The 144179-nt window shown below is 41.1% G+C and overlaps 6 protein-coding genes across 13 annotated transcripts; 4 read left to right on the top strand and 2 right to left on the bottom strand.

Annotated features, from left to right (window-relative positions):
- The first annotated feature begins 37805 nt into the window (after positions 1–37805).
- Positions 37806–96130, top strand: b3gat1a (beta-1,3-glucuronyltransferase 1 (glucuronosyltransferase P) a). Of its 4 annotated transcripts, none has more exons than XM_068317297.1 (9): positions 37806–38330; positions 68014–68191; positions 83835–83968; positions 86524–86666; positions 89119–89190; positions 89297–89808; positions 92827–93123; positions 95495–95596; positions 95997–96130. In XM_068317297.1, the coding sequence occupies exons 4-8, from the start codon at positions 86555–86557 to the stop codon at positions 95579–95581; spliced, it is 1080 nt and encodes a 359-aa protein (XP_068173398.1). In that variant the 5' UTR covers positions 37806–38330; positions 68014–68191; positions 83835–83968; positions 86524–86554; the 3' UTR covers positions 95582–95596; positions 95997–96130. The 4 variants fall into 4 exon arrangements, with proteins under 4 accessions (XP_068173398.1, XP_068173395.1, XP_068173399.1 ...); XM_068317294.1 differs by having other exon boundaries at positions 83835–83972; XM_068317298.1 differs by lacking the exon at positions 89119–89190 and having other exon boundaries at positions 83835–83972.
- Positions 96131–98955: 2825 nt separating this feature from the next.
- LOC137596615 (beta-galactosidase-1-like protein 2) lies at positions 98956–113373 on the bottom strand. The gene is made up of 19 exons (XM_068317290.1): positions 112902–113373; positions 112178–112363; positions 111981–112049; positions 111526–111621; positions 110943–111051; positions 110286–110378; positions 110070–110151; positions 109743–109807; positions 109098–109182; positions 106583–106720; positions 105766–105846; positions 103807–103913; positions 102522–102668; positions 102188–102259; positions 101987–102065; positions 101791–101878; positions 100696–100813; positions 100250–100366; positions 98956–99092 (listed from the first exon to the last, which is right to left on the bottom strand). The coding sequence occupies exons 1-19, from the start codon at positions 113006–113008 to the stop codon at positions 99006–99008; spliced, it is 1926 nt and encodes a 641-aa protein (XP_068173391.1). The 5' UTR covers positions 113009–113373; the 3' UTR covers positions 98956–99005.
- On the top strand, positions 112303–119083 carry glb1l2 (galactosidase beta 1 like 2). Of its 3 annotated transcripts, none has more exons than XM_068317293.1 (20): positions 112303–112391; positions 113805–113901; positions 114222–114281; positions 114481–114549; positions 114632–114727; positions 114807–114915; positions 114999–115091; positions 115180–115261; positions 115831–115895; positions 115973–116057; positions 116257–116394; positions 116495–116575; positions 116724–116830; positions 116970–117116; positions 117227–117298; positions 117447–117525; positions 117628–117715; positions 118033–118147; positions 118329–118445; positions 118574–119083. In XM_068317293.1, exons 3-20 carry the CDS (start codon positions 114250–114252, stop codon positions 118682–118684), a joined length of 1686 nt encoding a protein of 561 aa, XP_068173394.1. In that variant the 5' UTR covers positions 112303–112391; positions 113805–113901; positions 114222–114249; the 3' UTR covers positions 118685–119083. The 3 variants fall into 3 exon arrangements, with proteins under 3 accessions (XP_068173394.1, XP_068173393.1, XP_068173392.1); XM_068317292.1 differs by having other exon boundaries at positions 114101–114281; XM_068317291.1 differs by having other exon boundaries at positions 114097–114281.
- A 524-nt stretch (positions 119084–119607) lies between these two features.
- Positions 119608–126205, top strand: ilvbl (ilvB (bacterial acetolactate synthase)-like). Its single transcript, XM_068317318.1, has 14 exons — positions 119608–119926; positions 121110–121311; positions 121563–121690; positions 121993–122243; positions 122435–122534; positions 122703–122800; positions 122998–123134; positions 123269–123403; positions 124182–124296; positions 124634–124803; positions 125032–125102; positions 125206–125277; positions 125508–125613; positions 125707–126205. Exons 1-14 carry the CDS (start codon positions 119822–119824, stop codon positions 125883–125885), a joined length of 1869 nt encoding a protein of 622 aa, XP_068173419.1. The 5' UTR covers positions 119608–119821; the 3' UTR covers positions 125886–126205.
- A 2352-nt stretch (positions 126206–128557) lies between these two features.
- fam118b (family with sequence similarity 118 member B) lies at positions 128558–136606 on the top strand. Of its 3 annotated transcripts, none has more exons than XM_068317377.1 (7): positions 128558–129008; positions 130176–130265; positions 130481–130733; positions 134203–134430; positions 135099–135227; positions 135325–135637; positions 135839–136606. In XM_068317377.1, exons 2-7 carry the CDS (start codon positions 130183–130185, stop codon positions 135907–135909), a joined length of 1077 nt encoding a protein of 358 aa, XP_068173478.1. In that variant the 5' UTR covers positions 128558–129008; positions 130176–130182; the 3' UTR covers positions 135910–136606. The 3 variants fall into 3 exon arrangements, with proteins under 3 accessions (XP_068173478.1, XP_068173477.1, XP_068173479.1); XM_068317376.1 differs by having other exon boundaries at positions 130427–130733; XM_068317378.1 differs by having other exon boundaries at positions 128607–128642.
- A 100-nt stretch (positions 136607–136706) lies between these two features.
- On the bottom strand, positions 136707–143057 carry srpra (SRP receptor subunit alpha). The gene is made up of 15 exons (XM_068317352.1): positions 142961–143057; positions 142712–142849; positions 142460–142543; positions 142184–142347; positions 141098–141258; positions 140836–140998; positions 140482–140632; positions 140251–140375; positions 140031–140152; positions 139853–139939; positions 139418–139590; positions 138542–138755; positions 138245–138408; positions 137898–137996; positions 136707–137772 (listed from the first exon to the last, which is right to left on the bottom strand). Exons 2-15 carry the CDS (start codon positions 142832–142834, stop codon positions 137644–137646), a joined length of 1959 nt encoding a protein of 652 aa, XP_068173453.1. The 5' UTR covers positions 142835–142849; positions 142961–143057; the 3' UTR covers positions 136707–137643.
- Positions 143058–144179: the final 1122 nt, after the last annotated feature.

Here is a 144179-nt window from a genome sequence, read left to right as displayed (position 1 = left end):
TTTGCTTTAAGCCATGAATTTTGACCTGAATTCAAGTTAACTTTCGCATTTAAGTCACCTTAAAAAGTTTTGCCGAATCTTTCTTTCGACAACAAGCAATCAGCCGCCATTTTACATTTAGATTTAAGCTGTTTCTAGCTTCCAATTTATCAGAGTTAACCTTTATCTTATTTAGCGAGTTGAGTATCAACCATTTGTTCTGCCAAGCTTTCAGTCAGATACATCTCTCCCCCATCTGTCCGCTGACAAATAATCTATTTTACAGGATATTGGTTTTTACCAACTAAGAACCAAACAGCTACACTTTAACCAATTTCAACTGGAGTATTGCTCCAACAAAACTCTGTCCTCCTCTAAAAGAATATGATGAAAAATACACAGATGACATTCAGATGACAGCAATTTCGCGAGGTATTTTGGGACAATTTTGCAGAGATCTTTCAGAGAAAAATCAAAATAACCTGCGCTCTCAGTCACTGACTCCAGGCACCTCCACAGACAGACTATTGACTCCAAATAAACTGGAATATTTGGAAACTAAACAGTTTGTTGACAATACAAAAAATAAGGCAGTGAAGGTGTGAACATAAACCTAATCTCATCAACCAGCCCCTTGAGTAGTCCACGATAAAATTAGTTCAGTGACACTGAATATAATGTGTTGATAGGCTTATTTGTCACTTTAATGAGCTTTGACACAGGAAATTTGAGAGTATCTTCGGATACCCAGCAGCTCCCTGATTGTCCTTTTTTCTGTCTTGCTTGTGCCTCTCTGCAGATTTCAGAGATGGATACTGAAGCCAGTTGCTTTTGCTCAAATCTTAAGGATGATAAGGTCAGAAATTTTACCATGCAACTGGCCAGAATAACCTTTTCATCCTGAGACACAGATTGGAGCAATAAATGAATAAATCACAGACTAATGTGATTCATACCGGATGTGATAGTCCTCTAATCGTCCGCCTCTTAAGCATCTGTGACTGATGCCCATAGGGCCAGCAAACACCTCCTATATTCCAACAACACCCTCTCATAATGGACTTTTAATGGCAGTATAATAGGTTTTATGGAGTAATGAATTTACTGTAATTGTTGCCTTGGGTGGCAAGAAAACAGCAGCACAATACAAGAAACCATTTCAGCTGATCCTTGTTCATGGTCACAGCTGTATTCTGGCAATCATCAGCTTTCATAGAAAGTGTTTCTCCCCAGGAACTTGTGAGAATCAAGTCACCACACTGGATAATACTACCCAGGATCAACAGTAAAGCATATATAGATAGTGACACAGTTTCTCAACAATGAAGAGAAAATCCTATACTCTTGTTACACAGAACTATTACTGATTGTCACCCACAGTTTGATATCTTCAATGCAATTAATGTTACTGAATTGTCAGCAAAACTGGAGAATTCTGTTTAAGTGGAAATGTCTGGTTTGTTGGAGTATTTGCAGAGCGCCATGAAACCACTTATCAGTGTCTCCTCCCAGGTTGACTGGTCATGATTAGAGTGCTGCTGGGGTTCACAGTGGCTCAGTTAATCCATGTGGTGAGACAAATACATACTGTGAGAGCTGATTATGTGTCCCCACTGGCAGTCGAACGAACCAAGAGGGGTTGAAAGTGTCATCTCATGAGGTTTAGTAGCGGGATTGGACGTCTTTTGGTGTGTGTGAGTCTCTCAACACCCAGACGGCGATCAATAAGTCACATTCTGATGTTGTAGGATAATAAGTCCATCCAGTCATTTCTATCCAATCCAGTGGACAAACCCTTTAGGTACTCCATATGTTAACATGCATCAAGTGCTATTTTCGATGCCATTCAGCGTATGTCAAGACGTTTCAAACAAGTTGCGTACCCTTGGAGCTCCTGAGAGATGAAGCTGCATGACGTGAGTTCTAAATATATGAATTAATATAATATGCAGTCGCATATTGATAGGGACAACGATAGCAAGAAAGAGCTCTTTAAAGTGCAATCAAGATCCATGACCAATCTGCACATGACCTATGTATGTGTAATGTATGTATTTTAGAAAGTACGTTACGTTAATTTAAAATTTACTAATTCAATTAAATAAAGCGTACTTGTCAGATTAAAACGCCTCAGAATTCATAGCTGATGCTTGTCAGACATGTTGAACATCATGTACTTTCTTTTCCCTCCATCGGTTAGGAAGCAGGCCCACTGCAGTGATCAGAACAGAGTGTAAATAGCGAACAAGAGAGAAACCCCTCCAGGAGAGTTATGAGCACTGCACGACAAAGCTGCACTGATCTTTTATGGATTTAAACAAATAGACCTCCAGCACCGGTAAGGAGGCTGGTGCAGCTGCGGTCGAAAGCACAAATGAAAATTTAGAGTTTAATGCAGAGATCCGACAAGCGCCTGTTCACCCAACTGGCTAATAAGGATCGGGGTTTTATTTTCTAGCTGGCTGCTTTGTTTTCACAAAACACACACGGAGGCAGGAAGCCATGTCGAGGTGAGGTATTCTGTTGGTAGGGGAGGATACGCCAAATCCAAGCTACACGCAAATGCACCAGGGTCACAATGAAAGAGAAGGCAGGAACACTGAGTGGAACTGGTCTGTGGATATCAAGCATTCACTGATATACACAAATATTCATAGACTTTTTTATTGAATGAATAATTGACTTACTTTGTTGAGGAGTAAACAGATTTTAATATGATATTCCGGAGGGGGAAATAGAATTAGGATGTAACATAATCCAAGTAAACATCGGTTCTCTCTAAAAAAAAGTCTGTAAAGCAGCAATAATTACATGCAAATATAGTCTAAATATTAGTGTTGCAACAGGGAATGTGAGTAAGACTGAAAAAATACAACAGAAACCCTTTATACACTTACGAATTAGCTGACACAGGAAACAATGTTTTAATATCATACACTTTATATACAAATTTAACTGATAATCAATAGGGCGTGAAATGTCTTCATAAAATTTCAGTATAAAATGAAGATTGAAACATGCTCAGTAATTAATTTGATGCTGGCACAAAAAACTAAACCACAAGAATTTCTCAAAGAGCAAGACTGCAAATTATTTTTTGTTAAATGATTGAACTTTCTACTTTACTAGCTTATTAAATTCACACTTTTGTTATAACATTTTTCTTCTAATATTTGATTTAAACTGGAACTACTGACATCTACAAGATTCATTTCAACAAATACTTTGACAACCGTTGGAGACGGAGCTCAATTAAACCCCGCCGACCCCGGAGGGGGAAGCATCTCCCCTCATGGGAACAGAGTTGAGCTCCTGAACAAAGGAAAACAAAAAAACACTTTCAAGAAGACAAGGAGGAATCAGGCTGGGAAATCCTGACACTATATTTTATGAAGCTGATGTGCAGAATGCAATTTATGTTGTAATAAGTTCTGTATACATTTAATGTTGTGTTATTTCCTCAGCAGGTGTGCTCATAAGATCTTCCAAAAGTCAGTATAGGTACACGTTTTTGGATTCAAAGCGGTGATGTATTGTGATTGTCAGTGTTCGTCAGTTTGTCTGGCTGTTCGTCCATCCGTTACTTAGTCCACCAAATATCTTCGCAACCTTCGCAGATGGAAAGATGCAACAAAAAGCACATTACTCAGGCAGCAAAGGGGATGAAAATGAGATGCTGACCTTCGCCTTGAGAAAAGTTGGTCAAGGTCAAATTCCAACTTTTGTACACTCAGAAACCGGATAAGATGGAAAGACGAGGGAGAAGGCCAGTGTGAGTAAAGCACTAGTTTTGATCTATGAAAGTAGGTCAGAGTACTAGCTTTAATCTTTGATCTATGCAAGTAGGTCAGGGCAGAAAAATTTAATTCAGGGGTGTCGCGGGACGGTATAGTCTTTGACTGCCTTGGTTCTGGTTCCATTTTGTCTTTCATCTGTAAAGGAAGAAGGGCTGACTGACAACTCATTGGAGACTGAAAAAGTTTGTGCTTCCTTCATTTTCTCCATATGCATGAACGTTCACAGTAATCAAAATTTGATTAGTGTTTCTGAATTAAGTTGGGATGAAAATCTGATTATAAGTGCATCACTTTGCAAACCTCTGATGTCAGGACCGCAAACCTTCACCCATGAGCTGAATGCACTTAAGCACATGTATGATTTACAGGAACAACATTAGTATCTGAATTTCAAGAAGGCATCACTAGTTAGATGTAAATTCTTCTCAGATCATGTCAGAATATATGGAAACCGACAAGCAGTCAAATGAATTGAACAGGGATGTTTGAATCGCATGCGACTGCAGTGCACATGTACTGTAAGCTGAACATAGCTGTTGACACCACAGCGTCTCCCGATGGGAAATATTAGAGGCGGAGGTGGGTGGAAAATCTGCCTTTTAAAACAAATTTGTATTCTTTAAAACACTCTGAGGTTATCCACCCTCACATCACATTGCCTAGTTTCTCCAAATATCAACCTGCCTGACCATCGCCTGATTTTACAGAGTCGTCATTAGCTTTCTCTGTTGACTCACAAACAATTTGGTCTCCCATTTTAATTACTCCATGTCTGTTATGCTTAGTTAGTTAATTATCCATATGGTGGAAGGTATCTTGGGAGCTAATTTTGCTAGCGGAGGAGTGCAGCATCCCAGCCCTGCAACTCGGAGTTACAGTTGTTCGGTTTAGATGAAAAATATTTTTCTTTCAAACAATTTTTATAACATAATTTTCCATCTCATTACTACCTGACATCTGCTGATTGTGTCAGATCTATTAAGAGTTTAACATTTTATTTGCTGCAGTGAAATGAAGCATCATGGTTTTGAATCCATCAGCTGTTGCTGATTTATTTACAAGACAACTGTTTGGTCATATTAAATGTTTACATGATGTTGCATACATGATATCACACTGAAAGACTGGGTTTGGACCTTTATTATTTTCTCTTTTTACCAGTGGAGTGTCCTTCAATGATGAAATGAGGTTGCTGCACCATAATGCCAGTCAGTCGCTTTTGTTCTCTTATGTGGGACATTTTCTAGAAATCTGAGGCGCAATTTCGCATTTTGCTCTGATGATTCTGTAACCATAACAACAAATGAATTGTTTCTTAAATTGAACAATGATTTGTGTTATTATTGAGCATGTTTGCTTGTTTTTTTTTTTTTCCCATGGAACCACTGAGCCTGAAACAAATGAAAGTTGAACTCTTCTGTACGTGTTTAAATCTAAAGATTGACTGGGCTGCTGACTCTTACACTGGATTGGACATTGAATACGAAAAAAAATTAAAAAAAGTAATTCAACCAGTGGTAAGAGTTGTGTTTACCAGTTATAATTATATAATTATAATTAACTATAATTATATAAAAGTTACACATCATTTGTAACTTTTTTACAAAGGATGTGGAGTTAGTGCTGTAAAATAACTTCACTATTGAATGAATGGATGGAAAACTAACCTTACATGACTGTAGTGAAAATAATGGGCAGAACATTCACACAGTTTTGACGTAATTGCCAGCAAACTTTGAGCGGTGCATATTTTTACATGTGAAGATTTCTGAACCAGCAGTTTTGTGGATTCCTTCCTAAAGTCGTTAGGAACGATCAGCACATAGAGAAAAAAAAATGCTGATGTGGAGTACAGCTCGCTCACATTGACTAAATTGCGTATTGACAAGCTCACCAATTTCCCGTGGTCCTTCATATAAAAACTTGATTACTACTGGCAATCAGCATCTGGTCTGATTGGATTGGCTCCTTCCACCAACCTGGCCTCTCTGCTTTCTATCCCACCGATTGATTTCTTTGTCTCCACGTTTGTCCGGGCCCCTCCGTGAGCCCTGGACCAGAAAGCAATGTATTAAGTGCTTGTTTGGATCAATCTAATGTGCAGTGATAGCACATTCACAAAGTGCTGACTGGCTGGCAAAACTCATTAATTTACCAAACAGTGTTTTTGAAAGATCCCAGTGCTTCATTACGTGCATGTAAAATCCACATAGTGGACACCTGCAAAGCCCACAAACAAGATCTTGGGAGGAAGAAAATATGAATGCAGAGAGGATAATTAAGTTATTGGAAGAGAATTAGCATTTTTTAACCAGGTGTGGAAATTAAACACCCGAGTCATTTCAGACACAGCAGATAAATGCAACATGCATGAAATTAAAAAAACACAACAATAAAGTGCACACACACACACACACACACACACACACACACACACACACACACACACACACACACACAAGATTATGCAACGGATGTGAGTTATTAAAGGTTGTGAAGTATTTTTACAAAAAAGAATCAGCAATTCTCCAGCAACCTGTTTGCAAAAGGCATTCTGTCTTTTTTCTCCTCAGGAGGAAGAAATAACCCAGTTTAACAAAACAGTTTTTTGTTTATAAAGATGGAAAATTTTTTTAACTACATTAAAAAAGAAAATCTGATGCTATAAATATGTTGCAAAAGAAATTCAAACACACGGGAGTTTCCAGAAGCAATTGAAATATGATGTGAAATGTATTCCAGGCCTGATGTTGGCGATCAACACCACAAAACACTTTCTCCTGCAGCTCTGTTAAAAAAAATTAAGAGATAATGGGGAATGCATGCATTTCATGCCAAAAATATAAACTAAAACTGTGTTCAAAGACCCTGCCTAATAAAAATCAGCTAAAAAAAACTTTTTCTATTTAATTGACTTAGGTCTTTTAGCTTGATTGCAGACATAATTAGTCAAACGTGGTGGACTGGGAAGGTGCACATATTGCCTTGTGGGTTTGGATTTATTTTTATCCAAATTAAAGCGATACTGAATAAGAACCTGAATCCACTAAATATATTTCACAGTTCTCTGAAAAGTTTTAAATAATTCTTGTGGAAACATTTAATTTTTTTTTTTTTTAACTTTTAACATTTATAATTGGGTCTGCAAATCAAGATGTGAACACTTTGTGCATTTAGCTGCAGCACTGACCAATAAGCTCTCAGAACTGATCAGAAGCATTTGGTTCTATTGTTTTGCATGTACAGACTAAAAGGGAATACTCGGCTCTTAATAACTGGTTTCCTGGGAACCAGTATTCTTTTTAAATGTTAGATTTAATACATCTGTTCAGCATACAAGGTAATAATTCATTTGCTTTGCCATGGTAACAAAAAGCATCACCCGGGAGACCTCACATCAATAAAAGGACATGAATAGCTATGACAGCAGCATTGAAAATACAGATAACATATTTTCTGTGCATCACCTAATGTGAAAAAGGGACATGTTCAATGACACATTCAGCTCAAACTAACATTTATTTGCAGGGTCTTGGTGCCAGACCCTCTTCAGGTCTACACCATCTTAAATAGTTGGCTGGATGTTCACTTTTTCTGCATGAACGTGACAGCAGCCCTTTTTAGCTGTTCTAAATGTGACTCAGCTCACAGCTTTTTTCCCCACTAGAAACTATGACTTTTACTGGTTTTAAAAACAGAAACTGACTCTACTGAGATATTGTGTCACTATCATAGCATAGGTAATTTCAAGGGTGTCACACAGAGAAAAGTGAAGTTACTAAAGCAATTAGACTAATTCTATTCGTACTGGCCAATAGTAATAAGCCCTACCTGGCAATAAAAAATATTCACCTCTTCCATTTTTTGTAGTTGTACTGGTATCAATCAAAAGAAATTGCAGGTGAAGGATGTGTAGAATGGTGGGATTTGAATAAGAGTGTGAGGTTTGATTGAATGTGCCCTGTGCCTCTCTGAAACGCAGGCTCTCATTACTTCACCTTCCCATCAAACTGTGTTCCTTCATAAAAGGGAAGCAAGTGAAGTGTCGCAGTGAACCCTTGAATTTCATTAGGAGGCTTATTTTTGGGCTCATCCAATTTTCAAGCCTCTTGTGTCATTTCCAAAACTGCAAGTTTAATAAGGGAGGGAGGTGGTGTTTGCCACATTGATCCTTTTCTGTTATGTTTTTTCCCCCGGTGAATTCAGTAGTGCTAAATCAGCATGTCTTTCTCTCCAAGCAAGGAAAAGAAGTATTGAATTATCGAAAACTGTATGGACAGTGGAATTTCAGGAGTCCATGCACTGCATCTTTAACCCGGTTGGGACTAGCGATTCACAATGAGCTGAAACTGCTGCAGAAAAAAAAGCAGCAGCAATGTTGTCTTGTCTTCAAAGGTCTATTAAAACCTGCAGGTGGCGCAGTCTGTAAATCAGCTCAAGCCAATAGGGGCTGGTTTTTGAATGTATGCCATGTCACCTGCTGCAACAGCCAATTAAATCACAGTGAAGTCAGACTAATATGGATGTACAGAGAGTCCTTTCTATGCAGATGATACATTGCATACTTGATTGGTAGTGCTATAAAACCTTATTTCTCTCACTTCATTGCTGACTGACTCTGAATTGGACTCAAATGTTCTGTATTTTTACTGAATTGCTTCATTTTAAAAGTGTCAACTTACTTTTTATTCTAAAAATGAAATATGTGTAAAATCTGGTCCTTTTACCTATGAGGGCTGAATAGCACAAGAAACCCTCAGGGTACCGCTGTTAAATTAGTTTTTGGTTGAGAATATAAAGTGGACCAGACAAACATTTTCCAAACCAACCTGAAAGTTTTATTCAAGATAGGTAAGTGAGGACCCATATGTCCAGTGAAAAGTTAAAAATTATTCTTTTTTGCTCACATGAATGTAGACCAATGAAGGAAAATATATGATCAAGTATATTCTTAAGTTTAGTATTTACTTTACATTTCACTTAATAATATTATGATTTTAGAGTTTAGAAATATATTGTGTAATGGACGTCCACCGCTTAGTGGCGGGCGCCAGCTGTTTAACTTGTCTTGCTTTCTGTTTAAGGTGAAGACTAGGAGTGGAGAACCGTACAAGGGAGAACCAACCAATCAGAGAACAGCACGATGTATATGAACTAATGTTATAGTGGCCCTTCCTTAAGGTGGAGCCTAGTTGATGTTTACTATAAATATTCTGGGATTTTATGGGCGTGTTGTTCCTGCCTCCTGTTGCGGTTCATATAACACAAGATTTTGTGTTAGGGACAGAGAACCAAGGGCAGAGGCGTAGAAGTAGAAGAACCTGCTTGTCCTTTATTATGCTTTCTATTTTACTTAAAACTATTTTTCCTTTTGTGTTGCTCCAATAAAATACCAGTGGATTTGTTTCCTTGTGTTCACTTCTGAACACAAGGAAAGTGGGTTGAAGCACTTCTTCTGTCCACAGTGGACAGTCCTGCACATCATATTTTACCTCATATTTTTGCCTCTTTTTTATATTTTAAAATTAGTCACAATATTAATTTTCAGTTACTTTGTTTCATGATAAAACACTGTTGCTCTACAGATGTTGTGTTTTATGAATGGATTTTCACATTTTGGTTAACAATTCCTTTAAAGCTTCTAAGAGCAAAGAAACTTGTTTTTTTTTTTTTAACTTTATTAGAATTTGGTGTTTATTAAAACCCCCTCACTGAATTCAAAATCTTAAATATGCATCCTGGTAAACTCAAATCGCTTCTTAAAGAGGATGGAATTGCAGTATTATTTGAAGCCCAGAAGACACACTGGCAGGATGCTTCTTAGTTGATTGACAATAAACAATGAATATCTTTTTTTTTTCATCCACGCAGAAACACGAGGGAATTCGATTACTGTATGTTTTCCTAATGTAATGATCGTGGCCTCAGGAGGAGACGGCAGATGGATGCTCCTGACCCTGAAGATGAGAGTGATTGATGCCTTTGAGACAAATAATAAACTTCATTGTGTTGGTTTGATTTCACATGCCCATGTGGGTTCAGGGACGGCTGGTGGTATCACTCTGTCTTTTCTACTTTATGTCTTCTTTGGTCTCTTTTAACATGGTGAGGAATTTATAAATGGGATTAAATTACCTTCCAGTCTGTTAAATATGAAATTAAGCAAATATAGTTTCAGGCAATAGACCTAGACTTTATATTAGTGATAAAATGTCATATGCTTATGCATCCAATATCAAAATATACGATTATCCACAGCTCATTAATTGATCCAGATAGTTGCCTCAGGTGATGAACAGGATTTCCACTTCAACAGGATTTTTCACTTGGCTATGAGTATGATGCTTGTTGATTGGAGGGGTCGGAGTCTGATTAAAATGAGGGGAGACCCTTCAGCAGCGCCAGAGGAGAAGTTTGGATATTTGTCACCAAAACTCAAGGAGGTGGAGATCAATGACTGTTTAACGGTGTCAGCTTCATGAGTGAAGGAGACGAGAATTAAAAAGAAAGAGGTTCGGCCATCTCGTTTGGGGATACGCTACACGCAGTAATAGATTACATTGATAGTAATGGATTTTCAAGGAACTCAAACACTGGGTAGTATAACACATAACCCTTTACCGATACAGACCATAACATTCTGCATCTCTGCAGAATCATTTGGGTTAGAACTATAAAGAAAAATGAGAATGTTGATGCATTTAGGTTTATAAAGGCTGAAAGAAGCATTACCAGCTGGCATGTGATACACACACACACACACACACACACACCACACACACACACGCACGTACGCACGCACGCACGCACGCGCACACACACACACACACACACACAGATAATTGCGTGATGCCCTGCCAGACTCTCCTGTAGACGTGATGATCAAGAATCCTAAACCTCTCCATCCTCCACAGGCAGACGGTCGTCTTTTGGGAACCTGCATGCTGGCAGATAATCTCTCAAACTGTGGTCCATAATGAGGGAAATGTTTCATCCAACAGGAGTTGATATTATCTCTTTTTTCCAGCCCAAACAAAAATAAAAATGAGCAGTTTGAACAACATTTAAAACAAACATAGCTATAATGGTGATCTGAGACACGCTGAACACTTCAATATATCGACTGCTGCCAACCAGAAACACATTTATGTCCAATTTTTGTGTATCTAAAATAGAAATCTTGTGAAGAAAGGTTTTCTTTAATGTTGCATCTGGAGGTACATTGCATCTGGATTGCTTGTAGATTGTCTGTGTAGGTGATAATATACAATATTCTAATAACAGAGCAGTTCTGACTGAAATGGTTTTATCTTTATCTTATTTTAACTTTGATAAAGATCCCAAATTATAAAGCAATTATAATTAACCCACAGCAACGCATCTGCCATACAAGTCTGACCTTTCATACACTCACATTGAATATTAGAAGAGGGCTACATGTTTCATGACATCATGGAACATATCCTGCGGCCTTGTTCAGGTATTTTGAGGTCATGTGTTGTTGTTTTTAAAAAGCTTTCATATCAATGATTTATTTTAATGAAGGATGTAGCCTTTAGCTGGGCTTCACCAGTGTCTCTCCTTACAAAGTTTTACTCTTATCATTTCAGGGGGTAAAAAAAAAAATCACAATTCAAATTTTAGAATTGATTCTGAAACTCATTAGCTTAATAAAACTGTTATCACATTAAATAACAGACAGTAGAGGTAAGGACCTGTCTGTACTTTCCGTTCTGCCAACCTTCTAACACAAGACGCAGCTACATGACGGCCGTCCTCCCACGCAAACGAGAAGCAAGCCATATAGCCAACCTGTGAGAAACACCTCTCTCCTTCTATTTCTCCTCTAATTAAGCTCTTATCATTTCACATCACCCTTTCAGTCACAGCCAGAAGGCAGGATTGAGAGGCTGAAGTCCTTGGGCAGGACAGAATTATATTTTTTCTTGAAAAGTGACTGCTGCAGGCCTTGAATTGATTAAAAGAACTGTCTGTCCTATCTGTAGAGGTCCAGACCTTTTCAGTGCGGAGACAGAGGACGACAGGAACGTATCAAGGACCTCTGTCAGTCAAGGCTTTGACACAAATGTGAGATGTTCAGATCTCCACACTCCTGAAGCAGAACCCCTCATACGTTAGTGAAAAAAAAATGACTGTTTGCTTCTTGTTCTTCATTATTGAAGTCGACATACTGTATATCTACTACATATCTCCTGTCTACACCCCTTTGCAATTTGAATGTCTGCTGCCAATACCATCACTGTCATTATTCAGTCCTGCAGATTTGCAGATAGTTTTCATTTCATATTACTATATTGCATACTAATGCACCTTGGCTCACATTATTGCAGGGAAGGCCACACTGGAGCATGCATTACCAAAATCCATCAACTCTCGGGGGCTAATAAATTTAATTTTCACTCATGCATTTGGGAGCAGTAGTTTCTGTGCCATGAGGATAATATCAGCAGTGGGTCTGCTTTCTCATGTCAATACCATCAAAAACACATTTAAGTGAATCTTCCAATAATATTTCTGTCCTTTATTGAATTTTTGCACATTAAAGATGGGAATATATATTGAAGACTTACACTGTCTGCAATGTAGCAAGGCTGGTGTTCATTATTTTCACACTACTTGTTGAAATAAAGATATTTCTCACTGATGGAATGTATGTCTGGAAATAGATTGAGACCCAATGATGTGATCCTCTTGTACCAGAAAACAATCTAGATTGTCTTTGAATGTGTTGTGAGGTCAACGTGATTATCGCTATATGACAGACAAGATGCTGAATCAACAAGCAATCTAGCCAATGAGGCTTGAGACTTTGCATCGCATGTAAGAACCATCAGCTTAAAAAAAATTTCATTCTGCAGAACAAATTCAGAAACGCAGGAGTAATTCGATCATGAAATAGACCAAGTGCGCTCGGGGGAGAGGGAGGACATCCTCACTTTTCCTTCCTATCCCAAATGAAGTGAAAACTTTCCTTTTAGCAATGTTCATCCACGCATAATGAAAACCAATCTTTCCCGCATGAAACAAGAAGTTCAGTGGACTGAATATACAGCTTGTAGCCAGAGCACAAATGCAGCTTATTAAATATGAATAAAGAAAGGACACATCTACATGTGTAAATGTCTGCTTTGATAGATTCAAGTCCTCATAAATACCCAGGTAGCTTGTTCGGGCTTTTACTTCCTCCATCTCGCCCATTGTTGTGTCTTAATAAATGAACGTAATCCTATTGAAGCTCCAGAAAATTCCAACGCAGCGCTAAATATTTCATGAAGGTTTTTGGTGTTAGAATTTTAAAGTTAATGATGAACAAACCTCGGAGCTTCTTCCATTCCCCAACAAATACTTTGACTTCAGTTGCTCTGGGCGCCCCGGGAATATTAAGAGCGTCACTATGACCCAGTAGCAACAGCATCAAAAGAGCACAGCCCCAGCATCCGGCATAAAACATAAAATGGCCTGAGTGTGATTGTTGGTAATTCATTCAGAGATGCACGATTTTAACATCCACTCTCACACTGAAAGATTATATAATCTAATCTGTCAAGAAGAAGTTAAACGTTTGTCGATTGATGGATAATTTCTGGAGATAGAAATGAGGTAATAAAACTAAATGCTGTTCTTGAATTATCAGCTTGAGAACAAATTTGAATAGCATATGGAAGAGATGTTGAAATATCATTTTGGTGGCAACACACATTTCGGAAGTCATCTGAATTTTAGGACAAAGTCATTGTTGAGATACAAATGGGCAAACCATAAATAAGTCACCGTCTTTTAACTTTCCAGCCTCAAGCGTTCTTTCTAAAAGTTATAGGGTCATAGTTTGTCCTTAGCGTGTCCTTGTCTCGTATAAATGTTTTGTCCTGAGGCTCGTCAGCGTTTGTGTCTTCTTGTTGTGAGTTTCTGCATCCTCACTTGTCCCGCCGTTCTTTTTTTATGTGCCAGCCTCAGGATTGTGATAACAAATTCAGTGCCTTGTGGTCCTTGTCGGAAACAATCTTCTGTCAAACCGCAGTGGCTTTTCTACACTTTCTCCAGCAGTCACATGGCAAAGGATCCGTTGTATATAACGCTGACGGGTCATGACCCTTCGCCCACACGATGTGCAGAGGATCCGGGCAGCGCCGGCAGTTCGGGTGCGTGTGCGCACTGCATTTCCATTTAGTATCAGAAAGATAAGGATCATTGAAGATGGTGTTGGCAGAAAACTGTTTCGTGGCAGACTTAGCATATAAATGGAAAAGAAAAGATTAAATCACCAAAAACGAAATTGTCCATTGTAACTGCCTGATAGGTTATGCTACACAGCATGCACAAGAGGATAAACGGTTTTTGTTAGTAAAACTGGAGGAATTAGGTTGTGGCCATAAAATAGGGGTTGTTCTGAAGATGCTGATGTTCCCTCTTTGCTCAAACTCAACAGTTAAGCGCTTAAGGTCAAAACATTATTAAACTTTAAGATGACCTCAGAAAACATTAAGGCAGTAAATTATTTTCATCATTATTATTAACAACTGATTTATTAGAGTCATTAAAAAGTCATTAAACTGTTTATTTTCTTCCTGTCCCATCATGATGCTTTCAACTGTGCATGAGGATTGGATATTTTATTCATGTCAAACAGTCAATGCAACAAGAGCTTTTCCAAATTTTCAACTCATTACAGACAATGAAGTAATATTATGTAATACAGCATAGAGGAAAAACAAATAAACCATTGACTATTCATGTTTTACGGGAACCAGATGCAATGATTACGTGTGTCCTGGAACGATCACTCAGAACCGACAGCTGTCATGTTTTCCAATCACCTACACAAAAACACCCAGAGAAATTCATTAAATGGTGGTACATACTAATAAATGAAATGATATTGTTCCAAACTGGATAAATGTGTTATATGAATATTGAGAAAAAGACACAAATTCAAAATACTGTTGGGAAACAACCAAGTCTTTAAAAACAAGTCTGTAGTCCATGATCTACAGAAAAATTTAGTTTTTATCCACCGTCATATTATATGACTTGACGGTGGCAAATTGGCAAATTATCAACTAAAATTGATGCTAAGACATAGAAAAAATGGTGAAGATTTTTAAAAGCTGAATTTGTGTCCAAGGACAGGGAGGCTCCTGCTATTGGTAGAACTCTTATTTGTGCTGATGTGGATTAACAATAACTGTTATAGGTGAATGTGAGCAAACTGATATGAAGATCAGCTGAGCTCAGGCGTGTGAAAAGTAAACAAGCTGAAAGAAACACTTATGGGATGCACGCTTAAGAAGCTTCAAATATATAGTGAGGATGAGGAGCTGTTTGTAGACTGTTCCATGACATACAGACCACAGCGGTCCTATATATCCATTAAACACTGCCAGGAGAGCAAAGTGAACTTGAAAATAGGAACATCCTTTATTGTCCTCTCAGGGAGCCACCACCTTCACACAGCGTTTGATGGCCCTATTCAGGAGCACCATTATAATCATTCATTGTGTTGCCGTTGCCAGAAAGTGGGAACATCAGAGACCTCACGTGGTTTTCCTTTTGTTGCTCCGAGATGGCATTTGAAGTCTGCCTGCAGAGAGAAATCAGTCAGAAAAATTTATTGGTTGTTTAAAGCAGCAGTAGGCAGGTCAGCGTGTCTCCGTTTGATGTGCAGATATTTCACCTGCCTGCTCACGTTCCAGCTGTGTGTGCACGCGTGTGCGCTAGGACTGGCTGGAGGCTCCCACTAGAGGCTGTGCCTTCGACACTGTTGCTATGGTAACACATTCTCCAATTTGATGACAGGCATGAAAGGCAAGTTAAGAGATTGAATGTTTCTGTAAGGGCAGAGAAATACATTTATGTTTCACCCCAGAGAGCTGAGGGTGAAACATAAATGTGTGCGTCTGTGTGTGTGTGTGTGTGTGTGTGTGTGTGTGTGTGTGTGTGTGTGTGTTGTGCATGTGTGTGTGTGTGTGTGTGTGTGTGTCTTTCTTTCTGCAGGAGTAATGTTATTTAGAGAAATTTCAACCCTCCTTGGCATTTCAAGTTAAATGACGCTCATCAGTTAGTTTAACGTTCCATCAGGCCATATGATAGTTTATCCTTTAAGATGCATAAAGAGCGTTAAAAATAGAAAGAATTTCTCCAACATCCACAATTAAAAGTGCCAAAATCAGATCAATAGATGTTGACAGTGGTGAACAAATCTTCATTGTAACTCAGGTTGAATCATTGTGCATTTGCATTTTAGAATACCGGTAGCTTTATCTTGTTAAAAGAATAACTACATTATCATAATTGAAGAGAAAAATAATACTTAAGTAGATTTTTGTTTCACTGCTGTCTAAATAATAATAATAATAAAACTGGAGGCGTTTAATCGAATCGATCGTCATCACCTGTGTCGACACATTTTGTTGCCTCTTAGATCAGAATTTAATTCCGAAATCAAAACCGGATGATATATTTCCTGTGACATTTAAAGCAAGTCAGTGAGCGGATTAAAAGACGACTCCGGCACCTCAGCTGACATCTTAATTCACACCTCAGGGAGGTGGAAGAGTTGCTTTGAGAGAATCAAATGATATATAAAAAGCCGCGCCTACAGGATACCGTTTTGAAAGGAAGTAATATCCTGGAGAGAAGACAGGAAGCTGGAGCTGATTGTCAAATCAGGTGAGCTGGCATTGGAATTTAAATTGCTCCGGAAATGAACATGAATATGCAAGATGTAAATGTGGAGGAGTTAATTTGAGATTTCTAAAAGCAGCCGAGCACTCTTTGTTCGCCCGGGTTTTTAAACCTCGGCTTAGGCCCATGAGGCTGCATCACACATCGTTGGGTTTCATGGGGCAGCATCCAGATCACAGGGCACAAACACACATGTATGCACACACACGGAGCGCAGACACACAAGGATGGCTGAGCTTGTGATTTGACATTCTGACAGGAGTGCTGCAAAATCTGAGACAGCGGTGGGAGTCTGAGGCAGCCTTCTCTCTGCATCAGGGTTAATTCATGGCGCTGTAAATGTAGTGTTGAATAAAGCTTCATGCAAATCAAACCCTGTGTGTAGAAATGACTGTTCTTTAGAGGCACTTAGCTACATCCCGTGTCAAACTTATCTAAAAGGAGGTCATTCGTGGGCTGTAATTACTTTGCTCAGCTCAGACACTTTGGATAGAGAACGCCGAACAACGAGGACCTTCAGTCGACTCCAGCTTTTATGAAAATGTACATTTTAATAAGATTGTTGCCTTGAAAGTCACTATTATCATGAGACCTATCAAGGGCATGAGCCTTAACAGGAAAAATAGCAGGTGAAAAATATCAGGCTGTGTATTTAAGGGTAACACTGGTGCTCTGTCGTCGGGGAGGAGGAAAAACAAACATGCTGGATTTAGATTTTTCAAGGGTGTTAATGAAGATAGAGATCATGATCACTATGCATCCTTTAAGGAAGGCACTCATAGTCAGGATTGAGTTAAACTTCTTTTTATTGATTTGTCGAGCGCTTTTGAAGCAGATGGTTTAAAACCATATTGTTCCACGACAGTTAGGTGTAAACAAACATGTTTGGAGACTGACGCTTGGAAAACTTCAAGGATGAGTGGGTAAAACTGTCCGATTGCCAAGACCAGGCTGTGATTGATCAGACTGTGTTGCTCACAACCCACAGCTGCTGTGGGTTCATGATCCATTCTAAGCCAGCATTTATTCTTCACTGGGAAGATCCACCATTAATCATGCTCTCAAAAGAGATCACTGCTGAGAAGGAGCTTTTTACGCTTACCTTGTTGAACCTCAGCCAAGAAAAACGACTGTTTGATAATGTAAATGTAAACCATAAGAACTCCAACAGTTGAATGATACTAATGTATATATCATCATCTCAAAGAGGGATGTTAGAAGCGAGGATGGATTGGGATTGAAGATGCATTCACAGCTTCATCCATCACAGAAGAGGAGCGCCGCTCCTGCCGGGCTTCATTTCCCACAGGACGTCATGGTCGGCACATATGTTTCTGTCTCCTGGTGCAGTTTCTATATGGAGTGACATGAAAGAATATTGGACTCAGGTAAAAATATGTCCAGGTCGAGGTGAATAAATTTGGTTTCTCATAACTGGCGAATGAATCCTTCCACACGTTATCCAATTCACCTTCTACTTTAGTTTATTCTGAACCCATGCAGACATGGGGAAGGCATGCACATGCCTCAGGTGGGCAACCCTCACCCACTGCACCACCATGCTGCAGGCCAGCATATAATAGTTTAACGAGTTTATGAAATTTTCTTTGTGACATGGGTGACATGAAATCAGCTTTTTATGTCTGCTGTCGAACGCAGTATTATTACCCATGATCCACTATAGTTTGTGCATTAACACGCAGCCCTGAAGACACGGGCTTGTGCAACAGTGAATCATTCATGAGTGTCCGACCTCTGAGTCTGGACAGTCAGACAGTGATGTATGGAGCCTGTAATTCCTCCTCCTTCGGCATTAGAAGTTAAATATTTAGCCATGCTGTATGTCATTCTCTCCCTTCATGTGCATCTGTTTTGTTGCTGTCATAGGTCGTGATTGCCGGCTCTCCAAAGGTTAGGATTTAATGCCTAATATAGTTCTTGCAAATGGGGCATCTAATTAACTGCCATGACTTTGCTGGAGAGAAATGATGGATCGTGTAGAAGGGTTGCATTAATAAAACCCAGCCAAGCAGAGTAAAGCGTGGACTTGGGATTATGGACGTTGGGGCTCTGGGGTGCTGTGACTTCTAAAAAAAAAAAAAAAAGGGGGGGGGGGGTGTGTCGCAGATGAAGCTATGTGTTTTTCGAGTTAAAAATCAAATTGGACATTGTGTAAAAGGATCCTCTCTCACTTCAGCAGCGGTCGTGGTGCATTTGTGATTTACAGTGTAATTGGTGCATAATTTGCCAGCTGTTAGATGCCTAATTTGATAAATTATGTTTCCAAAACATGAAATAACTGGAATAACATTTTTCTTTGTCATCAACATATTTCGCATCCCTTTGTCTCCTCATGCTTTTGGTCAAAGTAAACCCGATTCCATTTCAAAGGAGAAGAAAAATCTGGGTCAAACATTAAAGCATCCACATTAAATCAACACAATATGCAGCTTTGGATTTTAATATTAAATATTAACATTTCACCTTAGACTGAGAAATACATCAGTGTTTGATGTGGATATTCTTCCTTAAGTATGGTGTGTAACTGTAAGGTTACCCATCATTAAATCACAAAACAGACGTGAATCATTTCAGCTGGACCTAAAACAGATGGAGAGCGTATCCCTTCATGCGCAAATCCCACCATGGAGATCCCATGCCACCCAATCCTGCCTCTGATCAGCGAGTATGACACTGTTTCTCACTTAGCTGAAGTTCTTTGGAATGAATCCAGGATCCATTCAAGATAAGTTCTGAATTTTAATGGCCTGCTCCCTTCCCCACCTGCAAAAAATTAATTAAAAAACATTTAACCGAGCCATCCCGCTTACAAATAGACAACCTGTCCAATCATATCATCCAACATCTAATCATCCAACACTTGATGGGTGAGGTTATAATGAAAGCTTTTCCCACTGCCGTACACATCTCCCAGGATATATGAAAACCACACTATTACTTTTTTTAATCTCAATACAGTATTATTTTTTTATCTAATTTTTAAAATTTATTTCTAAGGCCTTATTTTTTTGGCCAGCAGGGGGTCCTAATGTCGTAAATGGTTGCCATCAAGCCGGATGTCAAAGATTGGACTGTGGACAAGGGAGTTATGACAATTTCCCATTTAAAGGTCACATCAGAAGTTACATCAGAACCTTTGTTTAATTTAAAGTAAAACTGAGATTGTTTCCGACCCAAATTTCAAGTTGATCAGGTGAAATCTGTTAGAGTTCCTCTTCTGTTTCTGGTTAAGCTCATGACAGGAAGACACTTTTTTCAAACAAATATACAATATTGCACTTCTTGGAGTAAATTCTAGGGGGCACTTTAGACCAATTTTGCTGGACTCTGATAACGAGCAAATTATTCGAGAGTTTGAGACTTATTTCTTTCAAAACGTTCTGTTTTATAGCAAATATGCAACGCGTACATGCCAAGAAACAGGGTGTAGTAGTTTTTCTGAACCAATTCAAAGGTCAACATGGTCCATTGGTCAGCACTCCCTTTTGACACAATGTCTATTACTGAACTGGTCTATGTGGATGTTTTCATTCCAAGACTATTTTCCAACTTTGGGTCAAATTGAACCAGAGATTGTGGCGTTATTACAACATCCTCTTTCACAGAGAAACAGATTCATTATTGGACTAACAAGAATGTTCACATCAAGGCTCACTGAGGTATATTATTTTCTACCCTAATTATAAGGTAGAGCAAACCTTGACGTTTGCCACTCCCATGTCAGATAAACCTGAAAATCTGTTCTGCCGTTTTTAAACTCATTGGCAAAAGTTGAAAATATTTTGTTGACACGGCAACTACCTTTGAAAGGAGCTGGACGAGGGTTTACCATTGCGGGTGTAGCCCAGTTTGATAAGACTCCAAATCGGTGTCCCTAGAGCTGTCACAGACCCGCCTTTCACTTTACATGCCCTTTCCCGTGTGAATCAGCCGGTCTTATGTCACTGAATTTAACACCCACACATCTTCTCACCTCCTTCCATTTCTCACATCTCCTTTTGAGTCTCTGTGTGGAACCCATCATCCTCTCCTCCTCCTCCTCCTCCTCCTCCTCCTTCTCCTCCTCCAAGTCTGATTCCCTGTCAGGTCAATCTGCTGTTTCCTGGTGTGTTTTTCTGGGAAATTCTCACAGCATCCGCTCACGCCAACACATTTAAGGGTGAGAAATCCTTTAAGGTGCTGCAGAATCTCAAGAGAGGGAGACTGACTGCTGGAATTTTTTTTCTAAAAAGATCCCCAAGTGGATGAATTTTATATCAAATAAAATTGTGAAGTTCACCAAGTTAGCCAGTTTGCTGATCTCTCTTTAAAGCTTTTGGTTTTGGCAGCATTTCTTTCCTAGAGTTAATCTTACTCTGAAATAATAGAAGAAGTAGGACATTACATTTTGCATTGCAAAACATTCCATTGCTGAACAATATTGAGAGCCTAGATGGATAGGATAAGTCATGCTACAACGATTCAGCATTAAAAGTCGTGTCATCCGTCCTTGGGGTAATGAATAGTGAAACCCATTTTCCATGATGGAGCTATAAATGTCCTCCTTCTAGCTCTGGAGCCTCCTACCAATAATTCATCTGTTATCTGGGGACGACTGCAGGTGAGTAACATTATTCTTTACGATTGTCATGTCTGACATGTAAATGTGCACGCAAGTGTGGCTGTACGAGGTTAAAATCAGAATAATGAACTTTATATCACGACGTTAATATTTCTCATTAACACCTCCCTCACCAGGAGTACGATCATTCAATCAAGTTTGTTTGGATTTGAATTAGTTCATCATGAACAAGCAAATAAAAATAAAAACACTGGATCATGGGAGATAAAATTTCTGGGGAGTATTATGTATTGGCCATTTCTTCTTTAAGAGCCCCCTGCTGGTAAAAATTTTATTTAGAAATGGCTTTTATGGTTTGATGTTTAGAACAGTTCTCTAGGGCCTGATTTACACAGGAGCACTTGTGCTGAATCCTGAGATGTTTATTCACATTTATTCACATTTTTAAAAGATCCCCAAGGACATGGATCCAGGATGTCTGAAAACATGATTGGCACAGTCTACATCAAAGGAGCGGTAATTCAACAGAATCTGCAGAATAAACTCGGTCCAATGGTCTAATGTAGTTGTTGCTGTTTCTGTCTGTATTGTTCTGTCCACAGACGCAAAAAAGGCTGGCGCCATAAAAGGCCTGCGTGACCTTGGTTTGGGAAATCATTCTCAGAAGAGTTATGTTTTGTCCATTTATATTGAATGGTGCCATTTTCAAAAGATTCCACTCTAGAGCCTATTTTCCAATTTCAGGCCCTGAAAACTGTAAACATGGACCAAAACTCTATATTTCATACCTTTGGGTATAAATGGTTCCTATGTGCTTTTGGTTTTTTTTACATCATCTGTAATCGCTTATGTTTATTTAAGTAGTATGTGTGTGACTGAACTCATCACGTGACGTCTGGTCGGTCACCGTTCGACCCCTCCCTCTCCCAGATGTTGCGCCATATGTGCGTTATCATCAGAGGGGATAAAACCTCCGGATTTTACAGTATTAAACGTGTTTTATCTCAGCTTTACGAGGAGATTATGCCTCACAGAAGAAAGCCACCATCTGTGTGCTGGGTCAGGACATAGAGGACACTTCCCTACCCCTTCATGCATGAAACAGATACTGTATGTTTCACAACAAGCGCAGCGCTAACGCTAGCTGTGCTTCACAGGTCAGGAGGTGAGACATGGTCAGCAATAGTGACTCCATGCCTTTGTGTGTGTGTGTGTGTGTGTGGGGGGGGGGATTTATTCATACTGCAACCATGACCTTAGTTGATCTCGTCTAGAAAACGCACAGACTGGTGGTTTTACCAACACATTTGAGAGGCGTAAGCTGTAGCTGCAGAATATTTCATGTTTTGTTTGTTGCTTCTGTCACAGATTACAGAAGTCCCTTCACAGGTACGCATATGAAAAGGACCCCGACCTTGACGGTTAATCTTCTGACTTGTGTTGAAATGAGTTTCACCAGTTGAAATGAAAAGCAGCATTCGATGACGTGCACGGAAGCTGTTCGGCTTCCATTCTAAGGAATAAAATTAAGTTGCTCATTTCTAAAAAAAAAACATATGCAAAGAATGATGTAAAGTGCTGTAATGTTTATCCTGTTCTGGTTCTATTGAGAAAAAGACACTTTGCTGCCATGCATTCATTTTTGGTTTGTTGTTTATTCTAACCTCAGCCTCCCAGGGAAAGTCTATTCCAGGGTGCTGGAGAGGAGGGTTAGACATAGTCGAACCGCAGATTCAGGAGGAACAATGTGGCAGCAGGTTCTGATATAATTTGGTAGAACTTACTTGAAGGGTTGAAAGATTCAGATTTGGAGTAAGTTCCAGAAAAAGTGACAGATTGTGGATTTATTTTCCTTTAATTTTTCTGAACATTGCTTGTTGTTTGACCACTTCTGTCATTTACGCAAACTCCATGACGAATTACCAAGAAACTTGGTGGGGAATGGTCCAAAAAGAAGAAGCGGCTGAAGTTTGGAGTTGATCCAGGTAAAGTGGGCCCTTTCATCGCCTTCTTGGGTAGGCTAACCTAATCTAACGTAAGATTTGGGTTTGATTTAATTAAAAAGCCACTTTTGGGCCTTGGCGGTCTAATAAATCTGCCATTTATGCAAATTTGACTTTGTGTCTGTTTAGTCCCAAACTGCCAAAGTACCAGTTGTACATGTTCGCTGTCATCTATCTGGCAGTCGTGGGAGCGGACCATGTGTGGGAGTGTGTTTGAGTTGATCTCAGCTTCTCTCAGAAATCAGACCTCAGAAACTCGAGCTCTGTTATTTCCCTCCAGTCTTCCCTCTTTCGTTTCAGCATTTCTTTTAATGGAGCAATATCATTAAAACTTTGCATTTCAGCTTGAGAAATGCACAGATGCATGTTTTAGGCAGAAGCAGAAGTGATTCGACAACATGTTTAAGAGCCGAAGTGGCGCTTGAATCCGCAGATCGTTTTCTTTCGAACAAAATGGGTTCAAAAAGACACCGAGGCAGCAAAGATGATGCGAAATTTTGGCTTCCATTGTTTCATGTGCAAGGTGCAGGGAGTGTTGCCACATCTTAAGTTAAAATGATTTTTTTTCCAAAATGCAGATTTTTTTTTACATCAGCTTTCCCTGCCTTGATATAAAATCCTCATGTTTACAGTTTTTCTACAGAATACAGATGAGCTGTCATCGAAGAGGGGAGGGTGCAGCGCTGAGCTCTATTAGCTCTATCTACATATCTTTTTGAAGGATGTGTGAAAATCTAATTTTCACTCGGGGCGTATCTGATGGGATGCAGAAATTAAACATCTTGAACTCGGGCTCCTTTGAATTGGATGCTCCGAGAACTCCGAGACAAAATCTTTTCCTGGCCTTTGCGGCTTTCAAAAACCCAAGCGACGAAGTCATGACGCGGTATGGCTCCTCGGAATCATGCAAATCAGACTGTGCACGCTCGTATAGTGCGATAAACATCATCTATTGAATAACAAATGTCTGAATGCAATTTCTGCAGGAAATTATATCGCTGATGAGCAGAAGATGTGTCATTATAAACAGGGGGGCATAAAAGCCCATCGGGGAGCTAGTCAGTCTTATTGTCAGTGCTCAGCGTGGCACATCATCCTGTTGTGGGATTATGAAAAACTATTTTACCATCTAATTAGTCGAATATTCTGACCCAGATATGATCAGATTGGCAATACGAGACAATACACATCCGAGGACTCTTATCCGTCAAACTCCCAATCGAATCTCTCCCATAATAAACTCTGTCCTCCCTGCCTGGATCGTGACCAAACTGAGCTGAAATCCACCTCGCCAGTGACCTTGAAAAGCACAGGGAGCACTGGGAAAGGAATTAACGCTTGGAATTAGCTGCAGCTAATCGCACCACTCGATAGTCATCAACTGAATATGAAGAAAGTTGTAGTTTACTAAAGCCGCAAGTGATTTTGTACCAAATAATCCCATGCTTTTTTAATTTACATCTGGGTAGAAGCTGTTTCAATCAGCAGCGTTTGGATACAGAACGAACTGTACTTTTTTTTAATCTCTATTTTTCACCTTGAAAGTGGAGATAAGGATTTGGTCTCGTGGCATCGATCGGGTCAGAGAGGCTGATCTCATTTTGAGGGAGTGTCTGCTTGGATAAGGGGCTGCGGGGCTGATAAGTGTGACTGTCGGCTGACATGGGTTGTGTGGATGGTAGCTGCACTCATTAAGCTAATGAACAAGTGAACAAGGGGGAGTAGGGAGGGCAGGATGGACTGACCTCTTTGAAAATTAAGGAGTTTGATATGAAAGACTCAGGTTTGCCGCGTCGGCATTTCTGCAACACTATCTGGAAAGCTGATGAGTCGGGCCTGAGGGCAGATGCGTATGAAATTATCGAGCCGTGAGGACACTTTAAACATTCTGGGACAGTTTTGTAGGAGATGTGATTTAAAATTAGGAGAGCATGTGCAGATTTGACTTTACAGATTGTACATTTGCTGAAGGAAATGTCGTAGATACACCATTAAATCCACAGATAGCAAATGTAAAATATTTAGTTGGATGCTGTGTCATATGTCACTGCCGATGACACGTTGGAAAGGTCAAGACTGGTCTGTGGATGAAGAGTAAATGAGGGAGCTACGATCCTGTTTACACTCCTCAACCTATTTCAGTGCTTTGCGGTTTTTAAAGGCTTGTATATACATAGAGCACAAAAAATAAACATGCCACGCTCCATAGGGAGGGGTTTGTGTAAAGGATGGGTTTATAAGAAATGGTTTACTGGGAGGAAAATTTTTTTTTTTTAATGAGGAAGGATAAAATCAAGGATGAATTTGGATTATTTATGGTGAACGGTTGCAGAGATGTTCCCATGTTTGTCCCTATCGGTTATTTCCCACCATTAAAGTTTTTACATCAATTTAAACTCTTTTATTAAGTATGCAGCAGTTACAAAGTCAAGTTATGGAGGTTTTAAGTCACTTTCTTTTTTTTTGACTCAAGGCAATAAACAAGGCAATCAAATAGTGAAGAAATGCTATTATCCATGAAAATTTCATGTCATCTATTTACTTGTTTTGTTCACAGGCAAGTCTTGCCCTTTCCTATATTGCTGTATCATCCATCACTAAATCTGTTGTTTAGAACTGTCTTTGTTCAATAAATGTGGGCTTACATCAAAAACCAAACATTCCCAGCAAACATCTGACAAGAAAACAGCAGCAAAAAGTCAGATGTTGGATTTAAAAGGGGTCATGATGCGGCAAAAGAATAAGAAGCAGAATTTACTGCATGGTAAAGAAACACGATGTAAGCATATACATATTGTACTCCTATGTAGATGCACATACACATATTGTGTGTGCTCAGACATCGTATAAAGGCACTTTGAAACATTGCACAAAAGGTGGAGTAACGGGGTCCTGGGAGATTTAACTGGCTGTCTTGTCAGAGGTCTGTTTGGGAAATTGCTTGGGGGGGAAATGACAGTGAGTTTCCTTCTGAAAAAGCACAAACCTCTGCAGCGAAACGTAGCAGAGACAAAAGGAGAAACGAGGGTCAATGAAAACCTCCCAGGGGTTGAAATCTTCTGCTTCACCAACAAAATTGTGCTTTACTAGTAATCTAACTGAAAGCTTGCTGCAGATGTCGTCCTGGCGTGTTTGCAGTGTTTTCACTCCCCATTTGAGAAGAATTACATTTCACTTTTTGACCGTAATGAAAAACCATTGGGAGTGCAGCAGAGACTACAGTGACATCTGCAAGGCGTGGGCTGCAAATCTCACAATACAAGTTTTAAAGCTATTCCATCAAGTTGGCATCGTCCACATCTTCTGTGAAATACGTTATTTTGCTTTTATATGGTTACCAGCTCAAACACTCAATCATGTGGAGATATTTGGAGCAAAAAACAACAACAAAACACCCAGAAACAATTATTTGACATAAAGCTAAAAGGATACATTAAAACATAAGTTAGGGGTGTAAACCTCCCTGGTATTCGATCTTTACAAATACCAGGATTTGTATGGAGTTATGTCTTTAAAGCAAAGCTGTAGCCTCTACTTTTTATCTGCTCTGCCAGTCCCTGAAACTCTTAATTTCACCAACCTGCAATGTTTTTTTTATGCATCTATATTCAAGGGATCTAAAAAATGCACCACTCATTTCATAGCCCAGATAAAGATATGTATAAATCATATATTTAAACATTAGAATAAGAAATGAAATGCCTTCTAATCTCAAATGACCATTTCTTTGATAAATGAATGTTTCGCTGTAGGGAGGCCAGAAGACTGAGGACAAAGTCTCCAAGAATGTCTTGTTCAGATTGAAGGCAGGTATGCAGACTGGTCAGGTGAGATCAGTGAGAGGTAATTAGCTCAAGGGAATGGAGGAGCCTCTTTTCATCTGCCTCAGCATTTGTTTGGGCTGAATATTACAAGTCCATTTTTTAAAAAGATGTCTGGACAGAAAATGGCAGCAGTGAAATGTCATTTTTGATCAGCGAGAGGCATTGAGATGCCAATCCCAAAACACAGATGGCATAATGTTAGTTTTATGATTATAAATCAAGGGTTTTATGGGGAACCCGGGTAGGACAAGACTGTGTTTTAAAGATTTGACTCAGTTCTGTTTCCTCATGATATGATGGATGATATAGAACTAAAGCCATCCTTCCACACAATCAGAACTAAAGAGAACAGAACCGCGTCATCAGCCACCCACACTGTCAACCTTCCCATTCAGATGAAGCCACAGAAAGCCAACTGAGTGGAGACACTCATGGGGAAACTCCAGCCTCCTTATATCACCTCCCAGCTGGGCTGATTGTGCTCAGCTGGGGGGGGGGGGGGACATCACAGGTGCATCACATAAGGAGTCAGGGTGAATCAAGCCTGTGTGACCTCGGTGTCAGGATTCCTCTGTCGGGGCAACGTCCAGCCTGATATGAATCTAACTTCTTACTAAAACCCTTAAAGACCCCTAGGATTGCTATGGTACTGGGTCAATGACCCGCCTCCCCCCACATGAAGGCCCCTATGCTCCCTCTCCCATAGTCATGTAGGTCAGGTGCAGTTTCCTCCAGCTGAAGCTCCTCCGTGACGCTTTAGAATTGCTCTCTGATAGGTGTTCAAACTGAGCCTGGCTTCTAAAGAAAACTATAGCAGTGTGTCTGCAGGCCGTTTAACACAACCTGTGATGCATTTACTGCAGCTCCCTATAAATTCCGCAAAGGTTTCTTGCCGGCAGAGGTGATTAAAAAGCCGAATGGATGTGAGGCGGAAAAACAGGATGCAAGTGTGAGTCACACCTGCAAGGTTTCTACTTAGACAACAAGAAAAAAGCATCTTCAAATGAGAAAATTGGGATCTGGACAACATTTGTCATGTAAGCATCCATATTAATGGATGGACAAGTGTAAGTATTGTTTTAAGTCCTGTCGTGGCAGTACTTTTACCTAATTACAAGTAATCTGACTGTAAACACTTGGAAGATTTACACCTTTGAGCAGAGGCTTAAACTTACGGCTGGTTCAGTGCAACAGAGAAGCAGAACAATCAATGAAACAATAAAACCAGCTTCACTCTTTGACCGGATCGATGGAAGTCTGAGATGGTTTTTCTTTCCAATATTTACTGAAGCAATAAACCTTACAAGAGAGGAAACGCCTCTGCAGACCCCAGACCTCGTTGCCCCACACCTCTACTCGTGTATGTCAGCCCGATCAAATCCCACTCCTTGAGTTGTTTTTGTTCTGCACTGAGCAGCCACTAGAGCTTTACGTTTCACCATGTTTTTGAGGCATTGCGGATTGATGCTTTTTCTTTTCTGCGATTTTCCAGCAGTTTTGACAATTCTAAAGGGATTGACTTCAGCAAAAAGTCAGCTCTCCTAATCTGCACACTGCAGCAAGTACTGCACCACACGGGGAGTTCTGTTTGTCTCACACTGCTTGCTGCTCTCATTTTTTTTGCTGTGCATCTTACTGAACTCTATTTCTCTCTTAACAAAAAAAACACACACAAAAAAAAATGCTGAAAACATCTGTGCAGTACGAATAAATATAGACATTGGGAGCAGCTGCTTGTTGATTTGTTTTCCCGGACAATGCAACATTCCAGCGTTGACTTTGCACCGCTGAGAGATTGGACATACACACACCAACTCACACGAGAATACACACACACACACACACACACACACACACACACACACACACACACACACGTGCGCGCACACACCACACACACACAAAAACACTTTATCAGTCAGTCAGAAGATGCATTCATACAGTAAATACAGTTGTATGCTATTCATGATTGTTGCAGATGCTTTCTCATTGTTCTCAGCTTTTTGCTTTACATTCCAGTCTTTACAGAAATAAACATAGAAATCCAAATAAAATTTCTAAATTTAAAAGTAAAAGTCCGTCATTCTACCTTAATAAAATAAAATAACTTAAAAATATGTATTCTCATAATATGTCCTCTTTTAATGGTACACCGTTTGATTTTTTTGATGCTGATACTTCAGGCTTTCCTGTCGACTATATTCTATATCTATGTGTATATAAATAATATGTATATTCATATACACAAAAGAAAATTCTATTCTTCTTCCAACTCATTTACGGACTCTTGCTTACCCTCAAACCCTATTGTAGAGAGTCCCATATTAGGAGACAGACGCCTTCAGACATGCATCATTGAGACCTTAAGTAAGTCTCAGTTACCCTGGCAGTAATGTTAAGTTGTGTAAAACATGTAGCGTTCAGAGGGCGGCCCTTTTGGCGGCGGACAATGCATCACCTGCAGCAGTCTTAATATTCTGCTTCATCCACAAACATACACTGTAAAAACCAATAAGCTGATTTGAGTTCAATGACGTAGCATTGAAAGAAAACGGTAAGGAGCTTTGCGTACATTTTTGCCTCTAAAGGGAATCTGCGGCTTAACTGTTAATGCCCAATTGACATCAAACTGGAAGCGTAAATCCGCCGTTTATTGGTGCTGTAAAACATCACAGACGAGCAGAGAGGGAGTTGGGCATCGCTTTTTACTCAGAGATCACGCTGTAAACACGGGCTTTATTTATCAGACGGTAACAGATTTAAATTTCTCCACCACCTGAGAAATCAGGAGAGAATCCCGCCTCCCCCGCCCGGCCGGCGCGACGCTGAGGCGACCTTGATCAAAACATGAAACGGGCCTCGGCTCCGGAGGAGCTGCTGAGTGGCCAAGTGTAGAGGACTTTAGCTCCACCATGCAGATACGTTGCTGCTAAAATACATGCAACTCTGAATAAGAAGAAGGTCAGTAAATGAAAAAGAGGATGTGTGATCATGTGACTTCGATAAAGGTCAAACTGGAGCTGGAAGAAGAATTGATTTATTCATGAAAGTGTCAGACGTTTGATCTGAAATAATGTCGTGAGCTTTTCCAAATGCTCCTCCACGTGGAAGAGGTCCACGTAGCAGATTATTTTATGTGAAACTTAGCCTAATGTCAGTAATCATATTTATTGTACAATCAGATGCATCCTTTATTCAAGCACCGCCGCCGTGCCTCCCTCTCAATTGATCCCCACTTCAATACAGCAGATTGATTTACCTATTTAATCTCGCCAACCTTGCTTGTAATATGAAGACGGATCCCAGAGGGTGAACCTTTAAATGAAAAACACCTTTACATGTTTGAATCTGGGCATATATTTGTTTTAAATGCTTGAGAATGCAGGAGGAATAATTTCTCACCAGATATTCAGCAACACAACCTTCAAGCAGTGGTGCCTTCTCTGGAATCCCAACACTGGTTTCAGCGAATCCAGAAGTAGGTCTGACTTCCAAAGTCATTATGCAATATTAATGCATAAATCCCAAACTATTCCAGGACACTGGAGGATTAGTGTTGAGATTTTGGATGGGAATATAAAGTGCTTTAATCAGACTTTAGCAATTCACATAATTCTTCAGCTGTCCACAGTGCATTTCTGGTAACAACATTTATTAAGGATATGAAGTAAGATAAGCCTCCACGAAAGGAGAACGCCTGAAGAACAAAATTTTTCTATTTGTGTGTTTAAATTTTAAGGCCGGTAGAAGCAGAGAAGGCGAAAAAGAATGCTGCGTCTTTGTCTGCTTGAAGCCAGGGCTTCATTGATTACCTCAGCAGTGCCAAGGTAGAAGAGGATTCTCCTTTTACCTGCTTTTTTCTCACAGCTTTCTTCAGGTCTCTGAGTGCATTCCTCATCCATAAATTTGACCACAAAAAAAAACAACCAAAAACTGCTAAGTGTGCCTTGCAAGCAAAAGTCAATCTTGCAAAGGCAAAACTACACATTCCTTTCAAATAAAGGGTTAGATATTCATCTAAGTGTTAAATCCTTGACATCATAGCTGTCAAATGTAGAATTACACTTCAGGCAACCAGAAAATAATCCAATCCTGTTGAAAATTGATCAACAGGGCAAATATCGAGCAGAAGTGATTTCTGTGAAATGATCAGCTGTCAGGATGGATGGTTCGCTGTAAATGTAAAGCTTTTTTTTTAGATGAGTGGATATGACTGATTCTTTCCCATCTGGTTTCTCCTACAAACACCCAGACGCTGCAGCAGCAGTAGAACGGGTTCCATCTTACCAGTGCATGACAGTGGTGACAGCCTCAGATAGAGAAGTTCTGCTTTTGGATATCATCCACTGGGAATAGTGGTTGTTATGGTGTGAGAAATCGCCGCTAAAGAGGTATCACTTTCTCGTAACATGGTGATGTATGGTGGACTTTCCAGATATGGAAAGGAGGGCCGGGTTCACTCCATAGATCATCTGATATGTGCCACAAACGCGTGGCTGACTTTACTGCTCAGCTCTCCACAAACAGCCAGCCACGGATGATCATATATTTCTCCAGCTCCAACCATTTTCCAATGCATACTGATGAAAGCGCTATTCAGTGGGCAGAAACAACTAAATCATGTCTCATATCACCACCTGAAATCACACCTTTCAGAGCTTCTGAACTCTGGGCGGTATTTTCTGAGGACGGATCAGCACTGTGTGAGCAGAGAGCGAGTGAATGACTATTGTGTCGTGATGCATAATTCCAAGGGTACCGTGTGTGTGTGTGTGTGTGTGTGTGTGTCATCCTGCATATATGGTTTAGCCTTAGCAATGATGCTGTGCACACAATTCTGGGAGTTAACATAAGGACAAAAAAAGATTAAGATATGCAAAAAAAACAAATACTAGGTTGATTTTCAGTGACTTGTCGACACCCATAAAACAAACTCTCACAGAAAATATTGTTGCCTGTGTGATTCGGTCTGCCCTGAAGCCATATCGACCCACCGTCACTCATTCCAGGAAGCTTTTCCAGTGAGACCCCATCAGATGTAGTCGGGCTCAAGCGAGGAAAGCTCGATCAATCATTCCCGCTGAATCTTATCCCACCTTAAGTTTGACCTCTGTGATGAATGGGTGTGTAAATAGTTTGGGATAAAAGCTTCACCAGAAACAATGAAGACACTGGCGGTGAGTCAACGTGATCATTTTTAAAAACTTCCCAGTAGGAACAGAGAAGTTGGACTATCTTGTTTTGGGGCGTTCTTGAGGAGGATGCATGGGGTTATCATCAGTGAATGATTTATAGAGCCTGATTTATTAAAAGCTAATATGAAATATTTAACTCCCTGTCGTATTTTCTTGTGGCTTGTTGTTAAGTGAGCTAACCAGACATGTGGTCACTAGAGAACTCTAAATCTATTGTATATTCAGATACACTGAGACATCTCACCAAGAATGAATGCGATCGGCCAATCACCTGCAGAAGCACAGAGGTTGTTTTTACTTTTATTTTTTGTATGTATTTATAAATGCAAAATATAACCAGCCAGCTTCCAAAAAGCTCAATCCTTCTTTTCCACACAATATAGAACAACCCTAAAATATTCCACAGTGGTAGTTTAAATATTACAATATAATAACATAACAATAATTCAAATATTATCTGTGTAACATGCATCCGTAAAATTAAAAAAACAATAATTTAATAAATCTGACAGGAAAAATAATTTGTTTTTTAATTAACTGCATAATGCTGTGTTTAAAGTCAAACACAACCTTCCTCAGGAAAACAGAAAGACACATTTAAATACTTAAATAGGTGTTATCAATTATACTCAGTTTGTTTACATACTTATAATACAACTCGCACAGCAATAATCCGATCAATTAAAGTGTATTTGATAAAACTTTTGACACGTTTGCTGTGCTCCTTTTTATAATTTTTTTTTTTTATCATCGAGAGTTAAAGTTTATTTTGTTTTTCTGTGCTGCAAGGTTGTTTCAACCTCAGAATAATTTAAATGCTTGAATGTCTTCAAGGTCCAATCATTTTTTGATACTTTCAAACATCTGATACAAGAGAAAAGTTGCAGAACTATTCCACCTTTTTCCACTTTGCATATTCTATATTTTAATAATTATGGCTATTATTGTACACAATACTTCCACCGCTAGCCTTTGAATTCCTGTAAGTCTCTGTTGCTAAAAAGAGGAATTCAGCCTTCAAGAATTTCTAGATTTCCCAGCTGACTTGACATCTACTGGTGTCAGTTTGTCAGAAAAAAATACTTTTCAATGACTAAAACATAATGTTTTGCAGAAAAGCTGCCTCCATTGTTGCCCTGGGGCATTCAGACTAAGAAAATGCAGCAACTCAAGTTACTCACAGAAGGAAAAACAACTACGATGCAGAAACCGGTGGCTTTGTGGGGACAGTGAAGGCGTATCTGCTGTCAGAGAGAGAATAACAGACGTGCATCGCTCTTATCTGGACTGCTGTGTGTCTGGAGCTCAGCCCTCTGCAGATGCAGGTGTGTCAGTCTGTGATTCGTAGCTGTCTGAGTCTTTGTCCTTGAATCAGATGCATCCGACGGCTGTTTGTGGATCTGTCTGACTCGCTTGTATGCCGAGGACCCTGTCCCCCTCTGATGGGCTAATTCAATGTAAGAGTGGTCCCTCCTCAGCCTCCCTCCCGTTGCCAAAGACAGCTGTTCTCCGGGCAGACTTGGCCTCCCTCCACTTCCCTCTGAGCTTTTGAAAAGGATTGGAAAAACATTAAACAACGACTGTTAAAAGAGGCTCGGGTACAAAGGGGGTAGACTTCATTTTTAGTGGAGCTTCATGAAGATCTGGTTTGAAAAAGGCTGCAAATAAATGTCAGAACAATGTCTGACTTATGGATTCATCTTAATAATAATCATAATAATATTAAATACTTTTTTAGAGACTCAATTGTTCTGTAAGACCAACTAACACCATTATTTTATTCTGTACTGTAAATTTTGTTAATCACCAGTAGGTTTAATTATCTAATCGAGCTAATGTTACCTTAATGGATGAGGAACTGGGACTATAAGGATTTCTTGACCCGATAAAGCTCACAAAGCACAAAGTAGAAAAGTCATTGTTTAAAATTGTAATTTCGAAAAGAATCAAATACTGTACTAATAGGACTGTAGAATTGATCCAAATGTCTTAATTCCTGATGTCCTTTTCCCTCCGCTCTGATTTTTTTTTACTGTTGCCAGCTGTATTTCATGTGTTTAGGTGATACATGGCCTTCATTGATAGTTATTCTTTAGGCAGGAGCATTAAATAAAAACCTGGCATGAAAATTGTATTTATGGCTGAGCAAAAAACACATGAGTGATAATTCATCTCATTTAATGTGGTTAAAAAAAACTTTTTTTAAAAAGCGCTGTTTCGGGAATCTGTGTTCCCACACAATCTGTCATGTGTGTACCCAAAGCTAATCCTGCCAAGGGACAATAAAACCACACACACCCATTTGACATAATTTCCTATGAAGTAATTTATGACAACAACTAGCTCGCTGCCTACCGATGTGCTACACCCATCTGGGCAAACACTGGGGGGAGGACTTGAATATTCTCCACCCAGAACTGAAAGAACTTTCACTGCAACTTTTTTTTTTTGTAAACATCAGCAACATCCAGCCATATAACACAACTTAATATTGTTTCCACAGCTGAATTGGGTCCCGACACATCCATCTTGGGGGGGGACTACCTGTTGGGGGTCACCTGTTAACACACTCACCTTCACGTAATGATACAGCCCAAGGTAGCAGACGCAGGCGAGCTATAACGCAGGCCGTTATTAGGCCGTCCACCTGCTCATATATCACTTTAATGCTCTTAACAACCATCACAAACAAGCGTCCGTCATTCATCCACACCCGGGAGAGTTTACTCGGAGTCGTCTGGTCCAGGGAACATGAGTCAAATGCTTTGGGAAGCAGTGACAGGCGGCTACAGGATGTGTATTCCCACTGCTTTATTAGTCACAAACATGCATTTTACACCCTCCTGTACCCGGCTCAGAGGAACAGCATAATTGGATCTGACACAGCCCTGACACCACTCTTTTCCATTCTCACTCTGTCATCCCTCTTTCCCGGTAAGTATGCACCTCCTGGCCATCCTGAAAGGATAAAAAATAAAATAAAAGCAGGTGTTCAACACTGCTGAATGAATTCAGGTGCTTTTGGCACGTACTTTTTTCTTTTTTTAACCAAAATCATGTTTTTTTGGATATTAACCAGCTTCCATCTTGTTTGAAAGGAGATGTTGGAGACTTCAAAGATGTTTCATGCCAGACTGACACGGATAACGGAAGGTTGTGCCGGGTGAATTTTGAAGGGGTTGGGTCAGTCCAGGCAAAACTACGAACAAGAACCCAGACAAGATCAACGTAAATATGGTCTGTTTGATTAAGTTTAGACGTTTAAACCTCGTGTATAGGTTAACCCCGACCTCCACCCTGTAGGTGATCTTAATGGCCCGACATATGTTTCCATTGCATGTACATTGAACCTTCCATCCTCACATACAAGGCTACCTCCTGTGTCTGGATGAGACACAGAGCAGTCTGCCAAATAGTCAGTATTTGATGCCCTGGGAAGGAGAAGGTAGCAGAAATGTGAGAACTATATCAGCACTGCAGGTAGCATCGGTCTGGCGCACTGATAACCTTTCAGAATAAAGCGCGCCGTGCTTCACTGATACAGACTGATGAATACTTTAATCTGAAAGTTGAATTGATAACTCCGCTTATCACCCTCTGAAGAAATTAATCTGTCTTCCCAAAGTGCAGGAAAAGTCTCATTAGATTCTCTGGTTGCGATTCGCCTCTTCAAAGTCTGTCGTTACCTGGGCTGGGACCCATCAACGGACCCCCAAGTGAGGCCGGTGGGGCCTGCCCACCTGGCCCGGCTCCAGTACTGGCAGCATTTCGGGGGGGCCCCCTTCCATCTGTTGGCCTCGTCTGTGTGTGTGCGCCATGGCCTACTCAACTCCCATCTCTATCATCTCCTGAACTCCAATGCCTCCCTGCTTCCTCTTTTCAGGCCTGAAAAGACACCAGATGGCTGGTGGTGGTGGTGGTGGTGGTGGTGGGGGGAGTCTTCCTCCTCCCAAAGGGGAAGAATCACCACCCACAGCCATGGCACAGCACTGAAAGATTTAAGACGTTCTTTATACACACATATACATCAAGACTTCATCGGTTCATGCTTGAGTCTCACAAATCGCGTCGCGTGGCGAGAAAGGATTGACGGCAGCAGATAAATCAGATGATCAAGCCTCGCCGGGGATCCTTGATTTATTGACCCCACGAACGTGACCTTGACTCTGTGGCGATGCAATATGTCAGAAGAGACACTTTGTGGGTTATCATGTTCTGTTCCCACACTGAATAGTCAAGTCAGGTTTATTTACAGTCCATCACACAGGTGCGTTTCCAGGGATTCGTATATCAAACAGATTAGCAGCACTCACATCTGTTTGTGGGTAAATATGAAGCTTAGCAGCTGGGTAGTTTAGCTTAGCACACATTTTGGAAATAATGGGGGCAGCTAGCCTGGGTCAAGTTAAGGATAAAAAAAAAATCACAAATATCTTTGATGGTTTGTTCCTCAGAAATACACACACATTGCTGTTCCCGCTCCGGTGCGACTCTAAATACTCTTTGGACCCTCCAGGACCCAGGTTTTTCCAGACCTGATGAGATTCGTCCTTTGCAGTAAGCCACTTTTTGATTCAGCAGCTTGACTTGTGAGAGTTCAAGCCGGCCGGTGGGATAGAGCTCAAAATACCACATGACACTCGGCAGCAAAATGTAGCAAGCGTTCGTGAGATCATCTGACGGCTTTTCTTTCTTGTTAGCCGGGCTTTCAGACACTCACACGCCCTCATATAAGCGATCGTGCCCTTTGCAGCGGTTTAGTGGATCCAGCTCCATCTTGGATGCTTCCACAGCTTCTTTTTTTTTTTTTTTTTAAACCAAACTGTTAGAGGAAAGAGAAAAAGAGTCGGTGATGTTTGGTGAGACACGATGTGCTCATTTTCATGCGTATGTCTGTTTCTCTCCCCGTGGTCTTGTTTTGAAGGGGTGTAATGTCCTGTGTGCGGCCCTCTGAGAGCCAGGTGTGGTGCCGGGCCAAAGGGGATGGGTTTTTGATCCTCACACCAGACGCTGTCTCACCTCCTTTGCAGACAGACTCTTTTATTCACCAACGCCTGAAATTGGGGATGGAAATGTTTTGTGTGCGGCAGAAATCGGGAAGCGATCCCTGCTACAGAATCATGTGGATGTTTTCTGTTGCACTTTGTGCATAATTTTTATTTATTTTTGCCTCATTCCACCCATTTTCCCCCCGATACGTTTCCCCACGTATGCCTTTGTGATGTCAGCCAACACAATCACATCTCTTCCAGAATGAATGCACCACTGCCAGAACCAACATATGCCTCTTGTCTTGTATGGTGATTGTACATCTGTCCAAGCTGTCTTTAAGGGTCTTTATCCAGGATGAGGGATCCGACCCATGAAGCCATGCATGCATAGAAAAACCTCTTAGAAGGGTAGCCCTGGAGCGGTTTGGCATTTCATGGACAGTAAATCTGCGATGGCACTGGACTCCTCCGCCTATCACCTCTGTCTTTGACCACATCAACACCTCCTCCCCACCTCCCTCCTCTCCTCTCTGAGACTGTCCCCTATCCCTGCGCGCTTTCTCTCTCTGCCCCCCCCCGCTCTCCTCTCAGTGCTGCAGCCCACCCTGCTCCGAGCTTTAATGGTACATGCCATTAGAAAGCCCGTCTCTGGTAGGGAAGGGAGGAGGGGAGGGTGGTCTCAATCTCAGCTAAGAGGCTACTTTAGTCCCCCAACATAAGCACATTCGCAGATGTCTCTGCGCGCCTACAGCCGTCTCGACAGAGCCGCGTCCTTCTGCGCGAAGCCGCGATCAGAGGCGCAAACAAAGGTAGGGAGAGAGAGAGAGGGGGATAGAAGGAGGAATAGAGAAGGAGAAAGAGAAGGAAGAGGTGAAAACATCGCTGCCAGTCTGACGTTTCTCTCCCCTCCACATCTCATGCGCCCGTTTCGGATGGTGTGAGCGCAAGAAGAGGAGAGAAGGCAAGAGGAAGGGAGGGAAATAAACCCCGGGAGCCGGCGTCCTCTCTCCGCTTTATGTTGCCCTCTTTGTTTTTTTAATCTCCATCCATTCGAGGCATGAAGGCGGGTGTCAGCTGGTACGGCAGATTAAAAGAAAGGGATGCTCTGAATGGTGCGTATCTTCTGACGAGCGACAAGGGAAGAAGAAGTGCGGGACAGCACGCAGCAGGGACAAACACGGGATTTCTGGAATGAATGGGAGTCCTTCTGCCGCATGTTCTGGGAATAGCAGCCTCACACCGAAGTGTCTGCACGAGGTAAACCCCCCCCCCCCCAAATCATCACTTTATCTCGTTTCCTTTGAGTCTGGTTGGTCCTCGGGGTCAGATATACATCTAACAGGCACGGGAAAGAAGGAACTAAAGCTGGGCAGAAATGAACCAATTTCCATGCTGATCAGGTTTGGAGCAACGGTGGGGGTGTTGGTGGTGTAGTGGTGGTGGTGGGGGTGGTGGGGAGATTGCATCTTCGCCCCTGGGTCGCTGTTTACAGCAGCGCTGTGGAAGTGAGGGGGAGAATCTCTATTCCATGCCGCAGAGAGACGGACTGAGCTGAGGGCTGAGAGAGAGAGAGGAGTCGGTGTCGGTCCGCCCGATGGGAAGAATTGTTGATAATCCTCATGATGAATATTTGGGTGTTCAGATAGCAGAGGGAGACCCCCCCCCCCCCCCCCCCCCGAACGAGCAAAGATGCTGCATGGCAAGGTCCAATTAGGATTTAGTCAGTTGAGCTGATAAATGCAAATTAAAGTCAAGTTTTCATAAAAAATGGATTCAATCCCCCCCACCCCCCCTATGCGCGAATCAAAAAATCATTTGGAGGAATATTAAAATTCAGAAAGGCTCAAAAAAGGCAGAGGCGATGGGTGCAGATTGGAACAAAATACGGTGTGTGTGTTTTAAGAGTCTGACAGAAGACTTTCATGGTTTCTCCCCAGGGAGCTGTGTGCTGACTTTCAGACAGAAAATAACAAGTTGTCCACAGATTTTCTGGGGGAAAAAGGGGGGTTTTTTGGCTCGTAAATTGAGTTTAAACTAAACTTAAATGGCCTCCAGGTTTTGAATTGCAGCAGCATTGGTAGTTTGGAGCAAGTTCACCACCAGCATCTCCGGAAAGAATCCACGACAGCCCTCTGGTCCCCTCCAGTCCTCTAATGAGAAGATAATGATCACTGGGTGAGAGTGGCATAACGAGAAATGTGCATTAGAAAAACGTGTGTGTGTGTGTGTGTGTGGGGGGGGGGGGGGTTGTGGCATTTTTAACACTGCAGTGTTTTAATTATAAGTGTTTCTGAGATAAGCAGGACCTCTTTTACATGATGCGTTTAGGGTCTGGGCTCCTTTCCGACATCCTTAGTCGTGTCTGTCTGACTGCACCCTGGAACTTGTGACCGGTCACCTTACAGCATGTTAACACCCATCATGACATCAGTCATGCTGGGCGAATGCAACTTCTCTCAAACGTTGAACACCCCCCCTCGCCCCCCCCATCTATTTCCAATTATTTCTTGTGTGGGTCGTTGGATTGTTGGAACTTCTGCGTGAGAGGTGGTAACAACGTGTTCCTCGATCCTGTGGAAAGTGTGCACTTTAAAAACTGTTAAATTACATTCAGGGAACCTTGCGCGCTGTGCGTGGTTGTAATTTAGCCATTTAATGGGACATGAACCCAAACTTCTGGTCAATGCAGGGCTGCGTACCAATTATCATACTGAGTAATACAATAACACCCACAAAGGCATGGATTCCTTCAGAGACTACTGAATAAACTGTTGGTGCGCCTCCCTTTGCTTTGCGTCCTAAGCCACACCTGGCGCACATCTCTCCGCTGACGCGCTGGCCTGAGAGGAAGCGGCGCCTCCCCAGCTGTGACCGGGGAAATAAATGTAGTTTGCGCTCGATCTGGCAATGTCAGCAAGTAGCGTTCAGATCTGGAGGGTTGTCATTTCACACTGTGTTCATGGTTGCCCCCCCCCCCCCCCCACTCATCAAGCACACGATACTCAAAAGTGCTGAGGGGGACAGAAAGCGCACGACATAAAACATACAATGGAATAAATTAATCTGCAACCTTTTATATATGCATAATTACACCAGAGTGTATAGATTCCCCATTTCTTTGTAACTCCAGTCGAGCGCAAACCCTCCGCCAGAGGTGTTCCATCATAAATATGTGTTTTCTTTGTAGGTGAGGTGTTATTTCTTAAGATAGGAGTCTGGATGTGGGAAAATTGCTATAGTGACTGCTGAATTATTGTATAAATTTGAGACTGTCTGGTGGGGTTAAATATAGTTATGAAGAAAAATGTATTGATCTGCCCCTTTATCCAAAATGTAATGGCTTTTTCCCCGTTCTTCTGAAAGATTTATGGAAAACCCTTCAGAAGTTATAGCATAATCCTGGTAAACACCCCGATCAACACGCAAATAGACAGGGGAGCAAACAGACCCCTGTCAGTGTATAGGGAATGAGGTTATGAATCCATAATAGGTTAAATTCATCGCTAATCTGTCTTTCTGTTCTTTATAAAGCCATTAAAGTATTTTATTGCAGTTCAGAAATCATCTGAGAAAAGTCTATTTTCTACTTCCTGGAAGAAATTCAAAAAACATCTTAACTGGAGTGTGTAAAGTGGACTAAATCTTTCTTTTCAGCATGCAATGAATGTTGGGAAATCTCAAAGCCAAAGTGAACAACATCGGTGCTGGCGGCAATTTCTGCAGAAACAATTAAAATAAAATAAAATGTCTTATAAACAGATATCCTTACGCTTTAATGAATGAGATAAATGGAGTGTCGTCTCCGCACCGGTATTACATACGCCATGATCATCTTTTTGCAGAGATGCTGGTGCTGCATGTCTACATGTGGAGTGTACATGGCATCACGTAGAACGGAGCTCAGCAGCATTTCACACATCATTGCACAGAGTAATAATGTGTATAAACCCCGACAAGACAGAAGGATTAGACTTTGCACAAATGTTTTAAAAGCTATTGACAAGGCAGAGGCTTAGAAATAGAGGGCAGTGTGTGGGTGCTTGTGAGGCATGTCTACCTACAGTGAGAGCGCACAGATACAGGGTTTTTTTTTTTTAAACCCTGCTTCGCTGGGTGAAGATTCATTTATGTTTGATGTCTGTTCAGAACATGAAGGTTTTTTTCTTTGAAGGCAACTCCAGATTCAGTCATGGAGCGATCCAGCCTTAGGCAAGAGAAGGCCGAAGCTGCAGATGTGAGAATAAAGCAGCACTGAGACAATACAGACTCTATATATCTGAGCTGAGAATGAAGTGTGAGTGCATATAGGTGTGTTATTCCAGAAAGCTCTCTGCTCAAATATAGGTGTTATAAAATCACGCTCAAACCCTTAATAACAGCGATGAAAATCCAGCATCAGCCTGAGAATGGAGGAAGGGTGCAAAGCTTACTTGGGGAGGGAATCTTCATCATCATGAAGACGACCCACTGTGACTATATCCTATGGTGACACTATGGCAACACACTTCCCGTCAATATTTCCCCTGCAGTCTGAATGCAAAGCAGAGAAAGCTGTGAACGTGTTCATACATACACCCTCCTCCATCATATCCGCAACATCTCCACTGTGATTATTGTTTATGGTCTGGCCAGCGGGAAAATGAATAGCAAAATGAAGTTTAGGTAGACACATGTGTACAAAAATAAACACCACTTACATGACAAAACATGTTTTCCGCACCGATTTATAGTAAAAGGTCACCCTGTAACACAGAGAGTGTGTTTGCTCATGGAAAGTAGAGTGAAGCGTGTAAGATAAGGAAAAGGCAAAAAAAGTTATGGTGTAAATTGATAAAGTGTCGTCCTCTTTTTTATGTTTGAAAGGATTTGGTTCAAAAATCAAAATAAAGGTCAATGAAATCCACACCATTATCCAATGGCAGGATGTGGAAATGGCGTTTTACCAAAACAAAGAACAATATTTTGGGTTTAGCAGCGGTGCTGTTGTACCTCCATGGATTGCGCTCCATGGGGCTCTTAAAATCTGTCTGGCTGCCCATTAAGACAACTGCTATCCTGTCTCATTAATGTTCTGCAGAAGAATTAGAATAAACTGTGCTCCACAGACTCCTGCCGGCGGAGGCTTTCAGCCTCCTCTCCAGCAGCTTTTCTCCCTCCAGAGATGGCAGTTGTTTGCCTGAGGTAGATCACAGCGGCTTAGACTGACCACGACTCAGAATAATTAGGTGCTCAGTTCCTCTAGAAGACCCCAGCGGCCAAATTCATCCCGACTTGTTTCGGCCACTTCGAGCCAAGGTTGCCAAACATTGTCAGCGAGCGGGACTTCAGTCCTTAAATGGGTTTTGAAAACTGTGGATTATAGGAAGCAGCTGAAGTTGCAAAAAATGTAAATTAAAATATCTAGAAGTAGACTTAAACAGAACTGTTGTTTGCATTTTGTACAGAAATGTTTCAGATAACCCGCGGTACATTGGCGTCATGCCCGGAGTGTCCCCCGCCTCACGCCCTGAGACTGCCAGGATAGGCACCTGCGACCTGTGTTGGCGGATTAAGCGGGTTGGAAGATGAATGAATGAATGTTTCAGATAACTTTGAGAACAGGGCATGGTTGGATCAATGCACATAAGAAATGTTTAAAATCACATTAAATGCTTTAACTGCTCACCAATATTTTCACTCTCCTCTTGCCCCCTGTGGAATTCCTCGGGGTCATTCCTCCTTTTGCAGAGGCTATCATACTCCTGTTTAGCTGTAAGTTATTTTGAGATTTTCTCTGATCCAACCACATTTTATTATTTGTCAGCATTTGTGGAGGAAAAGCATGAGAAAACTTTCTGTGGGTTTCCATTAAATGAACAACAGAGTCTTGCCGCAATGTCTTGTGATGCTCGGCTCTGGTTCAATCAGCCAAGCTGCAGCATTCAAACACGTTTCCTTAATAATTTTCTTGGTATAATCTCATTATGTGTGTTTGTGATCGCCCGTGATCCTTGGGAGCAGCACCACTGTGTTAGAAAATAAAAAGGACGGTATTATGGACAGCTGGCAGCGTGATATCAGTTGTTTTCACATTCATCAGGCCTGCGAGAGATTAGAAAAGAGAGCAAAGATGGGGCTGGAGGCAGTACACAACACTCTCACAGACACACAACACAGTCTACAAGCACCAACACAAAGAACAGCTCCTGATCCAGCCCTTAAGCTTACCTCCCCCCACTGTCAAACCGTATCCTGCCACACACAGAGGAGAATAGAAGACGAGCATCGTGGTATGCTTCTATTCTTCAGCCCATCTTCAGATGTTTTCTTTGAGCGTTATAATTAGATAATGTATGAGAACCGACAGGAAGTGCTGCCCTTCATGACAAAATGATTTTACCCTCTAATCAGGATGGTGGAGATGACACCGGTCTGTTTACAGCAGAGTATTCGGGCTTAAGATCAGGAGTGAATGGATGTAAGGGTGAGAAGAGGCTGCTACAAGTTAGCCTGACTGAGGTCATGAGGCTGAGACGGTCCTTTCACTTAATGACAGAGGTCGTCCTGTTTCATCTCCTCGTCCTCAGTATGAGGAGGTGAGGTGACATTGACAGAGAGGGTGGCGAGTGTGTACCGGATACATATGTGATGTTGTAAACGTACAACGTGATCAGACACTTCTTGGAGAAACAAGGTTTGAATATTTAAAATTGGTAATTATATTTTTAAAAAATGGTGGAAAACCCCCCAGAAATAAATGTCAAGATAAATGCCAAACTTTTTTGTCAAATTATACTTACCAAAGAAGAGTCTACTCAAAGTTCAGACTAATAGCACCAGTGGTTTTAGCCATGAATCTCACAGTTGCTTTAGGGGACCGCTGCTGACAGTTATGGACAGATTAAGCAACACGATGGCAAACACAACGTAGTGAAACTGGATTTGAGACACAAGACAGCTCACTCAATTACCCTCCTGAGAAAATCCTGATGGCTTTGAAGTAAATCCCTCATGTCTAATGAGAACTATGAGTGTTCGTCCATCTCTGCAGGGGGAGCGGCTCACATATGAACACAATGGCAGATTATTTACTCTATTATCATCGTCTGAGTGGCTGAAGCAATCCCAGTTTCAAAGTTTAAGTATGATAAACTAAACCTGCAGCCATTTTGCACATTGGCACAATGCATGAAAGCAATAGGAGATGAGATGATGACACTTTGGATATGTTGCAATTCAATCTGGAAATTCTCCCTTTGTGGATCGATTTTTGAAAGAAAATGTTTCTTGAATTTCCATCTCCTAATATTTAATTCATCATGGTGTAAGTCTGAGCTGCATCATCCTGCTTATTCTATCTGTGATGCAAAAGAAGTGCATTAAGAACAACCTAGCCAACATCTCCTTCAAGGTCATCATCGGTCAGCTTCTCATCTGCGCTTGCGTTCAAGCTGTGCTGGCTTTTTGTTGGCAGGGTTCTTAACAGGTCCTAAAGATGGAAAAATATGTGCCTAGATTTTCTATCAGCTTCTGGTTTGAGTACTTCACCTTTGTTTACCTCCGTGAGCCGTGCAGATGTGTCATCGCTGGCGAGAGCTGCATGTTTCAAGGTTTGTTATGCAAATGCAGATGCAATCTACAAAAGACACCTTGTTCATTATTAATCAGGGTGTGATGGGTATTGGTAATCTATCGTCCATGCCAAGGCATGACAATTAATCAGCAGAATGAATCTGCTTTCTGTTGATCTCAACAGAACAATGTCAAACATAAATTACGTCTCCAGGCTGGATCCTTCTTATTTTGCACTACAAACAAGCAGCATGGGTGCCGCGAACTGACCCTTTTTGAAGAAAATATATTGATTGAGTGCTTTGATAAAGTCATTTATGGTGTGTGTGTGTGTGTGTAAAATAGTTTGGCATCCAGGCCTGTATCTCAGTCCAGCATCATTGCGTAAGCTGCTCTGGTCCGGATCTCTCAAATCACTGATGAATGCAGACTAAGAAGAAATACCAGGGTTAGCGCTTTATCGCTTCAATTTTCCAAGTGATTTTGGAGATCTGAGACGAATCTGATTTACTAATCTACCCGACGAAAACACTATTAAAGCCGTGACTTTTCTCTTTTTTTTCACCCATCGATGTTGAATGTGCTGAACTCATTTTCTGCCATGGTGCAATCATCTTTGATGCACAGTATGAAATAGGATTGGCACAGAGAGGGCTGTCTGGATTTCCTATTCCGAGTCACTGGGGGTAATGTAGGTAGCAGTTGTGGTGATTTTGAATGACTGAGATGGATAAACACTCATTTACAGTGGGGAATTACTCTAGATTAAATATTAATAGATGTGGTTTCTTTATTTATTGTATTTACATTTCCAGATCAACAAAATAAACACTCGAGTATGAGCAAATAGAGAAGGAAAATGTGTCAGCACAGAGAGGGGAATTTGGTTTTATTCCACTTCTCTGTTAAATGAGGTCATCCTACATCCGAGTATCCTTCTTCTGTCAATCCTGGAGATTAATTCTATGGAAGTTTGAACATGTTAAGATAAATGACTGACAGGAGGAGGAGGAAGAGGAGCTCAGCATGCATGCAGTTCAGAGCTGAGTTTTGAAACTAAGATCGCTCCCATCTCATCGTGTTGTGACACTTTGTCACGTCTCGTGTGTCTCATCCGGTGGCAGAAGGAACCTTTAGCTGTCTGGATGAGACTCACCTGGGGTCACTTTACCTGTGGTATAAACATTCTGTAAAGGAGGGGGTGAGATCACACTCAACAGCACTAACCTCTAAGCCTACACTCTAAGAAATGATGGACTGGCTAAACGGAAAAAAAATTGATGTAACAATTTCCATGGATATTTTTAAGTTATTTCAACTTATCTAGTATTCAGTACATGCGACAAGGCTTCTAGTTGGACCAACTCATTTACTTTAGTACAACCAACTTGATTTTCCTATTCCTCAATTTTTTTTATTTAAGTTAAACCAATTCAACTTTAATTTAGTTAAAAACACTTCTTTTAGTTAATCTAACTATCTTTTCATTTTATGAATAAATAATGTCCATGGAAATTGTTACGTCAATTTGTTTTTGTACAAGAAGTTATTTATATAAGTCAGAATATATTACACAATGAAATTCCAGTTTTTTGACCTATTTGTTCAAACAAACAGCATCTCATTTAGATGTGAACATTTTTAATTATTGCATTGAACTTGGTGTAAACTCCGCTGTACACCTAATACAGAAAGCCTATGTATGTATGATTATGATGATATACTTTTTTGTGCCTATAATGTTGTTTTGTGTTAATTATGTTAGCAAATGTGCACACAACCACCAACGCTAAGAAGTTGTGGCTGATATTATCATTTGGGCCCGGTGTTTGCTTTTAAATTCCTTTTTATCTTTTAATTCTATTGTCCTCCCTCTCCTCCATCATCTGGCAAGAGGAAGCCTGTTCGATGCGACTTGTATTTACGATGCTGTCAAATATCCAACTAATTTCCAGAAATTGATTGAATCTAAAAGGTTCAAAAGACCAAGGTGACCAATCGGAGCGTGCACTGTTGCCGTTTATCGCCTTTCCGCTACGGACTTTAATTAATATTTTTAGAAGCTCTATGAGCAGCGAGCCTGACCTGCATTGCACCGGCGCTAATTTGCTTAGCTTCTTAGCTTATAAGAATTAATTACCATGAACAAACTGTAAAAGACACACACAAAAATTAAGAGCTTAAACTGCTCACGCTCATAATTGTTCTTCATCATCATTTTCTACATGAAAGTTAGTGAGCTGGGAATGAAGTTGGTATATTTTTAAGGTTCATTGATATATGCATTTTAATTTCCCAGTATGTGGAGACAGTGACTGGTGTCCACCCTTTCCTCACGTTTCTTAATGCTAACAGGCAGGGTTGGTATGCAGTTTACATAAAATCCTCAGGGCTGCAGAATGGTGCCCCTCAGGCTACATCTACTAAGCCTGTCTGTACCGTTTGACTGCAGATATGTTGGCTCTGAATATTTATACTCATCTCTGAGATACCAGAGTGGACATTAAACTTATGCATTCATAGCAGTAAATCGGTCATTTCTATCTAACTGCCCCCTCTTCATCTTCATATTACAGGATGTCATTTAAACACTCAGCTGCCTTCTTGCCTCGGGGTTAGCATGAAATGAGCTGAACATGGATTGTGATGCTGTAGGATGATACTGTGTTATATTGTACAAATAATTTCAGGAACTGAGAGAACATATAATTTACAGACCCTTAAGGCACTAAAGTTATTTGCCATGAAATTGTAAAAACTTCTGTTTGTTTTTATGGTTTATATAATACTTCATCAAGTTATCTGCTCACTGGCTTGTGTTCAAATCTCACACAAGATCTCAGGAAACATCAATTGGGTTGGAATGACTTGAAGGACGCGTTTGTGAACCACAGGAAACTTTTGATCATCATCTTTGTTCTGAGATTCACAATTCTGTATCTCATTTTTCATTTTCTATTTTTATTTTGAAGCTGTTTCTTCATGTTGTGACTTCTTTTCTTGGTTGCTTGGACCCCAGCGGTTTTCTCTGAGGTTTTAATTTGGTTTTTCTCAGTTACTGGTTTGTTGGGTCTTGATTCTCTCTTAGGGTCAGTCTCACATTGATTTTTATTGTACTTTTGGATTTGGACCTGAATTTGATCGCCTCCTTTTTGTCTTTGTTTAGTTTGAGCTTTTTGATTTTACCAAACATCAAACATCTTACATCCCTTCAGCTCTCCTATCGACAGTGATGATGTGACAGAAAAATATGGCTGCTTGTCATCAGGGACAGTCATTTCTCTACCAAACAATTGATTTTTGAATGACTCAGCTAAATCTTTTTAACAGATCAATCAAACTACACTGAAGGACTGACTGCATCGACTCCTCTTGAATCCTCAGCGCAGTGAGAAGAGTTCAATAAGAATGAATCAGTATTTCAGTCGTTTCCCTCCCATGAGAGATTCAAAAGATTGTCTCTTAGGAAGAACGGAGGGGATGGAATAAATGTATGCCGGCAGAAATACTTGCTACAAATAGCTGCAGAGTAAATAAAGGGGTAGCTACATTAAATACCATCAAATGCATGCATTAAAGAGTGTAACAACTTATTTGCTGCCTGATGCTGAATGCATATGATTTGGTGGTTTGTCATAAGTACTGTTGCTGGCTGCAGGCTTGATGAGACTAGAAAAGGCATCACCAAGTCAACCGCAGACAGAAATGACTCACACGAATTTCAGAGTATTTCTGACTTTCTTCTGAACTGCACTGATTCCTTTAGCTATTTTCACATCATTAATACCTCCTTTTGCCCTCTTTAAATACAGTAATTGAGCTTGGCGGGATAATACCGCATAAAATGTAGCGACAGTAGTGTTAGCTCAAGCTTGTGACTCAATGAAAACAGTAAAAGAACATAATTTTAGCAGTGTGAACAGACAAAAATTGCTGATGCTTGAAATGATTGCAGAAATCATTGCAATCATTTCACAGTCAGTGCCAGTTTTTGTGTTTATGTGTGTGTGCATGTGTGCACATGCATTATGCACATGTGTCTTTTGTCCTTTTGTCTGCATGGACGCCGCGTCACTTAGCAATTTTAAAATGGTATCATGTGAATGAATGCCAGGCGGCTGTGCTTACATCTAGCTCCATGTAGCAGTCATCGCTAAAGATAACTGTAGACAGAACAATTGTTCACACTGAGGATAGGAGTCGAGTTATAATATTATACACAGTGGGTTGGAGGCCCGGAACAAATGCCCTTGTGTGATTGATTACACGCTACAAGCTAATGAGATAAACAGAGCCTGAATCGATTCAGGCGGGGAAGAATCATGCCAGAGGGGCAAACGCAGCTGCGTGCAGTGGCTGTATTGACACGTTCATATTCAAAGACCCATTGACAGACACCAAACTGCTTTTTTTTTGGCTAGGAATGGTCCTCTTCCATTGTATGGAACTACTATGCCCACCTCTGCAAAAAAGGGTCAGCACTGCAAACGTCTAATGCGAGAAATGGGATCTTGCAAGTTGGTATTTATGGTTTATATCACTGCAAAGAGACTTTTCTCTGTAGCGAGAAAGTAAACATGGACAATAGACGTCAGCTGAAGCCGTTTTGGTCCTTGGCTCAAGGGTGACAGACCCGCTGATGTAAGTGCAGTGGTTACCCAATTAAAAGTTCACCAACATGACACTTACAGGATAAATGGGACTAGATGCCACATGTGACGTTCATCACGCCTGAACTGCACACCACGAGTCAGGAGAAATGGATGGCAGGGAAAACACAGGGCTCAAGGGAAATGAGCATCTGGTCATTTTCTTATCATATCCTTGTTACAATTACTGTTTGGCAACTCAGTCCCATTACAACACGTAATTTTGTAGCTGTGTGAGCAGTGCAGATGATTGTAGGGCTCAGGTTGGGGTACGTAAGCATCTGCGTCTATTATCAACATACCTGCTCATCAGAGAATGTAATGGGGACCAATTGGGGTTTTGCAGACCAGTTAACTTCTGTTGAAGTCACAAACATGTTGATGGAAAGGTGAGGAGAAACTCATCTTCTTTCACATGTCCCCAAATTCACCCTGTTATGGTGACATTTCCTTTCGCTGCGAAGGATTTAGTGTGTGCTGCTGTGTGCATGAATGAGTGCGTGTGCCATATGTTCCCATTAGTTTTATGATTCGGTTTAAATTATGAGGTTTTTATTGCCATAAAAAAAGTGGAATATCTGACTAAATTAGGCTACATTAAAGGTTAAAATAGTTAAATTGCAGAAGATATGGTTATAATTTTCCCGAGCTGCATTCAGCCCTATAAATTTAAAACAGAACACACACAACCTAAATAGATCAGAGGTGATATTCAGACGGTTAATGATAATCCTTTGCTGCTTTCATAATTTAAACTAAAGAAATTAAATATTTTTATTCGCGCTTAAAGGAATTGTTCACCCCAAAATGACAAGAAAGCTGTTATAACTGAAGAAGATGGGGACTTGTTAAGTAAGTGACCTTAATATGACTTCATACAGCTCCACGGGATGTATGGTGCCAAATTTGTTTTGAAAGATTTTCTTTACACTTTTTTTTATCTTCCCTGTCACCTCTAAGCCGTGAGTGGGTGCCCGATGTGAGGCTAATAATCAAGCTCAAACACCAACATGCTCTGAGATCAGCAAGAAATCATCTTTCATGCAGAAGTCAGACCACAAAAAAACTGAAGGCGCTTTGCTAACGTGGCAGAGCCTCTTCCTTTTTATTGAAGTAGGTAGGGATTTGACCTCTCAGTGGTGAGATAAATAAAAAAATGGAGGACAACCAAATAAAATCTGGTAAATTCAAATGTTGTCGATTTTAAAGTTCGCTGCATCTGCACCGTGGATGATAATCACCTGTTATTGAGAGGTACCATCCAATTCTGCCTCTAATTTTCTGAATCCAAATACAGAGAGAAAACAAGCCTTAACTCTTTGAACGAAGCGGGGAAAATGGATAGAAATCAATATGACTCTCGCCATGCCTTACTGCAAATGAAAAGCATGCATGCCACTGTAATGGATATAGATCTCTGTGTGTGTGTCTAAGTGTGTGGGTCTGTCTCATGTTTTATTCCCATGCAGGCCTGAAATCTTTATATATAGGGCTGCAAAAGATGATTGATATGCGCAAAGCACATAGTGTGTGTTTCTGACTTCCATTACAAGCTGTTCAATCATGGTGTGATGTAGATGTGCTCCTTTGAGCCGACATGTCCTTTATTCTTTTACTCTTTATTCTCAAATATATACGGCTGCCGATAAGACTGGCCGCTTATATAATTAGTAACTGTCAGAGGCCACTGTAGGTAAAAGGCGGACTATAGATGAAGCTTCTATTTATACACCTGGTGATAAATGTAGTGAGGGAGCCAAACACTGTGTGCAAGAAGGCAGCAGTGAATAAAGACAGAGCGTAACATTACAATATAAACCCTGCTGAGAGAAGTGGATAGCAGCTTTGAGATGTTTCACATTGTTCGTCATCAGTAAGACGTCCGCTCCGCATTCAGCTTCCCGGTGTGCCTTTCATCAGGGGTTGTGTGTTTGAGAAGGTCACACTGTTGTGTCCCTGAGATATCTACCTGGTGAACTGCAGCTATGAAATCACCTGGTTGATATCCTGTGTTTGTCATAGATGTTATCCAGCCTGGTGACTCCAGACGCATAACAACACAGGGGGACTTGTTCTAGAACTGCTCACTGTTGTATTTTATAGTTTATATGTTTTTATCATCTCATTTTGTCATTTTGTTTGTTCTTCCATTATAGCATATTTGTTGAGTGATTGATTTAATGGCAATAAACCAAATTGCAAAAGAGAATTCTTTAATTTTTCAGAAAAGAAATGCAAAATTGTCGGTCAGGATTTTACTGACACACGGTAATCTGTATTGCAAAGGTGACTTTCCATTCCTTGTGGATGATAGTTAGCTTACTAACTTCTATTTTTTGAGCCAAATACACCGGCTTCTCTCAAATTCGCCTATTTGCAAATATATGTTATGGGACCAAAGCATGAATCCAACAGATTATTACTTGTACTGTTAAAGTGTTTTAAAATTTTAGTCTTTGGAAGAATCCATCATGGTTTTTATTTTTATTTTTGACAGACTTCTGAGGAAAAATGAGCAGTCAAGCTTATTTTCTGTCAGCGTTACTGTCATATTTCATGACTTCATCCATATTCACTTGTTTTAAATTTTGTTCAGACAAGAATTTTTTTTTTTTTTGTATCGCATGAGTAAAAATTTTTTAAAAAGTATTGGGGATACACTAGTTTAAATGATCCAACGTAATATTTTAGTTATTCACAAGACAATACTATAACATCACTTGAATGCACCAGTAGGTACACAAGAGAAGATTTTAGCCCTCCATATGAGACGTGTGGCGTTTAAGGTACAGCGCAGTCCAGTGCCTTGGGTTTCATTGAACGCTATAATGAGAGGTCATGAGGCGACACACGGTGATAATGGTGCGCTGCGTCAGCCAAATCTAAGCAGGATAAGCCGTTTAAATGAGGAGGAAAGGCTGACATTTAACAAATGTGATTGGTTTATGCAAGGCCACTCTGGGTACCAGATAGACATGATGAGGGCTGATTCTGTATCTTATCCTCGTCAAAAAAAAAAGACAGAAAGAAAGAATACAAACACAGTATTGATCAGTGAAGTTAGTACAGCAGTCTTTCAGAGACAGGCTGTCATCACCGGACACAAGCAACAAGGCAATCTGCTTCTCTAAGCAGCCGCTCAATAAAAATCTATTCACACTGTTCCCCATGATAACTGGCAGGGATAGATTAGTCTATTTTCAACCAATACAAAGAGTGCAACTGAGGTAAAAACTCTCAAGAAAAGGATTCAGGAGATTTTCCAAAATGCTAAATTCCTCCATTGTTCAAATCTGAGCGTACTGTTTGCTAACCCTGATTCAAACATGGACTCATTTTTGTTATAAATATAGAGAGGGAGCTCAATTTAACCTGACTAAAATGACATTTCATAAAGATTCAGCTGTGAGTTATCAGCATTAACTGAAAATTACAAAACCTAATGAGAAATTAAAAAGTAGGCTATAAAATGTGCCCATGCATCACGCCAATGACAATAAAACTGTACTTTCTCTTCCAGAGGTGACTAAATTTAAACATACTGAGCAGATATTGCAGGAGAGGATACCCTTTTATCCAAAAATCCCCGATGGTGCAAAGGAAGAAGGAAGACAAAGACTGAAAATTTTCCTCCGGCTCATATTAGCACACACGGCACGTAGCCGGCAGAGACACAACCTACAAGTTTTTCTCACCGTTGAATTATGACAGAAAATCTAAACTAGAATCCATTTGCCCAAGGTAACGTCATGGGGGTAACAGAAGCCACGCATGTCTTCATTCCATGATAGAAGACCTGCTTCTTAATACCATCTGAGCCTTCCCTCCCCCCCAACTTCATTTCCGGGGGCAACAACCTACATCTCCATCCGACCTCCCAGTGAAACCAGCAGCTTAAACCGATCTGTACAGCCATTTGTTCTGCCTGAAGGCGCCGAGGTTGATCCGAGTCGTGATGTCAGCTTCAAGGGGCCCCGCCTGGATCGCCCACCGGTCTGAGGTCACCGTGAGAACGCAGGTGTTTTCTCACATGGTATCACCTTGACACAGACAACCCTGATACTGCCGGGCTGTAATGCAATTGCTACATAGCCTGGTGTTTGGAAGATGGAAGGGGAAGCAGAGGACGGGCCATCAGGATGAACTTGTACGGGGCAATATGCCTGGACTCTATTAATGATGTTGGACAAACAGAGGGTTGAAAGAGAGAAGTAGAAAAAAAAGTAAATCTGCAATTCATCTTGAAATTTAAGTGATGTCTTCTGAATAATTAAAATAACAAGCTTATGAAATTTTTCTTTTTTTAAATTCACCCAGATGTCTATAGATTATGATGCATTGATCCAAGTTACATTTACAGAACAGGCATTGATTTCCCAAGACGCGAGACACAAGGAGCATCAGCCAGGAAGCTCAGCACCTTCTGCTCTGACACACAGAGAGACGAGATCCTCATTCGTTCCTCCTCTGGTGAGAAGATGTTCTGCTTGAATGTGTGTCGTTCAGAGTCCAAGAGACTATAGGTGCTCAAGTCTGACCTGTCATTTTTTTTAAGGTGAAGTTTTTATCAGAGGTCGCGTGTCTGTGAAGGATTCATCTGAGTGTTTGTATTGTACCAATGTCTTCTTGAGAAAATCAGGTACACTCAAGTCTGAACAACATGGCCTCAAAACCTGTTGTTTGAGAAATGTCCACCATCAGTCCTGCAGAGAGGATGCAGACAATTTAAAAAAAAAAATAGCCACATGACTGTTGTGCATTTTTGTTAGCATTGCATTCATTTGTATCTGTATTTTATATACATGTGAAATTAGCATAACATTTTATTGCAAAAGTTCCATTTAAATGTCCACTTTTCATGTAGTTTTGTATCTTTTCAGGCAATATGAGCAAATAATTTTGCTTATTCAATTAGTCTTTATAAGTTTTAGGGAAAACGCACTGCACACCTGGTAAAATAAATGCTGGATGTATGTATTTATATGTTGTATATGTGATCATTCAAGTGTTAATATTAAAATTTCATATATATATACAAAATCAGGTAGAATTTCAAATGATTAGATCTTTTTTCCCTGAGTATATCAGATTAAATTGTTTCTTCATAAGTGTTGATTGAGAGCAGATTTTAGACCTTTTAGCAAATACTTTGCCATGGATGTGATCAAAAACATGGAGTTTGATGCAGAAAAAAAAAAATCACCCTAAGCCGAATTAGAACCAGAACCCAACTGGAATCTCGGACTAAGTTTCAAAACTCTGTCCGAGTGTCGGAGGCTTCCATATAAGAGCTGTTTGTCTTTAATGCTGTGCGTCCACAGAGGTTGATGGATGGCAGAAAAAGGAGAGACGCCCTTGTTCCATTCATCAAAAGCAGACAACCTCGTGGGGCCCGGTGGCATAGGTGACAAATGAGGATGGAAGCCTCTCCTGTGGGGGTGTGATGGGTGAGAGCTTTGGAGAAAGTCCCTGCTTTGGTCAGAAAGGACCAGGATCTCTTAGATTTGATCCCTGTGTGCTCCCCTCGCCGCTCAGAGTTGAGCAATGAATTGCATGACAAACTGCTCTTTGCACTTTAAGCCGGATTCAATAGGCCCCAAATTGGTGCTTAAAAGTGAGCTGTGAGACGGAGGCAGATGCAGCTGAAGGAGGGTACCGAGACGTAAATCTCATTTTGCATTTGAGAAGGCGAGGAGAGCAGGCGGCAGGGGGAAGTGATTCTATTTGAAGCCTGGTATCAACTCAAGGCTTCAATGCATATTGTTAGAGTTCTGTGGAAATAGGAGGAGAGTGTGCCGATCGAAAGGCAGAAAAGACACATTAGCTGGAATGTCTTGAAAGGGGAATAATGTACGACCCTTTCAAAGCCCTGCAAAGTCCTCTGAAAAAGGGCTGCATTTGTAAGCGCCCTAATTTACCCCATTATGTACACATACTGAGCGGTAACAGATTTAATCCAAGTGGAGTCACTTTAAAACTTTCCTCCAAAAATAAGAATTGATGATGTTTATTATAACCTCAGATGAAGTATCAAATAATCTGCGTAACATAATGAACCACTTCATTTTTACCATTTACACCACCGCTTCATAAAGTCTGTAAATTTACAGAGAAAAAAAAAGTGATCATTCAGGAAACTTTATGTCTGTTTTTATCACCAGACAAATGTGTGTGTGACAGGAGTGTGATGCATACTGCAGTGGAGATGGGACACAGTTTGTGACCGCAATAGCACGAGGACGGGACCGTGAAGATGATGGCGTTCCGTTCAGCTGCCCTTTATGTGGCGACGAGCTTTGCGAGTGAGCTGTGTGTCGCTGTGGAGAAACCTTCTTTGAATCCTGTGGGTCTGTCAGTAAAAACCGAACCGACAGATATCTGATCCAAGGGCACCTTGGCTGTGATTGATGAGGGGGCAGGATGTGTTGTTCTTTGTCATTACTGTAGCAGCTGCTGTACAAAGTCAAGTCATGTTTCAGTCACGTGATCCTTTTATGCTGGAAATGTCCTTTACTGAAGTATTTAGTAGAAAACTAAAGTGCTGTCCACCTCTGTTGCTCAGTAATCTCTATGACACTAAGTTATGACTAATTACTGTGTGTTTTACAACTTTATATTCAATCCATTCATTCATTTTCAGGATGGCTGTCGTTATTTTATCATGAGTGCTACATGGATCAATTTGTGACGTGATTTATTTATATTTTTACATTTACCAGATAAAGCCTGCCTGAGTTTTCTTTCTTTAAAGCTTTTTTACGGTCACCTTCAAAATTGTCATCAATGAAATACAGAAATATGTTTTCCACTTTATCCGTCTGGCGCAGATCATTCGCACTCGTCCCGATGTCCCAAAGACTGTTTAATGACTTTACATCACGTCTACCTGACAACAGGTGTTGTGTGGTGGAGCCACTCGAAACCAGACAGCGAGTTTAAAGAGCTCCACAAAGCTGCTCTTGTTTCACATATTTTGGCAAAATGATGGATCTGTTTGTGAAACACAGCTGCACACACTCATACACACACAAACACACTTTGTGTCGGCTTAGTTCTGACTTTGACTGACTTTCATTTTGCAGCTTAACCCTTTCACACTCCAAAGAGAAATCCATGAAAGTCTTTCGTTTCCTGGGATAATCGTTATCACCAGTGGCTCAGCAATTTGTTTTTCCAAGACTGATTTACAAATCTTGTTTGGTTTGATGTTTGTGCATGTTATTGATTTTTGCTGAGAGCTCAGGGTAGTAAGTAATCAAACTGATTGTTTACTGATGCAGGCTGTTTAATTGCTCTCCGTGCTTCGAACCTCAAAGCGGGTTCATATGGAATATAAAATGGATTTGGGAAATTTGTTCAGTCAAATTCATTTATTTATTGGCTCTTGTTTGAAAAAAGATTAATGTGAATATGCAGTTTTGTTTTCGAGGCCTTGTAACCTTTCTGCACAACAGTGAATCAACCTTCTTATGTTGTCTGGTGGAAACGTTACAGCTTTTTGATTCTGAGTTTATCATTTTCTGATCCTTCTCAAGTTGCAAAAGTATGTTTTCTGCAAGTGTAAACAAGATAATGTGACTGAAGAGGGAAATCTGAGAGCAGCTACATGTTCTTGACTTCTTAAAAGCAATTTTTTAAAATTTGCTTAATTGCATCTGCTGCATAAACAGCCAATGGACGAGACTTGAAATGTTCCTGAGTGTGTCAGCTGCACCTCAGAGGTGTTTAAAACTTAAAACACCTCTAGTTTTGCTATTTTTCCTGCACTCCTATTATTATTTTTTTCCACCTCTGTTGTCTCACATTCTAAAACAGCTATTCTGTTGTCTTTTCTCACATTGCATTCAGTGTTAAGACACTTCACGGAGACATAATTGAGATCAGAACTGATGCACGTCTCCCTTCGCAACCCTGGGATATCAAGTAGTTCTCGAAATGATCAAGGCAAAAATATTCAAAGTAAAATGCTTCCAAAGCCCTTGGTGCACAGACACACACACAAAAAAAACAACAACAGACAAAAACATTTAAATGTTTGCATGTGAAGCAGTAACATAATATATTTTGAAGGAGTGCACTCGACACTTTAAATATCCTGCTGCAGGAACAAAAATACCAGAAATGTAGGACGTCATGGCACCGGTTCCCCTTCGAGACCAGATAAAAGTCTAAGCTTTGGACCTCCATGCCCTCCGATTCAATGTCAGCTGCTCATGCTGAGGCCGGTTTTTCTGTGGTAGCACTTTGGAGGATTCTAGGTCTCACACCCATCACTGCAACACATCCTATCAGTCACCTCGTGAAGCCGCTTCTTTCTTTTTTTTTTATTCTTGCCTCGAGCAAGTGTTACGCATGGCCGGGTGTCCACAGGGAGATTCAGCGAACATGAAGTCTCAGCGTGACAGGTCAGCTGCCAAATAAAGGTAGTCCTGCAGCACATAACCACTGATGATATCTTTAGTGGACTCATGAATTTTGTATACATACGTAGACCCACTAAATGCTGCATGCCAATTTGCCTCCATTCGGTGTCATTAAGGCGAAGGTAAAAGCAAAGCATGTGCAAAAATAATTGGATTCAGCGAGATAATCAGAATATGAATCTCTCCTGCCAATAATATGCTTTGTGAAAAATGCTGATCAAAGGGTTTATCTTCTCTAACCAACTGTTGGTTAATCACATATGAGCTAAAATCCATCAGACAAGCTCAGCCACCGTTAGACAACACATCTCCCCTCTGATGTTTGGGCGATGTCGGCACATCCTTTTCCTTCATTAAAGCAGCCGTCTCACCAAATAGTTGCAATTAGAATGAGGATCTCCATAATGGCAGGAAAGCCTTTGCTGGGAGTGAGATGCAGGCGGTTTCCTCCGGCACACCGAGTTGACATATTGCAGCTCTGCAGCAATTAAACAGAGAGAACAAAGAAAGCAATGCAGAGTCATTTTCACATGCAGCAGCTCAGAGACATGGGTAAAAGAGAAGTGGCTGTTAAACTCAATAGATTTCCAATGAGATAGGGGTTAAGACACACTCCAGCAATCAATCCACACTGCACGTTTTATTAATCAGTTAAACTTTCAATAGGAGTAGGAGTCCCATCGTGAAATGTTCAAATCAAGTAGTTTTGCAGAAGCCTCTTTAAAAGACTTTTGCAAAACAGAAAAAAATAATGGAGCTGAAAATAAGCCAAACGGCAAATTTTGATGTAAAACAGGCAAGAAATTGAATTGTTTCGGCCTGTGCCTCTTCGTCCATCAATATGCATTCAATCAACTCTTTTAAACAGAGGATGATGTTTTCCGCTGCAAGAATGCTCCCGTATAGATGGGTAGATGGATGCTCAGACTAATTGTTGTCAGACGAGGCCACGCCGGAGCCGTTATCCACGTCTTTATCCTCACGGCGGGTTGTCCGAGCCGTGCAGCGGCACCGATCCAACAGGGACATCCATGTTCTCTATTCACACTAAGATTACTTAAGCCTTCCGTTTTATGTGAAGAGGGGCCCTTCAATTTCCCCAAGCCCCAATAATTATGCCGACTAGCAGTATGAACCATTGATTGTGCTCCACGGCACAATCTGTGTTACGTTTTCAGGGTGTTTCGAAGCTATTACTGAAGCTTGTGCTGCATACAATTGTTAGGGAGATTATCTTGACTGCCCAAGTGGTTAGCGTTATGATCGGACATGCTAGGGGTTTATGAACCTCACGGAGCATTGAGGTTAACAATGTCATGTGATTGGTGACCCCCAAAACCCTAACCGTGGTTGATAAATCTAAAAAAAAAATCATGAAATTATGTGCAAATGATCACCAGAGGATGAATTCTGAATAGTTTTAATTTCTTTCTTCTTATTTTTTAAAGTGTATTGATCTCTTCTTCACATTTAAATCCATCGTGGGGGTGGGGGGGTGGGGGACAAAGAAAACGGTTCCTTCCTTCACTCACCTTTGGTTTTTGTGAGCGTAACTATAATTATTTTTCCACCTGGCTTCGTAAACAAAGCTAATGCATTTCACTATTTAGGAATATTTTGATTTTTTTCCCCAGTTACCATGGTTACAATTTGGTTCATTTTTTTGTGATGCCTCTGCCTCATTTGAGGATTTCTGAGGCAAATTAAAAGCGGTTCAGGATTGTTGTTTTTTTTTTACAAAGCGTCATGAATACTTCTAACAGGCGCTGGAGTGGTGTTTGAATGCTGTTGGAATTCTGCATTTCATACACTGAAATTTCTTTTTAGACTTGCAGTTATGAAGAATCCAACTGAAATAAAATAACCACCTTCCACCTGTCTTTTCTTGATGTTAGAATTGAAATATTCCATGCTTTTGGATGAATGCATCCCTTCTGATGCAAATCTTTTATACCTGGCGCCCGTTCACCTGAGCCTTCTGGTGTCACAGAGGTCTTCTTTGCAACCTCGCAGTTGACAATCAATAATATGTTAAAGGATAGAAGGATGGATGTCTTTACTTGAAACTCAACCATTTTGAACTAGAAACCTTTGCTATTTGGATGAAATGAAGTGATAAATTCATAATGGCTGCCTTTCTTTTGAAATGCATCATTGACAAGGTAGTGTGGATCCTTCACGCTGGTAAAGAGACCCGAAGTCAAACAGCGGGAGTCCGTACGACGCTCAGTAAAACACTGAGGTCAGCAGAGGAGCAATAATCACGGAGCGTGTTGCTAGGAAGGGACAAAAGCATATGAGATATAGTGATAAATATTTCAAGGAGCATAGGCTTGTCTTTCTGCAGCGACAACCACCGTTGTGATAAAGGCGCCTCATAAACATTCATCACAGGAAGGCAACTAAATTGCACGCCTGGAGCAAGTCATCACCTCCAAAGTTTCCCTCCAAAGTACCTGGTGGTGCTCGGTGCCACTCTTACTATTCAACCGGTGTAATGCCTCAAACCAGACATGAAAAGAAAAGCTGTCGAGTGCAAACAACAGCAGTTACCTCACCAATAGCCAAGAGTAAAACTGACCCCCTTGACCATCTCTCTGGGAGCAATTGAACCCTTGCAGGAGCTGAAAATGACCCTGGTAGGTTGAGAGGCGTCTGCAAGGATGAAAGGCATCTAGTGAAAGGTTGTGGTTGATTCACTTTGGATGTAAGAGAGCTATTAGTGTAATGGTACTTAAAATATCAACAGCGGTCTGTCATATCGACTCCTCCAAGGTGAAGGACAACAGAGGTGTAGTGAAACACGCAGCAGGTAGGATAGATAGATAGATAGATAGATAGATAGATAGATAGATAGATAGATAGATAGATAGATAGATAGATAGATAGATAGATAGATAGATAGATAGATAGATAGATAGATAGATAGATAGATAGATAGATAGATAGATAGATAGATAGATAGATAGATAGATAGATAGATAGATAGATACTTTATTAATCCTGGAGGAAATTGCATATCTGGTGTTGTGTGAAATTGGTCTGTATTGGTCTGCATATCTGGTCTGTGTGAAATTGCATATCTGGAGTCTGGTACAATCTGAATGGACTCTGATTGTTCAAAGCAGCACATATTTCTTGTAAAGATTTACAATAAGAGATAAAATAATAAAATAATCTTCATCTCATCGGGGTAAAACTAGGACCCACTCTGTATTTATACCCCTGAGACCAGATGAGACTCCGGACGGGTTCACCTTGCAGCCCCGTCAGTCTGTTGGTGTTATCCGTGTGCATCTCTGGCTCAGGCTGGAAATCCTTCAGGTGGATCAGTTTTCCAGAAATGTTGAGGACGGCGGTATGTGTGTGTGTATGAGTGTGCGTCATATGAGGAGGAGGTGATATTACAGAAGGATTGCCTGTAAAACCACAACCTTCCCCTGTCCCCCTATCTCTGTCAGACAATATCTCCCCCCCCTGAGGGGGAGATATTGTCAAAGGGAGGCTCGTCTGATGTTATTGCCAAGCTTTTCCTGAACTCTCGCCGTCATGCAAAACACTTAATCTAAGCAAGCAATTCAACCTTTCACCTGGCAGTAAAGACACAAAGCTGCCAGTGCTAGCTATGCAGCTGAAATATGTTTCATTAAGAGTTGTTATCGGCTGGATCAAGACCCCATATTCTCTTTTTTTATTATGATGGTGTAGACAGTGTTGCTTTCAATGACTTTTCTTCATTGACTTCCTCCTGCGCCTCCCAAAAACAGGTCAGGCATAAATCTAAACCCGGTGATAAACTGGCAACCTTCCAGTGGTGTTCTGTACCAGTCTTCACTCAGTGGGATGGGATCCAGTCTCCCATCTTATCGTGGAAAAAAACTCTGAATGACCTTTTTTTTTTGTTGTCACTCATCATCTTTGGTGAATTCATGAAGGGCATCTGAATCAATTTCCTGATTTAATTTGATTATTTCTAAAACATTTTCAATAAAGTAAATGAAATTGAATTGAACAACAGGATGCTCTAAGCCCATACTGAACGGTCCATCTATCATCTGGATTTGAAGTAGTTGCCAGCGGAGTCTCAACAGTCATTGTTGTTGAGGTTGTGAGTATAATCAGTAGCACTTGTAAGGACAAAGCAAAAACAACAGCATGCGGAGGTAAATAGTCGTTCCGATTTAACCTGCGCCAGTCTTTTCTAACACGCCATCAGTCCCAGCTGCTGTGGATTGCCATGGCAACCAATGGTCAGGCTGAGCACTGCGCCGTACTCTTTTAATCTTGAGGAAACCACAATGAGGAGGACAAACAAAGACCGCTCTCCAAAGCTGTGATGTGGAAAAGCCATCGTGCATCGGCACCGGCCGTCGTGTTGTCACAAGTATGCAAATGATCACGCTCCCGCGAAGTCCCTGCTCCATCCATCATCTGGCGTCTCACGCTAGTTTGGCACGGCGGCACATGGTTTGCAATTAGATTGTATACTTCACAGAATGTACAAGGGTGTTGGGAGATTATAGCAGTAAAATCTTTCAAATAAATCACCCTGGATAATTGCATCTCATCTTCTGTATTAAGCCTCTGACATTTCCTTTTATTTTTTAATGTGAGTTTAATGAAAGGCTAGTATTAAATCCAACCTGCTTCTACTCGACTAAATGCGTGATTAAGATTTAACTGGTTGGTTGTGAGTTCTGGGGTCTTGGGGGTGACCTGCATGCTTGATGATTGTTTTCATATAAAAAGGTCTTGCAGTTTGGCATTCATTGAGCCGTCGCAGGTTGTGGGGGGCGGGGGGGATGCAGTCCTGTCAGCCTTTCCTTCCCACCTCCGCCATCCATATAGGATCGATCACGCCGCAGCCGCCTCCGAGAGAAACCCAACCACCACAGCTCCTCCAATTACCGCTGATGGGCCACATCTTTCTACCAGAAAAGCATCGGAGGCATAGAGGGAGAGAGAGAGAGAGAGAGAGAGAGAGTGGAAAGATGGAGTGGCACGCTAGCCGTGGAAAAAAGAAAGAGAGAGTGAAAGCCTAGGAATGTGGTGACAAGCGTGCTCGCAGCTCATGAAACCTTCCATATTGAACTCCTCCAAGATGAATGCTGAACTTAGACCTGCGTGTGCATTATTAATATTGACCACTTACAGGAGAATAAAGAAGCATTTACTCACCAACTGACATGAATGAATTAATCATAGCATCATATTCAAAAGGTGCGGTTGAATTCCCTTTCATGACAAACCTGGCAATTTTCGCTGAAATGACAGATCTCTCTCTCCAGAATGACAAAAAGACCACCATTATCTGAAATGCCATCAAACATTCAGCAGCTTTTTACATTTAAACACTCGCCAAAACTACTCTTCAGCAGCGATAATGCGTACTTAAGAAAAGCACAATATCATCATCAAATAGAGTTAAAGCTGTGCATGCAATGAGATAGTTGTGTCAGGGAAATATCTGCATTGGAGACCAGCAAAGATCCAACCCTACAAGGATGCAGAGATTAAAAAAAGAAAAGAAAAACAAAACTCACTTTTTGAACTGCAGTGAGGTCTGCAGAAAAAATAAGCACTGAAATCTTCTTTCCCATACTGCAGTGGTTGCATCTCTTGCCTCGGGCGTGTGAGCCTGTATGGATTCTGGAAATATAGGCTGGTGTGGGTCCACATATGTATCATATATACAGTATATTAATGGATCCATGATGAAGAAGCAGAATGAGAGGGCGATGGATGGATGGATGCACATATACTGTAGCAGCACATAATTTCTTGTGTAAAGTTCCTGACATCTGCAGAAGGAAGTGCCAGTTCCTGATGGTGCATTCGTGTGCACGTACTGCAGGTGTGAAAGTAAGTGCGGTCCTCTATTTTGATGGCTTACGTAAGCGAGCTGAAGGATCAATACCAGCACGACTTTAACTGCTCTCTCTCTATCTGCACCCTCCATATAATACTCCATCTTAATTTTTTGTCCTCCATCCATCACTGTCAGGTGCACAGACTGGCGTGGGTGTTGTGCTAAGCCCATACTAAAGCCTCCACCACCCACTGCACAGTGTGAAAACGTCTGAAAATGTGTGTGTTTGGATGTCTGTCACAGATTTTTGTGTTGTTATCGCATCATATTCTACATGCATGCATTGTAGCTGCAAAACAACAAAATGCATTTTTAAAATGGTTTATTTTTTGATTTAAATTATTACCTGTTTTATTTTAGAAGGTCACCCCTTTATGTGTCACATTTAACTTCATAATTCCTGTTTTTGCTTTTTGCCACCTTAGTTTGACCTCATGCTTTTTATGCATTCAGTCTTTGACCTCCCTCTTCAACCTTTGGGTTGGGTTGAATTTGTTTCTTTATTTCCCTGACTCTGCTTGTTTTAAGGACTTCCTCTTGCACCCCGTCTTATTAGTTTGCTCAGTGGGGTGTTGGGCTGAAGGTGAACCCCTGACCACACCAGCAACGGTTACTTATCACGTTTGCCAGATTAATTCAGTCTCAACCTTACCGTCAGACCCAGGTTGATGTTTCTGGACTATTTCAGGGGAAAAAATTACTTTAAAAAAACCCAGAATCCTCACAGACCCTCATGTATTGAACAGTTTCATTCCACTATGTCTTCTGTAAGCTATTTTTACACATGAATCCATCATGTGAGAAAAATTGTTCTCTTGTTTTTTGATGCTCCCCGCTAGAACTCTTTTTTTATGTGCAATCTTCACCACATCCAGCAGAGAAATGTGTTCCATCTTATTTTAGCAGGAAGTGTCTTATGTTGCAGGGAGGCAGGCTCGCTTCATTTCTCTACATCTCATCGTTCACCGCAATCTTGATCCGGTTCAATTTTTGTTTTTACCCCCAGGATTAAATAAATGTGTCCAATACATGTGTGATGTTTCACACTTACTTTACACCTTTCATATCACGTAGCAACTTTCGAACAGGAAGTTGGGGGGGGGGACGCTAACATTCGTTATTATCCTGGCGTAGCTCCTCGGCTGTTAGGAAGAATTTTTCTTTGATGGATGTCACAGATCATTGTTTCGTTTTCTGATCAATTGGGATCACATGATTCAATCGGATGTGTGATATTTATGACTTACCTACCTTATCTCCTCCTATGAGGCTTTATGGTGCTTGCATCCAGTTTCACCTTCAGGGGTATGACATTATCCTTTTTGCTGTGAGCTTCCCACCCCGACTGTGGCATTGGAGCAAAATGAACGCCATGGGAGTACGGCGAATTGCTTCTGGTCTGGTAGGGCAGCTCGCAGTGTTATTGAGAGTCGCTCCTCTTAACAACCTCACACCAGCACTTCCTTGGGTCCTGAGCAACACACCTGCTATGTGTGAAGTCAGTGGGATGAGGAGGATTGTAGCTCCTGTTAAGCTGTGACTGGTTTGTGGAGGAAATAATACTATAGCAGGCACTAGTTAGCTCAGCAGCCATCCAAACGAGGTTTTTCAAAAGCAATATCAATATTTTAAAAGTTAATGTTATGAAATAATAGGATGACTTTTTACTGCCACTGACCTTCTAAGTCTATTTACTGAAGCATAACATTTTCTGTGAATATTCCTGTTTTGTACATTATGTGTATATTCACTTTAAATGGTGCTGCTGGGTTGTACAGAATTCCATAAAAGAATTAAATGACTTTAATACCATCTTCACCACCCTTTGCTCTCACACTTCCTACAGCAGCCTGTCTGTATTCAGCGGAGTGACCGTAGTTGTGCACCGCACAAAAGACATTTTGGTTTAGTTCCTGTTTTTTTTTTTTATCTTTGAGCTTTTAACCCCCGATGCGATCCTCTGCCTCGTTCCTTGGCCACGACTGATTATTGTTGCTTTTGAAGCTTCTTCCATCAGCATCTCAAAGCACAGTGGTGACCTGCAGGGCAACTCCGCAACCTTTAGAATATTTTGACACAAACAGTTTTAATCATTTTCTTTAGTCCGGCTTGTTTACATCCCATGCTTTAACAAGTTGTAGCTGTATTCATTTGTTGTATTTATTGTGGTGTTTTATGTGGATTTTTATTTTTTCATCACAGTCTTATTCATATTTCACATCTTTGGAGGATTTACATTCAACCGAATTCAAATGCTTCGATTTGTCATGAGTTGAATTTAAAGATCTGCAGTTCAAATGCAAAGAGGGCGTGACGAGATGCCGACGCCCACTGTCATTCCATTGGTCCACTAACAAGAACATCTGATTGGACGCTCTACAATCAGTTCCTTCACGGGCCACACCTGTCAAGAGCTGAGAACATGTCGTCCGATCGGGATGTACCACATCTGTGACATCCCATTGTGTGATAAATACCCAGAATGCAGAGTTTCCTTTTACTGCGACCGCCCCAGTGAACAACTGAGTAATAATCATGATGATCAGTCAGCATCTTGATATGCTGCACCTGTCAGGTGGACGGATTATCTCCACCAAGGGCAAAAGCTCACCGACACGGATTTGTGAACAACATCGGAGACGAGTAATCCTTTTGTGTGTATAAATAAATCTCAATGTTTTAGTCTCACTCGTGAAAAATGAGAACAAAAAACCAGAAGTGTTGCGTTTTGTGTTTTTGGCTGCATCAATTACGGTGCTGCAGGAGCAGCACCTGGCTCACAAGCCTCTATTGGAGACGCACTGATGCTCATCAGCATTTGAATCACAACAAGGAGCAGCAGATGTGCAGCAGTGATAGGTTGTTGTGTGCAGTGCAGGAGGTCCATGTTTTGGATGGACCTTTAGACTCCAAAAACCCAATCAAAGAAAATCCAGCAGTTCCAGTTAGGTGTTAAAACCAGGATTAAAATAATCTTTATCCCAATGAATTAAAGCTAGTTGGAGTCATGATCATGAAGCCAGGAATGAGGTTTCCTGAAATTTATATGGATGTGTTGTTTTGAACCGAGGAGCTTCTCCACAAACAAGATGACTGAGGATTTGCTAAAACTCAACTGCAAATCACACCTGGATTTGTTTCTATAAAATACAGATGTCCGTTTGTTCGGCACTAGTGTGTAAAATTATTGCGTATATACTTATCAATCAGATATTGCTAAAAATGCTTGACATTTTCTCATGGTTATGCTAAGATATATAACATTTATGTACTTCATTTATCAGAATGGTTGTCAGTTTACAACTGTTTTCAGAGCGCTCAGACAATAACTATTTCAAACTTCACTTTTCCCCTGCTTTTTAGCAGCACTAAAAAAAAACCCAAAAAAAGCAACAACATCCTTGTTTTTTTCCGATGTGTTATTTTAACGTGGTACCAAAGAACAAATTTTAAATTTAAATTCCTGAGACTCAGGCAAAGGATCTGCAAAGTCAGCTGGATGCACAATTATGGTTTTGCGATAATTACTTTCTCCCCTCTTATGACAACCGTATTGAATTTAGATTAGCCCCAATAACAAACCTGCAACACGGCGTGCATCGTGTCAATAGGCTGTTAATTTTCCCCGGCCCTCGTCTCATTTTTCTTTGTATGGCATCAGCTGGTTCTCTTCCACAACCCACAGCGGCTACCCACAGGCGAGTACCGAGCGACGCTGTGGCAGATGAGGCCGACGGAGGAAGTCTCATCAATAATTGAGAGCGGTGGCTGTGGAGTCGTGCAGAGGAATTGTGGTGGAGTGAGTGAGAAGTGTGCAGCTGTTGTGTTTGTCTCATTTCTTTCAAATGGACATTTTTGAAATGACGTCCCCAGAGGGGCGTGCAGAAGAGGAAGGGGAGATATTAATAGCTGATGGACTGAAAGAGTCGTCAGAATAACATGCTGCTTTAGATATCTGCCTGCTTTATGCTTTAGCACTAGCATTTTTCTTTGTTGCTGCTGGGTTAGCATTTTACCTCTGAGACTTGGACAAATAAACTAATTAACAGCAGAGGGAAATATATAAATACAAGCTTTTAATGCAGGCTGTGTGGGTGGATGTCACGCCGCATGATGAAAATGTAAAGTAACCATCCAGCTGAAGCCTGCTACATGGGTGTCGTCCTAAATGGCAGACCCCAAGACAGCAAAAACAAAACTCTCATCAACGTCGTGTCAGTCAAGCAGCGTGTAACTGTACCCCCATCAGAGGGACAGACACACACGGTGATTATCTCTCCTGACAGCCGTCCAGATGCAAACAGAATGCCGGCACCGAGAATGACCCGGCGTCTCCTCCCAGCTGTCGTCCTTCCCTTTCTCCCCCCTCTCCTTCAATGCTCCTCATTGTATCGGAGGAAGAGGAGGCCCATTCTTACTCACATGGCGTGTGCTCTTGTTTTCTCCAGGGGGGGCCAGCCCTGAGGTCGTGAAGCTGTTTGGGAGTTTGGATGTCGCTGCTTCCACCACGCTGGACCGCCTTCGGCTGCGCGCATCTCTACTCTCCAGGCGGCGCCAATTAGGACAGGCTTGAGACGAGGCGTTGTGGCAGCAGAATACACCGGAGGAGGGGCAGCCGACTTGTTTGTGAGTATACCATTGTTGTCGTCGTGACACATTTCATCACGCAAATGGCCGAAGTGTTGCCATCCATCCCTGTGACTTACATTTTCATCCGGAATGGCTACTAAGAGGATGATAACGGAGAGATAACTCGTCCCAGAATGAACGCGCGGTATTGATCTTTGTTGGGAGGTGTGTATTTCTACTCCGAGATGTTCCTCTCATATGTCAGGAGGAGGGAACAAACAGCCTGTTTGACCTTGAAAATTTTATATTATCATTCTTTTCACTTTCACTCGTCGAACAAACGCCCGGCAGTCTTATTTATTTAATTCCCTCTACAAGGCAGCTAAATTTTAAAAAACTCTCTGAGATTCAGAGGATGATGTGGAAGCCAAAGGAGGCGGATGGTGATGATTCTTCTCCTCGCTGTCCTTCTCATCTGTCTCACTTTTTCATGGCTGTCTCCCTGCTTCCCCGCTCTCTTTCTGCTCATTACATGTTCCATTTTCACCAGGAAATCCAGAGGAGGAATTGGGTGGAAGACATGGGCAAAATGAACTGACAGAACCATTTACCTTTGCTGTTGATGATCCCCCTGGCCTCCTGATATTATTAGTGGTTGATATATATGTACAAAGGTGTGGTAGGTGGGGGGCAGGAGCCAACTGTATATATATATACTTTATATATACAGTATATATATATGGTCAAAAAGCAGCTGGACAGAATTTTACAAAAATAAAATCCCACATGCATCATAGGAGCCCAAAGGTGCGCATCCCATAATTGGTTGCTTCTTCTACTGTCAATTTTCATGTCAGTTTTTGCACATTTACCTGTGAGCATCTGTTTCCATGGACACAAATGTCCTAATTTTTTTGTTTTTTTCACAAACCATTAACTATCTGAGGATGGAGGGAGATGGATGGATGCAACAAGGTCAAAAAGGAGGTGATTGAGTCGGTCTGCATTACAAATGCTCAGTAGTTACAGAGGATAGATGAGCACACAACGGGGGGGGGGGGTGGTGGTGGTGGTGGGGGCTTGAAGGCCTGTGCAATTTGATGTTATTGAATAATTTTTTTCAAGAGCCTATGCTTCTGTCAAACGGGTATTGGTTGAATTCTGTTGAAGCGTTTGAGGGGACAGTTTTTAATGTCGGCATCACTTAAATCGTCTGCTGTTGTGTGGCTGAAACATCTTTACGATCCTTTTGGTTGCAGTCTCTTCAAGCTAAGAGCAAGTGGCACATTTTGTTGTGGTTTTGATGACAGTCTCAATGGCTTTAATTGGCGTGAGTTGAATTGACACCAACTAATCAACGCAGCAGCATCTCATCCTAGGTTTATAGATGGTCTGTGATTGTTGCCAAGGTGAAATGAACTTATTCAGTCTGCAGGGGAGTGTTAAACACACACTCACACACACACACATACAAACCGAGAGCTGTATGCAGATGAGACATATCTGTTCCTTCTGGCTGTCGCTGTCGAGCTGTCACACACGCTGCGTCTTAAAGCACCAGGAGACCGGGGTTTGACTTGAATTAAACTGAGAGGATGTCCTTTGCAGATCTGCAAAAGGGCTACAGAGACACATCCCAGAGAGGGGGGGGGGGGGGGTGGAGGTTAACAGTTGGGTTGAGAGGAGGAGGAGGAAGATATTAGCAAGAAATTCTAAGTAAGAAGGCACGGAGAAGCTGGAGAAAGAGAATATAGGAAGTAAACACACTCTGAGAATAATGTATGCTTGATGTGTTCTGGTTGAAACTATGACAGCTACATATTAAAAAGCACCTGTGACTGTGATGTAAGTGGAGAATGAAGATGTTCAAAATGAAGAAATTAATCATGCTAATGATCATTAGTTGCATTCCAACAGACATGAAATATAAGAAATAATTGTTTTAAGAAACACATCATTAAAAATCATCAATTCTATATTGTGTTTCCTTTTATTTATTTTTGTTGCCTTATCTTTGGTGTCTGTAGTTTATAAGTGACCATATTTGATAATCATGATGTTTCTGAAGCTTCTTATGAATTTCTGGGCTGTTTCTAGACAAGCTAATGCAGCTGTGGGCTTTCTTCTTGCAGATTACAGTCATACTTTATGTATAATACAGTAGTAGCTGCACGCAAGCAGGGAGGAAAGAGAGAATTCAGATGTTAGACATCATGTTAGAAGCAAAAAACAACATTGGGTGCACTTTTCCGTGTTAATCTGCCTCGGTCTTTATCACGGCTGCAGCAGTTAGACTAATCTCCTGAACAGTGGAACACCACCAGCATCTACACAGCTAAACACATACAGAACACTGCAGTCTCTGTGTGGAATACATTACAGTAATGTATATCCTGACCTAAGGCTGCAAAGCAGATTTAGAACAGACCATCATTTTCTATATCTCAGCTCTGGGCATTGTTATTAACGGCATTGTGCTTTTCCCATTCTGCTCCAGCGTCCCGCCTCCCCCCCCCCTTCCCCCCAGATGATAAACATGTTGGAGACCAATGTTTTTGTAGAACAAGAAATTGAAACATAAATTATTAACCAAGAATGTGCCTCAACAAAAAAATAAATAAAGAAATAAAATGAATTCTATTTTTTAAATTTATTTATTTTTTACTTATGCCTGCAAAGTAAGCAATTGTTGAAGTTCTAACCTGGAGTTCCAACCTCTTAATGGGGAGACGTTGCTCTGCTGAATCCACGGTGAGATTTCTTTCTGCCCTCATGCAAGACGAGCTCTTTGTCTTGTAATGAAACAAACCTGCTACACACACACACACACAAATTATCACTGATGCTGTTTTTTCTTTTCAATTACAGGACATTAGCTGCAGAATCATTCTCAGATTAATGATGATTTTCCAAGCATGACGCACAATCATTGTACTGGTGTGTGATTACTTACACAGGGGGAAATGAGCAGCTCAAAAATAATAACTTGCACATTTGGTGGTGTTAGGAAGTGCTTTAATGCGTCAATGGTTACGTGTTGCCTTTTTTTCCCCATTTTTACTGCAATTACATTTGTCCCTTAGGCAGATTTCTGTAGCATTCATTTTTACAAGTGAGTATACAAAGGTCTGACCTAAAAAAAAAAAATTGGCTGTGAGAGAAGCACATGAATTGTGTCTGATATAATTTATGGTTCAAATTGTTGCCTCACAGGAATAAGGTCTGGGTGTGGAGTTACCATGTTCACCCCATGTCCTATTTTTCCTGTGGGTGCTCCATGTTCCTCCGTGCATCGTGTCCCCCGTCATCTTCTTAATCTCTACCACTCGGCCCCAGTTCTCTGTAAGGTGTATTGTGCCCTTCTTCTTTAGAGGATAGATTTGTGCGCACACACACAAAAAAATCTTATTTTTACTTTGTTAAACCTGGTGAAAGCATGTGCAGCACTGAACTGGGATTAAGTATTGGAGGAGACACGGACAATGTCCTGCCATGAGGTTAGAGATGGTAAAAAAAAAGTGATGTGCGGTGATGCAATTGTTTGCAATTTCAAGTTTCCATCTTAAAAAAAAAAAAGAAAAAAAAAGTGGAATCATCCCACAGCCAGCAGCCTAGATTCACAGCGCACGCCGTTCATAGGGGAGCACTGTTTCTAGAACAAACAAAATAAAACCCAAATAATGCTGGGAAAACAAGCACTTTTTATCTAGCATGCAAAACACTAAAATGAGCACAAAATATTATTGAAAGTTCAGCATTTGTGCATCTTTTTCATTTCAACCATCATGACCCAAATAAGCAGTTGGGTCTTTCGGAACGCTTTGGGATTTATCGATGAGCCAGTTGGTACCTACGTGTAGCGAGCTTCCTGCGAGATGAGATAACTGCTCCAAGATTCCGTGCATTCCCAGGGACTTGTGAAAGTTAGTGCTGAGCTGTCTGAGGAAACCCACGCACAGCGAGCATGCAGCCTTGTGCAGAAACATGAGCACAAACATAAATGCATTCACTGGCACGCACACAGAACAGGAAGATCCTGCAGGCTTTCATAATAATCCTGAAGCCTATCGGAGCACATCATTCTGTGTGGGTCTGTGTGTGTCAATCCAACCAGCACCAGTTAACAGGACAACAGCATTAACACAAAGCACAATCCTCCACCGCCCCTCCATATTTGTGTCGTCTCCGCTGGGAAGCAAAGATGGATATGCCAACAGAGTATAGCCCTGCAGCTATACAGCCCAAACAAACCCCTCCAGCAATCTCATTGCTCTATTTTCGAGCACAGCATTTGAACTGTGTGTGAATTTAGTGTGGAAGAGTGGTTCTTCCGTATAATAATGCAAGCTTGGTTAACTAAAGCTTTCCTTTTATTTGATAAGTTCAAATGGAAGTTGGTTTTTCTTTTTCCTGTCAAGGAAGAGTCAAGGAAAACGTTGTGATTGAGGGCCAATGAAATCTGTTCGGTGTGAAACTTATTCTAATGTAAGCCTTTTGTTTTTCTGACAAAGACAATCTCAGTTACGCATTGGAAAGGCTCATAATAACATCTCAGATGAGGGGAGAACTCTTTAATAATTCAGCTTATACAACTGTGAAGGAAAATGTCTGTTGGGTTTTACTGATCAACAAATAAACCAAAAACAAATGTGAGAATGGTTTGTGATGCTAAACCACAGCGACATTGTGGCTTGATTTGTATTCCAGGCAATAACGTCATCCACAAGGTGAAGTGGCTCTGGTCCAATCAGTAGCACCTTGTTTTGGTCTGGTGGTGCCGGTGACCCCCCTGCTAAGAGTAATCAGTGTAATTCCAACACGTTTCGTGAAGACTGCTACAGCTGAGCTGCATCATTATGATCCCGTTTTGCACATGCAAAGAGAAAAAGACATGACTAGATCAAGATTTTCCCAGCCGCGTTCTGATTTGATCATAAAACAGGATCGAAGCAGCGAGGGCGATGATGAGAAGCGGCGTTTGAATGTTCCGAGCTCATCAACTGTGACAAAACAAACTGACTCTTGGGTGTGTTAGGAGTGGTTGGGACGCACACAGAGAAACACACTCGCATGCAGAGATGAAGAAATATGCAAGGGAATGATTGAGCGTCTCAGCTCTCCTCCAGTTAAAAAAAATCTATCCGTCTGTCTCAATTGGACTAAGAGTCTGATCAATATGGAGCCGCCAGTGAGAATCCATCCATATTGCGACAACATGAAGACGTAGTCACTTCAGCCTTTAGCTTCTTCACATGTTTAAGGAAACTGATCATGGAAAAGACATGGCAGGTTCACATTTGTTAAAATAATCATTTATCAACTGAGTTTTTTTTTTTTTTTTTTTTACCACCTCAAATAAATTGAGAGAATTTTTTTTTTTTCCTTTGAGGCAGAAAAAGATTTCATCTGGTCAGTATTTGCATGATATTCAGAAAATATTAGAAATCTTGCAAAAACATGCAGTGGGTGTGACATCCATGTGGAATATATCCTCCACCCTGCAAAATATGATGCACATAATTCAAGCAAGCATTTGACATTATTCTATGATTACCCATTGACGAATGGACACGCTGAGCCCATGACCTTTCCTTTCTTTTTTTCTTTTTTTTGCTTAATGTTTGTACATCATCCATCCAACTAGAAGTTCTGGTTCTGTTAAAGGTCAAAGGGCCGGGGGGGGCAGAGGTCAGCGGAACTTCAGGGACACACTCATCAAACTCATGATGATGCGTCGCCTCTGGGGGCTCATGCAAGTTTCATTTGCAACCGAGCAGAAATCTACTTATCATCTGTATTCCGGCTCAGTGTCAGCGAATGAAAGTTTTATGAAAGGTTTCACTTGAAAATATGATAATTATAAAGCATATTTAAATGTTATTCAAATTTAATATACATTCGTTGACATCCCAAGTCAAGTAATGCCATCCGATGACCGGAGAAGCATATTTTTATTCTTTTAACATGGAAATCTGTTTGATAGATTCACTTGGCTTAAAAACTGGAGGCAAAAATAGCCTTTGATTTATGCAATCAGCTAACTTTAGGCAGCGGGATAAGGACAGAGTGATTGAATGCACCTCTGAGAACACCTTATTGTAGCTCGGTCCCATCCATAACCTCCCCGCTAACTTTGTTACCGTCCAGCCCTCCCTTTCTGTGGACTTTACAGCTGGATGGCCTAATTGGAGCCATTTCCACATTTAACGTAGCCACCCCCAGGGGGGCTCATTAAGGATACGGGGCCGACCCACCTCAGCTATTATTCAGCCACCCCCTCATCGGGGTTCTGTGGTTCAGTTTGGTGACAGATACAGTTGGGTTCGCTTCAGCCTACAAGATATCGATCAACCTTAGGAGGGAGGAAAGTCATGCTGACTTTGGTGTGTGTGTGTGTGCGTGTGTGTGTGTGTGTGTGTGCGTGTGTGTGCACGTGTGTTTTTGTCACTATGGGTACAGGATCTGCTAGAAATGAAATGACTCACCTCTCCTCAAACCAAAATAAGGGGAGCTACATAATGGTTGATGGAGTATGTGAGACGTATGAACAGGGCTGGCTTGAATGTGAAATTTTTACCTTCTTGCTGAGAATAAAATGCGATGATTTATAGTACTGTCAAGTCTACACAGTAAATAAAAGGTGACGGCAAACAAACATCTAGCCTAGCTTAACACAAACAGAGGAAACAGAGGCTCCAAAGGAAACAAAAGCGACATTTCAAACATGTCACTGATATCATGATTAATACTTTCCTCAGTGTGTACCCCCATGAACTGTCCTTTTAAATAACACTCCTTTCTACCTCTGCAAAACCCAACCTTAATGCATTTTTTAATGGGGAATAAAATGGAACTGCGGACGAAAAAAAAAAAGAAAGTCATGAGTCATAATACTGAAGTGGTGCGTTTGGTGTTGCCGTAGACTAGATTGTAATTGAGGTAAAAGTTTGACGTCAATGTGTTGATTTGAAGTTGTATCAAACTCTCTTTTTAAATCATTACAAGACCCAAAGAGTAAATAACAGGATGACAGGGAGTGTGTGTGAGTGTGTGTGTGTGTGTGTGGGAGGATTCCCTGGCCAACTACAATGAATTCTTGCTGCTGTCAGAAATTCAAGAAGTAAGCATTTCCAATAGATCTGTAGATTACTAGTGTCTAATGTTACTTAGAAAGATTTTTAAATTGCAGCAAACATGCCGAGAGTTCTATTTTTGCACTTATCAGTTAGCTCATTTAGAACTCTATACTTTTACAGGATGAGACATTAGTCTGGGAAATAAGGTATCTTCATTTCCGTTTGGGATCCGTCTTTGTCACTGTGCTTATTATCATTATGAAAGCATACAGAATGTCTTCATGGATGCTCGCACAGCTGCCACAAAGCTTTAAAATAAAATTGCCGGTGGATTTAATGCCGACGTCACTCACCACCTTGCTCTTTATCTCAGCAAAGTCACATCTCCGTTGAGCCGGTGACACCTCTGCAATGTAGCGTCAGCAGACGCACAACCCGCTGTGTCAACACTGTTCTGTCGGTGTCATCTTTCCATGCCCTCCGGTGCTCTTTGAACAAGAATGCATAGCGATGCACAAGCAAAGCAGAAGGACAAATAAGAATAGCAGGTGATAAGCAATGATTTGAAAGGCCAGCAAAGAGCAGATTACCAAGGCTCGGGTTGAAATGTCAAAGGTGCCTTGTTTTTACATCCAGCTGGAAACGCTTCTTCATTAGAGCCGCGTTCATCATCATCATCATCGCTCATTTGACATTTTCCCACAGGTTTTTTAAATGTCAACGCCTCCGTGCGAGAAAGAGAAAGGATGATTTGTTTTGAAATGGGTGTAAATAAACTGTGATTAATATAGAATTTTAAAAAATCTTTTCCTGACTGGTATAATTCACTGGGATGCTTTGCATTAGTGAGCTCAAGCCTTCTTTTTTCTTTGTTTTGTTTTGTTTTGTTTCTGTGCTAAATCGCTGCTACTTGTCTGTTTTATTCAGTGTTTGGTCTGCAGCCTTTAATGTGTCAACGTAGGAATGTGTTCGCAGTCTGTGACACACAAGGTAATGGGTTTTCAGGATATGGCAGCATGAGGCCTTCGCAAATTAAATGACTCACATGTGCACGAAACATGGAGAATAAGCACAGCGATGCATCCGCTGATTTCTAAATGTATCGCGCGAGTCTTGGTTCGTCTCCCGGGGGGGGGGGGGGGGGCCCGCTGAGTCAAAGTTGATGACAGCTCGTCACACAGGGACGTCACAAACACTCTGACTAATTGTGTCATTAAGAAACACCCGAGATAGTCATGAGCGGACTGGCGGCTGGGTCGAGTCCATAATTGCTCTGTTCCCATGTTCATCTGCCTCCTTATCATAATCGTAACTTCCACTTATCCTGGGGTACTTTCTGCGGAGAATGCACGCTGTCCTCCAGCGCATCCCTGTTCTCATTCACCAGTGCTGCATGGCTGCGCCACACTTCATACCTTGGAGCCAACCCCGTTTTGTCATCTAGCTCCACTCCACTTTCCCAACTCGCCCTTCACTCCCGAGGCCGATGGCGTCCTCATCTGTCATCTTTCATATCGTCAGCCTTTTCACACATCAATTTCCTCTCTGTGGCTGATGCAGATCGGGATAAGCACTTAATATTTCTCCGTATCCTTTGTCTGATTGTGATTTTTCCATCAGATGCATGAGGAGTCTGATCAATCGTCCATCACTGGGTTGTTTTACAGAGGCTCTATTTAAATTCTATTTACACCAGTTATCTCTCAACCCAAACACAGTGCATTAGATCAAATCCCGTAGGTTTAATTAGTCATGATCAGATTCATAATTATATATACTTTCCCTCCACAAGTGCATGTAATTGGGGACCTCAAGACTAGGGAATCTTCCATTGGAGAATCCATCGTCCTGCCCTCATTAAAGCTCAGAGCTAGCGATCAGGGAGGCACGGTAGCGAGCCGACCGCCTAAACTTCCACTCATGAAGCAGGCTTTAATTAGCTAATGAATGTGGGAGCTCCCTCTGTCGACCCCTGACCTCACGCCGAGACGTAATATGTCTGGTCGCGGTTGCAAGACGTGTCCACAAGCAGTCGAGATCGATGCCCCATACCGCAAAACCAATTTTAATGAGATAAACGTCGCGCTGTCCGTTCCGTTGTTTGGGAGCCGTTGAAGTCCACATCCATGAATCATTCCTGGAGACTCTCCAGAGGTTGTAATGCATTGATTTAGTGTCGCTTTCAACAAAAGCTTGCGCTTTGTGATTGATATTAGCTGTCACTTTGTTGGCCCACAAAGGACATTTTCAAATTTACAGAATGACCCAGAGCTCCGATGGCAGCCACTAGAAAACATCAAGAATCATGAATGTGTTATTTATTTCAACAGCAAAGAAAATGTCCCGCATAAAAGCGACTTTTTTTTTCACCAGTCAGTAAGTCAAAAATGTTCTCACCAAAAATTCAATGTTTGGTCACTGTTGTTTAAGAATAAGCTTAATTATTGTTCATGTTGTGTTCATTTTTTAACATTCTGTCAAATGCAACGGAACTTTCAGAGTTGACTTGAATTTCAGTGAGGTGAGATAATTCGTGTTGAAGCTATAAAACTTGTAAAAAGATAAAAAACCTGCTATGGATACTAGAATTTGTAAATTTGCTTCTAGTCTGGTTTGTTTCTGATGGTCAAAATAAATAAAAATCTCGACAAACAAAAATGCCACCTCCTTTGACTCCATTCCGATGAGAGTTGACCCGGGACGACCCAACATGACAGGTCCCGGCCGTTGGGAATTCTGGCAGGTCCAGCGGTGGAAGCGTGCCGTGGGTGGGCCAACCCATAAATTAGTCGGGATAAGTTAAAGGCGTGCTACGCTAAGCTTTCCCCCACAGTTATCGGTGGAGAAGAATCCCGCCTGAAGGTTGGAGCTCTTAAATCTTTGATCATTGCTGAGGCAGCCTGATCCAAACGTGGACTGGGGCCATCAATCAGAGCCGATGCTCACAGCTAATGGGTTATTCAAGTTTTCCTAAATATCAAACATCCTTCCTCATCCAAGTCAAGCATGAACATTTTTTTTTTTTTTTGGCATAAACTGCATTTGCAGAGAAAATCATGCATAAAATGATAGTTGGCATTTTGCAATAGATTACATCTGCTGATAGCATTTAGATGAAGAAACGGTGTGATTGTGCTTCACAGACACACAGTAGTCATACAGTAGTTCTTCGTGTTTTATTATTAGCTTGACTCAACGTGGGAAGGTGTTTACTGAGGAACTGACAGGATGAAGACGAGTGTGAAGATGACCTCTTGTTGAGCCCAAAGCCTATAAGATATGAATGTTGGCGGACAAACTGAGGCGGATCGGAAGTCATGCGCCATTCGCCAAGACCCCTAGATAGTTATTTATGCCTTTTTTTAAACTAAGAATATGAAAACACCCCGGCTGACATTTTTACAAAAAAATTGCTAGGACTGCTGGAGATTTCAGACGAACGTTGCTGTGTGTCATCAGTTCCCACTCTGCCCACAAATGAGTTTAATTAGTCGGAAAGAAAGATGAAAAAGATTCAAGCTCCACGCCAGTCCATAAAACACGAGTTCGTTCTTCTCTCCACCACCGAGGCAGCTTCTAATTGTTTTTCTGTCCATTGTATTTTACAGTTTGTCTGCCCGGGGAGAAAGAGATACTAATGAAATGAGCCTATAAATAAAATTTATTTATACACTTTAAGACCCTGACACTGTGCTGCCATAAATAGTAAGTATGGAGGAAAAGATTAGCTTTAATCAGCTGTGGAGATATTTGCTTGTTTAAAGATGGGGCTTGGCTCTCTTTATTCCCTGTTTAATACACGTTTATGAACTCGCATCATCCTTCATTTAAATTTGCAGAACTGTTGGTCTAAGTTGTCAATTGTGTCACAGATGTCCATTTATTTAACTGTAATGCTAATTAGAAATTGTCCATTACTGTTTCAGATGGAAGAACATACGCAAGGCTGGGTGTATTCACGCGACAAGTCTCTTAGTTGTTTAAATGTTTGTAATTTATTTTTTATTTCAAAATGATAAACTATCATTTCAAATGTACATAAATAATGTTTTTCCGTTCATCCTGGGTCAGAAAAATAAAAGTTGATTCCTTTTTTATCTGCTGATAAGAATTAATGTTTTGTAGATTTTATGTTTAAATATGCATTTTTCTTTTGCATAATTTCTGTTTTGCAATTTCACCCGGTATTTATTTTTGTCTGAAAAATAATTAAAGTAATATTCTTCTGTCATAATTTGTCTGCAAGATAATGCACTTGAAAAAAAAAAAAAAGTTGTCAGAAAATTGTATCGTTAAACCACAATCGTAAACTCTCCAATATCAAACTTACTTAGAAGCACGTAAAGTATTTTCTGCACTATAAGGCACAACGGACTACAAGGCGCACCTTCAGTTAATGGCCTATTTTCAAAAAATTTTCACATATAAGGTACACTAGATTATAAGTCGCAATGTTGGTTTTTGAGAAAACTAAAGGCTTTTAGGTGGGCCTTATAGTGCGGAAAATACTGTAGGTTTGTTGATCCGATACCCTTTGATTCAAAATTCACTTTTAATGGCAAGTGTAGGCGAAGCCATTTTTGGAAACTGTCACAGCATCATGAATAATGATGCATCACAGCGAGTTATCTTCCAAGGTTCCCCTGATATCCCTGAAAGCTGTTCGGGGGCTTTACCAACATGGTCAGAGACCAATGAATACAGAAACGATAGCAACAATTGGATATAGCAGGACATGCAATCTCCAGAGAGCCTCTTCGCTTCCCTGCCAACCGGTGAGTGGGGAGTACATCAAATATTGCCACAAAGCAAGCAAGGAAAAGATGATGTTACTGTTGATCCTCAGGAACAGGAGGTGATCGGGGGCCAGGGGGGGGCTCAGGAGTCAGACGCAGACTCCATTACAAACCTTGGAACCTGGCCAGTGCTTCGTCTTACAAATCTGAGGGTGAGCAGGGAGATGAGGGAGAGCCTGGCAGCGCTGTCCCGATGCCTCTGATATATTTGTCAATGCGAGGGACAATGTGAGCCGTGAGTCATCGAACTTCACCATCTGGTGCTCATTTAAATACGTTTATCGCCCAAATTACAATGAAGCAGTTCTGCATCCGCCAACAGTTTGTTCAAATATACGTTTTTATAAAGATAAAGCTTTATTTTCTTAAATGTTATGTTAATTTCACATGTAAATTCATTCCTCTGGAGTATACTGATCTGAATACCGCCCAAGACCAAATTTGGAGAGACGAGTCTAATAAGAGTTCACTTATCTTTCTATCCTTTTGTACTTTCAGTCACATTTTGAGTTAAGTAAGCAAAAATACAGAAAAACATGGATATTTGGATCTGTGCTCTATAACAAAAGCAAAATAAATCAATATAATATGAGATCAATATGGAAGCTGTCAAACTGTGTAAAGATGAATGGCCCTGTTGGAGCTTATAAACTGCATTCTAATTATAAAGTCTTAATACTGATATCAAAGATCATAAAACTAAATGAGGGAACATTAGGGAAATGCTGGCGTCCAAATCTCCCATCTTTCCCAGATGCACTTGAACCCATCAGAGAAACTATTTTCTCAGGTGGCGATGTTGCTGTGATTCTTTATTAATCAGAGGCAGGTGTTCTCGTCACAGCTGGTTAACTCGCTGTGATGTGAGAGGCTATCAAGCCCCATTGTGTGCCGCTGTGTTGTGTGTTCTCGCCACATCACACAGTTCAGTTGCTGCAGACACACAAAACGGCCACCTGAGCGCTCGTTCGGTGCACAGGCCATGTTACCGTTTCCTGTTTACACTGGTGTTAACCTCCCTCGCCGACTGCTGGGCAGGAATAATTTACATCGGTGAAAACAGATTAGTGTTAATTGCTCGATTGTGAATTTTTGTTGTTCATAGTCAGATTTGTTTGAGCTGTTCACAAATCAATTTCAATACGACCATTCACATTCATGTTGCAGAACCACAAATTGGATCTGATTTAGGGACACTTGAAAGTGACTAGAATTAGATTTAAAACAATTGTGTTCACACATCCCTGAAAAAAGTTAGTTCCATATTACAAATAAAATTGGAATTAATTCACTTCAGGTTGATAATGTGAACCTAGGAAAAAGAGTGTTCCATCATACCAGTGAGTCTGGAGACGTTTTAAACAGGCTTAAGAATGTCAAACCACAAATGTCACAATAATGTCACAGAATCTTAATTATTATTATTATTATCATTTTTTTTAATGCCAACTTGTTAGGAGCAACAGAAAGCATCCATATTTGGGGAAAAAATTTAAATTGGAGTGGAATGTGTACAGCCAGGTCTGCAGACGGTGATTAAATCCACCAGGAACAAAGGAAATGAAAACACATTATCCACCCGAACAGCAGTCTGTTCGCCCTGCAGGCAGGCGGCCGAGTCTGCATCCGAACCACCAGACTGCAGAGCAGCTTCCATCCACGGGGCTGTGGTCCTCCACACTTACTCATTCATTCCATTTAAGCCCATGCCGGTTATATAACATTTATTTTGTGAGTCGTATAAAGAGAATACAACCAGTCTTTTGTAACACCAACTCTGTGTTGTAAAATGTTAAATACATGAGCCTTATTCCTTGTACCTAAAGCCAAACTGCTGCAATAGCAAAAAATGTAAAAATAAATAAATGATCTGATCCCAAACAGACGCTCAAACCTCCACCAAGGCAGCTCATTTTTCCCCTTATGTCATTTAAGTAATATTCCTATGATGCTTAATAACCTGATGGCTTTTTGACTAGTCCTGCTAACATAGAGTACAAATTGAAATGTAAATTCTTACATCTGGAAAGATGAGATTACAGTATTTTCCGCACTATAAGGCGCCCCTAAAAGCCTTTAATTTTCTCAATTACTTATAATCCAATTAGACCATTCATAGAAGATGAGTTGTCAGATGTGTTTTATAATCCAGTGCGCCCTATAATCCAGTGCGTCTGGATTATATCGTTATTATTTTTAATAGGCCATTCGTTGAAGGTGCGCCTTATAATCCAGTGTGCCTTATAGTGTGGAAAATACTGTAATTGTCTTATTTATAGGTGTTTTAAAATCTTTAACGCTTTCTTGATGGGCATAGATGCATAATTTCACTCATATTAAATTCATTTTCTGATGGCTTATTTCTTGTTTTTTATATCCTTGTTTTTTGCAGCAATAAATACACAGACGGAACAACATTACCTCCTTGCTTGAGCTATAATGATGTTAATCTTCCACCCAACTCCACTCAAGGGTGCAGACAACTCTATGCCAAAGAAGAAATTAAAACTTTTAATGAATGCATTCAAAGCTCTAAATATTCTGCGCACGACAGCGAGCGGAGCACCAGCATTCCCTTCGGCTGGCAGCCGAATTGTTTGGTTTTCCTTTCAAAAACCTCTGGGACTGTGGTGGTGGTGGAGGTTTTGGCAGGTTGTTTTAATATACTACGTTTCCTCCTTTTCTGTTTCGCTCCGTCACCAGGCGTATAGAGAGAGGTGGTGTTGTACAGGAATCAGAACGACAACGCTGTCATAGCGAGTTTGCAGCTTACAATACCTGGCAGCTGTGGTAAAGAGTCTCTGGTTGTTGCTGTTTAGTCATGTTTTTGTCACTGCTGTTCTTGCTTGTTGGTGTCAGAAAACAGGAACTGCAGTGGCTGCACTAAACTGGATTCACCAGCCCCTCGGATGCATCTTTAAGGTTTTTAAGGTTCACTCTGTGGGAGGAATTTTACAATAAGTCAGGACAGTCTGGAAATAGATGGTGTTAAAATATGCTCCACCCCGGCGTGAATGAGTCACAGGTGATGTTGATCATGCTGAGCCTGAGTAAAATAATCCTTGAGCCAAACCTTCATAGACATACATTTACACTACTTTATGTGACTTGCTATTGCCAAGCTGTTAAAAATCCAGCGTTTGGAGCTGCTGCAGCGTTCACACATCACAGCCTGAATGAAGCATGAGCCTCCACAGAAGCAGCATTCCCTCTGATGTATTTGAATAAGACATGATGCCAGTTTATTTTTATAACATCCCCACCCCCCCCACCCCAGACTGTTGGCAAGCAATGGAGTTGTGACTAACCTTCTTCCAGTTTCCATTTAAAAGAAGGGATGCATACTGAGCCTGTGTCTGCGCAGTTGAGATTGGAGTCAGTGAGGTAAAACGACTTATCAATACACAGTTCTCGCCGTTTAACACGCCGCGAAATGCAGCATTTCTTTTTCTTTTTCTTTTTTTTTAAAGAGGAGCAGCGGCGCATCACCGGCCCTCCAGGGGAGGGGGAGGGGGGTAGGAATCCCTCCTCTTGCATCTGAATGTTGTTGCATCCAAATTAGAGTTCCTTAATTTATACTGACACACTTTCCTCTCAGCTGCATTTCCAACTCAGGCTTTTTGATGCTAAATAATGAATAGACCTCGCAGTGAGGTGTGCATCCAAGAATCTCTGTGAGGCATTTTTTTGTACTCCCAGCTCCTGTCCGAACCGCTATGTTTAAACTGTTGACTGTCCTTGAATGTCTCATCGGGGGGCAGGGGGGGCACATTAATTCGATAGCCAATGCAATGTCCTTTTTTTTTTTTTTTTTGTTTGTTACCACAGGTCTGGACACAGCGTTGTGTGGTGGTGTGAGCGGAGGAGAAGAAAAAGGTTGGCAGAGGTGTGGAGGAGGATGTCACCACAGTGTGGTCTTACCTGCTGTGCGTCACCAGTGGTGCCATGATCCAGTTATAGCTGTGGGTGAGCATCCGAATAGTCGCCAGTACATTTGCATATACTGTATTTACATGCAAGGCGAGGTGGTGACGTCACAGTGATGTCATTTGGGTCATTTCAGCTTTGTTTGAGAGACTCTGAAGGTCACAAGTCTGGAAAGTGTGGGCTTAACAATAGGTAATGGAGAGGTGCATCATGGGAAATGCAGTGTCATTTTGGTGTTTTGGCGGAACGTCAGAATATGTCAGACTCTGCTGCTCAGGTTTTTGCTATTGTGATATTAATTTTTCAGAAGTCATTCAGTTTATGACGTTTAGTGTTCCTGGAGAGTCGATTAAAGGGAGACGGTTTGCAGGGTGTTCAAATTGACTGTTTGGATTTTATTTTTTATTTAAAAAAAAAAAAGGAAAAGAAGAAAGATAATGGCCTTTCAAGGTTTTCCGGGAGAAAATTTCCTCTTATCGTTCCCCATCCCACATTATACAGCAGAGCGAGACGGACGCCTCCCAACACTGAGGGCATATTCACAAGGCCAATAAATCCATTTCACATAAAACACCAGCACAAGCGATTTGTGATGGGTTAATGTTCGAGGGGTATGTTCTCTGTGAGTGCCGTTCACATGTTTATATGCCGTAAAAGGATTGTTTGCATTTCTAAAAAATGACTCTTTCATATCATGATTAAAAGGTCTGAAAGATTCTTTACGTATTCAAACCTTTATTCCAAAAAGTGGATGGATGACTTTTTTTATGCGGTGCTGGGAGATTGTTCCTCCGTCTGCGGGCCGTGTCTCTCTTTTAAAGCGCGGCTCAATGGGATGCTTTCTCTGTGTTTATCAGGGATATTGCCATACTGCTCAGCCAAGGACAAAAAATGGGGGTAATGTCATTTTCTTTATTGTACTTCTACATAAGCATGCAGAGCCATGCGCAATGAAACTTCCCTGTAAATCACTTCTCCACTGGAGCAGAGAAAAGTAGCTTTAAAACTTCACCGGACCAATTTATCACGGATACGATGCGGAATTGTTCCAGAGTGAAGCCAATCTTACATGATAGCTTGAACGTTAATGCTGCAATTATTTACAGAACCCAATAAAGGTAATTGCCATGTGCAATTATGTCCAGCCTTTGTGTGCCACCATCTTGAAAATGTGTTGAAAGAATTGTTGTTTCAGGTGTGAAGCTTTTACTTTTTTTTTTTTTTTTTTTTTTAATTTTGCGTTATTGAACAGATAATTTAATGAAAGCTCCGAATAAATTTTGCATATTTTTTTTAGCATCAAATTTAGCATTTATAAAAAAATCACAATATTGGTCTGATCTATGTTAGAGGTGGTTTGAATCCAGCTCCATCAAATTTGGATAACCTTAAGTTCTGATTTCCAGGCTGTGGGTTTGACTTTGGATCAGAGTTGGTTTGGTAGGTTGAGGATGTGCTCTGCTGAGCTTTAGTTCAGTCACACAACAGAACCTTCTTCTTTTCCTTTGGGCGTGTCCCTTTAGGGGTTGACAGAGCGGGTCATCCTTTTCCAAGTCAGCCTATCTTCTCCATCCTCCTCTCTTAACACCGACTGCCCTCATGCCTTCCCTCACTACATCCATCCACCTTCACTGCCGTCGTCCACTTTCCGTCTTGCCTGGTAGCTCCATCCTTAACACCATTTTACCAATACACTGGTGATCCCAACCATCGAAGTCTGCTCTCCTATGAATCCGCTTCCTAAATCTTGTTTTTTAGTTTGTTTATTCATTTCTTTCTGTAAAAGTCATGTCGGTCTAATTAAAGGAATGTGTAATTTATTCCAGGTCTTTAAAACCTCCATACAATCCATATTCAGCAGTGAATCTGAGGAAATGGAAGCTTAACTATTTTGGGTTTGGATGTGGTGGAAAGCTGCAGGATGGGCCACTGGAAACCCCATATAAGTTTAGAACCAATCAGAATCAAAGGTCAGATGAATAATTTTTCACTTTGAAAAATAAGATCATAATAACTGTGCATATAGAGACACAAACCAGACCTAGTATTTTTTGCCCAGTTGTCCGCTGACATCATTTCCTGCCCTCGGGCCGGTGCATGGCTGCAGCCCCGGGCGTAAAGTCACCGCCTCGTCCTCAGCGATGGTCCGGTGAGCTCATCGTGTTGGCAGAGGGCACAAGCTCCTGCTCCACGGCTTCCTCCAGCGGCTTTGACCTCAATCTCATTGGCTGCGACAAGCTTGTAGTTATGGTTGTATTTTATAACCTTTATTCCTTTTACTTATTAGATTTGTGCAGAGGTTGAACAACAATCACCTGCTCCATTATCCCAGTTTTAATGTCTCTTAATGAGGCCACGTCTGCTGCAGGATAATATCCTATCTCAACAGTTTCTGCATCATTTAATTTATTCTTTCTCTTTGGTGACCATTCAGGCCTTGTGTGTTAATATTAAAGCTTGTGAACGTTTCTGTCATTTAGATGTATTTGAATCTTGTGTGGGTTACACAACAGTGTTAACACAAATTCAATTATTGAAACAGGTCTTCTGAGATGCAGACCACTAACACATCCACCTTGTTTCGCTCCAGGTAATGCCGAGCCAAATAACCAATCCTGGAGATGCCGAAGAGAAGAGACATTCTTGCCATCGTGTTGATTGTGTTACCCTGGACTCTGCTCATCACAGTTTGGCACCAAAGCGCTATCGCTCCGCTCCTCGCCATCCGCAAGGGTACGCAGCACACTTCACCGCTGATATCAAGCCTGAAGTGCGTCCTTGAACCTTGAACATGACACTTCAGGCGTAGACAACAGGCCGTTCATTTCGAGGCACTCAGTGACCACGGACATCAGTTTCATCAGAGCTCAACAACACTCATTCCGGTCATTGTAATCCTCATCTGTGTAGATTGTTGATATGCATTGTTAAGACTTGTATCACACACATGCCCTCATGCATCTAGGAGTTATCATCTCTTCCAGGGGAGGTCATGTTTCTGCCAGCGTTAGATTGTCTTTTAGCAGGATTGCTCAAAGACTCATGAATAAAATTTAGTTTGAATGTCCTGATGATGTAGGAAAGCAAGAAATAATCCAGTTGATTAAGATTGTATCTAGAGTTGAGGGTAATATAGATGCAATTCAAATAACCTATCTAGCCAATTGATTCAACCGCACACAGCAGCATCGCTAAGTCGTTTTGTCTATTTGGTGATGGAATATTTTAATCATCAAATGAATTTTAAAGTTGGTTTAATCAGCGATCTGGAGTCAAACTTTCTGCTTGTTTAACTTCCTGGAATATCTTGACTTCCTGTCTAATATTTGAACACCAGTCGGAGTCATTAATACACACTCCTCGTTAGTCTCCCCAAACAGCCCCCCCAAAACACCACAATCCAACAGAGTAAAAATGTCAGGCGTGCCACGGAGTAAACACACCCATATTAGAGCAACAGTAAATCAATGGAACACTTTGCCTTCTTCTTGTGTCATAAACGTATGTACAAGTGTTAACAAATGAATCAGGTTCACAAAAAACAACTCCGAGGCATCAGCAGGAGGTACGAATAGAGTTTGATCTATTGTTTGCAGGGTCAAACACAAATACAAACATACATTTTGCACTTTTTTCCACCTCACTAAACTACTTGCAGAACGTGTCAACTGGAGAAAACACACATTTCTAATATCTTATGGGACTCGGTGAAATCCAGAGAATTGTTAGCAGAATATTCTGACCCAGCTCTCAACACACTTTTGTGCTTCTCTTACAGCGAAGCTGGAGCCTTTTTTTTTTTTTTTGGCAGATCGCTCACAGGCAGGCCCTGTTGAACATCTGGCCATCAGCAGATTGTGTTAATCTATGTGCTGCAGCAAAAAAAAAAAAAAAAACCCTCCTTATGTTGGAGGTGTGAATGGAGCTGGGGCAGAACAGTCACAATGATTGCCATCAGCGGTGGCACAGTGAAAAGAAATTAACACCATTAAACGGTTCTATAATCATATTCTATCCATCATGAACAAACGATGGAGGACAAAATTTGACAGCCTCTACCAGGGGAGTCAAGTGTGTTAAGGTATCACCTCTGCTTAAGAGTTGTGACTAAGCTGCCTGTTTTACCTCCAATGGGGGAGAATTTCTGTTTTCTTGTCCATTTATTAGCGGGATTACACAAAAACTCCGAGAACCTGGTGGGAATGGTGGGAGGAAGTACCTGGCAGGTCTTTGTGAAACTGAATGGAGGAGTGGGGCATGTCATGAATATATTTGTAGTTTTTCTGGGTATGGTTGGGTATGGACAAATCAACCAATCCCTGAGCATCTGTTACTTTAAAATCATTCAACATATTTCATCAAACAATCAGACTCCTTGCGGGTTGCAACCAAAAACAGAACTTTGGAGTAAGTCCAGACAAACAGTTTGAACCATTTACAGTTAATTTAGCCGAACACTACAGGGAGGCTTTTTCATGGCCCTGTTGGAGTTTACATTGAGGTTTAATAAAGAATAAGCTGTTTTTCCATCTTCAAACAGTTTTTGTCTGAAACTCTAGACCCCATATAGCAAATGTAGTAGAATTTTAGTTGCCCTCGATTCAAAGAATATCCTGTTGAAAAGTTCGGACCTGATTTATGAGCCTAAATATCTCCGCAGTGGAGCTCCGACCTGGTTTTTATTGGTCTCAGTCCGTGTTAACGATAAAAAGTGAGGTCAAACAACTTACTAACAGTAAAAGCCGGTCAGCTCTTGGAGAGCATACGCCTTGAATGTAGGAAAAAATACCATGGATCTTCATCTTAAACTGCCTCAAAGTCGAAGCGCCTCTTCCTCAATGCAAGCACAGCCTCCACGATAAAAACATCACAGTGCAAAACAATTATATGATGAAAAAGACTGGGAATATGTTTAAATCAGAACCCTGGGTCTCCCTGTTGACTTAAAGCTGTGCTAATTGCAGGCGAAACAACACAGCACTGGTAAGCTGGGTAAAGGACAGAGTATGGGGGAGGCAGACTGGAGGGAAAGGGCATGCCTTTTTTTTCCCTGATTTAGTAAAGAAAACCCAAAGGCGTCGTCGGGGGAATACAAAGACTCGTCTCTGCCCTCCCTTTGCTCGCGCTGTCGGTCTGTCCATCAGCTGTTCTGCCCTCTCACAGTGCCTGCTTTCACTTTTCGCAGCCTGTCACCACCTAGTAAAAGAGATCTTAATCATTCCAGAGAGGCTCGCGGTCCGTCACCACCGGCTCTCAGGTACACTTTACCCCCATTGGGTTTAAGTCACCTGAGGCAAATATACACAGGACAACCCAAGGTTTCACTAATGCCTTACGTTTCTTCTTATCCCCCAAATCTGCAGATGATGGAGTCGAGGGCAAGAGAGAGGCGGGTGGCCCGGCACAGGACTCCAAGGAATACTGTGCCTCAGATAAGGACATTGTGGAGGTGGTGAGGACGGAGTACGTGTACACGCGACCTCCACCCTGGTCCGATGTGCTTCCCACCATCCACATCATCACCCCGACGTACAGTCGACCGGTGCAGAAGGCCGAGCTGACACGGCTGGCCAACACTTTCCTCCACGTCCCCAACCTGCACTGGATCCTGGTGGAGGACTCGCAAAGGAGAACACCTCTCGTCACGAGGCTCCTCCGAGAAACGGGGCTCAACTACACCCACCTCAACGTAGAGACGCCCAGGAACTATAAGCTGCGGGGTGACACCCGAGACCCAAGAATCCCTAGGGGGACCATGCAGAGGAATCTTGCCCTGCGGTGGCTGAGGGAGACTTTCAACGCCAACAGCAGCCAGGCCGGAATCGTCTACTTCGCAGACGACGACAACACGTACAGCCTGGAGCTTTTTGAGGAGGTCTGTAATAATGATTTCTATTAAAATATATGTTAATTTTTTTTAATGAAATTAGGTAATAAGATGGTGATAGCATCTATGACCCACCAAAATAAATGCTTTGTGGCGTCCGCGGTAACATTCCTGATAAATCGAGAACCCTAAAAACTGACAAATGTCCCACAGGTGACATCACTTGGATCTCCAAGAAGTGAGAATAGACAGAAAGAGTGAGGTTCAAAGTCACAGTAGGAGCTGCCGGAGAACGACAACACAGCTCTGTGAGAATCAAGTCTTAACAAGAGTAGTGTACAATACTTTATAAAACACTTACACTGCAGGAAGATACTGTAAGTGGAGGGGGGTTAACTCCAAAATGATGCATTTTCTAGCATTAAACAATCAAAGTCAGGATGTGGAGGTAAGCGGGAGGAGTTTGGACGTGTAATCAGTGTGTCAGCTCATCCATCGTGACAGCTGAATTGCCCGAGCGGACACGGTCCAGGTCTCCTGCGTATTAGCCCGGAGGCTTGTTAGCAGTGCAGACAGGCGCTGTAGTAAATGGAACAGTGGGTATTGACGGGGCCTGTCATTACCTTTCTCTGGGAATCAGCTGAAGTGCTCCGTCTCCCTCAGAGGCCTTCCATCACCTCCAACAGACCTATTTATGGGCCAGAGTAACGGCCTTCTGAGGCGGGGGTTGGGGGAGTCAGAGGGGAGTCAGACGGAGAAAGAATGGGTGAAAAAGGGAGGTGACAGCCAGATATACAGAAAGCAGGGAGGTGACTGCGACTACAGTCTGCTGACACCAGAGTAAATATTCAGAGTATCTCCGCTTTGAAGACAGATCGGCTTTTTAGCGACTGCTCCAGCGTGGAGACGAGGATAAAAAGCGACGAGCGGTGCTTGACGTGATGAAAACAAGCTCATCCTTTTTTCTCCCACTTCATCTAAAGTGTGCCAGTCCTTTGATTTGGAGCAATTACAAAACATTTCAAATCTAATCGTAGCGTTAAATAAAGCACAGATGAGGTGTGAGAAAAAGAAAAAGAAACGTTAGCCGAGACCAGACGTTTATAAATCACTAGAATACTTTCAGTTAGAGTGAAGGAGTGAAAGAAGCATAATGGTAGTAAATTGCAAAATAGATCATGTCCAAACCAGATGTTTTATTCATTTATTCTTAAAGCCGTTTATTTTAAAGGTTAATGAAGAGAAAAAATAAAAGCAGTGCGCTGACAGGATGCATCACTTCATTCCAGTGAAACTTGCAGGAACAACTTTGTGGCGTTGCTGCGTAAGACGTGGAAGCTGCGACGTTTGGTGACAAAGCGTCGACACGACCTCACACGAAGGCGGTTCATTTCAGATGGCTTCACACAATCAACAGCAAAAGCAAAAACAAATAAATAAATAAATAAAGTCCTGACTGGAAGTGCATCCTCTGCTGCCAGAGGATGTGGCGTCACGGATGAGTGTCGTTGCTGCTTATTCACTCAAACGCAGCAAATACACACCTCGGTTCATCATTGAAGCTTCGTGGGAAATTTCACTTACCAGTTTGGATTATTTTTAAATTGACGCTCTCAGTTTCAGCCTTCAGGGAAAATTGTCAACAACTTAATCCAAAAAAAAAAAGGAGCAGCCTCATTGAGAGGCATCACTTTTAGCAAAACCGGCACTTTCATATTTTGATTATTGATGCTTTGCTGCTAAATTAAAGCAAATAAACCATCATTTGTGTTTAAAAAAAAAAAAATTAGTGAAATGAATGCTTTTTTTTCATGTAGAATTTTTCAGTACATCTAAGAAATGGCACATTTTTAATTATTTTCCCTGCTCAAATCATCAAATCACTGCAGCGCTCTTGTTCTACTGGGAGAAAGACGTAGTTTCTCAAGGAGGATGTTTCTCATTCGCTTCCTCTCTGCGCCCTTAAGGACTGATTAATACACCTGGATGTCTGCCGTCTTTTCTCTGTTAGGACTTTGGAATTTATTTTCTTTGTACTCTTGTCTTCTGAAACGCGTCCGCTTTATCTCTCCCTGAGCGAAGCATGAAATAGAGCTTGAAGGCACCCATTGACTTTCAAGTACGCACCGCAGCAGCAGCGAACACAACTGTCTACAAACACATTTTTGTATTAACCAGATTGGGACATTTACTCAGTTACCAGGTTTTCGGAATTACATTGGTGTCAATAGGAAACAGAGGTTTGCAAATAAAGATGCAGGAAATAAAGCTGTGCAATCTTTAAATCCATGTTCAGACGCTCTGATGCTTAAATCCACAGATTCCCATGAGCCACCAGTTCGCCTGCTGAAGTTTACAACTGCTCCTAAAGCAGTCACATATCAGCTCACACACAAACATGCAGATAAGGCATGCATTAACAGATGTGCATGTGCAAATAAGTTTGCACATGCACATGCACGTAACAATATTTACATGCTCTCCTTCACATGCATGCAAGTGTTCTAATGTTCCCACCTACTGGTTCCTGTAACGGGAGGAGCTGTCATCATTATTCCTTCTTCATTAAATTTGATTAAAGGACTCCGCTGTTTTAAAAAATTTGTCTTTCCTCGTTGGAAAATCCACCTCGCATGACCGCGGCAGCAGCTCTCCTCTGAACGACGCACCGAAAGACAGACAGAGAGACGAGTGGCCGGATCGTTTGATGCCTTAAGATTAAAGGACCAAACAAAAGGAGCGGAGCATGAAGGTGCTCCACCTTCTTACCGATCTCCTCGGCCTGCCGGCATCTGGAGCCACTTGCTCTAATGGCTTGGCTCCGTCAAAGCATCCTCTGCTTGTGCTCATTTCTGAAGATAGTTATTTAATTATCTCATTGCAGAACAGTTGGTGAACAATGTCAATATCATCCATACGTGACAAAGTTCAGGGTGAATAATGTCAGAGGCTCTAAAGCCTCCATTCACACCGACGAGTCTCACTCTCATGGATGCTTTTTCAGACGATTAAATTCTCTCTTTTCCCTCCTCCATCTCTTCTTCTTCTTCCATCTCCCCTCACTAGATGAGATCTACTCGGAAAGTTTCAGTGTGGCCTGTGGCCTTTGTGGGCGGCTTGCGGTATGAATCCCCCAAGGTCAACGCAGCCGGAAAGGTCTACGGCTGGAAGACGGTGTTCGATCCCCATCGGCCTTTTGCCATCGACATGGCCGGCTTTGCAATCAACCTGAGGCTGATCCTCTTCAAGCCACAGGCATATTTTAAGCTCCGTGGGGTGAAAGGAGGCTACCAGGAGAGTAGTTTGCTCCGGGAGCTCGTCACACTCAACGACCTGGAGCCCAAAGCAGCCAATTGCACTAAGGTAATTTGCTTTTTTTTTTAATGTTTACTGCAGGATTTAAGCAGTTACTCTAGGGATTTGTGAAACTGTTTGTGCGGATGGTTAAAAACTGGATTTGAAGGTATTAAACCAGCTGTAGCCTGCAGCAAAGGAAGTTTTCAGATCCTTTAGCCTACTTAGAACAGTTCACCTCAAAATGTCTGACATCTACTCACCCCCCATGTGGACACAAAGTCTGACCTACAAAACATTTCTGAGAGTTCACAGGAAAGCAGAATTGCAGAATTCAAAATGATGGGAGGACAGCTGCTTCAGGACCCTGGTCAGCGCCTCAAAAGTCAGCTCTCACTTCGATTCCATGATTTCCAGCTAGCAGCTTTATTTTCTGATTAAAGGAGATCACAAATCACTGAAATCTACATGACTGACTTTAATTTAAACTCCAAATAAGACGTTTAGATGGAGCTGAAAATAAACAGATGCTGTTAAACAGAAATAACTGAACCAAGTCTGGTAAAATAAACTTCATTTTGTTGACTTTTTTTTTTTTTTTTTAAATAGAAAAACCCGTCTTGCTCTCAGTGCTTTATGGACTGGAGTCCATGCATCTGATTCAGTCGTAGGCCAGGAGGCATCCGGACCCCGCAGGTCCTCAGTGACGGGTATCAGATCCTAGCAGCCTGAAGCAGCTTTTACTTTCTAGTTTCTCCTCATCTGTGAAGTCAGAACACCTGAGGTCTGCTCAGATTCGTACTATCTCTGCCAGCAGCTCTCTCCTGAAACCATCAAACTCTTTCAAAAATAGCTCTTCATTTTATCTCTGCTTATTTGCTCCTTTTTGCATTTTGTTTATTGTAATATGTTTTAATTATCATTCTTATCTTAATGCATTAATCCTTTTTAACTAGTGTTATTCCTGACTCTATCATTCTAACATACAGTATATTCCTGAGACACAGGCTTTTTCACTTGCTAAGCAGCAGCTGGCTGTAGTTTTATATTTAGGATACTAGTATATCTTGTCTGACTGCAATTGAACGCACAATTGTTTCTTAAAAGTTAAACTTTGTAAAATCAAACTACAGCCTCATGCGATCCGATCATTTAAGATGTGTTCCAAATATTGCATAATCCATAAAAACACCATTTGCGAAGCTGCAGGTTTGCACGTCCACGTTTAAGTTCCTGTATTGAAACCAAGAATCGTACAAATCTGTATTTCTGGATAAAGATTCCCTGAAAACATCGACACTTTCTAATGGTTGGAATGTAAATGAGTGTAAATTTGTTGCTGAAGAGTTGGATATCATCGATTAAACTTCTGCGCTGCCCACATGCACTCCTGCACACACTCACACTGGAGTTGGTGTCTTGAGGGCAGCAGCCTCGTTCTTCTTCTCCATGCCAGCTCCGCCATTCTCTCTTCCAGCCTGTGGTCTGGGTCACATCACTGAGCCTCTCTCTGGACTAAGACAAGCCAGCCAGAGGATTTTTAGCCGGCCAGCAGCCGCATTGCAATCACACAAGAGTGGAGCGATGGAGAGAGGTACTGTCAGCCAGTTCTTTCTGCTGCCATTCAGCGGGGCAAGCGAGGAAAAAAAAAAAGAAAAAAAGAAGAAAGCGGGGGATTGCTGAGAGAGCAGATTGGACTTCAGGGGCGGGGGGGGGGTGAGGATGTCACCCTGATTGCTGATGGGAACGGACAAAAGGTTAAGAGGAGACTGGGAGCAAAAAGAAAGAACAAAAGTGGGAAGTTGTGCGTGGGCATCTCTCTTCCTTATAATCTACCACTCCAGAGGTGAGCAGGATTATTAGCCCACCCACCCCCCCACTCCCTGCACCTGAGTAAAATGGGAGGGGGGGGGGTGTCCTGGCACATTTCAAACACACCCTATGCATAATTCATCCCCGCTGCCATGGTGAGATGAAAGGAAGGAAGGCTCAAACAAAAAGGAGAGCGGGGAAAATGAGCTTGAGAGCTTGACTCCCACCCCCCCCCCGGCTTGATCGTTCGCCCCACCATCTTCACTGAATGTTTGACAGGTCCGTGAGGCCCGACGTCACACAGGAAACCTGCAAAAGCCTCGCTCATAAGATGTTGTACATTGTGAGCTGGTCTGTCAGAAGGCAGCCATTATCCTCTGGCCGTGCGGTTCCACTTTATTCCCTCTTAATACAGGTTTTTCATGCTCGAGTAGCTCTTTCCTCGCAGACGGGTCCTGCTGGAGGTGAATTTGTCTGTTTTTTTTTTTTATATATATATATTTCTTTTTGAAGGATACGTGGCAGAGTGGAAGCTGAAAGCTAGAGCAGGCTGAATGGATGCATTAAGGGAACTGCACGTTACTAAAGCTGCGCCTGTTTGTGTTTTTTTTTTTTTTTCCCCCGTCAGATACTTGTTTGGCACACGAGGACAGAAAAACCTGTCCTTGTAAATGAGGGGAAAAAAGGATTCACAGACCCCAATGTGGAGATATGACCAACTCCTCTCCCGGTGAGTCGATTCTACCTCATTTGATGGATCTCCACCTTCTTTGTCCTGCAATTAGAATCAGAATCAGAATCAGTAAAAGTTTTATTGCCAAGTACAGTAAAGTTTACCATACGAGGAACTTCACGTGGTGTCGGTGCATTAAAAGGTGGAATAATAATTTTTTTTTTTTAAAAGTATTATTCCAGCTGCTTTCATTTTTGTCGATGAACAGTGCAAGCGTTCTGTATATTTTCTAATAATTATACATGGATTTTTAAAAAAAATGTTTTTTAAGGTGAAGCACGATTACAGCAGCAGTTTTCTTTTATTAAATGTCACCAATGAAATAAACAGCTTCAATTAACTTCACTTAAAGCTCAGCACTCTTTCTCAGCATATATCTTAATCCATTCCTTTGCAGCTGATTGGACCAGCAGAGGAAGAAAACTGCAGTTTCTTGATAAGTGCAACCGGCGCTCACGTCTTAAACCGCTGCAAAAAGGAAACGGGCAGCCTTTCGAAAAAGTGGATTTGATCCTCCTGACTGAAAATATGAACCAAAAACAGTAAAAATGTATCATATTAAAAGCACAGATTAGCACCAGGTGGAAGCTGTTTGTCGGTTCTTGGGCGCAGAGGAGGCGAGATAACGGACGCCTCAGCGGGTTCGGCGAGGAACTCTTGGTGTGATGAAGATGATGAAGATGACCTGACAGGAAAAAAAGACAGCACAATATGGAAAAGAATACATCCAGAAGATTCACCCAAACAGGTTAAAGAACATCTTTCATATCAAGAAGGAAATTCCTTCTGGATTTAAGGACATCATCAACCCAGATTAAAACACAAAGACAAACGGGCCTTATGGAGGGAAGGAATGTTCTTTGATAACTACGAGGTGTTTGCATTAATTTAATTTGTGTGTTTTACAGGCACTTGACTTGCTAGTTCACTTCTACTGACTCTCACTCTTGGGTTATCACTGTTCATTTTATAATGTCATTATAAATCATGCATCCAAGCCACCATCCTTACACTTGAAGAGGAACCCTCATCCTGCTCGGGAGCTGAAAAAAGTAAAGTAAAAAAAAATTTAAAAAAATCCTGACACTTTTAGCACTTAAATTACAAAAAAAAATTAACACACACACACCCACAAACACACAAATGTTCCTTTTTGGTGACACGTGTAAATAGTAAAGAAAACTGAGAACAGTTTGGAGATTGGAGGCAAATGTTGATGAGCATTCATGTACGGTTTATATATTTATAGGTGGAAAAAAAGTCCCTGCTGTTCCCCCACCTGGTGAATTTTTCAGGATGAGACACACTGACAATTACTTCTCCTCCAGCATCGTGGTAGACTAGTGAACGCTGACCTCACTTGATTTATTTGCATGTTAGCACATGAGCTAACAGAGGTCAGCTAAGCTCAAGAACATGAGCTGAACGAAACGGCGCCAAAATCCAGGAAGGAGGTATTGATTGGCTTTAAATTCCATTTTCTCTTAAGAAAAAAAAATTTAAAAATAAAAAAAATTTAAAGATTAAAGCCCTAAAACATGGCTCCCACAAAATGAAGTCTGCGATTTGACAGCAGGCTAAAGCACAACAAGAATAAATGTCATTTCTTCCTGCCTTCAGTATCCCAAACGCTCATGGTTTCCTTTCGCGTTTAGCATCCATCTTTTCTCCACGTGGCTCTCGGCACGGAGCCGACGCACCTCTCGCGATAGACATCGGCCAAGACGCCGGCGAACGCTGTAACAGAGTTATTCAATACACCTCCATATAATAGAACGTCTCCTCCACCTGATAAATCCTCCGTCTGGTGCAACACACAGCGGTGGCGCTTATCTAACGTTGCCCGGCAGAAGTAGCTGGAGATAATTCAAACACTGAGCCTCTGTACTGCTGCCAGATTATCACCCCCCCCCCCCCCCCTAACCGACACACACACACACACATACACTACCCAAAGTGTGCCTCCACGGTATAAAAACTCACAAAGACGTTCCAGCCTCTCTGGGCTCATCAGACAGAAAAAAAGTGTGTTATTCCATATTTCACTCAGAATATGATAAGATACACATTCAGACAAGAGGCTGTATTGTATCGCTCATCAAAACCGGCTGTTATCAGCCACTGCATGATATTACACTTCGCAGGGATTGGTCATGGAGATATTGCCTCCCATTATTTATTTCAAACAATCAAATTTAATATATTAATTTATGTATTTATTTCAAAGGTGGATGTGGATGTGGAAATGAGTCACAGCAGCTCGCCCTCAGATGCTCTCTAAAAGGCGAGCGTGTGTGTCGCATACATGGAATATCACACTGATCACAGGAGCTAAGTGCTACCGACACACACACACACACATACACACACACACACACTTAACACATCTTCTTTGTAGCGCCGCTGTTTAATCTACTTGAGTGGTCATTATCAGCTTTTAATCTGGATGAATGAATTAGCTTTAAAACAAATTAAGAGTCTTGGTCCTTAATGGAAACGTGCCAGGGTGTAAAATACTTCATTTGGAAGGAGTGTGACTTCCTGAAAATGTTGCGTGTCGTTTGGGGTGTCCTGAAGTGACAGAGCAGTTGAAGGTGAGGCTGTAACTTTCCGATTTTAAATTTTCCAACAGGCATTAGGAATATTTAATAATTAAGTAGACTAGAGCTGTAACCGACTTTAGATCTACAGATATTTAATAATGTCAGTTAATGAGCGTTAACCTGCGAGGACTTCTCTAAGGCACAATAGACGTCACACTCACCTCTGACCTTTTCCTTTCCCTCATCTCCACCGCCATTCCAGCCTCATGTGATTCATTCATGTGATTTTATGCATGACTTTCAAGGTGTTTTATTTGCCACAGCAATTCTGTCTCAGAGAAAGATGTTAGTCGAATCAAGAGAAATAAATAACTGAGAAGAAACTCCCTGTCCGTGCGATGCGTTTGGAGTTCCGCCCCGAGATCCGGTGCGTTCACACACGAGCACGAAGTGATGAAACGCTGTGCTTGAATGCGTACTTCAATCTAATTTGTTTAAATTGATGAAACAGATTTAGTTTCTCAACAGCACAAAAAAACCTAAAGTACGTCAAAGAATCTGAGAAACAAATAGATTTTATTTAATTTATCCTTCAAACACTGTCCCACAAATGTACTCTCACAAATAAAAATAGCATTAGTTTAAATTACAGTACAAGCTCTGCCACCAATTCAACTTCAATCGCGTATTGAGAAACTTGTCTGGATCGCTGCTGTCTTGGTGACAAAAAACAAAACAAAAGCGTCCGAGTTCATGGCGCTGTTGGCTGTAGGTGGACGTCATTTCTGGCGTTGACAAAGCTTCTCGACTAATCTCCCATCATCCTCCTCTTGTCGTTCACGCAGCCCCCTCACCACCTGTCCTCACAAGAGGTTGAGAATCCTGTTATAGTCGGGGGTCTTGGTGAAGTGAATCTGACCAACTGTTCGCTGCTCTTCAAACAGCATGACCTGCAAGAAAGAAAAAAACAAAAACTGGCTAAGAGGAGGTCGGGAAATGACACGTAGTGGGTGGATGAGCTCCAGAGTCAATATATGCACTCTTGCAGAGAAGAAAAGTTTGGAAAGGCAAAAAGGAAAAAAAAAATACGGAGATGCAGCTCATGTAACTGCTGATGCTTGTGGAGTTAAACACCGTCAAATCCACAGGGTGAAGAAAAACCAGCAGCTGGAGAGCAGAACTGTTGACCTGGTGTTAATATAACTTGTGTCTGTTGGTGGAGGTGAGGTTCATGTGACCGAACATGTGGTTTAAAGTCATAAATATACATGTGAATAGTGGCTACAGGAAGTCATTTAAATGCGCATCTTTGCTGGGTTGGACAGTGATGTCCTATTCTGATACTGCATAAGAAATCAATTAGCAGGAACACACTTGTGGATAAAGCCTGTTCATCTTCTGCAAACAGAACTGGAACAAGGTTTTCATTAATATTTATGTTTATTTCTTTGAACTAGACAGATGAGAACATGGTACCCATAGTGTTTTGAACGGAGCGATAAATAAGGCACAATTAACACAACAGTGTGGGAGAACCTGGTGTGTGTTTGTGGAGACAGCAGAGATGTTGAAGGATGGCATCTGATTTTAAAAAAAGAAAATGCATGTTTGTGAGTGATCGTGTGTGTGTGTGTGTGTGTGTGTTGGTGTGTGTGTGAGTGTGTCAGTGTGTGTGCTGGTCACAGCAGGCAAGGAAGACCATGTGAAGCCACAGCAAAAATAAAAATGAAAATAAAATGCTCATTTTTACCATTTAATGTTTCCACCTGCTGTGTGAGCCAAACTAATGTTTTTGATGTCGTTCACCCACAGTGGGTCGTTTTCACACTTTCTCTACAGAAAGTGAACCGAGGCCAGATTGTTTATGTTGTAAAAATAATAAAAAATTTTAGTCTATAGATCTACATCAAAATGCACACAATGATGGAAATAGAACGTGACTCATTACGAAGACCTCGTACATGGATTTCTGACATGTCACCTAACACTTTTGACCAAGACTGAATTAAAATGCTACAAACACGACCTACAATGTGTTTAACTCTTACTGTTCTGGGATCAGCTCAAATACTGTTTAGAGAGAGAGAAAATGAAGATTTAGTCGCACCCTGTTCGTCCCGCTGTAGAGCCAGGAGCCGGGCAGATAGAGAGTCTGCTGAGGACCCATGGACCAATAGCGACCCAGATTCTTCCCATTGACGAACACGACACCTTTGCTCCAACCCTGCAAGGACAACCAGTAATCACCATGACAACAGGCAGATCAAATCGTCAGAGAATGAGACACCAAAACAATAGATTAGTGTGTACAGCATGTATAAAAGTATCGAACGCTTTATTTCTGTTAAATGTAGAGGATGAAAACGTCTGATTTTATAAACTTAAAACTTTAATTTCCACTTGGAATCTACGAGAGACAGCAGGAAAAACAACCTGAACATCAATCAACAAACTTCAGTCTCTTTCTTTTTTTAATATTACACTTGCTGTTGAGTTTTATCACACCCTGTGTTAGCATATGTGTTCGTCATTTGTTGCTGATTTCACACTCACAGGGAGGAACATGTAGGTGTCTTTAGGAACACCGTTCACTTGAAATGTCCCCTGAAAAAAACACGGGAATGCGGGGAGAGTCTCTTCCATATACTTCCACTGACCTGAATTCTCCAATCTGTAGAAGCAGAACACATCGCAGTCAATAACATTCATCTATCAGAAACAAGACTGTAAGAGGATGCTGAGAGAAACATCCTGGATGATTTTTCCGGTTTCAGTTATACAGTAGATCATTTACAGTTTAGTGTTTTAAGTGTTCTTGCATGCAGGCTTCAGGAAACCCAGCAATGACTTTGAAATACATCTAGATAGTCCAATGAGTACAAACACTGAAGTCTGATTTCTGTGACAGAGCGCAGACACGACAATCATGTAATCTGGGTGCTTCACAAAGGAAAAAAACAAACATTTGCACCCCAGGAAGCGCTGGATCCTGCAGAGACGCCTCATAATGCTCAGAAATGACCTTTGCCATTAGGTGACCGGTGACATGTTAAGCAGTGTGTATCCATCGCACACTCCGTCAATCAGAGATGTATTCCTGTGGACTTGCAGTACAGGCCGAGTTCTAATACACCGTTTGTGTTCAGCCAGTGTGAAATAACCGATTTGTGAATCGAGAAAATTGCAAACCTTCTTGTTTATTCTTTGACAGATGGACGGTATCCTCAAATGCATGAAGCCGAAAAGGGAAATGAAATGGCAATCGGAGAGAGAAGAAGTGCTTAGTGATCAGACACACGCTGTTACCTGAGAAGCAATTAAGGATGAATTGTGTTTGTACCCCACGATTTATTCTAGAGTTAACAGAGTGTGGAACCTCTAGTGTGAAAACGATCTAGGCAGTAATGAAACATTACAGATTTTTTTTCCCGCTGCTGCATAATCCACCTACTGTACTGCTTATGATTGGGAATGTTCCTCGTGTTAAAAGCGGAAGGCCCCCTTTTTTCTGCGTTTTGCCATCGTGTTCCCATCGTAATTGTGTTTAACAGGGAGATAATCAGCCAGATTGAATTAGGAGCAGGCAGGTGTAATAGAAGAGAAACACAAACATGGAAGGAAACAGAATTATAATTGGAAGACACGAACCTGAGTTGGAAGTCTGGCGACATACCCAGACTGTAAATAATGAAGTCTGTGAGGACAACCTGGTTCAACATAATATCTCCAATAAGACCTGAAAGGTGAATTAAAGCCTTTTTGAGTTCTTTTGGGGCACTGTTATTTTACTGTCAAGGTCTCCAGTGAAAAGAAGCACGCCAACTTATTACCAGGAAGTTTGTACCTTTGCGCTGGTCATCCAGGTTTTCGCCATAATTCGCTCTTCCACGGTTCTCCACCAACAAACTTAGAGTTCTCTTTTTCTTGAGTAGAGAAATACACAAACCATGAGAAGCGTGACTCTAAAACCGTTACGTTTGCATGAACACATCCTCACGGAAAGAAACCTTTTAGTAGGGGAGACAAACAGATAAAGACCAGGTACCGGCGAATCTGTGAGATCGATTTGTTGTATGGTGTGATCCAAAACACCGAAGAAACGTCTGTCCAGAAAAACCTGCGAAGAAGAAAACACCAAGGAAAGTTGGTTTGACTTCATATCATATTAAAGTTTAAAATTCTCCTCCAACCGGTTTATGTAATACTAGAGCAGCTGGTCACAGGCTGAACTTGTTAGCTGTTGGCTCGTCTAGCAGAGCTGTGATTTCTAACAGGCAGATAACAACTTCCTCGCTGTTCTTACGAAGAAGAAGAAGAAGAAGAGTGTGAGTGTGTGGCTGTGAAGCCATCATGTCTCTGTCTGTCATCCTTGACTTTACCAGAGCTCTGTCTCTGATGTTCTTCATGGCGTCCAGAGTTCCTCCGCCGACGATGGTGGTCTCGTACAGGATGTATCCGTACGACTGACCGTTGTAGTTGTTGATGGGGAGGTTCTCCATGCTCACCGGTTTGTGCGACATCAGAGGCTGAAAAAAAATTGCAAAAAGGCAGGCTTTTAAAAAAAAACAGGTTTTGAAAAATGTGTTGCGGGGTTCTGATATCAGTTACGTTTAAGTGAAAACACTCCAAATCCACTCTGGATGTGTGAGATCTTGTGATTCCTGCCTCACACGCACCCCCCCCCCACCACACACACACACACACACACTCCCAACCTGCTTCACTCAAAGGGATGATTTATCAAACCTAATGAAGCCCTCCCGTCTGGTATTCAGAGCGGTGCTTCTCTTCAGCAGCAATATTTTCAACACCCTTGGGATGTGCGTAATGCACTCTTCACAAGACAATAAACATTCCCCACTATGACACAATTAAACACCTACCTCTGAACACACACACACACACACACAGGATCACGCTCACACATCCCACTCAGCCTTTCTGAAGCCAGAGAAGAGAAAGCGCACTCTTAAACAAGGCTGTGTGGATAGTCCAGGACAAAGTAATTGACGTCTCGGAGGAAAAAGCAAATTACGGCAACAGGGAGTGAATAATTTATGTTGTAAGCAACTTCCAGACGCGCTACATCTGGTCGGAATATAAATGCCTCTGAAGAGCGCGGCGTTAAGTGGCTCAACTAAACTCTTGGACATGAAAGCGAGGAGACATGATGAAACCTTCCAAATTGGATTTTTGTTTTTTCTCTTTTTTTTTTTTTTTGGGATAAATTCTCTTTTATGTTCATTTCCACAACAACCTGCTCTATGGTCCTGAAGCCGAGTACAGCTGATCATCCCAGCAGGATACCAGCAGTGTTAGTGTGTGTGTGTGTGTGTGCTCTCATGTAGGCTGGTGTGTCCAGATGACCCTCCAAATTGATGGTATGGTATTGATTGGTATGACACCTTATATTATTTTAATTTTGTTCATCCACATGAGGAATGGAACCTTTCTTTTATTGGAAAACTTTAATTTTTATGCCTGTAGCCTTTTAAACCATCCCAGTGACTTCCTGGGAGATGTACAGAGGATGCATGACCACACAGATCCGAAACCTTGCAACTGAATTCTGCATTCATCTACGAATAATGAATTTTGATTTTCTTCAGCAGATAACCCTGACTAAATATTTCATAGATGAATGGGATTCTCCTAGTAGCCTACCTTGTCGCTGAAATGCAGACTGTCCCATAGAGAGAAGTGCTCCTCGAAGATGACCGCCTCGTATTCGCCCTTCTCCTGAGGAAGAGGCGGCTCAGGGAGAGGTTCAGCTGAGCAACAGAGAACATTCTACATTTAGTCGATGGAAATTCATAACGAAAATATACAAAACACACAGAAATAGATGCAAATCTGTTTCTTTTAAAGCAAAAAAGTCAACAACAGAAAAAAGTGGAAATATAAGCGGTATTATTGTTAATGCTTTTGTCGCAAAGGCTGCCTGCTGTTCTCGGAGTAACAACTACTGCTAATAGAGGACAAAACTGCAGATTTATTGGAGCATTGAGTTGGTAATAGAGACATGAAAGCAGAGAGAAATGGTCCCGGGTCTGACCGGATCGCCCGTCAGCCGTCATTTTCCTTGGAGATTTCGTGCCCGGTGGCAGAAAAGTCACAGAGTGAACGGCAGTTTTATGGAGGACAATTCTGAACACAGATGGTGTCGTTATTCTGTAGCCGTTTACATCCTGCTATCAGCATTTTAGTCATGATGATACGGTTGAGTAAAATATTATATCCTGATCTTTTGAAAGCACACAAGAAATGGAGGAATGAAGATTTCTTTGTCTAATCGATGCAAAAAAAAGGCACACTCCTTTTTCTCGTCTCTTTCCTTCTGCAAGATGTTCAACTTGTGTTGACACACAAAGGAACTTCAGTGGTCAGCCGCAAAACAAACTGATTCAAGGAAAAGTTTGCCTTGTTTCCTGACAAAACTTCTATAAAGCACTGTAGACTGTCCCATTTAACATCCAAGTCTATGAATCACCCAAATCCAAAGAAACCTGTCACTCGGAAACTGATTTCAAGGCAGTGGGTGGGCCATTTGGCTTTCAGTGCAGCGTCCAGTTTGTGTTCTGTGTTGCAGACCAGTCACTTCACAAAGATTAAAAGTGGATGCCCCCGTCCGCAAACTTCATTTAAAGGTGTAAACTCACTCAGAGAACCGGCAGACCCTTTAGAAAAGGCTTGAAAGCGTTGACTTTTTAGGCGCTTCCAAGCGGTAACAGCTGGACCACTCAAGGAAAGCTTTGAGGATAATGGGACACAACTTCCCTCTGAACGGGTTGCCAAATCTCTCACAAGCAAGTGTTTTCTGCTTAGGATGCCTCAAATCTGTGAAACTATGTAATATAGTTGATTTCTCTCTCATGGCGAAGCCTGCTTTATCCCATGTTATTCATAGGGTGCTGCAGGGAAAAAAAAGACCATACGTCATCGGGTAGGAGACACACTTTGGTATGGGTCAAAGATCAGCGTTAAGACTGAATCCGTGACAAGTTAAGCAAAAATAATACCGGGGGGGGGGGGGAGAGTATGCGCTTCACTTGACAACTAAAAGATGTTAAAATATCGAGCCGATCTAATTAGAGAATTAGGCCATGTGTTTGTGGCTGCAGGATGGAAAACAAAGCCGTCTCACAGTCGCTTTCATATCCGAGCCACAGTGCAAAACATAAAGATGAATCACAGCCAGGCTTTCAAACTATCTTCAATCGACACAAGTCTGGGCAAATTATTCCCCTGTTATGATGGACTCAAGCCCAGATTGCCGTCCTGGCCGCAAAACACTCGAGACTTCTGCCCTCAACCACAAACCCTTGTTTTACAAATAAAGAACACCGCCTAAGCTAAAAGCGCAATTAAAAGGCCTGCTATGTAATTTTCACAATAGGTGGTAATTGAGGGTCTGTGATTTGGGGGTGAAAATCTCTCTCACATCCACAAGCATACGCAAACCCGTATCTAATCCGCGCTTGTAATCATATGCAAAGTTATCCTACTTTAGCCAACAGACAGCAGGTCCTACAAGGAGAATTACCTTCAGCAGCCGAGATGAAAGGGAAAGGACAGGAGGAGAGGTGGGAGACGGGAGGCCCCCGTCTCTGCAACAACACTCACTGTGCAAGGCGCTGAATAAATTCCTCAGAAGATAGTATTTGGTGGTGTAATCCCCAGCCTCGGATAATGGAGCATCGTAATCTGAAAGATAATGTGCTATCAGAAGTGCTCTGGAGGCAAGAGAGTAAGAGGCAGGGATGCCTCTTACCCACGGAAGATGCTTTCACCGTACTCCCCTATCAAATATCTTGAGACAGCAACAGACCAAGACATATTTTCACTTATCTTGACAGAAAATGGAACCGATTGAGAGGAAAAAAAAAAGGAGTTCAGAGGAGTAAACACAGTTACTAAAGCGGCTGAGATCCTCCGAACTGAGGAGCAGTTCTAATAATTCTCAAGAACAAGGTCATTACAATATTACACACACTTCAGGAGGACATGAAATTCATTGTACCATCTTTAATTTCCATTTATCATGCATTACATGAGGTAATAAATCCATTAGTGTGTATTAAGTATTCAATTGTCAAATTAGCTGAAGGTCAGAGGCTCGGGAGTTGTGTTAGCGTCATCCACACACTTTCCAAATGTCCCATTCATGTTTTAATTCACTGATCCTATTCACGTTTCAAGCACATCAGGTCAAACTGTACTTACTGAGTGGTGTGTGAACTCCTGACTGACACATTTTTTGCAAAATAGAATCATTGCGCTTTCAAAATAGAGTCGGATCAGCAAACGTAATTGATCTGTTGTCTGTTTTGAATCTTTTTTTTTTTGTCGTGACTGCGACTAAACAACTCTGTGTCTCACACGTTTACAACATTTATTCCAGTGTCAAAATGTCGTTCAGAAGACGATTCATTTGACTTACCATAACTTGTTACCATAGATTTATAATCTGTAGAGCCAAATGCCCCATTCATGAAACCAAAGTTTGTCCCTCCATGGAACATGTACAAGTTGATGGACATGTTAAGTTCAAGGATCTTCATGACCTCAGGAATCATATCTGTTAAAGACAGAAAGCAAAGGTAAAGAAAAAAATAATTATTACACGTAGTGTAGATTTCACACATTCTCATGTAACCACTGTGACCCCCAGCTTTTACAAGCTAAGGTGAGTATTTTAATAATGTTATTGCCCTTGGTCCCACTTCAATAGACCTTTGAAATGTCTATTAGAGGTTAAAATAATTCCTTATGGGGCAAAGCACAAGCCTATAAAAGAAATGGCCTACTTCCCCTGCTCAGTTTAGCTACTTATATCTGCCAGGAACACATCAGAACAAAACGAAATGAAGCATTCGTACTGGATCTTCAGGAGGAAACTGGACTTAAAATAATAAACATAATGTTCAAGTAAACTACAATGGAGGAGGACGGCTGGTGGGCTGGCTGGCGACGCTGACGTTGACCAACAGCTCAGTGTGTTCCGTGTCTGAAGCGTCAAGGACACGAGTGAACCACACCTCGTTTCATAGCTGCGACGCTTTCTGCATGGCGAGGGCTTCTTTCCTCCTCCTTTCTCACCGAAGAGAGGAGCCATAAGAAAGACATTTTTCATTTTCACAACATTTCTAGTTTAAGATTCGGATCGCTGCTGGGAAGGACACGGGGAGGGGAAAAAAGAAATGGGAACTGGAGGTTCTGGCCTGTGCGTTTGAAATAAGATGTTTCTAAGAGCGCTCAAGATGGTGATAGCGAGGAATGTTATATCCATTAATCTTTATGCTAAAAATATCCTCCTGCCGCTGAAGCATGTGTAAGGCTGCCGAAGTGACTGTCTTCAAAATTTTACTTCTCATATATACAGGTGAGAGAATGTGGAACAATTGTGCAAAAATAAGACGGGGTCAGTATTAAGTCTAAGGTCATGTTTGTCTGGTAGAACAGGGTGAATTGGTTAGTTCATGCAGGGCCATACCGCAGGATCTTTGTATGGCATTGTTGAGGTTTTATGATAAACCAGTCTATCTACATTACAACCCTCTCTGTGGTTCTGAGCTCACGCCAAGAGGTGCTGCTTGAACCAATGAGATCAAAGTGCCAAATGCCAAAATGGGTCATAACTACAGGGTGTGGCTTTTAAGGTAAGTTGGGAAACAGCGTATAATTCATTCTCAGCTGTTGAAGCATGGAGTCTGTCGCATCTCTTCTATTTTTAAATAGAAAAGTTAACAATGGGGTAATTTACTAGGGTTGGGCATCGGCAGACGATTTCAAAATGTCTTACATCCAACTACTGCAAACCAGTCTCAAGCTAGAGTCGAACATCTCCCTCAGAGATTTTGAAAACATTACAGTGAAGGTTGCTTTTTATGTTGTTTTATTGTAATGTTTTAATTAATTCCTAGTTGTGTTGCTTCAGTTTGCTGCTTGCGTTCTCGTAAATACTCTGAGGTCTTTCTCTCTACTCTTAGAGATCTTTGTCAATGATTTAATAGACGCTAAATAAAAGTAAATTACAGTAAAAACTCCACTGGGTGTTTCATATTATTTCTTGTCTTGTTCAGATGTAAGCCTGTGTCTTTTAAGACACTGTAAGATGTAATTAATAGTGAATTGCTTATTGATTCTGTTTTCCCTATCAATGGAATTGTAATTTCATTCAGCCGGGGACATCAGTGGTGTAGATCTGGATCTCCGGCAGATTCATAAGAAGTGGGAGAGCATGAGCAGAATGTGACTCCTACGAAGTTCAAGACTTTCTCTCCTTCCGTCTATTAAAAGTAGGCTCAGATGGGAGAGAAAGAAATCACCGGCTCAGTCGACCTAATGTCCTCAGGCAGATCATTCTTGAGCCTCGGGGCCCCTGACTGCAAACACTCTGTCCCCTTTAATCTTCAGCTGGACCCCTGGAACAGATAAAAGACCCGTACCTAAGGACCTGAAAGTACGTGCTGACGCATACGGTACTAAATGATTGGGGGTACAGCTGGGAGAGAGGTCAAAAAAGGCCTTAAAAGTAGAATCTTAGAATCTATCCTGAGACATGTTGACAGGCATCATACAGAAGCTAAAATTCCAGCAAGAGCATTAGGAGAAATGATGTGAGTATATAGCTGTGAGTCTGTCCTTACCCCGTCTTTCCTCTGGCACAGTGGCTTTTTTATTCTCAGCTAGCAAAGGTTTGTCTTAAGCTACTCTTACCCTGAGGCATCCAGACTCCATCTTAACCTCCAGACAGTCTGTTTTACCATCACAGATCCTGTATTGGCTCACAGCACAAACCCTGTCTTATCCAGGTCTCAAATTAGCCGGCATTATCGACCTTCTGTACTGAAAGAGAACTACCTCAACCTCAACAAAGAATGCATCAGCAGACTCTGACTCCCTCTGTGGGACCCCTTTTTCCACCATTCAGTTCTCCAGCTGGTGTGTCTTACCGTCCTCTGAGCGTGTGTTATGACGCTCTCCCCAGAAGTCGAACCATCCGGTCCAGAACTCCATCACCATCCTGGGCCTCTGAGGCTGGCAAAAGTAGAAACAGGATGAATTAAGATGAATTACTGGATGAATTATTTTTCTTTAAACATCCCACAATGCTCTCAAAAGTTCTTTTAAGATGTGTCAAAATTTTACTAGTTAATAAGCACATGATCGAGAAGGAGACGGAGGCACAAAGTGAAATGGCATGTTGTGTTTAGTCTTTTAAATAATCATAAATTTAATAAATCATAAAATTAAAATTAATTGGATCAGTTTTATCCCCATTGCTTTAAAAGCCAGGTGTGCTTACATCTGGCATATAGCTATTTAAAAAGCTGACGCCCCCGCCTCCCCCGCATCCTGATCCTTTGTTCCATCCACGACTCCATTCGACCCCATTCCTGCCAATGTATTGATGTTTAACTGAGGGAGAGCAGCACTGCTCAGACCAGCTTTCAGCAGGTCAATGATCACTGCTTCCTGCTGCCCTAAGCGTGAGGCTGACTACAGGTCTGCATAGCAGCGAAGACTGAATCCCAAATAAACAATCGTGGGATAACTCATGATGAAAATCAAGGCGCTGACACACACACAAAACTTACTTGTAATTGCTCCAAACGCAAGAGGTGAGCCGCACTCAGCGTCTTGAAATTGATAGCTTCTAGAACTTTAGAGCAAGAAAAAAAAACAAACACTTTATGAGGATGATGTAGAACACCGAAGATGCTTTACTCCACAATGATTACCAACGATTATTCTTTAAAGCTGGATCAACACTATGATGCTTCGTGTTTTGCTTTTAATGACCCGTTAGTTATTTTATGTAGCACCAGAAACATTCAAAATGAGAATTTCTGATTCCCACAAATTTACAAACCAAAAGGGGCTTAAAGTTTGTCAGAACAATAGAATATAAATCTATACAACACCTCCTTCCGCCCCCCCACGGGCCAGCCCTTGCAGGTTGTCTGAGGTCATAAGGAACTCTGTGATGCCCCTTGACTGAAGGGCCTGGAAAGAAAAAGCATCATGAGGGCAAACAAACAAAACAGTAGAACGACTCTTCCTACACATTATTGCTTTTCAGGTAAATAATTACTCTCAGCTTCCAATTATTGAAATGCATCATAAATGTAGTTTCTCACCTCCTTGATTAAAGGCACGTACTCCACATCTTTGGCATAGGCTCCGTATTCATTCTCCACTTGAAGTGCTATAATTGGACCACCATTGGAGTACTGCATATTAATTAGCCAGTGAATAGAGGATGCGTGTTAGGGCGTGGGATCAGCATTGGACCATTACTAGCCTGAATACAGCTGCGCTTTAAGAATACCAGAATGGAACTTAAAGCCTCTTAATACATGCAACAGGCAAAAAAAACTAAATAACAGCCGTAGGGCGGCTAAGTGACTCGAGTTGATGGAAGGATGGAAGACCATCACACTATAATTTTATCAGCTTACATGTGTGTGGTTGATGTTATTGCCCACAGTGTTTATTACAAAGACACAGGAGCAGTTATTAAATTTTTTTAATGGATGAAGCAAATTAAATATTCTATGCAAGGATGAAATACGAGCAAATGGATTAAATCTGTAGAACTCTAAACTCTTGTTGACAAGATTTTAAAGATGAACAAACATACAGTGCATGCATGTTTCCACGGAAACTTTCAACAGAGAAATCTTTTTTTTTAATTTTTGAGCATATGTGCATACATATATATGTTTTTTAAATATTTTCCCTGAAATATATCTCTAGACTATCCCGCAATGTAATTGTTCTTTAACAGAAAGTACCTGATATGGAACAACTCTTTTGATGAGTTCATCAAAGTATGAGTTGAAGGCGCTGGTGAATCCTTGGTATGTTGTTCTCACTCTCATGTTGGGATCCCGTAGCAACCAACTGTGAAAAGATTACAAAAGAACCTTTAAAAGGTCCCGACAAGTTCTTAAAAGTTGTTTCATCAATGCTAATCCAATCAATCTAATCAAATCAATCGAAGCATGGATCAACAAAGTCATGCTTTACTCAACAACGCATGACCTGGAAGCCAAACTACTCTGACAACACCTACTGCCAGTTTATGTCAGAGGATGGATTGTAACTACAACACGCCGTAATCTAATCTCTTCCAGACAAAAATTCTTGGCAACTTTCCACTCAACACAAACGCTGAATGGATTTATTATACAGCAAAGATAAAGGTAACAAACAGATTACCTGAACAGAGATTTCTTTCTCTAATCTCATTTAATGGGTAAATTTATCACACCATCTGCAATTTTTAAATAATGCAAAATAAAGGGGTATTTTGGCTGGGAGGCAAATGTCAAACACCTACAAATGGAAGGCTTTATTTTGTTTTGCTGTTTTTACCTGGGGAGACCCCCGAAATCCCACTCAGAGCAGATGTAAGGTCCTGGACGCAGAATCACCCAGAGCCCCAAGCTGTCCGCCAGGCTGAGATAGGCTCTGACCCAGAAAACAATAAAAAAAAGTTGCTGTGAATATAATCCATTTATTACAAATATGATCAATCTATTTTTACATTTCAACAGCAAGTGGCGTGTTTGATGGATTTCACTTAATATTGTCACAAAAAGAGATAAGGATTCTTCTTAAGTCATTTATGAAGGGTAAACCTCTGCAGCACTAAATTACAGTACTGCATACACGACTGGAAGCTCTGCTGTAATGCAACAGAGCCATCTGCAGGAATTCTGCTGACGTCCAACAGGGGAGGTTCATCCAGCCATCCATCCATGGGGTCGCCAGTTTTATCAGCCGGCCAACACACGCAACAGGGGGGCATTCAAGTCATTCTTCCTTACTCTAAATCCAGATCATCCCTAAAGTTGAACACCCCTCGCCGCGGTTCGTGTAAGTTCCAGGGCACATACCTGAAAAGAATCAAAATTTAATTACTGTGTGTGTGTTGTTGTTGTTGTTGTTTTTTAATAAATTCAGAAAGTTTGTATTCCTTTAATTCCGCTGTCTTTCTCGGTTCTCGATCGCCGTGGAAACCTACGTTGTGAGAGTATTGATCCCGCATGCTTTCATCTTCAGCAGCCGGTCCCTCCAGGAGTCTCTGGGGACGCGGAAGTAGTGGATAGAGCCTCCCAGGATGCGGAAGGGCTTCCCTTCCAGAGTGAACTCGGAGGATTCTTCGGTCAGACCGTGCACTCGATTCTTTTTCACATCCCTGTGGCGATTCCTGTGGAGCGAGATAAGTCGGTTTACATGTGAGCAGCAGTTTTGAACGGAACTTGTTCAGCCAGTGCAGCAGGATCATGTTCGTAAACATGTAAACCCCGATTTTTTTTTGATTTTTTTTTTTTAAAAAACAAACCTGCAACTTCTGCTCAGAACTTATCACAAATTACGGCTGAAAAATGTTTGAATCGTTTAATGTCAGTTCATTACGTTGCCCTGTTCCAGGCTGTTTTACATATCTTTGTTTACGCGCCGGTGCGCGTAATTATACAGCAATTACGCATAATTTGCGGAAGGTAAAAAAAAATGCATTAAGTTTAAACAACAGCAAAAAAATAAAATAAAAGACATACAGGACGCAGAATGCCTCCGTGTAACGTTAAGGTAACATTTGATCAGTGTTGACAGGTGAACCAGGTGAGGGTTCCTGGAGAAAGAAAAAAAAAGCAGCCGAGAAGCTCCGTGCAAAAACGAGGGACGGTTTGCGCGTCATCCATGAAGCTTATCAAGGCTTCCAGTCTTTCATCTAGACACCTTACCTTATGAGATGAAAACCGATTGACAGCATCCCAACAGTAACGAACGCAAGGAGGACGTATCTTTGTTTGAGGGACAGGCGTAAACCTGCAGTCGCGATGAGTTCCATTTCTTAATTAAAAGTGTTCACATCGGCCTGCGGACTCGGCGCAGTCGGTGTTAGAAGCTGGTTCTGCTCTGACAGCCGCTAAAACTGTCTGATGTGTAATGTTTGGTTATGATTGTCAGTGGTAATGAAAGGCGTTGCCATTGGAAGAGACGTCTTGGGCCGGTTCGGCCCGCGGTGCATACCTCATTCAAGAGGAACAGGTTCATTGAACAGACGGACGGCTGGAATTCCACGAGAGCGATTTAATAACGCATTTGCGCCTTTCTATGCAAGTACAACACACACAATGAAGATAGGGACGTGTCGCGAAATGCAAACCGTAAAAGTCTCTGCAAAAGTCATGCAACGTCCTCTGATCGGCCCGGAGCCGGAGGTTTTAATTTAGATTGGGGAGAGTTACTGAACGTAGGGGGTCGCATGTTTCATGTACCGCACTGTCAGAATGGTTCACAGTGTTATCCTAAATCCAGACCAATTAAAAACTGAAGTAAAATATTCATTTTTCTATTAAAAAAAAAAAAAAAATCAAAACAAAACAATTCTGACATTTTTCCTTCTAAATTATCAGAAACTTGAGTGAGAACAAAATTGTGTTAGTAATTTTCATTGCTGGAATTTTTTCTACTGAATGCTCCTCTAGTTTAAATTTAACTTGATTTTTTTATTTATTTAAATGAGCTACAGTATGTATTAATAGTGAATTTATGACTGTTTCTTTAATGATATACAGAGTGACAGGGAGACAGAGCGCTGGCATTTTTTGTCCAGGAACAACAATAGTTTCCATTATCTGCAGAATTTGAGGCCTGGCAGCACCATCCTCCCCTCGACGTACAGCTCTGTCAGTGTTATTCACGTAACTGGAATCTCCTGTTCTTCTACATTTAAGATCGGTAAGTTTTCACTTGAAATATGCTCATAAATGTGTTCCACGCTGTTCAGTTCCACACAACACTCTATGTACTGTGTCGTAGACGCTGCATATAAAGTTGCCTAATGTTTTGAGGGTTGATTATAGTGACGTGTTAAAAAGTTACCTGCTTAGGAAAATTTTTCCACTTTTCCACTTCATCTAACTTGTTTCCCAGTCAGGTCACACTTCACATAGAAGAATGACTCTTGAGGGACTGAGAGCCGACTCCTCTCAGTTCACTTTGGAGGGGGAACCTTTCCGAATCCTGGGGGGCTCCGTTCATTATTTCCGTGTCCCCAGATCCTACTGGGAGGATCGTCTGCTGAAGATGAAGGCCTGTGGCCTGAATACACTCACAACGTAGGCTCCCGCCGCAGACGCACATCACAACGTGTTCACTGTTGTTCTGTGGGAGAAGGTCAAACACAGGGCAGTGCTTTTATGAAACAGAACGATGAAATAGTTCAACTTTAGCACCGGCATGATAAAATTTAAATGTATATGTTTTTGCTGAAACTAAAAATGATGCCTTTTTGTCTTTTTTGTGACCGTTTTTCAGATATGTGCCGTGGAATCTGCACGAGCCAGAGAGAGGAATGTTTAACTTTCAGAATCAGCTGGACCTAAAGTAAGGCTTTTATTTTATCCCTCTTCTTTGATATAAAATAAATCCAGCTCTTAGCTTCTTTGGATCTGTCTGCCTTTCTCAGAGCCTATGTCAGCTTAGCAGCAGAGGTGGGTCTGCGGGTGATCCTGCGTCCCGGACCTTACATCTGTGCTGAATGGGACTTGGGCGGGTTGCCTAGGTAATGCCTTGTAGCCATGTGCTTTGAAATGTGTCCACATACTAGCAGTAGCTATCAACACTCTTTTTGTTTCTTTCAGCTGGTTGTTAAGAGATGACGGCATGCGGCTGAGGACGACTTACCCTGGATTTGCGGAAGCTGTAAACCTCTATTTTGACAAGCTTATATCAATCATCAAACCTTTGATGGTGACTAAAAGTGCTGCTACAGTATGTCAGACATGTTTTGAAAGAATTAATGGAGATCTAAAAGAGAAGATCGTTTGTTTCAGTTTGAAGAAGGAGGCCCGATCATTGCTGTTCAAGTTGAGAATGAGTATGGCTCTTACGCCAAAGATGACACATACATGCCTTTCATAAAGGATGTGAGTTAACCGATGTACTGCGATGTGTCACTGCATCTTCTCATGAATTGAGTATATGTTACAACTAATGTGTTTTCATTTCCTCTAGTGTCTTTGTTCCAGGGGCATCAAGGAGCTCCTGATAACCTCAGATAACTGGGCAGGTTTGAGAAATGGAGGAACGGCAGGAGGTACAACTTACAACTTAAAGTGCATCAATCTATTCATTCTATACCTTTTATTGAAAAAAGAAACAGCAACAACAACCACAACAATACGTTTAAAGTCCTTCAGGAACCATCCAGCCAAACCTGAAAATTCAGTCATGAAGTCCTCACTGATGGTTTAGCTGATGGTTGTATGGTTTACAACATGCATATAAACTACTGAGGCTGAAGCTACAATGAGAAGTTTAGCTTTAAAAGGACCTAAATAATGTCTTTTCTAAGTACTTAGGATCTGAACAACCTGGTTTAAGTCATATGAGCTGCATGAAGTTATTTTATGCTTATCTTTTTGCCTCTCGGTGACTTTGTTTTTTACAATTCAAAATAAGTCCTCATCTTCTTTAGTTCATTAAGAGGATCCTCCAGTGATGTTTAGTTGTTAGGCCTCAAAAATATTTTGCAGAGAAGGTCTCTTAACTCGACTTTCCGCTGGCATAAGGATGAGTTGATGATGATAATTTTTGGATGAACTGTTCCTTTAATTCTGTTTATATTGTTGATAACCACCATCTAATTCTCACTTCTCATTTCAGTTCTGAAAACAATCAACCTACAGAGACTGACGTTTAGAGCAATCCAGTATTTGACGTTCATGCAGGTCGGTGATCATAAATAAATAAATATGCCTCTTGCCGTCATCGCCGGTGACTTTATGCCATCATGTGCTTCGTGTAGCCCAACAAACCCCTGATGGTGACAGAGTATTGGTCTGGGTGGTTTGATGTCTGGGGTGACCTTCATCATGTGTTCCCCGCTGAAGGTAAAGAAACACTTTTCATCCAGCATTTTCCAGTGAGATTTTTTTTTATGTCACTGCATTTGCTTCACTCCATTGCACATTCTAATAACCAGTTGAGACTCAGTTCAAGGCCATTTCACCTGATAGAGAGGAGCAGTATAGCAACGCCTAACGGCTTGCTTCCTTATCAAGCAGTCATTTGTTGTCATGTGGTTTACAGATATGCTGGGTATTGTGTCAGAGATACTGAACAAAGGAGCTTCTATCAATCTCTACATGTTCCACGGTGGAACCAACTTTGGCTTCATGAATGGCGCGTCAGATTTTAACACCTACAAACCTCAGGTCACCAGCTATGGTTGGTTCAAACGGAGAACATACAAAGAACAGTTTCAAATGAACACAATGCCCCTGAACAAATGCATTTGTTTGTGCCTGTGTTTTTGTTTTCAATGCAGATTATGATGCTCCGTTGTCTGAAGCTGGAGATTACACCCAGAAATATCAACTTTTGAGGAACTTATTCCACCAGTACCACTGTAATGTTGTTGTTGTTTTTTTGTGGAGTGCATTGCAAATGTTCTGCACCACTCTGTAGACTTTATAATTATCTTAATTACTGAATTACTGAGACCTGTTGAGTCTGTAACAATTAATTTTGATTAAATGTTTGAACAACTGCCCTAGCTCAGCCTCTTCCGGAAGGGCCTCCTCCTCAGGAGAGGAATGCATACAACCCTGTTGTTATCCAGCAACACCTGTCATTGTGGGACGCCCTGCACTTCATTGATGCGGTGAGCTTTCTGCCATTGTAATTTTCAGGGTTTAGGGGGGTATGTGAAAATTTTAACAACTCCTGCCTCAGAAAGCATGTTCTCTGGATTCCCACCGTAAAGGTCAAATGTTATATGCACTTCAATGTCCCATATGCAGCCATACAGGTCAGACAGGCCAGTGAACATGGAGAACCTCCCTGTCAACAATGACAACGGTCAGTCATATGGTTACACACTGTATGAAACCACCATCACCAGCGGTGGAACACTAAACTCTAAGAACAACATCAGAGACAGAGCTCTGGTGAGGACACAGAGACACAGACATGATGTGTGATGATGAAGGTTTCAAAGCTTATGAGTCGTCAAGACTTTTACTTCATCCCCTCTCTGTGTTGCGTCTTACGTCTGTAGGTTTTTGTTGACAGGAAGTGGGTCGGTAATTTGGACAGGAAGACTCATAAGCTGATGCTCCCTGATGGAGAGGTATTGTTACATCTTGCATCTTTCCTTCTCTGGAAGGAGACTGAATCATACAAACGTTCACTTTTTTCTAGAACATTATCATCAGATGGGTCATTCTTAATTTCACACAACATCCGCATTTTATTCTCTTTCCCAATGACTTTCAAAGGGGACAAGGACATTGAGCTTGCTTGTAGAGAATTGTGGAAGAGTGAATTTTGGGAAAAATTTGGATAGCCAACGCAAAGGTATTGTTTCTTGTGCTGTTCTACACATTGATGTGTTTATTTGATTTATGTATGTATTCTATTCATTTATTTATTGTACAGTTCTGTTGCATTGTGTTACAGGTATTGTGGGGGACATTCTGTTGAATCGCTCCCCTCTGAGAGGATTTACCACCTTCTGTTTAGAAATGAAGCCAGACTTTATAAAAAGGTTGGTTAACTGGATATTATTTTTTATTCAAAGCCAGGCTGCCTGAGACACAAAATGACTGTCTGAAAATAAAAAAGCTAGATTAATCTTAACATATTCATAACATTATATAAATGCTAATCATATATTATAATGCAAGGTAACAGATATCTAAATGAAAAATATATCCCTATCTGTTGATATGGAACATCACACTAAAGTCATTATCACCTTGGTAACACCATCATGGTGTGTTATGTTCAAGGTATAATGATGCAGAAAACGTGACGATTATTTTGCTAGAAATATATTTTCTGAGAGTTTTTATCTTGTTTCAGTTTAATGACTTCTGACCAGTGGAAATCTGACTTGACGTCGACTTCCACTCCAGGATTTTACCAGGCCACATTGTGTGTAGAAGGTCTTCCCAGAGACACCTTCATCAAACTCACTGTGAGTACAGACCATCATCATTTATGGGAAATGTACTAAAGGCTTGTAACAGAAAATACATCTATTATTCTGAATAGTTTAATGTATTCTGAGGGCTTAAAGTCACTGCACCACATCACTGTTTTTATTGGACTTAGTTGGTACACATTGTTTACGAACCACATGCATCCATCATCCACAGGGATGGGGTAAAGGAGTTGTGTTTGTCAATGGGCAGAACTTGGGACGTTACTGGTTCATAGGCCCCCAGCACTTCCTTTATCTCCCTGGACCTTGGCTCCAAGGTGGAGAAAATCAGGTATGTTCAAAAGCTCTAGGTAAAAGGTAATGGCCAGGTTTCAGAGATAAACCCTCTATTTGTTCTACATCATTTGTTGCACATTGTTTGCGTACAATATGCCATGTATTTGTCACGCTCTCTTTCAGATTATTGTTTTCGAGGAGCAAAAAATGGACAACAAAATACTGTTTGCGGAAAATCCTGATTATGAAAGAACAATTGATGTCTACAAATTCCCTTTTTGTACACTGTTGTAAAAAATGCTCAGCAAGTACATACTCTGACACATCTTATTAATAGTGGCAGTTTGACGTTATCTCAATTTTAATAAACAGAATGACTTACAATTGTTTTCCTTCAAAATAAAAGTAACGCATTTCTAAGACTGGACAGTGCATGGAAATGTAGACTACAATAAATTTGGAACAAGGAAGAGTGGGAAGATTTTACAGGGACACAAGCTGTACTCATGTCACATTTTATTTCTCCAATGCCTGCTGAGTGTAAATTACGTAAATCCTTTAGTGTTCTACTTGACCTACCCCTGCTTAGATCACTATTACTGCCACTAACATACAACTGCTCAACATGCTGAAACTTTTTTTTTGGTGTCATGCTTTGTGTATGGAAACAATGGATATTTAGTCAAATAAGCAATAAACTTTTGTACACTTGCATTGTTCTGGATTTCATATTTTATTAAATTATCTTCAGCGAAAATATTGTGATCTCAGCTTTCGATGCCAATAGATATGTGTTTAGTTCTTGTAAAAACATGGCAAAACGACATGTACTGTAATTACCATTGTCCCCAGTAACACATGTTGTTGACATTATTCTGAAAATATTAACGCTATTCGTGTACGATTGTACTACAGTTCTGCGAATACGAACTAGCAGAATAAATGTAAGATAATCCCACCGTCCGTGCGATTAATAATACCAAAAAAACAGAAATCCACAATATATTAATCATTCCATCACACTTGCATTAGGGGAAAAGCTATTTTTGTAGTTCATTAGCCAAGTTGTACGGTACTGTTTGTGGATCGTCTACTTCCTCGTTTATTCACGTGACGGCGTTCCAGCCAATCAAGTACGCTGTACGACGAGGGCACCCGTGACGTTGCACGCAACACGTCACGTTACGGTGAGAGGAGCTCAGTCCAGACAGGCGTCTGCCTGTATGTCAATGTTAGCTAGCTGTTCCACCGCCTCCCTGAGATAGCTATAGTTCCACGGAGAATATAAGGACGTTATAAGCAAGCCCTGAAGGGAGTTTAGCGGTTGCAGTAGCGGCCCTGTTTTAACCTAGCTTAGTCGAAGTAATCTCCTGAACGGGACAAGTGAGAGTTGTTTAAGTTTAGCTTAGTTTTTTACTTCCTGATCCTAGCATGGACTTACTTCTTAGCATCCTCGGATGCTCTGCAGGACTTCTGGGGTTTGTGCTTTTGTTTGCAGCCTACAAACTTGGCGTCCTCTATCAGCTGTTTCACAAGGTTTGCACACAAATCAACACTGCATACACTGAAATCATCAAGGCCTTTGCACTCCTTTTCCACGCGTGTGTTATGTTTATTCACTATAATTTTCTGACTTGAAGGAAATCACTTGTGTTCAGCCTGCTGCAGGTGAAAGGTGAGCGTCTTAAACTTTGACCGGCCTTGTGGTTTTTCATCACAAAGGTTATTTATTAGTGGGATTTCACGAAGCCTAGAGAAATATAACTCCATAGCAAGGAAATGTGTTGCAATTGTGAAATAACCATATACATACATAGCATACTGTTATCATGGAGTGCTGAGATTGTATGACCTCAGTGATGTTTTTGTCTTTTTACAATATGGTGTATTCTTTAGAATTAAAATTATTTGAAATTTGCAGGCGGCAGTGCAGAACAATTTTCACATCTTGACCTGAAATCCATACAAAGTGGGAATACTTGCTATAATTTTTGAGTGTATTCTATTTTCGGTGTTTCTGACTATTTGTTGCCTTCAAACATCAACTTCCTGCTGGGAAAATATCAACATTTGGGCTTGCTGTTCCATCTATTTGCTCAACAAAAAAACTCACAGTGAATGTTATTTATTTTCTGACCCAATTTTAGGTCATTTTTGTCTAGTGTAGTAGGAGTGCATTGACATTGTCATTCCTTTTGTCATTCCACACTCCCACCGTGTCGCCTGTGCTATAGTGGTTAGCACTGTTGCCTCACAGCAAGTAGGTCATGGGTTCAAACCCCAGCATTTCTGTGTAGAGTTTGAATGTTCTCTCCCAACATCATGCATCTAAGGACATTTAGGTTATGTTAGTCCACAGTGGCAAGCGCGGCCAGGATTCAGCGGTCCAGGACTAACGCTCCATCCGACCTCGTAATTTTGTTGTACGATTGTATAATGACCAGTAAAGCTTCTTTCTTTTTCTTTTTCTTTTTCATGGCAGGGCTTGTAACTTAGTGATAAGCTGAACTGTAGACAATGCAGTTAAAACAGCTTCCTGTTTCTTTGCAAAATCTACCCTGTCACCATGAGTAATGCAGTCAAAGAATGGTCATTCACTTGACATGATTTATCTGAAAGAATAACAATAGTTCTTTGCACCAGTTGGTGCTCAGCATCTTATCTGATCTTTGTCTCTTTCTCTGTCTTGATTTTCATTCCGTCCTCTGACTGACATCAGGTTGAGACAAAGAGCCCAAGACACGGTGGCGAAAGCGTGGCAGAAGTTCTGCGTGCCCACGGCGTCAAGTATGTTTTCACCCTTGTGGGTGGACACATCTCTCCAATCTTGGTGGCATGCGAAAAGGTGGGCATCCGCATTGTTGACACCAGACATGAAGCCACTGCCGTCTTTGCTGCTGATGCTGTAGCAAGACTCTCAGGTACAGAGTTTTACAGACTTTTCCTCATTGCTATTCAGACGTCCACCGTGTTGACCTGCATTCAAAAAGAGTAATCATCTTTGGTGTTCTGGGTGATTTTTGTTTGACTAATGACATTAATCATAGTTGGGTGGTACTTGTTGGACTGATGAGATCAAACCAAGTTGTGTCAGTGCCATATATATGCAGTGTATAAGTCTCATCAGTGTGTTTCCTGGTGCTAGATGGTGTCTTGATTGTTGCTTCAACAGGTACGGTTGGTGTAGCGGCAGTGACTGCTGGACCAGGACTCACCAACACAGTGACAGCAGTGAAGAATGCTCAGATGGCTGAATCGCCATTGTTGCTCATTGGTGGAGCCGCTGGTACACTAGTTAAGGTGTGGAAGACTTCACTACTGATGCAGACATGGTGTTATTTAGTCAACAGCTGTCAGTTTACTGCTGTGTAAAGCTTTTCACAGCTCGCAAATCATCATTCTTTATTGTCACAAAGCTTTCATGCACTTGTTTGCATTTTTACAAAGGGTTGCTGCTTGCTTTGAGTTTGTTCAGTATAAACAACTTTTGGTGTCCGTGCTCCTGTTTAACAATGACTTATGCCAACATGTTAAATGTGTTTAGCATTTCATCTTTTCACCTCCAATCTCTGACCTCTCTCTCAACTGTGTTTGTCGTACAGGGCAGAGGAGCGCTGCAGGACATCGACCAGATGTCTCTCTTCAAGCCGCTGTGTAAGTTCTGTGCCTCCGTCAGGACCGTCAGGGAGATTGTGCCTACTGTCAGAAAAGCCCTGGCCGTTGCTCAGTCGGGAACACCTGGTCCTGTTTTCGTAGAGTTTCCCATCGACACACTTTATCCCTTTCATATTGTTTCCAAAGAGATTGGGTTGAAGTTCCCTCCCAAAGGCCTAATGGGAAAAGCTATAGCATGGTATGTCATCAGCATGTGTATCTCAGTTATGGTATAATCATTTTCTTTGGATGAAGCAGTTGAAAAATCATCAACACCTAACTGATTAAGCACATTTTCAGCTGCAGTTTGCATCTGTAACATTAACATTTTTTACAAATGCAATAATGCAAACAAAAAAAATCATATGTGATGGTGTGTTTTCTCATAAGGTATTTCAGTAATCACCTCATGAACCTTTTTGCTGGCGCCTGGGAGCCCAGAGGTGTGTCTCCACTCCCTGTTGACATCCCACAGGCAACAGATAACCAGGTAACACTTGTCTTGTCTTACAGGTGTGATGCTACGTTTCTGCTCTGGATGATATAAGAGTTTAGTGAAATGCATTAGAATCAGTCCATTTGAACTTGTATGGCATTAAATGACTTCACAGAACTTTCAATAGTTTGCTGTCACCTTTTTTCTGTCAATACAAACCAGGTACAAAAGTGTGTGGAGCTGGTTAGTCGAGCCAAGAAGCCTGTCATTCTGCTTGGTAGCCAAGCAACACTGCCCCCAACTCCAGTTGATGATATCAGGTAAAGAACAACCTCTCTCTACCTTTATCCAATGTTTTTTGGGGTTTTTTATGACACTGTTCAGTTTCAGTAATGCTTAAAATGTTGTATTGGTTTACAGCTTCCATTAAAGTATTTTAGCTATCATTTGATCAGCATCAGAATCTTGTTTTGAAATTTTATTTCAGGATGGTCAAAATCCTTTCTTGCATTTACAGGGCATCTTTGGAGAACCTAGGAATCCCATGCTTCCTTGGGGGCATGTCCCGGGGCATGCTGGGTAAAAACAGTCCCATTCATATAAGACAGAATAGGAGGGATGCTCTGAAGGAGGCTGATGTGGTACTTTTAGCAGGCAAGAGTATATTCTTTATATAAGATTCCACAGGAAATGCAGTGAGTTGTTTGTTGAAATACACTTAGTAACCATATTTTTAAATTAGCCAGTAATTCCTGAAGAAATACCAATATTGTGTTTTGTGTTTGCAGGGACTGTGTGTGACTTCAGGCTAAACTATGGTAAAGTTCTAAGCAGACGCAGCAAGATCATTGCCGTAAACAGAGACAAGACGCAGCTGCTGAAAAACTCAGATGTGTCCTGGACACCAACTATAGCAATTCAGGGTATGTTGGTCATATTGTGTGATCAGAACGAAAAAAGTCCAATCCCGCAAATAAAGATGTTGGTTTAATGTGTATTATTTCATGTGAGACAAGTAGAGATAAGATCAGAGATGCAAAACAGTCATTTCAAGTAAACCTACCAAACCAAAAGATGTGTAAACACAAACATTTTTTAACATTTTGATTGGTTCTGAAGTTTGAGTTCATTCTCAGGTAATATGAGGGTTTACAGATCAACTATTAAACTCCCTGATCCACTTCTTGTGTCATCAGGCCTGCCCTGATTATATTAGACATGTTCAACATTTTAGATTTAAAATTTGTATAAAGTCATCTCTTCTTTACATTTACCTTACTTTGCGTGAGAGTGACATCCTGGATCAGCTGTTGGTGTTGCTAAGCAAACATTTCAGCCCTTCAGCTAATGTTAGCTAATATATGTCTCTTGATGGAAGCCCCACCTCCTATTGTCAGTGATGCATAGACAGGTTGTGCTGTCAAGGTTTACTGAACCTTTTCCTCATTCAAATCCTATAAGCTTGGTATTTTCTTCCTAAAAAGCATTACTATGATATCTGGGGTCATACCAGAACTGGCTCCTTCTGACATGATAATTTCAATAATATCTGGCCGTGTGTGTTTTTTGAGATTAGAGAGAAGAAAATTCTTCTCTCTTTCATGTGTGATACAACTTATTTTTTTATTTTTTTGCGTTCTTTTTCTCTAAAACATAATTTAAACGCTTGGAGTTTAAAATTTAAATTTCTGTCTGTCAAAGGTGATGCTGGTTCATTCCTGGTGCAGCTTGCAAAAGGCCTGAAGGGCCATCGCTGTCCAGAGGAATGGCCTCAGAGCCTCAAAGCAGCAGACTTGACCAAAGAAAACGCTAACAGGTACGGAAGACAGAGAAAATTATCCCTTGTTTGTTTGTCTTATCTTTTATTGGGAAATAAGTGGCACGTGTGTGTGCACGTGCGCTATGGTCTGTATAATATATCGTATAAAAACAATAATTTACCCACTTAAATAATAAAACTTAATTCTGTTCTCTCATTTTACTGATAAGTGTATCAGCACACAAAATGATACCAGTACATTTAACATTTAAAGTTCCATCGTGTGCATTGTGGATGTGTGTGCTCTATGTGACTCATTGTTCATTAGACTTGTACCAGGGTTGCCATGACTCTTCCACCCCTCCTAGAGTAAACTACAGCATTCTTCTTCCAGGGCTAAAGCTAATGAGAAGACTGATCAACACTTGAACCCCTTGAAAGTCCTCCACTGTGTGGATGAGCTGATGTCAGAGGACAGCATCATAGTAGCTGATGGGGGCGACTTTGTGGGAAGTGCGTCATACATAGTGAGACCAAGAGGACCCATGCGTTGGCTTGATCCAGGTTAGAGCCTATTTTTATCATGTAATTAATGATGGGGACCAGAGGGTGTCTGGTTCAAGACCCATGTGGACCAGAAAAGTTTGGATTGTGAAGTGGAGAGGTGCCAGTTCACCGTCTGAACTTTGCCAAGATGCATTTTAGCATGTCGACAAAGGAGGACGTGTTCAGTTCTGTCACCAAAATGATAACTTAAAGTATTCAGAGTTTAATTCGACTTTTATTTATCAGGCGCATTTGGGACCCTGGGAGTTGGAGGAGGGTTTGCCCTTGGGGCAAAACTTTGCAGGCCAGAATCTGAGGTATAGTGTTGGTCCACAAAGTTCTATTATTGCTTTTTCATCTTTCTTGGGGGGTAGGTGGGGGTCGTTCTGAAATGATTCTGCTATTTTGGGTGTTTTCCAGGTGTGGATCGTGTATGGTGATGGCTCACTAGGGTACAGTGTTGCAGAGTTTGACACTTTCTCTCGCCACAAGGTAAAGTCTCTCATCACATTGTGTTCCTTGATGTTTTATTTTATTTTTTCTATTCAATTTATTTTTTATAATGTATCATACACTTATTTGCTAATTAATTACTACCATAGAACAAATCACCACAGATACAAACAAAAATATGGCAGCTGGGATGTTAAACCTTCTATTAATTTCTGCTATAGAATATTAGAATAGTTCTTCTAATCCTATTCTTGTTGTTTCACCCTCAGACGCCAGTTATAGCTGTGGTGGGAAATGATGCATGCTGGAGTCAGATAGCCAGGGAACAGGTTCCGTTACTCGGCAGCAACGTGGCATGCGGCCTGGCATTTTCAGGTACATTCTGTCTGGTGGCAAGTGGAGAACACGGACGGGTTGCTCCCTTCACTAAATTATGTTTATTCATCTTGTTTCTTCTGCTTGTTACAGACTATCATATAGTGGCAGATGGCTACGGCGGGAAGGGCATCCTTGTACGGCGTGAGGATGAGGACAGGCTAAGCCACATCGTCAAACAGGCTCAAAGAGAGTCCCAGGAGGGCAAGGCTGTACTTCTCAATGTTCTAATAGGGAAAACTAACTTTAGAGATGGTTCTATCTCTGTATAGAGCAGCTGAGAGTGCAATTCTCTTCCTTTACTAACTTGACTAACAGGCTCTATGAAAGTTTCCAGAGAATAGAAAGAGATCCTCTCGGATACGTTTGAGTTATGGCGTGACCGAATCTATGCTAATCCTTTGTGCACTTAAAGCCATATTTCACTTTGGTAATGAAAGTGACATTTCAGCATACTGTGGATCATTAGTTGCTTACCTTGTCCATACCTCATCATAGTATCCAAGACAACATCAGTAATGCTACTAACTACTTTGATAAACCAGTATCACAGTTTATAAAGGACTAATGTTAATAAAGCTGCATAACTTCTTATTGTTTATTTCTTTTTCATTTTTGATGTAAAGTTCTTCTTTAAGGCATATCTGGTGCCGAATGCTCCTTTTGTGTTCATTTTATGCTTTTTAAGAAAATTGCTGCAATTTCAGAAGGGATGCTAGTGATGAAGGAAAGCCTTGCTTTTTTAGGAATGGTACCTGTGAAGGAGGTTGTTAAACGTTTTGCCTTCAAACAATGAACTCGGTGTTAAAGTTAACTATTTCATGCAAATACAAAAAGTGACTGGAGGTCATTCATGAGAGAGAGCAGAGGTGCGGATTTTCAAACTAAACCAATTTGCCTCTTGTTATCAAAAGGAAAGGGAGGTTGTTTTTGTTTGCTTTGTTTTTTAAGGATGCTTGAAGTTGTAGTGTTGTGTTATGATGTAGTATTCAGTGATTTGAGATTAAATTATGGTAAAGAGGATATGCTTTTGAATGTCAAACTGATGAAATGTATGCTGCTGATTAAGTAATGCATTTAAACCATGTTTAATAACTACACTAATAATGTTTAATCAATTTTTCAGCATTTCAATTATATGTGTGTGTAATCATACACTCAATCTGTTAAACTCTGATTATACATATTTACTATATTTTGATGTTTTACTTTTTTGACAGGGGTGACTTTGACCTTAGATAATTGTTATGTTAATTTAAAGAAATTGAAAAAAAAATCAAATTAATATTAAATGTTCTTTTTGAGTCATTAGTGTTTGTTATGTTTTTCTATTTTGTTTGTTTGGGTTTTTTTTTTTCGGTTTAAAGCTTCATATACAGTATATTTCATATGTAAAGGTGCATTTGGGGGCAGGGGGAAGGGCGTAAAATTAATTGAATGCACCAATGGTAGGGTCCTGATTATCTCATGCTTGGCATTTTACAACTTTATAAAGATGGTAAGCAAAACGTTGCAACAATTTAGCTATATATTCATTAGCTTTTTTTATACTGCTCCTGGTTCAGTGTAAGGGATCAGCAGCCTCGGTTGCCATGGGTAGCCTTCTCTCCTCCAGACAAAAGCCATCAAAGTCTTCTGTGATGTATAGTGGATATATTAGAGTGGTTAAAGGATGGAGACAAGTGAGTTAATGCAAACCTGTAAGCTACGTACCACGTTGCAGTCTGTTGCTCAGGTAAGATCATACACATGTGAGTCAGGAACCGACTCATAACACTTTGCCTCCACATAAATGTAGTCTACAGCATCACATATGATCTGAACAGATGTTAGTTTACATACAATACAGTCTTTAACATGTTGAAACAGTAGTCGATCGACATGTACCTGCACATGTATGCTGTGAATGGACTTCCTATGGTCACTTGTTTACATCTGGCTCCGCGGTGCACTGGCGTCGCACTTGGAGTGTACCCTGTCTCACGCCCCCCAGTCAGCTGGCGGCGTGATGCAGGGTATAAGTGGGTATTTGATGGACAAAATATCAGAGTCTTAAATACTTTGGGCGCAGTTTTCATTTTAAACAGGAGATGGCAGACTAGTAGTTCCACTGAAACGCCGAACGCTGACGTGTTCCTGTTTATCCAAAAACATTGGAGGAAAGTGTATGTGAGGATGATGTATGGGAGTGTATCTATTATCATTTTAGCTACTAAAGTGTTGTGAGAAATAAAATCTCATTTGGACTTCATAAAGGTGTGGTTATTTTCTGTTACATATATGTGCACTATAAAATATAGTACACAATCTTAAGTACAAATGTAGTTTTTGAATGAAGCTGGATTAAACTAAATTGCTACGTTAAATAACATTTTTTCAAAAGACCATAATCAGGCAATGTGTATACAACAGATATCAGCTGTACAAGTAGTACTATAGGTTGTTGGCTGCTGCACCGTTTGTTCCACTCTTCTGACGTCACACGCTTATGTTCAGAAGGAGCTTAGCCTTTGCTGCCTTCACGTGATTCGGAAACTAAGATTTCAGTGGTTGTAAATTAGTAAACGAATGTTTTGTGATATTCTTGTCAAAATAATGTGATATTTAATTATGTTTTACTCAAGTATTAAAACAATCTTATTTGTTTCATCATGCATATCCAAATAACAGAACCATAAGATTTTCACAAATCATTCCGCGGTTAATATTGGAATATCAGATGGCTCAGCGTTACCTTTCTCGAACAAGTTTGATGTTGACGTGAAAGTGAAACGAAACATGCACTATTTCATTATCTTTTCATACATAGCTTTTTGTTGCTTCTGATACAAAAGCCTCTTTTTGGATGTATGCGTTGTGCTTGTCATTATCATAAGATTATTCCTACGTCACTTGAAGGCAGCACGACACCCGGTGTACATCAATTTAGTTGGTTGAGGCGGCGACTTTAACAGATCGCAAGATTTACACAGAGAAACAATGTGTAAGAGGGCTAATGTCAGTTCCGAGAGTGGATATTAAGAGACACGGTTAGTTAATAACGAAATTATATTACTTTGAAATACTCTCCTCGGAATAACAAGAAAATTACTGAGGATTTCGTGCTTTTAACAACCTCGGAAAGGGAGCTAATTTGACGCAAAGGACAAAACAAAGTCACCTAATTTAACGATAGTTTTTAGCTAGCATAGCTGCGGTTTGTTAATTAATATTCGTCCAGTTTTAACGGTGTCGTGAAGTCGTAAGTGTAGCACCGCTACCCTCAAAGAGATAGTTTTAACAAGCCTCCTAGTTAATTAACTATAGTTTCACGCTAACGCATAAACCACATTCGCCAGTTTTGAAATTCCAAGGATTACTGTAATTACTACCTGAAGATAAACACTGCTATCAAGGTAAGTAACGCGTTAACGCTACCGGGTGTGTTCACGCTAGTTTATGACCTAACAGCTTTTCTGTTCTGAAATGTTTGACTTCAGAAATTGGCAGAATTAAAATGTAAATTGACTTAAATGCTAGGGAAAACACCAACTACCTCTCCTCATAACTTATCCTGTCTGTTGCAGTTTACTGAAACCATATCCTTAATGTACCGGTAGACTGGAATGGCGAATATTCTACAAATGTAGTCAAGTCTATAAATAGTTTTAGCTAAGTTACTGACTGTAAAGAATGAGACGCTGAAGAACCGGTTTCGTGATGAGTTGAGGTTAATTGAATTTGGAGCTAAATTTATATATATATGAAATATGAAAAACATAATATTAGTATTTTGCAATAAGAAAATGATCAATGCTAAATATTGCAACTGCTGCAGGGTGGGTCATTATAATAGCATCCCTTCTATTATCCTTAGTCCAGGATATTTGCCATCTCAGACTCCAAGGCAGGTGAAAAATTGTTTCCCTAAAGTCACATGTGTTTTGGAATGCATTTTTGTGCAATGATGACACAAAATCATTTGGAACCTATGGATCAGTGGTTATGTCTGTAGGAGGTGGAATGAAGCAGGTGCTGGAAACAACACCCACACCACAGAAATCCCTATATAGGAAAAGTTTTTGCAATTCCATAAAGGTGCAGAAGACTCTGTTGGCATTCTCCAAAGGCAATGAGATTTGGTTTCAAAAAACATGTTCTGGTTCCCAAGAGGAATGGGCTAATATTCCTTGTCTAGTATCTAGCTGTGCCTTACATTTCCCACTGGTGCTAGCAGTCAGAGGTTGCTCTACAAAGTAATCAGCATGCTTGTCATTAAGGTCTTGATTATTAATTGCTAGTATAATATAATTATCTGTTATATTGAGCTTTTGAAATTGTTGTGTGATTTGGTCTTGACAAACGGCTAATGAATCAAATATTTTTCAAACAAACAACCCACAGCCACTGTTGGATACTTTTGTATCTGGCAGTATATAATGGGATTCAAACAATGAGTTTTAAGAGAAGCTTCATAGATGTAGCATGTGACATTAGTTTTGTACTCAGAATGTTTTGACTGCTATTTCTGTGTTAAATGACGTAGTTCTCGGAATTAGCATGTGGTTGATCATGTTTCTCAGGACTTGAATGGCCTCCGTTGTTGCAGTGAAAACTGAGAAGCGATCTGCGTCTGATTCTCAGGATGCTGATTCAAATGCAAAAAAGCGCAGGTAAGCTCATTTCCTTGTATAAAGAAGGCTACTCACCCATGTCTCATCAGCTGATTAAAAACTTTTATTTTTTCTACTTCAAAATAAAGGTAATTTTTAATTTCACACTGCATGTTAGTGTGCTTGAAAATCGTTTTTTTTAACCTTTATTCTGATGGAAGGATTTGGAAAACAACATCTTTGGAACCATCACTCAATCTCTGCCTGCCCCAAAGGAAACTGCTGCCCAGCCTGAAGACCAAGCGTGCACCCGAGCTTGTCCTCGTGATTGGCACGGGGGTTAGCTCTGCAGTGGCCCCTCAGGTCCCTGCACTCCGCTCCTGGAAAGGTCTCATCCAGGCCTTGCTTGATGCAGCCAATGATTTTGACCTGCTGGAGGAGGAAGAGAGCCGGCGTTTCCAGAAGCACATGCAGGATGATAAGAACTTGGTGCATGTGGCCCATGATCTCATTCAGAAACTTTCACCGGTAAGTTTGAGGGTTGTTTTTTTTGTTGGCACATGTACAAACACATAGCAGGCCGACTGCCAACTAGTTGTTCTTTCTCCAGGCGGGAAAGTTGTTCCTTGTCTTGTATCAGTAAGAGACCCTTTGGCTGATATCACAAGACTTGTTCGTCAGTCTTTTTTCCGAGGAATGTGTTTTCGTCAGTTCAAACAAACTTTTCTGTCACTTGACATTGAATCAACCACGCATGCAAGAAGCAGAGTGTGCTTCACGTTTCCCATTTACCACCAGTACTTTCCTTCTTGAGAAAACACTGAACCAGATTAGTGTTTTTCTAAGCCTACTTTCACTCCTTAATCTAGGATTATAGTATATATATATAATTATTTCCAGCATGCAAACCTTAGGGAACTGTGTGCCAAAAAATCTTCCTGCCTTTTAAAAATATTTATATGTGAAGCCCTGCTAAGTTTTAAACGTTCCTCTCGTGTTGGCTGGTTCTCATTTTGCCCCGTTTTAAGACTTCAGGATTGTATATATGAGACCTCTGGTTTTAAACAAGAAATTCAACCACCTTTTAGTTTGTGTGACATTTTATCTTCTGTTGAAGCATGATCGGTTTCATTCATATTTTTTGAGTATTTGTTATTCACTGTTTTCACATAACAGGAGGTAAAACTGTGTTTCACCATGAGACACAGGAAAGCAGACTAACATGTAGAAAGATAAAACTTTGAGGAAACAATTAAAAATCAAGGAAATCTTAGTTGTGTTAAGAGGAGTGGTTTCTTCCACAAATATAAAAACATTTCCTTCAACAGTAGTTGTAATACTCGTTCTACACTTAGTCCACACATGCAGGACTTTTTACTTTAAAGACAACAATCAGAGCCAAAACAAAATTAAATTCTTTGTCACAATTGCAGCAATATTACCGTCTAAAAATACGACAATCATTTCCAGTCTGCATAATCTGTCAGAAAATTCCCACCATCCAGCTATGATTTGACAGGACATTGCCATGCCTGACAGGTTTTCATGAGGTGAAGCTGTTCAGACGAACACAAACAAGAGAAAATCGTTTACAAAAAAAAAGTTGACAGAACACTACAGCTGGAAAGCAGTGTGGTTTTCAAAAATCAATCATGAAAAATAAAATGGATAATGATATAGTTAGATTTCCAAACAACGTGGGCCTCCTCCTTTTTTGGACCGGTCTGGTCTGGAGAGGGGCTGGCAGATGGGAGCCTTAAAACCATTTGCTTCCTGTGTTAGTCATGTCTCATCGCACCTTTGACACTGATAAAACACGTTTTGTTTCAGTCTTCAAGCCGCTGTCACAAAGCGAACAAACAGCACTTTTATGGCTTTTATCCATCGCTTTATTCCGAGACACTGGGCCACTGCTGTTGGATTCAGACATAGCAGACTGGAGCAATGCTGAGGGGAAGGGTTAGGTAAGAACAAGCCTAGAGTGATATGAACCAGCAGCCCCTGGCCCACATTTTCCATTCAGACTAATGCATAAGAGTATAAGAATTTTTTTTTTCAACAAATTCAGTTAATTCCAACAAGAGGGGTGTTAACCCACTTTCCATGAATTTTGTTTCAGCCCGATTAAGGTGGTCCGGTGACACATGGGTCAAGTAACGAGGGTAATCTGACGTTAAAACTCAAAGAAGGCTGTTATAAAGCTAAAAACAAGATTAATTACAACTTTGCTTGTTTCTCACAAAAAACGCAAAGTGTTTTTACAGGGGCAGCAGAGGCATTATGTGTTGAGTTATTTTATTGATATTCAAAGATTATGATTGTCTGGTTTTGTGATTTGGTTTATTTTCCTGGTCTCAGCTGACATTTTAAGAAAAAAAAAACTTGTTTAAAATGTTTTTTTTAATGTACACATTATCTTTTCAACTTAAGTCATGGTCAGGATGCTGTAAACACTAGACATGGATAATGAGCTCCTTCCTGTCGAAGGACTCCTGCTGTTCATCCCATTAGAACTGTAATCGCTGAGAGTCAGCCAAGCATTTCCCTTTGCTGGGATCACCTTGGTCACCACATCTCTGAACTACTCTTTGCTATTCTTAGCTACCTGGCTTTTTTTCTCTTTTCTCTTCAACAGGCTCTCTGCCAGGTTAGAATGAGATTTACACTTTGTGGTCACTGCCCGTACTTGAGTCTTGATCATCGAAGAGCACCAAGATGTCTCAGATATTTAGAAACCTAGTGCTCAGGTGACAAACTATTTGAAAGCAAGTCATGAAAAAGTCGTGGCAGCCTCGGGAGTCCAGCCTCCATCATGGCCTTCATGGCATTTCTAAGTCAGTCCGATGAGAGGCTAGCACGAACGCTCCTCATATCAATTTAGCCAAGTCTGACATGCTGTTCAGCGAGCAGCTGATGCGATTTTACCTGCAGCTTTGCTAGTATAGTCTATGATGTTGTGACTGCTTGGAGTCTCATATATGGGCACTAGTATGTTGAGAATACAATAAATCCCCAGACGGTTGTTTCTGTTTCCCTCCGCTAGCATAAGCAGACATGGGGCTGTGCTGGTTCTTCAGGTTTAAATCAGCATTGCTTACATTTAAATGTCTCCATACTACTGACATCCCCCTTCCTCTCAACAACTGAAGGTCATGTTGTGTTGTCTAAAGTAGGACATTATTTGGACTTTAATTTTTCAGAATTTACTTTAAAAAGTAGGACATTATTTGAACTTTTAATTTTTCAGAATTTGATTTTTGGTTCCAGTTTTTAATCATTCTCCTTTTCCATTTACTTTGACAAATGTTGTCAAAACATTGAACTTTCTACTAGTCTTGGCAATCTTGGAATAAAAACTACAATTCTGAATTTGATATCATTTATGGTAATGAGGTCTACAATTTCTTGTTTGCTGTTAGGAATTAGACAAACATCGTTTTCACTTGTACCGGATTGACAAGATGCTTCTGTCTGTCGTGATGAGGAAGACCTGCACAGCCTCAGGTCACGGTACACTGGCTTCGTACATGTACGGGTGTGTTTGGTGCAGCTTCGGAGTCTATATAATAAAAAGAAAACCTGTGTGCAGACTGACCATTCTTGTATTAGGTTAAATTAAAGCAGTCTGTTTTCTTCTAGTATGTGAAGGAGGATTTCAGGTAGTTCGACTCACTATGCAGCAAGAAAGTGTTAGTCGAAAACCTAAACGTGATCCTGTGTAGCCTCAGGGTCACTGCTCCGCTAATCATTGTTTGCATCAGCTGTACTTCCTCCTGATGGAGAGACGATCACAATGCTGCCAGCTGCTTGCTGCACTTCCCCTTCCAGCTGTTGTTACACCGAGTTAATTTTTAAAGCTACATGCCTTCTTCATCATAAATCACCAATTTATGGTGAAAAAGGCATAGATTAACAAGACCCACATGAAACTAATCATAAATTCTATTTACGCCAATAAACATCGATATTCCTTGCATTCTTGTCTTTTTTTTTCTAGCGAACAGGCAATGTTCGATCCACGTTCTTTAAAGACTGTCTGTACGAGGTGTTCGACGACTTGGAGTGTAAGATGGAGCATGCGGGGAAACATCTACTGCGCTCAGTGCTACAGCTAATGGAGAGCGGTGCTCTGGTCCTCACCACAAACTTTGACAACCTGTTGGAAATCTATGCAGCTCATCAGGGCACCAAGTTGGAGTCCTTGGACCTGACTGATGAGAAGAAGGTATACAGCATCAGAAAGAACTTGTGGCATTGATTGATCTTTATGTTCGCAACTCATTCAGTTAGGTGTCTTTTTGAGACCCAAAAGGTCACAAAGTACCTCTGAAGCTCGTTCTTAACATAAGGCCAGCCTAAGACCGCAGGAGTCTTAAGGAACTGACGTGTTTCAGCAGACAGCTCCATTTAAAGGCTGTTTTAACAGCAACCATACTGAGTAAGAGTTACAACATTGTCTTCATGAAGCTCCTTCTTGGCTTTGACTTGAAAGAGCTTTTTGTCTGTTGACGGGTAGAGAAAGGTTAAAGTTCTAACCATTACTCAGCCGCTGTCAGATTTTATGGACTGAATAATATTTGCTTTAGGTTTAAGACTTCACTGAAGAGGAAGTCAGTGTTTTCCTACTAAAATAGGTTTGTTTCACTGCTATACTTAAACTGTATTTTGTAAGTAACCGTCAATCTAAATTGAGTTTAGTTATTTAGTTGAGATTTGCAACAATTGTTCAAATTTTTCAGAGAAACGTGTTTCTTTGCCTCTCAGTCCTGGTATTTATGGCTCGTCTCCATTGGGGCTAATTTCCTCTGCAGTTAGTGATTTTACTACCGGCCCAGATAGAACAGGATTTGGTGCAATGGACTGTTAAGTGTGCGTGTGTGTGTGCGTGGGTAGGTTTTGGAGTGGGCTCAGGAGAAACGGAGGTTAAGTGTTCTGCATATCCATGGCGTTTACACCAACCCTAGAGGGATCGTGCTGCACCCTGCTGGCTACCAGAATGTACTGAGGAACACGGAGGTCATGGTGAGTGACTACAACTTCTCTAAATGCATTCATGTAAGGGAACATATTGATTTACTGGCTTCAGACTAATTACACAAATTCCCGCCGGTTTCATCAGCGTGAGATCCAGAAGCTGTACGAGACCAAATCATTTGTGTTTCTCGGCTGCGGGCGCACCGTAGACGACACAACGTTCCAGGCTCTGTTCTTAGAGGCGGTCAAGCACAAGTCTGACCTGGAACACTTCATGCTCGTCCGGCGGGAGGACGTGGGTGAGTTCAAGAAGCTACGAGACAACATGCTGGACAAGGGAATCAAGGTCATTTCCTACGGGGACGAGTACGGTGATCTTCCAGAGTACTTCGAGAGGCTGGCCAACGAGATCTGCAACCGTGATGTGACCACTAATGGCTGGGGTGCAGAGGATGAAGGTTAGTTCCTATGGTGGAGATGTGGTGCACATTCACTCAGTGGAGGTTTCAGAGCATCGTTTTGCTTAATGGTTCATTATACTTCCATTAGTGGCTAAGACCAGGTCATCCTGACATTTCCTTCCTGCATCCATAAGTGAACATGATGGAGTTCTCTTTGTCACAATCCAACTACACTGAACTTTTTGTCTTTGTCCTCAGGGTGTTCTTCACAAAACAGGGAGGATGAGCAGAACGGCTTTAATGCACAGAAAAACCTCCTTCAGGGTTAGAAAGCTGAGGCTTCTTATGGCAGCAGCCACTCGTAAAAGACATCTTCCGGATTAATACGATAGCTCACTGTCCAGGGCTGCGTGTCGATTGGTAGAGAGCCTATTTTTTTGATGTTTAGTGTGAAGACCAGCTGATGCTGGCTTTGCAGTATCGCATGCATGACAGTCAATTTTCCAACTGTTTTCAGATGAGACTCCAATTATTAGCTTTAGAAAGTTTCCAGTTAATTGCCCAGCCCTAACCGTCAGTGTTTTACAGATGTCCATGTCATATTTATATAAATTCTTAATATATTTCATATGCTGTGTTCAACTTTTACTTTTGTTAGTACTTTTAAAGGGAAAGTAGATGCTTCAGTTGTCAATACCAGCACTCAGTGTCTCAAGCTATTTTATATTTAAAATGTTCTATGAAATCACAGCTGCATCGGCTCCGCCCACTCCGTGAGAGCACCTCCATCTTTTCTTAACGCACATCAGTCTGTTATCAGGAAAGCAGATTTATGTTGATGCAGGTCTGAAACCAGGAAAACTTGTTTTGTATACGGACAGGTTCCAAATACTTCCTCAGTCGTAGATTGTTACTATCGATCTTTGTCCCAGCTAGTGACATCACCTTTCAACTCCTGTGCTGAAAATGTTCTTTGTAAGCCTTTTATATTTTTAATATTTGCATGCATGTTCTGACATTAGTATTTGTAAGTGCTATTGTCAAAATAAAGTTTTTTGGTTTCAGATTTGTCTTGTTGTCTCTCCACCTGTGACATGAGGTATCGCTAGAAGCCATAGTTGCATAGAGCAGCTTTATTTAGAAATGTTTACATTCTCTTAAATTAGCTAAAATGTCCTTTATAACCATCATTCTTCTCATATTGCACTACATATTAGAGAGGGCTGGATGATATTTAAGACTTCATTTTGCTCTTGCCATTGAAATGTAAATGAGACAAAAAGGGACCAAGTGACCACAGGGTGTGAAATTATACAACCTAAAAAAAAATCTGTAAATCTGGTTCTGAGTGACGAGCTGAGCCATTGCTTCCACAATGCAATCCACCCAGACCCGCTTTGTTTTACAAAGAATCAGCTTCTGTGGTCTTTACTACAACATAATTTAACATTTTTTGAAAAGGGGGTACAACATCTACTCAAGTACTCATAAATACGTTGTCGATGTTAAAATTACTTAAACTCGAGAACCTCAGGGCCCTCGATGTATAACCATGTGGTGTTAAATAGTAGGAAACTGGAGACAGGCACTATGGTCACTAATCTTTTCTCAGATGCAGGCAGCTGCTGAAATATGACGTCCAGCACGCCATCACAACCTTACCTCGTTCACATAAAGATGGGAAAACTGACAAATATGCCAGGAAGGGGATTATTTTAAATAAATCTTTACTATGTAAACTGATAATTACAGCCTAGGTCCAGTTCGTTAGCTAAAACGTCATTTGGATGTGACTTGTGACTTCAATCTGATCTGAGGTACTTTTCAATGTAGGCCCAAAACGAGAGATGTGGCAGATGTAGGCTCCTCTGGCTTGTTGAAAACTGTTCTGTCCAACACATGATCTTTTTGATGTGTTTAAATCTCATGCTTGTCTTGAATGCCTCTTGACATAATCCCAATCATTTGGGACAAGTGGATGAGATGTGCAGATTAGCTGGAGGAGTGGGGGGGGGTTGTTGATTTTGTTACAACGATGGATTAATAGCAGAACGTGAAGCCGATCAGGCCTTCATCAGGGCGCTGACCACAGCGCGGGCGTTGAGGCTGCGCAGGTCGTTGTAGGTCTGCCCTGTGCCCACAAACACGATAGGCTGGCCTGTGATGTAAGTCATGGAGATGGCAGCGCCAACCTGCGAGGGGCGAAGAATGATGCATGAGTGTTATCAGCACAAGGCATATTATCATAAGCATAAGCACACAAAAGAAAAGGTCCTTCGGAGACAGCATCGCCTTACTGGGAACGTAAAAATCTTACCTTGTCATCGATGGTATCAAACTTTGTGAGAACAATCCCGTCGATGAGGCGGGGCATGTCAGACATGGAGTGATCCGCCAGAGCCTGGTTGAACTTGACCTGAAGGTACGGGGAAACGGAAAAGCAGGTTATCCATAGGGAGACTGACGACGGTACATTTAATATGCATGGCGACTGCTTTTACGTTCTCTGTTTTCATAAGATCTGTAGACAACTTTGTTAAAGTTTATCATCATTATGACAGGAAAGTTCATGAATAACAAATGAATTTGATTTTGCAGCAGAAAGAATTGGCATGACTGGAAATCATTCCCTTTTCATGTTGTGTTTGAGCATGAAGGTCTCACCAGCTGATCTACAGCCTCATTTCCCACCAGAGCTTCTCCAACAAACAGCACAAGATCAGGCATGTTGACTGCAATCAGTTTGGCCAGGGCCGTCATGAGGGGGGCGTTGTCCTGCATCCGCCCAGCAGTGTCCACCAGCACCACGTCAAAGACCTGGTTACGGGCTGAAGAGATTCAAGACATTAACGTTTCAGATAATAATCAACACCTCTTAATAACTGAAGTGAATTAAGAAAAGCAAAATGGCAGTCTCCTGGTCAGCTGACTTCAGGTTTAGTTAGTCAATGTTCATCATACCATATGCGATGGCCTCCATGGCGATTCCAGCAGCATCCTTTCCGTAGCCCTTCTCATAGAGCTGGACCACCATACGTCCTCCATGCTTCTCAGGAGGATGCAGAGAGTTCAGGCGGCGCTGATGAGTACGGAGCTGCTCCACCGCCCCAGCGCGAAAAGTGTCACAGGCTGCGATCAGCACCCTGAAACCGTTCTCTATGAGCCAGAAAGAGATCTGGACGGAGGTAAAAACAAGCATGTCTGTCATGAAATGTGTTGTTCACCATGTGGACTTAAAGGTAAAAAATTAAAAATGAACACTGACTTTAAAGTTGATTTTAAAAATCAACTGATATTTTGACACTAAAATCCAAGCCAGTTTAATCTCAAAAGAATTTGGGTTTTCAATTTTATGTTACTCGAGTACCAGCTATCAAGAGAACACACCAAGATGATTGACGATTGTTTTGATTGATACTTTTTCGAAGTTGAAAAAAACAATTGCTGCATTTTACGTAATTTCAACTGGTTACAGTTTTTATCAGCGAAAGAAAATTGAAACAGATTTTTCTCTACTTGGGTCAAGGACTGAAGTGGCTAATCCATCTGACATAAGCTGCACAAACGCATTAATGTAGCTGTATAGGCTAAATACTGTTAACTGGAGATTTAGAATGCCATCTGCACAAAAATGAACCCAGTGCCCTTGGTGAAGGAATTTTAAACACAAGGACGCCCAGTGTGACTACCCATGAGTCGCACATGACTCCCAAATCAAGGATAAACCCACAAACTAATGGCCAGAACTGGCATCCAGTGACAATGATGAAACAGACAGGACCATAGGGTGACCTCGAAAAAAGTTGCAGGCCATTAACCCTTTTAATAACAACTCACCTTGGCCAGGTTGGTGGATTTCCCAACCCCGTTGACGCCGCAAAAAGTAATGACAAAAGGCCTCCGCTGGCTCTGCGCCTCCATCACGTCTCTGAGGATATCCACCCTCCGCTTGGGCTGCAGGATCTGCACCAGGGAGTCCTGCAGGGCTGACTTTACCGTTGAGGCCACAGCTGCAAACAAGTGAAAAATGATTAAAAGGTACTTCAGGAGAAGATCAACAGGTAAATGAGATACAATTTGTCTGAACAAAGAACTTTTTTAATGGCGTGATTCATAAATGTGTCTCTATTCAATGAGTTGAGTCACCATGGCAACATGAGGGCATCAAACATTCATAGGGCATTGTAAAAAATCTGTGAACCAAAATGGAAAATCATTCGAAATGGGGGAGAATCTACAATGTGTTGTGAATATGTTACTGAGTTCACTTACTGGTGAATGTGCCCATGACTTTGCCTTCCAGTTTTTTGGCTACAGAGTCACAGAGCCGGGAGGCAATGTCGGCTGCTACGTTCTTTGCTGTAAAAGAAAAAATTACAGATGATTTATTTCCTGCACTGCAAAAAATAAAAATAAATAAAAAGCGAGAGTGAGACATGAGATGTCTGACCAATGAGGTGGTCCTTCATCTTATCCAACACCGACTCCATGTCCTCTCGGCTCAGGCTCTTGGAGCCCACCAGGCTCTTCAACATCCCGAACATTCCGCCGAAGCCGCCGACCCTTGTGGAGCTGAAATCAGTAAATGTAAGCATTTATTAGCTGCACATACATAATAAAGAAATATCTTAATACTTATAGCACACAAAACATTCAAAGCAAACTCTCACCGTGTCTTGTTTATTTCACTGACAACCACTCTCTTTATTTCATCCTCCTCCTCCTCCATCCCTTCCTCACTGGACTCGTAGTCCACAGACAGCAGGTCACCCTTCATCGGGCTTAGCTGCATCTCCTGAAACAAACAGGACTCATCAATAAACCCTTCATTTACCATTGTGAATGACAAATAAAAATGTCTGCGGAACTAGGACTGTTTTAGGGCAGGAGAGGGTACATACTGGGTCACTTTGTGCTTCCAGTTTCTGTTCGGTACCATTTGTGGAACTCTCTCCATTCCGCCCACTGTAGTCCAGCTCCTTGGTGCTGTTGCCACCCATGTCCCAGACACGCATTTGCTTTTCCTTCGGTTTCTGAGGTTTTGGGGACTTGCTGTGAGGATGAACAAAAAAAATCAGACTGAAGCTGAAGAAGCTATTTTGTTCATTTATATGTGCAATTTGAGGTCAAACTGTCAATACTAGTCAAATGGTTTTGCTTTGAGGCAACCAGAGTGTACTTAACGACAACGTACACATCACTAATTTATTTTGATTAAATCTAGTATATAATGTTTTTAATGCATGTCTTCCTGCCTTGGTTTTTCAGTAGTTCCAACCAAGCGCTTGCGAAAGAATTCTTCTCTCTTCTTCTGCATGATCTCGTCAGGATTCAAGCTCTGGGTACCATTCTCAACTGTCTTCGGTGCAGCAGATGAGGTCTTGACTTGATCTACTTTGACAGGCTCGGCTGCAGGAGCTGAAACAGATTGGCAGATGAAATCAAGCAGGCCCAAAATTTGAACCTGGCATCTTAAAAACGAGCATTTTCAGAACCCCTGCTTCCAACAGTACTTACCCTCCTTTTTGGTATTTTTATTCTTCTTGCCACCCTTTTCCTTGGCTTTGTCTCCACCTTTCTTCTCAATCATTGATTTAACAGTTTTTTGGGATTTATCGGACTCCTTGAAGGTCCGCATGGGGGCAGGGCTCCGAGCTTTGCTGGTGTCCTCCGCCCCTCTTATGGCAAACATAATGTGATGGGGGGGGGGAAAGTCAGTTCATGAGGTAGCAATAGATGCTGTTGAAATCAGGGCTTTGAACCAGATAATTTTGCCAATCGGTTTGTTACTAACAGAAACAGTATTATAACTTTTCTTGTTTTGTTTCACCCAAGAATTGACTTTCCTGAACTGGTTAGAGCAAAAAATATAGTTCCCGAAACGGTTAATAACATTATTTGTAATTGTAAATAGCTATATAGCTTTATGACTTTTAAATTGGCAAGTAAGGCAATTAAGTTTACATACAGTAGACAGTAGAAGTGTTTCTACAGTATACAGTACAACAACACTGATCCAGTAACAGAGCAGAGGATGGAGAATCAGAGGAAGACGGAGAAGTTGTGGCAGCTCATAATGCAATGAAGTTTCAAAGTTTCAGAGCAAAGTCCGGGGAACTCTTCTGAAAATGTCTGCATCCAATGAGTTAATGTCTAAATCAAACATTTTTTTTCAGATTGACAGTCTGCAGTGTTTACGTTTCATGAATATAATTCAGATTGAGAGACTGTATTTTCCTTGACTGCTGAGGATATGCCTCAACTTCTCTCCTCTCTTATGACGCACTGAGTGAATGACAGAAAGTGAAACATGAGGTCAGATATTTTTTTCCAAGAACGAAAAAAAAAGTGTTAACCGGTTGCTATTATTTTGAATAACCAATTTTGTTCCAGATCATAAAAAAAATATAAAGTTTTTGGTTTTCTTTTCGTTCCTGGCAAAATTCAAAAAGTTTGTGTTTTTTTGTTTTTGTTCCATGAACACTTCGGACTGCTCATATTCGCTCATGGGTGCTTATGTGGAATACAGACTGCATTGTGACATCAGTTCCTCTAACATTTGTCATTAAGAAATCACCTCTATGAGCGAAATTTTGTCTTTACCTAAGAAGCATCTTGAAGTCGTCCTCAAAATCATAGCTGTAGTTGAGATGCTTCAAAGCCCCCTTTTGCTCCAACTCATTCTTATAACGATCCCTAAAATGGAGCTGAACGTCATCTATGAACTTGTCCACATAGGTCAACGTCAGGATCTTTTGAAAACCCACCTGGATGGAGACAGGGGCAAGGCAGGGGTTATATGAAATGTCTCGGATGTCCAGTTTTCACCTAAGTGTTTGACAGTTTGTAATAAATTTATTGGGCAACTGAGAGACTTACCACAAAAATCAACTCGAATTCATTATCGAGTTTGTATTTAAGACTCAGGGCCTCATGAGTGAATGAATTGTTCCCACTTCGTTCCTGTAACACCATAAACAGTACTGACATGTTAACAGACGCTACACCAGGCATTCGTCCCTGCTGCTCCGGTTAGCTCTCTGTGTGCGTTTGCTGCCTATTAGCGTTAGCATTTAGCTGGTTTAAGCAACAGTAACTGTCATGAACGCTCGAAGCATCGTCGCGACCCACCTGAAGGATCACGGAGCGGATCAGAGCGTTGACAGGGCCGGTGAAGGACTCGGTGACACCGGCCCCCTGAAAACACCACAGCACTATGCCCCCCTTGCTGAAGATGGTGAAGAAATCTAGCATATTGTCACCACGTATCTAGAATTAAAAAAAACATACACGGAGGACAAAGGTGAAACCAGCGATAAGCGACTGGTTTTAAACATTTTGGAAATTATGGTACCAACAATTAAAACGTTGACATCTCACCAAACAATACTTAAATAGATAATAAATCCTCGTGGAGTAGAATTCAACACCGGGCTAGAACTGTGTTCGACACGTCAGATGCAAAAACCAGGAAGTGACGCACTTTTCCGGCGACTTTTTTTTCCCCCACAGGGTGACGTATGCGCATGCGTAGTCCTCCAAACCAGAGTGGAAGAAAGTACCGAGACACCACGTTACTTACTGCAGAAGTTTTCAGTAGCTCTTGTCTCCGTCCTTTAATGATTATAAGTGCCAATTAGAGTTGAATCCACTCTAACTTATCCACTATACACCAAAGAAGGCTTTGATGGCTTTTATCTGGAGGACAGGGGTTACCCATGGCAACCAAGGCCGTTGATCCCTTACACTGAACCAGGCCCTCCTTACATAAGAGTTTAGTCGTTGCTTTATAATAAAAAACGATAAATTTTGTAGATTCTAAAACTATCCTGAATGACAATAAACGCTAAACTGTGGAATAATGTTTTTATGTGTTTAATTTACACCTAATCAAGATGTATTTTTCCATCATGTTGCAGATCTTTTATATCCAGATAATACTTTTGTTTCTTCTTCTTCTTCTTTTAAAGTGTTTTTTCAAAAATCCACAAAAAAAATCTTCACATTGAAGCTTCATCTAATGAAAAATTGTAAAATTTTCTAAATGTTCTGAATGTGATTGAAGTTTTTTTTTTTTTAATATTCTTCTTCTGAAGCACTTTAGTGCTTTCATCTAATGTAAAATTGTAAAATGTTTGAATGTGATTAAAGTTTTTTTGCAAAAAAAAAATAAATCTTCACATATACATAAAATCAATTTGAATCTGCATGATCTCAAATACAAAGTGTCAGAATTATGACGCTGTCTTGCATTGTTGAAGGTGGTCCTCATCTAAACCTGGTTCTACCTCAAAATGTGATCATCTCCTTCTTGGCCCAAGATTTGCTACCCAAGAAGATTCAGTTTCTTCTAACAGTGTTGCATCAGCTGCATCATCATTGTCATTCTGTTCTTCATTGTCATCATTTTTGGACAGCCCCTTCTAGATCACGAGCAAAGCCTGATCTGAGCTCGCCATGTCGATGGAGCAGAAAGTGTGATATGTTTGTGTGTCACAGGTTTGTGGATGGCGACAGCAAAGAGGCTGAAAGTTTGGTCTCTTTCCTGGAGTCTTCCCCCCACAGACTCATATATTTAAATTTCACTTGGTTGAATCAG

This window comes from Antennarius striatus, chromosome 6 (genome assembly GCF_040054535.1).
Source record: "Antennarius striatus isolate MH-2024 chromosome 6, ASM4005453v1, whole genome shotgun sequence".
NCBI classification, from domain to species: domain Eukaryota; kingdom Metazoa; phylum Chordata; class Actinopteri; order Lophiiformes; family Antennariidae; genus Antennarius; species Antennarius striatus.
This window is presented reverse-complemented; position numbering and strand designations above follow the sequence as displayed.

Excerpts from the sequence above, each read along its gene's own strand:
- fam118b (XM_068317376.1), top strand. The coding sequence starts at position 130,183 with ATGGCCTCCGTTGTTGCAGTGAAAACTGAGAAGCGATCTGCGTCTGAT. Across the intron at positions 130,266-130,426 it reads TCAAATGCAAAAAAGCGCAG|GATTTGGAAAACAACATCTT; the intron begins GTAAGCTCATTT and ends TTCTGATGGAAG. Across the intron at positions 134,431-135,098 it reads ACCTGACTGATGAGAAGAAG|GTTTTGGAGTGGGCTCAGGA; the intron begins GTATACAGCATC and ends GTGCGTGGGTAG.
- LOC137596615 (XM_068317290.1), bottom strand. The coding sequence starts at position 113,008 with ATGGAACTCATCGCGACTGCAGGTTTACGCCTGTCCCTCAAACAAAGA. Across the intron at positions 112,050-112,177 it reads GGGATCAATACTCTCACAAC|GTATGTGCCCTGGAACTTAC; the intron begins GTAGGTTTCCAC and ends GATTCTTTTCAG. Across the intron at positions 110,152-110,285 it reads ACGTGCCTTTAATCAAGGAG|GCCCTTCAGTCAAGGGGCAT; the intron begins GTGAGAAACTAC and ends TTTTCTTTCCAG.
- srpra (XM_068317352.1), bottom strand. The coding sequence starts at position 142,834 with ATGCTAGATTTCTTCACCATCTTCAGCAAGGGGGGCATAGTGCTGTGG. Across the intron at positions 141,259-142,183 it reads GACTTCAAGATGCTTCTTAG|AGGGGCGGAGGACACCAGCA; the intron begins GTAAAGACAAAA and ends GTTTGCCATAAG. Across the intron at positions 137,773-137,897 it reads TTGATACCATCGATGACAAG|GTTGGCGCTGCCATCTCCAT; the intron begins GTAAGATTTTTA and ends CGCCCCTCGCAG.
- b3gat1a (XM_068317297.1), top strand. The coding sequence starts at position 86,555 with ATGCCGAAGAGAAGAGACATTCTTGCCATCGTGTTGATTGTGTTACCC. Across the intron at positions 89,191-89,296 it reads CCGTCACCACCGGCTCTCAG|ATGATGGAGTCGAGGGCAAG; the intron begins GTACACTTTACC and ends CCAAATCTGCAG. Across the intron at positions 89,809-92,826 it reads GCCTGGAGCTTTTTGAGGAG|ATGAGATCTACTCGGAAAGT; the intron begins GTCTGTAATAAT and ends TCCCCTCACTAG.
- glb1l2 (XM_068317292.1), top strand. The coding sequence starts at position 114,121 with ATGACTCTTGAGGGACTGAGAGCCGACTCCTCTCAGTTCACTTTGGAG. Across the intron at positions 115,896-115,972 it reads AGTATTTGACGTTCATGCAG|CCCAACAAACCCCTGATGGT; the intron begins GTCGGTGATCAT and ends TGCTTCGTGTAG. Across the intron at positions 117,526-117,627 it reads TTTGGATAGCCAACGCAAAG|GTATTGTGGGGGACATTCTG; the intron begins GTATTGTTTCTT and ends ATTGTGTTACAG.
- ilvbl (XM_068317318.1), top strand. The coding sequence starts at position 119,822 with ATGGACTTACTTCTTAGCATCCTCGGATGCTCTGCAGGACTTCTGGGG. Across the intron at positions 121,691-121,992 it reads CCGCTGGTACACTAGTTAAG|GGCAGAGGAGCGCTGCAGGA; the intron begins GTGTGGAAGACT and ends TTTGTCGTACAG. Across the intron at positions 125,278-125,507 it reads ACACTTTCTCTCGCCACAAG|ACGCCAGTTATAGCTGTGGT; the intron begins GTAAAGTCTCTC and ends TTTCACCCTCAG.